We start from the raw sequence: 144,179 nt of genomic DNA, 5'->3' as shown, positions 1-144,179 counted from the left end.
CCACTTCGTGAGCATTCTTGAAAACACCCAGAAAACCTCAGTAGAGAATTGCGTGGCTGTATTTAAGACAACTCTGAGCCTGCACGGCAACACACAGCACCATTGAGGTAAGCTCTGAAAACTTTTTCCTTTTCATTTGACTCATGCCTGTCACATCATGTTTGTGTAGTGATGTGAAATACGATCCGGAGTTTTCATGGGTCTTTTATTTTGAAAATCGACTGGATACTCTCGTCTTTTCTGCGCCTGACTTCCTGTTTGACTCATTTGGTCTGTGCAAATTGACGTGCCGTCAGAAATAGACCCGGCGCGTAATTTTAGCAGAGCGGAGCGCCGAGCCGCCTCCAGGCCGCGGCTGGTGGAGCAGCTTCTTGAATGGCTGCTATTAGCTCCAGCACCCGCGCCTCGGCCGGATCGCGCACACCACGGATCCAGTGGGTTGCCATAAATGGGCCTGTCCCAGAGGCATTCAACTACCTGAGGGCTTTGAAATGCTCTGATTCAGGGTGCTGTACTTGCAAATCGAGAGGGAGGGAGGAAAGCAGTAATTTGTGCCTGTTTGTGTGTAATTTATTTGAATCTCACCTTTTGTTTTCCTTTCGTTTTGCGTATTTTGTATTGTTTTGCGTATCTGGAACTGTACTTGTGAGTGTGAGAATTTTAAAAGAATATTTTGTCTGCACATGATTTTAAATATTAAAATAGCCCTCCAGTGGCAGATCAGTACGTCAGTCATTTTTCTTTTGATTACTGAAATGTTTAACCACTAATACTTGGCCGTATTTTAAGTGTAACCCTTCACCATAACATAGTACAACTAGTGTTTTTATCAGTAAAAATGGAACATTTTTCACACATAAAAAGCACAAAGATGTTGAAATCTAGGCATATTCTGCCATCATAACTTTGCTCTCAGAATTCACCAGATTGATGCCTTTAAATCAAATACAAAATTTTCTCCCGGGGGAGCATACCCCCGGACCCCCTTACACATATATATATCTTATTGTTCAGACTTAGATATTTGACCGTACTTGTATGTGCCCCTGTATCAAAAGGACTGGCCCTAGCTTGGCCCCCCCATTGAAACTGGCCTAGAATCGCCACTGTGCGCATGCAACTTGTGCAATTAAAAAACTTTTCAACTGAGTCAACAGCTCATCACCCTCACTCGGCTTCTCAGTTCTGCAATGATTGTTTCCTTTGTTGCAGCAGTGTGCATTGGTGACAATGTAAGTTATCATAGATGTGAAAGTTCATGGTGCTAGGATGTTGATGTCAGTACCACAGGGTAGATGCTAACGATAATTAGCATGCTATTAGCTGACCTGAAGAGGTGCTCATCTGGAGAATGAGTAGATGTAATCCAGCCTATATGTTACTAATTGTTACCCCTAAGATGCAGCGTGTTTATCTAATCACTTGTGCTGTTAAGTTGTATTACTGTTATACTGCTATGACTGCTATGAATAGCATACTCCCTAACTCAGTTGCGGACCGAAGCAACTCCGACACTCTAGCTCGGTCACGTGACCTGCTTCTTGTGAAAGCAAGTGCCATATTAATGTTTATCAATGTGCCTGCCCTGACCCCTTGTGGTTACTTACTCACATGTCATTTCTTTTATGTAATTGAGACCATGTAAGTCCCAATTTAATGGCATTGTTTAGTAATTATTATTATTGTAATTCTGTTACAGATCACAAACCACACATATACAGGCCTATTATGTCAGCAATAAACAGTTCATCTGAAAAAGAGAGAAGTTGCTGCGTTTTCTCTGACCAAAAAATTTGGCCAGTTGTGCACAGCCAGACTACATCCAACCACACTGTTGTCTACAATGTCCATTACCCCAAATGTGGGTAATTCCTGTCACAGTCTGCTCTCCTTCTCCCCTGCTCTGCTGCTCAGCCACACCCCTCATCAGCTTCACTGCTTTCACCTGCTGCTGTCACCTGCTCACCATCTCCAATCAAGCCAGCTTATATGCAGCCTCACTCCACTCACTCTTTGCCAGATTGTCTTCGCTCTCATGCCTGACTCTCCAGCGTTTGTTTCCGGACTGCTTCCCTGGTATCGACCCGACTCGCCTCCGACCTTTGCTTTACGTCTCAGCCCCGGTAAATCCACCAGCCTGCTGTCCTCGACTACGAGTATTGCCTGCCTGCTTTCTGTCCGTCGTCAGTCTGTGGCTGGTTGGCTCTCAGCCTGTTCCTGCTCTGCCGGTAGACCCACTGCGTCAGCTACACCCCATCAGCTCCTCACCTCTGGTTCCGTCAGCCTACCCGGCTTCGTCTCAACGTCCGGATCCATTCTCAGCCCTCATCTGTACCAACTGCCAGGAAGACTTCCAACAGCAGTGAGTTTGAGACATTTCCCCTCCAACACACTCGTTGAGCCTGTTGAGAACTGTGGACAATTAACTGCTCATGAGCCTCACTGTGATTCCTGCCTGCCCTGTTGGTCTTGTGGTAACATCCTTGCCTACCACACGGGAGACCGGGGTTCGAATCCTGCCATACCCACTGACACAACAAGTGATTGTCTGTGTGCTTGCATTTACCTGCTGAATAAAACCTGGTTCATTTGTGCTGCAATTGGGTTCATCCTACACCCGTTACAGTACAATCTGGCCAGCTATGGACCCAGCACACAATCCCACACCCTATTGAGCGCGTCCTGCAGCAACATGAAGCCATGATGACTGCATCTGCTGCTGAAGCCAGACAGTCTGCTGCTGAGGCCAGGCAGGCTGCTGAGGCTCAGGGACAAGCGCTAGCAGCATTAGCTGGACAGATGCAACAGCTAGCAGCTCAACTTTCCCAGCTCTCCTCTTCCACTGGATTTGCCTCCTCTTCTGAAGCATCGGCTCCTGCACCTGTACCAGCCTCTTCTCCGCCCAGAGGCGCTCCTGAGCCCCGGGTGGGTACCCCGGAGCGTTACGACGGTGATCGAGAGACTTGTGGGCCCTTCCTCACCAACTGCTCTCTTCTGTTCGCCCTGCAACCCGCACCTTCGCCACTGAACCAGCGAAGGTTGCTTTTGTCATCAACCACCTGACGGGCAGAGCTCGGCTATGGGGAACAGCTGAGTGGGAGAGGCAGTCTCCAGCCTGTGCTTCCTTTGACCTGTTTGCTGCTGAGCTTCGCAAGGTTTTCGGCTTTGAGAATTGTGGTTCTGAGTCTGCAAGGGGACTGATGGGACTGAGACAAGGAGAAAGAACAGTAGCAGATTACTCCATTGATTTCCGCACGAGGGCCAGCCATAGCAGTTGGAACAGCTCAGCCCTCTGTGATGCCTTCCTCCATGGCTTGGCTGACTACATCAAAGATGAACTGGTTTCGCATGACACCCCCATCACCTTGGACGGGGTGATTGATTTAGCCATCCGAATCGATCTTCGAATCCAGGCTCGTCCGCGAGAAGCGCCAAGGGGAACCCAACGTTCTCTTCCACCCCGCTCCCGTGGGGGTGCTTCTACAAGCAACTCCACCTCAATGGGTCAGCAGCCTGGGGATCCTGAACCCATGCAGCTGGGTCGCACCTCCCTCTCCCTGGAAGAGAAGGAGCGCCGCCGTAGGTCCAACCTCTGCCTCTATTGTGGGGTAGCGGGACACTATATCTCCAGCTGTCCAGCAAAAGCCAGAGCTCACCAGTAGCCGGGGAGACCCTGGTGAGCTCAACTGCCCTGTCACCTCCCCAAAGCCAGAGACCCGTGTTCCAAGGCTGCCTCCTCCTTCCAGATGGCCCCCACACCTTGGCCATCTTCATTGACTCTGGGGCTGATGCCTGTATTATTGATGAGGAGGTGGTCCTTCAGCTGGGGCTCGAGCAGGTTCCTTTGCCTCACCCGGTTCCTGCTAGAGCCTTAGACGGACATATCTTGGGCACCGTCACACATCAGACTCTCCTGTTCACCTGCTGCTCTCTGGTAATCATCACGAAACAGTCCAGTTCCACATTCTGAGCTCCTCCTGCCTGCCTCTCATCCTGGGATATCCATGGCTCCGTCTTCACAACCCTCACATTGACTGGGCCACTGGGGCCGCTCTGGAATGGAGCTCCTCCTGTCATCAGAGGTGCCTGCAGCAAGCCTCAGCTCCGCTTCACTCCTCCAGCTCCAGCTTTTCACCTGACCTCACCGGGGTGCCACCAGTGTACCATGATTTCCGCCAGGTCTTCAGCAAGGCCAGAGCTACGTCTCTGCCCCACACCGCCCCTACGACTGCGCCATAGATCTCCTGCCTGGCACGCCACCTCCCAAGGGGCGCCTGTACTCCCTGTCGGAGCCCGAGAGAAAAGCCATGGAGACTTACATCAATGACTCTCTGGCCGCAGGCATCATTCGTCCGTCTTCATCTCCTGCAGGAGCAGGGTTTTTCTTCGTTGAGAAGAAGGACAAGACATTGAGACCCTGCATAGACTACCGAGGACTGAATGAAATCACTGTAAAGAACCGTTACCCACTGCCACTCATCTCCTCTGCCTTCGAACTGCTCCAGGGGGCCACCATTTTCTCCAAACTTGACCTGCGCAACGCCTACCACCTCGTCCGCATCAGAGAAGGAGATGAGTGGAAGACGGCATTCAACACCCCTACCGGACATTATGAGTACCTCGTAATGCCATTTGGCCTCACCAATGCCCCTGCCGTCTTCCAGGCATTGATAAACGATGTGCTCCGAGACATGCTCAACCGATATGTCTTTGTGTATCTTGATGATATACTCATCTTCTCCCGGTCCAAAGAGCAACACATTCACCATGTACAGTCCGTCCTCCAGCGCCTCCTAGAGAACTCCCTATATGTAAAAGCTGAAAAGTGCGAATTCCATGTCTCTTCAGTGTCTTTTCTGGGGAACATTGTGGCACAAGGCAACATCCAGATGGACCCAGCCAAGGTCTCAGCTGTCACCTCCTGGCCTGTTCCTGAAAACCGCAAACAGCTTCAGCGTTTCTTGGGGTTCGCCAACTTTTACCGGCGCTTCATCCACAACTACAGCTCTGTGGCAGCCCCTCTCACCGCCCTGACCTCCTCCAAGGTGCCTTTCCAGTGGTCACCTCCAGCTGCAGCAGCCTTCCAGACCCTCAAAGGTTGATTCACCTCATCACCCATCCTCCAGTTGCCTGACTCTGAATGACAGTTTGTGGTCGAGGTGGACGCCTCAGATGTTGGGGTGGGGGCCGTTTTGTCTCAGCGCTCTGGCACCGACCAAAAGCTCCATCCCTGTGCCTTCTTCTCTCGACGCCTGTCCTCTGCTGAGAAAAATTATGACATTGGTAACAGAGAACTGTTGGCAGTCAAGATGGCCCTAGAAGAGTGGCGCCATTGGTTGGAGGGCACCAAGGAGGCTTTTCTTGTGTGGACTGACCACAAGAATTTGGAGTATATACGCTCCGCAAAAAGACTGAACTCTCGCCAGGCCCGCTGGTCCCTATTCTTTGCCCGTTTCAACTTTGTCCTCTCTTACCGTCCAGGATCCCGCAATGCCAAGCCTGACGCCCTCTCCCGTCAGTTCCTGAGGACAGAGGATTCTGGTGATAGACCTGAGCCCATCCTCCCTACATCCTGCCTTGTTGCCACGTTGACCTGGGACATAGAGGAGAGGGTGAAAGCAGTCACAGTAGGACAGCCGGGTCCCAGCTCCTGCCCGTCGAACTGCCTTTTCGTCCCTCCAGCCTTGAGATCGGAGGTGCTACAATGGGCCCACTCCTCCAAGCTCTCCTGCCACCCTGGTGTGCTACGGACATGGCATGCCCTCCTCCAACATTTCTGGTGGCCCACCTTGCAGGAGGATGTCCAAGAATTCATCAAGGCCTGTCCTACTTGCAGTCAACACAAGACCTCCCGCCGGCTGCCTGCTGGGCTACTTCAACCTCTTCCTGTTCCTCACCGCCCATGGTCTCACATATCCTTGGACTTTGTCACTGGTCTTCCCACCTCTGACGGCCACTCAGTCATCCTGACCATCGTGGACCGCTTTAGTAAGATGGCCTACTTTGTGCCTCTGCCCAAGCTCCCTACTGCTAAAGAGACTGCTCAGTTGGTCCTGCTCCATGTTTTCCGCCTGCACGGCCTCCCTGTTGATGTCGTGTCGGACCGTGGGCCCCAGTTTTCTTCTGTGTTCTGGAGGGAGTTCTGCAGTCTGCTGGGCGCCACCGCCAGTCTGTCCTCTGGATTCCACCCCCAGACCACTGGACAAACTGAGCGCATGAATCAAGAACTGGAAACAGCCCTGCGGTGCATGGCCTCCCAAAACCCCTCCTCCTGGTCGTCACAACTATTGTGGGTTGAGTATGCTCACAACTCCCTTGTCTGCTCTGCCACTGGCCTCTCTCCATTCCAGTGCGCATACGGCTATCAACCTCCCCTGTTCCCCGCCCAAGAGAAGGAGATTTCCTGCCCATCTGTCCAAGCCTTCATCCGTCGCTGCCGCAGAACATGGCTCCAAGCTCGCTCCACCCTCCTTCGTTCTGTGGGTCGCTATGCTGCCACTGCCACCGCCGCCGTACTGCTGCACCTACCTACCAAGCCGGTCAGCAAGTGTGGCTCTCCACCCGAGACTTACCTCTCCGAGTGGAGTCCAACAAGATGGCACCTAAGTTCATCGGGCCTTTCGCGATCCAGAAGGTCATCAATCCAGTGGCTGTCCGTTTGAAGCTCCCGCGTTCCATGAGAGTTCACCCAACCTTCCATGTGTCCAAGGTTAAGCCGGTCCACAGCAGTCCCTTGGTTCCTGCGGCACCACCACCTCCCCCTCCACAAATGGTCGATGGTGGGCCAGTGTATAGAGTGCGTCGTCTGATTCGCTCCCGTCGGCGGGGTAGAGGTCTCCAGTACCTTGTGGACTGGGAGGGGTACGGTCCTGAAGAGAAGTCCTGGGTTCCTGCTCGCCATATTGTGGATCCCAATCTCGTGGCTGACTTTCATCAGCAACACCCCGACCGGCCAGCCAATGGGTCTGCTCGTCGGGGAACCCGCATCTTGCCCCCGCCTGTCCAGGATGATGAGGCCCATTCCATGGGGGAGATGTCAGACGTCGGCCTGTTCCTGCTCTGCCGGTAGACCCACTGCGTCAGCAACACCCCGTCAGCTCCTCACCTCTGGTTCCGTCAGCCTACCCGGCTTCGTCTCAAGGTCCGGATCCATTCTCAGCCCTCATCTGTACCAACTGCCAGGAAGACTTCCAACAGCAGTGAGTTTGAGACATTTCCCCTCCAACACACTCGTTGAGCCTGTTGAGAACTGTGGACAATTAACTGCTCACGAGCCTCACTGTGATTCCTGCCTGCCCCGTTGGTCTTGTGGTAACGTCCTTGCCTACCACACGGGAGACTGGGGTTCGAATCCTGCCATACCCACTGACACAACAAGTGATTGTCTGTGTGCTTGCATTTACCTGCTGAATAAAACCTGGTTCATTTGTGCTGCAATTGGGTTCATCCTACACCCTTTACAAATTCCCATAGTTATGATATGACTACTGGGTGGGGGGGATAATCTCCTCACTCAGAGAACCAAGGTTACAATGTAACCAAATGTTTTGAGTTTTGCTCTTGTTAAACGTGGTCCCCTAGTCATCAGTAAATCAAAGTGTTTGTTCTTCTCACATGCCTCCATGAAAAAGAGCAAAGTTTTCTACACAAATTTAAGGTAACATGGCATGACTAATGGATTTAAGAAGAGTCATTTGTAGCTGAACAAAGACAGATTTATCAAAGGGAGACTCCTGAAAAGCTACCTGCTAACCGGAGCCAAAGGCTCCCAGCTGCTGCTTCAAGTTCACGTTTATGTAGCTCACGTTAGTGAGACCTTCAAATCACAGCGTGTTCTCTGCCTAACCGCCCACCGCTACAGACCACCTCATCAGGAGGAGAGCACTCAGCAGATCTGGTGACTGACCCCCAGTCAGAGGCCACACCCCAACTCTTGTCAGTGCAAACCCTAGCTCTTGGGGACCAGACAGCCCTGACACTCTGCTGGATCAGCGAACTGTCTGTTGCTGCCATTACACAGGTTAGACCTGTCACTGCATCTTGCCATCAGCCTGCTGTGACACCCGATGCTGGGGGGGGGGGTTTGCTTTGGCTGGATTAGAGCTACCACAGACGCTGACTGAAGGTCCGTCTCCCAAAGCTTCTGCCTGCTTTTGTGACCATAGGGTGCTAGCTGGTCAAAGCGGGGCAAGGAGGGGCTGAGTGCATGAGCTGTGTGCAACTCCAAATAAAAAAGGATTAAATAAATCAATGTATCAGAAACACTGTAGAAGTGTGTGCATATGCATATGGTAATCTGGTTGGAGGGTCACAGAGAGGGAAGGGGGTGCAGGAGGAGGGTGTATTTTCAGATTCTGCCTTTTTGGTGGTGTTGTTTTAGTCTTTTCCAGATTTCTGCCTACCCCAGCTTTAAGTGTTATCAATCATAACCTGCATGTTTTCCTGCTCATTAGATAAAGACTGATGTTTTGTTTTGCCTGGACAAAACACTAGTCTCCACAGATTAATTTCAGTAAAAGGGCACTGATGGTTACTGTGTTGTTGATCCATATTATTCTTAATTAGAAGATTGTATGTTATCTCTGGAGATCAATGAAGAGGGTATAATTTCCACTGTGCACAGGTCAGACATGCCGACATTCAGTGACTACCATCTGAGTCAGCATCATGTGGAGTCACATTGTGTAAAAGCAGAACAGGTGAGCCAACAGCGCACTGTATTCTGTCCCGTGTTATATTCATCAATCAGGGTAAACAAATATGGTTTCAATGCCAAATGCACAAGTGTATATATGTCTGTTTGAATTATGTGACTGAAGAGGAAAGTAATAGGATGGATTTTTTTTCTCTCTTTCAGATCAGAGGACTTTTAAACACTGTGGACCGGACATCATCCTCGAGCACACAGCCTGTTGTGTTTGACTATGTCTTCTCTCAGGACTGTTTCAAATGACTCTGTCATCATTCGTCCTCCAGGCTTCTATATCATTGCATTTGAGACATTTCCCTACCTCAGTTACTACATAATCTTTCTAGCATTTGTCTATGCGGTTACATTAGTGTTCAATACTTTATTGATCTATATAATTGCCTGTGATCACTGCTTACACACTCCAAAATTTCTGGCTGTTGTCAACCTTGCAGTAATTGATATCGGCCTAAACACAAGCACGATTCCCAGCATGATTAAGACATTCCTCTTCAAGGACAACTTTGTTCCATACAACCTGTGTCTGTTACAAATTTTTGTCTACTACACATTTGGGACACTGGAGTCATATGCACTCACTATACTTGCCTATGACAGATTGATTGCAATATGTTTCCCTCTGCGTCAGAACTTACTCAACACCTCGCAGATCATGTCTTGTATTATAGGCCTGACTTGGGTTTACTGTCTGGGACTATTAGCATACTGCACGGCCATCATAACCCGACTGTCTTTTTGCAATTCTGTCAGAGTGTTCAGCTATTTCTGTGACTATGCACCTGTGTTTAGACTCGCCTGTAATGATAACACAATGCAGTGGGCAGCAGGTGCACATTCTGGTATGTTTAATCTGATGGCCCCCTTTAGTTTTGTTATTCTGTCTTATGTCAGCATCCTGGTCACTGTGTTCAGGATGAAATCAGTAAGCAATCGGATCAAAGCTCTCACCACTTGCATTGAGCACCTAATCCTTGTTGCTGTATTTTACTTTCCTTTAACCATCATTTTCTTCTTAGGGCTTTATGTGCGAGCAATTGACCCAGACCAGCGTGTGCTGAGCCTGTCGCTGGCCTCTTGTCTCCCACCCTGCATCAATCCTATTGTATATTCTCTGAAAACTAAGGAGATCAAAATCAGAGCCCTGGCGCTGGTCCACAAAATGAGAAAAAGTTCTTGACAACTTTTCTTTCCACCGTAAAGCAATCTGTGGAGGGTTTTCACATTCTCAGGAAACAGCCTGTCTGTGTCTGTGTCTGTGTGTGTGTGTGTGTGTGTGTGTGTGTGTGTGTGTGTGTGTGTGTCTGTTGTGACATGGCCTATTTCACTTATCCCTCACTGTGGAGCAGAGACAGAAGCGACTGTTTTGTCCGCTGTTTCCACACATTTGCAGTATCATATTATTTATTCCCTATTGTTCAATATGTTTTTCTTAATATTTATCTTTCTTTGATATTCTGCCATTGCGTAAACACCCACCAAATTCAGCAAGTCAATAAAATACTGCTGACTTATGTTGACATAAATGTACTTGTTTACACTGGAATGTAAATGCATGATATTTGTATAGTTGGTTGTTCTGGCTCTTTCTGCATGTGTTACCTGACACAATCCAATTTGAAACACTTCATTATATTGTATTTCACAGTTACATCACTAATAAATTGTCTGATTAAACAGATGGTCTCATCATTGTGTTTACTGGAGGTGCTGGCAGAGTTTTTAAGTCAGTGTGCTGCTTGTTTCTCATCAGAAATGTATTTATCGAACTAAGTTCAGCCAAGCTAGCTCCCAGTCAGTGTTTTATTGTTATTAGTCATGGTTGAATTTGGGAGACAAAGATTTATATGAAACAGGTGTATCGCCATGTGAGTCTACTGTTGTGACACGACAATCAGCTCTGATCATTTGTTAATCACCTCATTGCGCAATATACAGAAAATCAAGTAATGTGTTACTGTGTAGACTGGTGAAACTTAACTTGTTATTTCAGTATAGGGGCTCTTGGAGGAAAGCTGGCAGTACACAGGGGCCCCAATCTCACATCCATTTCTCACCAAATGGGAGTCTGCACGTCCTGCTAATAGATGCAGGTGAGATTAATTAGGCTAAGGTTTAAACAGTAAGAAGTTTATTTGTTACAAGCAGGGTCATTAACCTGCATTCTCAGATGATGAAATCTCAAACTAGGTTCATTAGAAAGACTCCTTCTGTCCTTCTGTCTGGAGTCATTATGCACTGTGAGATGATAACTGTGTCCTCAGAGAGGATGATGCTTTAGACTTCTTTAGTTTTTCACAAACTTTGAGTCATACAAGATGTTTTTTCCCATGCTATAAACACCAAGGCCCTGAGTCCTTCTTAACATTAAATCAAATATCTAAACAGAAATTTGGGGTGATAATATTGGTGTGTAACGGCTAGTGGGTAGGCCGAAGTGTGTTTGCAACCCAATCGCCAAAATAAATATTGGCATACTGCGCTTCTGTAAATCACGGATATGTTACATCTGTACATTTCATATGTAGGGCTGGGCGATATGGCCTAAAAAAAAATCTCTGATTTTATTCACAACAAATCCGATTCAGGATTTAAATCGATTTTTTCCCCCTCCTAGTTAAAAAAAAAAAAAAAAGCGGCCTGGTAGCACATACCTAAGGTCCAAAACTTTCAGCATGTGAATAAACCCCAGGCTAATGGTCTTCGGAGGTCCCTTTACTACAGTTCAGGGGTCTGCCAGCTTGGCGTTGGTAACACTTCATCTTATTTACACAATGGCATGTCATATCTGTCCCTACATGGTGCGCGTCTAAAATCCTCCTCTGCTCTCTGTGTTGCGCATGGCGGAGTTCGGCCCCCGATGCACACACACACACACACACACACACAGGTGAGCACACAGGCACACACACAGACACAGATGTGCACACAAAAGCACTGAAGAACTCGTTCCCTTTCTTGAGAACGAGTTCTTCAGCGCTCGCTGCCATGTTGTTTGTGTATCAAGCGCGCGGGGGGGAGGGGTGAGCCCACTCTGAACTACTGGAGCCCAGCGTGGAGCGGCAGTGGCGGATTTTAAATAGAAACTCAATTTTCATTAAAACAAATCGGTCTAAACTACAAATTCGAATTAATCGATAAAATCGATTCATCGCCCAGCCCTACGTAGCAGATATGTTGAAATATATTATTTATAGATATTGTTGTGACAGTGCTGTGGTTTATGTGTGGTTAGTAGCCTGGTTCCAGACCACAGAACCCACCCACTTGCATCTCTGGTCTGGCATACTGCAATGAATTTGCGATTTATCTCGTCCAAACGATGGATGGACCAATGAACGCCCGGGGTGGGGGCGGGTCTTGCAATTAGCCAATCAGTGCCACGCTGATGTCAAGCTGTACGCCGGTGGGTAACTGGTGAGGATAGCAACAATGGCGACCGCTACACATCCTACAGACTACATTAACGATGTTATCGAGGTATTTCACCACTACTCGCATTAATGGAGGACCAAATTAAGGAAGCTGCTAAACTGGATTTAACGGCGATGCAGCTGGGCGTGCACGACGACGGAGACATTTTAAACGGGCAATGCTCGCTTGTTTTCGGCACCCCCGAGGCATGGATATTAATTACATCAGATTCTGGGTGAGTCGTTGATCTCTACTGATTGGTTAGGGAAAAATCAAATTCCCTCCCCCTTGTAAATCTCCTTCAATGGAGGCAATGTCAGACTGAAGGTTCTGGGAGCTTCAGTCTGACACTCAGGCTATGGTTAGGTTTATGCACAAAAAACACAACGTTTTGGCTTGAGGGAATACTTCACCCACAAAATGACCATTCATAAATCAATTAGTCATGCCGTGTCACTTTGAATTCATGAAGAAAACACTGTTTTTCTGGCATACCACCACAGAAAACAGCAAACATATTGATTTATTGGTTAATTTGGGACCACGTTTAACAAATACAAATCTATATAAAAACATCCATTTACAAACTGTCACACAAATCGTGCAGTATGATTCAAGTCTCATTTATCCAGTAGTATGCTCAGTGCTTCCAAGCACATTCATTTTGCAAAAACCTTACTATTTACAGCAGCTGTGCGGAACTTTTTACCATTTACAAAACTGTCCCTAGTTTGTATCCCCCCCCTTGAAGATCCACATATTTATTTGAACCCAACAGCAACAAAGGAGCCTTTCTCTATATGGCTATTTAGCGTAGCCTCGGTCGGGTCGGACGCAGCAGAAGTCAGCAAACCAGAATACGGCATCCGGAGGCGGAAGTCTGCGCACTCACAGTGGCCCACAGCCATTAAACCACAGAAGAAGAAGGAGTCGTGTTTACGAGTAGGATTTAAGAAACAGGCTAAATGACATGTAGTAGGGAGTAGTGAATGATTTCGGACACATTGCACACTCTTGTACAGAAGGTAGTGGTATGCACCTGGAAGTTGTTTGCGATCCGCCAATAAATTGAGAGAAGAAGAAGAGCCATGTTTACAGAGAGTGTTTTTCAAGTAAGCTGTACGCAGCGGGCATTGCTGAACACATAACAGTTTTACCAGATGTATCTATAAGGACTTGGTTGTACTTTCGATGTCATGGCGGATAAAGAAGGAGCACCATCTAAAAGAAAAAGAACGGAAGAAGGCTAAACGGTACAGTGATAGGGCTCGAGCCCACACGCGTGTAAACCTCAGTAGTGCATTCACCAACTGGAGAGCTGAGAGATTTGAAAGGTTTTAAAACTGATCCCGAGTTGGCCCTTTTCCAAATCGACAGGTATGTCATTTGTTTTTATTTAGAGAATATATCGCAACTTGTTAGACGTTGTTTCACTTCAATATATGACGATATGGAAGTTATAAGCAAGCTAAATGTAACGTTAGCTGATGTGAACCGCTTTTGTCGAGTAACATTACAACAAGTCCATCCACATTTGCCAGATATTACTGCTTGAATGTGGCTGCTGGAAACTCCTTTGGGGAGCGTGTGCTGGGGGCCACCACACAGAAGGCCATGCCCCTGACCTTGGGGGGGGGGCACCTTGGCCCACCCTGGGTGATGTCATATTGTCAGTGGCCTGGCAGCGGGCTGGCTAACTGGGCGGTCTTTCTTGCACCCAACCCCTGCGTCTGGTGGGGTTAGCCATGCTTATGGTACACAGTGTCTGGTGGTCTCACTGACCATTGAAGGTGCGAGATTGTTGTACATTTGTTTAAGTCCAGTGGTGTTTTTTTCATACACACACTTATTGGGTATTTTCTGTTGCACCTGCCAACCAGACGGTGGGTACATCTCTTTCAAAAACCGGGGGGGCACTTGTAAACCTGTGTCTGCTCTCTCTCCTGGGGCCCCTCATGGTGTGTTAAAGGGTTAAAGGGTTCCCTTAGTTATGATAAAACTACTAGATGGGGAAATAATCTCAATACAATAGTGAACATTCAGTTACATTGTAACCTGGGTTCTCTGAGTGAGGAGATTATCTCCCAAGGCTCAAGGCTGCTCGGTACCCGTTCCAGTCAATGTTATTCAGTGGGTGCATGCAAAAGGTGGGGTTTTTATAGCCTGGTGCATGTGGGCCACATAAAGTGGTGTGTCTTAAAGATTAATCTTCCATGTCTGTGTAAAATCCCCTGCCAGAGGATGATCGACGTCACTGCACACCACTCCTACTCTGCCGGAGAGACGTGTGTGCGCATGCAATGGCGGTTTTAGGCGGGGGCCAGCAGGGGCCAGTGCCCCCGTAACTCCGAGTCCGGCCCCCCCTGTGGGCAACAGGTTGCCGGTCGGACCACCTAAAGAGGCGCACCCAGTGAATCATGCAGAATACACCACACAAGAAGGAAAAGGGCCTGAGTTTTCTAGTGTTTAGTGTTTCCCATACATTGACTAATTTGCCCTGCCACAGTCTCCAAAAAATGGCCAGATATAAAATGCCTCCGGTAAATGAACGTCACTCTGTAGCGCACTGGCTGGAGCTCCTACTGGGAATTCTTCGGCTCCCCTCTCCCTCCCCCTCACCCTCCCCGGCCTCACCACAGACGTCGCTCTCCTAGCGCTAATGTGAGCCTGAGTTGATAGAGCAGACCGCATTTCTAAGCGGAATATTGAGGAATACTGACATCCACTTCGTGAGCATTCTTGAAAACACCCAGAAAACCTCAGTAGAGAATTGCGTGGCTGTATTTAAGACAACTCTGAGCCTGCACGGCAACACACAGCACCATTGAGGTAAGCTCTGAAAACTTTTTCCTTTTCATTTGACTCATGCCTGTCACATCATGTTTGTGTAGTGATGTGAAATACGATCCGGAGTTTTCAGGGGTCTTGTATTTTGAAAATCGACTGGATACTCGTCTTTTCTGTGCCTGACTTCCTGTTTGACTCATTTGGTCTGTGCAAATTGACGTGCCATCAGAAATAGACCCGGCGTAATTTTAGCGGAGCGGAGCGCCGAGCCGCTTCTAGGCCGCGGCTGGTGGAGCAGCTTCTGAATGGCTGCTATTAGCTCCAGCACCGCGCCTCGGCCGGATCGCGCGCACGCCACGGATCCAGTGGGTTGCTATAAATGGGCCTGTCCCAGAGGCATTCGACTACCTGAGGGCTTTTGAAATGCTCTGATTCAGGGTGCTGTACTTGCAAATCGAGAGGGAGGGAGGAAAGCAGTAATTTGTGCCTGTTTGTGTGTAATTTATTTGAATCTCACCTTTTGTTTTCCTTTCGTTTTGCGTATCTGGAACTGTACTTGTGAGTGTGAGAATTTTAAAAGAATATTTTGTCTGCACATGATTTTAAATATTAAAATAGCCCTCCAGAGGCAGATCAGTACGTCAGTCATTTTTTGATTACTGAAATGTTTAACCACTAATACTTGGCCGTATTTTAAGTGTAACCCTTCACCATAACATAGTACAACTAGTGTTTTTATCAGTAAAAATGGAACATTTTTCACACATAAAAAGCACAAAGATGTTGAAATCTAGGCATATTCTGCCATCATAACTTTGCTCTCAGAATTCACCAGATTGATGCCTTTAAATCAAATACAAAATTTTCTCCCGGGGGAGCATACCCCCGGACCCCCTTACACATATATATATCTTATTGTTCAGACTTAGATATTTGACCGTACTTGTATGTGCCCCTGTATCAAAAGGACTGGCCCTAGCTTGGCCCCCCCATTGAAACTGGCCTAGAACCGCCACTGTGCGCATGAAACTTGTGCAATTAAAAAACTTTTCGACTGAGTCAACAGCTCATCACCCTCACTCGGCTTCTCAGTTCTGCAATGATTGTTTCCTTTGTTGCAGCAGTGTGCATTGGTGACAATGTAAGTTATCATAGATGTGAAAGTTTATGGTGCTAGGATGTTGATGTCAGTACCACAGGGTAGATGCTAACGATAATTAGCATGCTATTAGCTGACCTGAAGAGGTGCTCATCTGGAGAAATGAGTAGATGTAATCCAGCCTATATGTTACTAATTGTTACCCCTAAGATGCAGCGTGTTTATCTAATCACTTGTGCTGTTAAGTTGTATTACTGTTATACTGCTATGACTGCTATGAATAGCATACTCCCTAACTCAGTTGCGGACCGAAGCAACTCCGACACTCTAGCTCGGTCACGTGACCTGCTTCTTGTGAAAGCAAGTGCCATATTAATGTTTATCAATGTGCCTGCCCTGACCCCTTGTGGTTACTTACTCACATGTCATTTCTTTTATGTAATTGAGACCATGTAAGTCCCAATTTAATGGCACTGTTTCGTAATTATTATTATTGTAATTCTGTTACAGATCACAAACCACACATATACAGGCCTATTATGTCAGCAATAAACAGTTCATCTGAAAAAGAGAGAAGTTGCTGCGTTTTCTCTGACCAAAAAATTTGGCCAGTTGTGCAAAGCCAGACTACATCCAACCACACTGTTGTCTACAATGTCCATTACCCCAAATGTGGGTAATTCCCATAGTTATGATATGACTACTGGGTGGGGGGGATAATCTCCTCACTCAGAGAACCAAGGTTACAATGTAACCAAATGTTTTGAGTTTTGCTCTTGTTAAACGTGGTCCCCTAGTCATCAGTAAATCAAAGTGTTTGTTCTTCTCACATGCCTCCATGAAAAACAGCAACGTTTTCTACACAAATTTAAGGTAACATGGCATGACTAATGGATTTAAGAAGAGTCATTTATAGCTGAACAAAGACAGATTTATCAAAGGGAGACTCCTGAAAAGGAGTCTGAGAATAAACTAAATAAAACACGTGTTAATATCGGCAAAACATTTCACAGATGGAGAGAAGATGTTGCCAATAGTTAAGCCTTCTGCTAACCGGAGCCAAAGGCTCCCAGCTGCTGCTTCAAGTTCATGTTTATGTAGCTCACGTTAGTGAGACCTTCAAATCACAGCGTGTTCTCTGCCTAACCGCCCACCGCTACAGACCACCTCATCAGGAGGAGAGCACTCAGCAGATCTGGTGACTGACCCCCAGTCAGAGGCCACACCCCAACTCTTGTCAGTGCAAACCCTAGCTCTTGGGGACCAGACAGCCCTGACACCCTGCTGGATCAGCTGACTGTCTGTTGCTGCTGTTACACAGGTTAGACCTGTCACTGCATCTTGCCATCAGCCCGCTGTGACACCCAATGCTGTGGGGGGTGGGGGTGGGGGTGGGGGGGGGGTTGCTTTGGCTGGATTAGAGCTACCACAAATGCTGACTGAAGGTCCGTCTCCCAAAGCTTCTGCCTGCTTTTGTGACCATAGGGTGCTAGCTGGTCAAAGCGGGGCAAGGAGGGACTGAGTGCATGAGCTGTGTGCAACTCCAAATAAAAAAGGATTAAATAAATCAATGTATCAGAAACACTGTAGAAGTGTGTGCATATGCATATGGTAATCTGGTTGGAGGGTCTTAGCACAGAGAGGGAAGGGGGTGCAGGAGGAGGGTGTATTTTCAGATTCTGCCTTTTTGGTGGTGTTGTTTTAGTCTTTTCCAGATTTCTGCCTACCCCAGCTTTAAGTGTTATCAATCATAACCTGCATGTTTTCCTGCTCATTAGATAAAGACTGATGTTTTGTTTTGCCTGGACAAAACACTACTCTCCACAGATTAATTTCAGTAAAAGGCCACTGATGGTTACTGTGTTGTTGATCCATATTATTCTTAATTAGAAGACTGTATGTTATCTCTGGAGATCAATGAAGAGGGTATAATTTCCACTGTGCACAGGTCAGACATGCTGACATTCAGTGACTACCATCTGAGTCAGCATCATGTGAAGTCACATTGTGTAAAACGATCATCAGCAGAACAGGTGAGCCAACAGCACACTGTATTCTGTCCCATGTTATATTCATCAATCAGGGTAAACAAATATGGTTTCAATGCCAAATGCACAAGTGTATATATGTCTGTTTGAATTATGTGACTGAAGAGGAAAGTAAGAGGATGGATTTTTTTTCTCTCTTTCAGATCAGAGGACTTTTAAACACTGTGGACCGGACATCGCCTCGAGCACACAGCCTGTTGTGTTTGACTATGTCTTCTCTCAGGACTGTTTCAAATGACTCTGTCATCATTCGCCCTCCAGGCTTCTATATCATTGCATTTGAGACATTTCCTACCTCAGTTACTACATAATCTTTCTAGCATTTGTCTATGCGGTTACATTAGTGTTCAATACTTTATTGATCTATATAATTGCCTGTGATCACTGCTTACACACTCCAAAATTTCTGGCTGTTGTCAACCTTGCAGTAATTGATATCGGCCTAAACACAAGCACGATTCCCAGCATGATTAAGACATTCCTCTTCAAGGACAACTTTGTTCCATACAATCTGTGTCTGTTACAAATTTTTGTCTACTACACGTTTGTGATTTTGGAGTCATATGCACTCGCTATACTTGCCTATGACAGATTGATTGCAATATGTTTCCCTCTGCGTCAGAACTTACTCAACACCTCGCAGATCATGTCTTGTATTATAGGCCTGACTTGGGTTTACTGTGTGGGACTGGTAGCATACGGCACGGCCATCATGACCCGACTGTCGTTTTGCAATTCTGTCAGAGTGTTCAGCTATTTCTGTGACTATGCACCTGTGTTTAGACTCGCCTGTAATGATAACACAATGCAGTGGGCAGTAGGTGCACATTCTGGTATGTTTAATCTGATGGCCCCCTTTAGTTTTGTTATTCTGTCTTATGTCAGCATCCTGGTCACTGTGTTCAGGATGAAATCAGTAAGCAGTCGGATCAAAGCTCTCGCCACTTGCACTGAGCACCTAATCCTTGTTGCTGTATTTTACTTTACTTTAATCATCATTTTCTTCTTAGGGCTTTATGTGCGAGCAATTGACCCCGACCAGCGTGTGCTGAGCCTGTCGCTGGCCTCTTGTCTCCCACCCTGCATCAATCCTATTGTATATTCTCTGAAAACTAAGGAGATCAAAAACAGAGCCCTGGCACTGGTCCACAAAATGAGAAAAGGTTCGTGACAACTTTTCTTTCCACCATAAAGTAATCTGTGGAGGGTTTTAACATTCTCAGGAAACAGCCTGACTGTGTGTGTGTGTGTGTGTGTGTGTGTGTGTGTCTATTGTGACATGGCCAATTTTACTTATCCCTCACTGTGGAGCAGAGACAGAAGAGGCTGTTTTGTCTGCTGTTTCCACACATTTGCAGTATCATATTATTTATTCCGTATTGTTCAATATGTTTTTCTTAATATTTATCTTTCTTTGATATTCTGCCATTGCGTAAACACTCACCAAATTCAGCAAGTCAATAAAATGCTGCTGACTTATGTTGACATAAATGTACTTGTTTACATTGGAATGTAAATGCATGATATTTGTATAGTTGGTTGTTCTGGCTCTTTCTGCATGTGTTACCTGACACAATCCAATTTGAAACACTTCATTATATTGTATTTCACAGTTACATCACTAATAAATTGTCTGATTAAACAGAGGGTCTCATCATTGTGTTTACTGGAGGTGCTGGCAGAGTTTTTAAGTCAGTGTGCTGTTTGTTTCTCATCAGAAATGTATTTATCGAACTAAGTTCAGCCAAGCTAGCTCCCAGTCAGTGTTTTATTTGTATTAGTCATGGTTGAATTTGGGAGACAAAGATTTATATGAAACAGGTGTATCACCATGTGAGTCTACTGTTGTGACACGACAATCAGCTCTGATCATTTGTTAATCACCTCATTGTGCAATATATAGAAAATCAAGTAATGTGTTACTGTGTAGACTGGTGAAACTTAACTTGTTATTTCAGTATAGGGGCTCTTGGAGGAAAGCTGGCAGTACACAGGGGCCCCAATCTCACATCCATTTCTCACCAAATGGGAGTCTGCACGTCCTGCTAATAGATGCAGGTGAGATTAATTAGGCTGAGGTTTAAACAGTAAGAAGTTTAGGTAACACTTAAAGGTCAGGTCTATAATGCATTACGAGCACATTCATAAGGCTTTGTAAGGCCTTATGACGTTGTTACAAATGTTAATAATCATGTATGACAACTTATAACAAGGTTTATAAAGTATTATAAGTGGTTACATAATGCATTATAAATTCAGCATTCATAATGCTTTGTGTTGTGTACCCACCAAACGTGAATTCGCAAATTTGTGTGACTAGATTAGTTAATGCAAAGACGCGAATTGACACAAATTCGCGCCGGGCCGGAAGGATGCGAAATTCACGTCCACAAAATTCACCCGCATCGCGTCATCGCGCGAGTTGAAAATATTGAACTTTTGAGGCAAATTCGCCTGACACCGTGGCGCGATAGCTTATCAACATTGAGATTGTCCCAACATCACCGACGTCACCGACGTCACTGACGTCCTGACGTTCTCGCTCCCTGCCTGGTGCCGGTCAAATCTATAATGGAGGACAAGTTGATCGTCGCGGTGTGCGGACACCCCGAGCTGTACGACACCACAATGGTGTTGTACAGGGACAGAAACAGGAAGGAGCAGGCCTGGGTAAAGGTGAGCGAGGAGGCTGGATTACCTGGTAAGTTCTGTAAATATCATGACCTCCAGAGCAGGTACAGTGCAGCGATCGTGGTGATCTCAGCCATGGTCGATGAGAGAAAGAAATGGCTGAAGTAATGTTGTCGTTACCTAGTGAAAATGGGCGGGCTCACACTGGCGCGTCTGATGCGATAACGCAAATTTTACAGAAATGGCCCAGCGTCCAAACTCGAGCGAGTAGCGTGATGAATTTTCATTGGTGGGAACACAACATTATACTTCCATGCCAAAGTGACGACAGTGTTTGAAAGAAGAATCTGAAGTACTGGGTTACATAGCACATTATAACTATCATAACTTTAGCCAGTTATAAAGACTCAAAGAACTGCTCTGACATACAATAAATGCTTAAAGCTGCTACAAGGAACTTTTAACTGGATATGCAAAAGTCTCTCATTTCTGCTGATGTCTGTGCGTGACCTACAACAGCAAATGAGACCATCGGTGTGAAGGTTACCTATATAGTGTATATCCATACCTTTAGGAGACTGTCTCCGGGTCCGCCCCAGGTCACTTCCAGGACGAAACGATTTACGACACTCAGACGGCACACGTCATCTTACCTAGCTGCTTACATTTATAGTGACAAATAGTCACTATTCCTCGTCCTCGACCCGACGTCAGCGGGGAGTTAAAAAAGCAGCAATCATCGGGTAAAAGTTCTGTAAAAGCACTGGACTCACCAACAGTCAGCCACATCTCAGTCACACAGAGAAAATCCAAATCTTCCTCTGAAATGAATTCCTCTCCTCCCTTGCTGTGTGCGGTGGTATATCGTCCACCCAAATACAATAAAAATTTTATTCAGGATTTTGAAAACTTTCTGTCTGGAATTATGGTGGATTTTGATCACTTCTTAATTTCCGGTGACCTGAACGTTCATGTGTGCTGCGAAACCAGTTCTCTGGTCAAAGACTTCTTGTCACTGATCGACTCCTTTAATCTCACACAGTGGGTCTCTGGCCCGACGCATGATAAGGGGCATACACTTGACCTAGTGCTGTCTCATGGTTTGTCTATCTGTATCAGTGAAATTTGTAATAGTGCTTGTATTTCTGATCACTTTCCTGTTGTATTTTCTGCTACTGTCCCCTGCTCTGTTGTCGCTGCTCGTCCACCTGCACGCTGTTTTTGTGCTACAAATTCCAGCACTACGTTGCAATTTTCTACAGCTTTTAATGGTTATATGCATTCTACTGTGGAGGGGTATGGTGTCCTTAGTGCTGAAGAGCTTGTTGCTCTTTTTAACTCCACATGCACTAGAATCTTGGACGCCATCGCTCCCTTAAGCATCAAACGCCCTAAGGCAATTTCTGAACCATGGATAAATGACTCTATACGTGCTCTCAGACACTCTTGTAGGCGTGCTGAGAGAAGGTGGAAGAAGGACAAGTTGCATGTCTCCGTTGGGATTCTACGGGAGTGCTTATTGGAGTATCAGAAAGCGGTGAAAGCTGCTAAAACCGCTTACATTTCGCACCTTGTCTCAAACAACATTGATAAACCAAAGGTTCTGTTTAATGTTTTAGATTCTTTTGTTAACCCACGCGATACTGCTCCCATTGTTCCAACTCCTGCTCTCTGTAATGATTTCCTCAACTTTTTTGTTGAGAAAATCTCTGCTCTTCATTCTGTACCTTGTCTTGCTGAGCCTGATCCCTCTGACCCTCCCATGTGCCCAGCTGTTTTTGACCAGTTTGAGCCTATGTCACTGTCCTCTCTGTCAGATATAGTTCATGGGATGCGACCCACAAACTGCCCCTCAGACAGTATTCCCTCGCACCTTTTTAAAGAGGTTTTTGATTCAGTTGGATCTTTTATTCTTGTTCTGATTCATAACTGTTTTAGTTCAGGGTGTTTTCCTGCCCCTTTTAAACATGCTATAGTGCAGCCACTCATTAAAAAGCCCAGCCTGGACCCGTCTGTTCTCTCCAACTTCAGGCCCATCTCCAAATCCTGTCCTTCCTGTCCAAAGTGTTAGAGAAAGTAATTGCTGTACAGTTGCAATTATTTTTAGTACAAAATGATATCTATGAGAAGTTTCAGTCTAGTTTTAGGTCTGGTCACAGTACTGAAACTGCTCTTTTAAGAGTGTTTAATGATCTTGTCTTAACTGTGGACTCAGGATGTGCTGCTATCCTGGTGACCTTAGATTTGTGGCTGCCTTTGATACTGTTGCTGATCATAGGACCCTCTTATCACGCCTAGATCACTGTGTAGGCATTAAAGGTACTGCCCTCAAGTTGCTACAGTGCGTACCTAACCGACAGGAGTTTCTCTGTCCATCTGGGTGAATTCTCTCAAATGTGGCCCCTCTTACCTGTGGGGTCCCCCAGGGCTCCATTTTGGGCCCTTTATTGTTTTCTTTATATATGCTGCCCCTAGGTTCCATTCTCTGTAAGCATAATGTTTCTTTTCATTGCTTTGCAGATGATGTCCAAGTATACCTTCCTTTAAAATTAAAATGTAAGGACTCTCTGCAGCCTCTGTTAGCTTGTCTTAATGACATAAAAACTTGGATGGGCCTAAATTTCCTGAATCTAAATGATAATAAGACTGAGGTTATTGTATTTGGATATCCGAATGTGTAAATGACTCTGTTGGTGCTCTGGGCCCCTTGGCTTCCAAAAACTGTTCTTTTATTAAAAGCCTTGGTGTCACTTTTCATAGTGCCTTTAAGTTTGACAGGCAAATTGGTTCTGTGGTCAAAGGTGCTTTCTTTCAGCTTCGCCTGCTTGCCAGAGTAAAGCCCTATCTCTCACCCAAAGACTTGGAGAGACTTATCCATGCCTTCATTACGTCTAGGCTTGATTACTGCAACTCTCTGTATGTGGGCTTAGATAAACGTTCTTTGCGGCATCTGCAGCTAGTGCAAAATGCTGCTGCTTGCCTTTTGACCAGCACGAAAAAACGTGACCACATCACACCAGTTCTGGCTTCTTTGCATTGGCTTCCTGTCCGCTGCAGGATTGATTTTAAGATTCTGATGTTTGTTTTTAAGATATTGAATGGTCTGGCCCCCCAGTACTTAGTTGAACTCATCCATGTTCACACACCAGCTAGAGCACTGAGGTCATCAAATGAGTTGCTTCTAGATGTCCCGATATTTAGGCTCAAAACTAAAGGCGACCAAGCCTTCGCGGTGGCTGCCCCAAAATTGTGGAACAGCTTACCATTGTATATTAGATCTGCCCAGACTCTTGACATATTTAAGTCGTTGCTGAAGACCCATCTCTTCTCGTTAGCATTTGACGATGTTGAGCCGAACATTGCCGATGTATGGACTGTTTTTATTGAATTTTGTGCCTATTGTGCACTTTATTTTGTTTTCTATTGTTACTCTTAATATTTCTATGTACTGTGTGCTCTAATACTGTATTTGTATTTCTATAGTTGTATTTTAATACTTTAGTGCTTTCTAGATTGTACAGCACTTTGGCAAACCTCGGTTGTTTTAAATGTGCTATATAAATAAATTTGACCTTTGACCTTTGACCTTTCCTCGGGAAGTCAGGAAATCCTTCAGGATAAACGTTTTGTTCGCTAATGATCTAGCATTTACCAGCCCAATCCTGGCAGGAGCCGGCGGGTCCACGGTGTGAGCTGTCCGGGGAGCCACACACAGAGGCCGCAGGTTGCACAGATTCACCCTGCGCCAGCGGGGACGAGGAGAGCAGGGGCCGCGGGGCTGGAACACCTCATCCGGGCTGACAACAGGTACCAGCCAGGCGTCGACAGGGTCCAGCGAGTGCCGAGAAATAAAGAGGCGAGGCACCGCTCCATACGCAGTCCAAGAAGCCGTGGAAGCGCTCGCCAAACAGGCCTTCAGCCTTACCAGCCGACCGCTGCGTTTGCGGCAGTGGCGCTACGCCGGAGAGGTGGAGCTGGGGCGCAGCAGAGGTGAGCTGGGATCCCTGATAGGAGTGGGGGCAAAGTTTTCCCATCTTGTTGTTTCATTCATCCCTAAAACAAACACATGCACAAGCCAGGTAAGCGTCTTTACGACAATACGTGCAAGAGCTCATGGGAAATGTAGGCTTCATTCCGGCAGAACACTACCGCTTTTGTCCACAGGGTTGCCAAAATCAACTCAAAATGAAAGTTCCTTGTAGGGGCTTTAATTTCTGAAACGGAATAATGCCAGTACTTCAGCATCTTCTTTCAACACTGTCGTCACTTTGGCGTGGAAGCATAAAGCATTATGAATGCTGAATTTATAATGCATTATGTAACCACTTATAATACTTTATAAACCTTGTTATAAGTTGTCATACATGATTATTAACATTTGTATCGACTTTTATAAAGCCTTATAAATGTGTTATAATGTCTTATAAATGTGCTCATAATGCATTATAGACCTAACCTTTAAGTAAGAAGTTTATTTGTTACAAGCAGGGTCATTAACCTGCATTCTCAGATGATGAAATCTCAAACTAGGTTCATTAGAAAGACTCCTTCTGTCCTTCTGTCTGGAGTCATTATGCACTGTGAGATGATAACTGTGTCCTCAGAGAGGATGATGCTTTAGACTTCTTTAGTTTTTCCACAAACTTTGAGTCATACAAGATGTTTTTTCCCATGCTATAGACACCAAGGCCCTGAGTCCTTCTTAACATTAAATCAAATATCTAAACAGAAATTTGGGGTGATAATATTGGTGTGTAATGGCTAGTGGGCAGGCTGAAGTGTGTTTGCAACCCAATCGCCAAAATAAATATTGGCATACTGCGCTTCTGTAAATCACGGATATGTTACATTTGTACATTTCATTTGTAGAAGATATGTTGAAATATATTATTTATAGATATTGTTGTGACAGTGCTGTGGATAACGTGTGGTTAGGTTTATGCACAAAAACACAACATTTTGGCTTGAGGGAATACTTCACCCACAAAATGACCATTCATAAATCAATTAGTCATGCCGTGTCACTTTGAATTCATGAAGAAAATACTGTTTTACTGGCATACCACCACAGAAAACAGCAAAGATATTGATTTACTGGTAAATTTGGGACCACGTTTAACAAATACAAATCTATATGAAAACATGAAAACATCCATTTACAAACTGTCACACAAATCGTGCAGTGGGGACACCCGATGTTGTGGGGGGGGGGGGTTGCTTTGGCTGGATTAGAGCTACCACAGACGCTGACTGAAGGTCCGTCTCCCAAAGCTTCTGCCTGCTTTTGTGACCATAGGGTGCTAGCTGGTCAAAGCGGGGCAAGGAGGGGCTGAGTGCATGAGCTGTGTGCAACTCCAAATAAAAAGGATTAAATAAATCAATGTATCAGAAACACTGTAGAAGTGTGTGCATATGCATATGGTAATCTGGTTGGAGGGTCACAGAGAGGGAAGGGGGTGCAGGAGGAGGGTGTATTTTCAGATTCTGCCTTTTTGGTGGTGTTGTTTTAGTCTTTTCCAGATTTCTGCCTACCCCAGCTTTAAGTGTTATCAATCATAACCTGCATGTTTTCCTGCTCATTAGATAAAGACTGATGTTTTGTTTTGTCTGGACAAAACACTAGTCTCCACAGATTAATTTCAGTAAAAGGGCACTGATGATTACTGTGTTGTTGATCCTATTGTTCTTAATTAGAAGACTGTATGTTATCTCTGGAGATCAATGAAGAGGGTATAATTTCCACTGTGCACAGGTCAGACATGCCGACATTCAGTGACTACCATCTGAGTCAGCATCATGTGGAGTCACATTGTGTAAAACGATCATCAGCAGAACAGGTGAGCCAACAGCACACTGTATTCTGTCCGTGTTATATTCATCAATCAGGGTAAACAAATATGGTTTCAATGCCAAATGCACAAGTGTATATATGTCTGTTTGAATTATGTGACTGAAGAGGAAAGTAATAGGATGGATTTTTCTCTCTTTCAGATCAGAGGACTTTTAAACACTGTGGACCGGACATCGTCCTCGAGCACACAGCCTGTTGTGTTTGACTATGTCTTCTCTCAGGACTGTTTCAAATGACTCTGTCATCATTCGTCCTCCAGGCTTCTATATCATTGCATTTGAGACATTTCCTACCTCAGTTACTACATAATCTTTCTAGCATTTGTCTATGCGGTTACATTAGTGTTCAATACTTTATTGATCTATATAATTGCCTGTGATCACTGCTTACACACTCCAAAATTTCTGGCTGTTGTCAACCTTGCAGTAATTGATATCGGCCTAAACACAAGCACGATTCCCAGCATGATTAAGACATTCCTCTTCAAGGACAACTTTGTTCCATACAATCTGTGTCTGTTACAAATGTTTGTCTACTACACGTTTGTGATTTTGGAGTCATATGCACTCACTATACTTGCCTATGACAGATTGATTGCAATATGTTTCCCTCTGCGTCAGAACTTACTCAACACCTCGCAGATCATGTCTTGTATTATAGGCCTGACTTGGGTTTACTGTGTGGGACTGGTAGCATACGGCACGGCCATCATGACCCGACTGTCTTTTTGCAATTCTGTCAGAGTGTTCAGCTATTTCTGTGACTATGCACCTGTGTTTAGACTCGCCTGTAATGATAAAACAATGCAGTGGGCAGTAGGTGCACATTCTGGTATGTTTAATCTGATGGCCCCCTTTAGTTTTGTTATTCTGTCTTATGTCAGCATCCTGGTCACTGTGTTCAGGATGAAATCAGTAAGCAGTCGGATCAAAGCTCTCGCCACTTGCACTGAGCACCTAATCCTTGTTGCTGTATTTTACTTTCCTTTAATCATCATTTTCTTCTTAGGGCTTTATGTGCGAGCAATTGACCCAGACCAGCGTGTGCTGAGCCTGTCGCTGGCCTCTTGTCTCCCACCCTGCATCAATCCTATTGTATATTCTCTGAAAACTAAAGAGATCAGAATCAGAGCCCTGGCACTGGTCCACAAAATGAGAAAAAGTTCGTGACAACTTTTCTTTCCACCGTAAAGCAATCTGTGGAGGGTTTTAACATTCTCAGGAGACAGCCTGACTGTGTGTGTGTGTGTGTGTGTGTGTGTGTGTGTGTGTGTGTGTGTGTGTGTCTATTGTGACATGGCCAATTTTACTTATCCCTCACTGTGGAGCAGAGACAGAAGAGACTGTTTTGTCCGCTGTTTCCACACATTTGCAGTATCATATTATGTATTCCCTATTGTTCAATATGTTTTTTCTTAATATTTATCTTTCTTTGATATTCTGCCATTGCGTAAACACCCACCAAATGCAGCAAGTCAATAAAATGCTGCTGACTTATGTTGACATAAATGTACTTGTTTACATTGGAATGTAAATGCATGATATTTGTATAGTTGGTTGTTCTGGCTCTTTCTGCATGTGTTACCTGACACAATCCAATTTGAAACACTTCATTATATTGTATTTCACAGTTACATCACTAATAAATTGTCTGATTAAACAGAGGGTCTCATCATTGTGTTTACTGGAGGTGCTGGCAGAGTTTTTAAGTCAGTGTGCTGCTTGTTTCTCATCAGAAATGTATTTATCGAACTAAGTTCAGCCAAGCTAGCTCCCAGTCAGTGTTTTATTTGTATTAGTCATGGTTGAATTTGGGAGACAAAGATTTATATGAAACAGGTGTATCACCATGTGAGTCTACTGTTGTGACACGACAATCAGCTCTGATCATTTGTTAATCACCTCATTGTGCAATATACAGAAAATTAAATAACATGTTACTGTGTAGACTGGTGAAACTTAACTTGTTATTTCAGTATAGGGGCTCTTGGAGGAAAGCTGGCAGTACACAGGGGCCCCAATCTCACATCCATTTCTCACCAAATGGGAGTCTGCACGTCCTGCTAATAGATGCAGGTGAGATTAATTAGGCTGAGGTTTAAACAGTAAGAAGTTTATTTGTTACAAGCAGGGTCATTAACCTGCATTCTCAGATGATGAAATCTCAAACTAGGTTCATTAGAAAGACTCCTTCTGTCCTTCTGTCTGGAGTCATTATGCACTGTGAGATGATAACTGTGTCCTCAGAGAGGATGATGCTTTAGACTTCTTTAGTTTTTCACAAACTTTGAGTCATACAAGATGTTTTTTCCCATGCTATAGACACCAAGGCCCTGAGTCCTTCTTAACATTAAATCAAATATCTAAACAGAAATTTGGGGTGATAATATTGGTGTGTAATGGCTAGTGGGCAGGCCGAAGTGTGTTTGCAACCCAATCGTCAGAATAAATATTGGCATGCTGCACTTCTGTAAATCACAGATACGTTACATTTGTACATTTCATTTGTAGAAGATATGTTGAAATATATTATTTATAGATATTGTTGTGACAGTGCTGTGGATAACGTGTGGTTAGGTTTATGCACAAAAAACACAACGTTTTGGCTTGAGGGAATACTTCACCCACAAAATGACCATTCATAAATCAATTAGTCATGCCGTGTCACTTTGAATTCATGAAGAAAACACTGTTTTACTGGCATACCACCACAGAAAACAGCAAACATATTGATTTACTGGTAAATTTGGGACCACGTTTAACAAATACAAATCTATATGAAAACATCCATTTACAAACTGTTACACAAATCGTGCAGTATGATCCAAGTCTCATTTATCCAGTAGTATGCTCAGTGCTTCCCAAGCACATTCATTTTCGCAAAAACCTTACTAATTAACATGAAAGTAAAAGTAAAGCATGTCTATGCTCTCTTGAAAGCCAGAATCCTCATGGTGCACAACTAACCAGATTGATGCACTGACACGTGCAGCCACAGAGGTGCTCTGCTCTGGTACCTGCAGGGGCTGCTCAAGGTGGGAAAATCACATTCGACCGTTAGAGCCGTGGTGGCAGCTATCAAGACAGATCATACAGGGGATAATAGGCTTGCAGATGGTGACTGCAGCCTCATCTCTCAGTTCCTAGAGGATGCACAGAAGCTTGCACTGCACACCAGGAGGACAGCCATTCCAACATGGGACCTTGGTCAATTGCTGGCCACCCTGCAGCGGGAGCCTTTTGCCCCTCTCCAGTCAGTCAGCATTAAGTGGCTGTCACTTCAAGTGGCTTTTCTCTTGGCAGTGATGTCAGCCAAAAGAGTTGGGGAACTGCATGCTCTGTCAGTGGATGAGAGCTGTTGTCGGTTCCTGCCGGATGATGCTGGTGTCATGTTGCGCCCAAACCCGGCATTCCTGCCAAAAGTAATCACAGACTTTCATTTGAATCAGTTGGTGGAGTTTCGACCCTACAGCCCCCCTAAGGAGGGTGGTGAGGGTCAAGAAGACTCAAATCTCTGTCCTGTTAGAGTCCTGAAGGTCTATGTCCGGCGCACTGCAGTGTTCAGAAGGACAGACCAACTCTTTGATTGCTTTAAGGCCCAGTGCCAGGGCCAGCCAGTGTTGAAGGCGAGGCTGTCTCACTGGGTCATGGACACAATTCAGCAGGCATACAGAGGGGTGGGCATACCAGTACTAGTGGGTATGCACACTCAACACGAGGTGTAGCTATCTCGTGGGCCTTGTGGCATGGTGCCACCCTCTCGGAGGTCTGTGCACCTGCTGGTCAAGTCCATCCACATTTGCCAGATATTACTGCTTGAATGTGGCTGCTGGAACCTCCTTTGGGGAGCGTGTGCTGGGGGCCACCACACAGCAAGCCATGCCCCTTCCCCCCCATGCCCACCCTGGGTGATGTCATATTGTCAGTGGCCTGGCAGCAGGCTGGCTAACTGGGCGGTCTTTCTTGCACCCAACCCCTGCGTCTGGTGAGGTTAGCCATGCTTATGGTACACAGTGTCTGGTGGTGTCACTGACCATTGAAGGTGCAAGATTGTTGTACATTTCTGTAAGTCCAGTGGGGTTTTTTCGTACACACACTTACTGGGTATTTTCTGTTGCAAATGCACCTGGCAGTGGGTACGTCTCTTTCAAAAACCGGGGGGGTACTTGTGAACCTGCATCTGCTCTGTCTCCTGGGGCCCCTCACAGTGTGTCTTAAAGGGTTCCCTTTGTTATGATAAAACTACTGGGTGGGGAGATAATCTCAATTCGATAGCGAACATTCGGTTACATTGTAACCTGGGTTCTCTGAGTGAGGAGATTATCTCCCAAGGCTCAAGGCTGCTCGGAACCCGTTCCAATCAATGTAAATTAGTGGGTGCATGCGCAAGGTGGGGTTTTTATAGCCTGGTGCATGTGGGCCACGTAAAGTGGCGTGTCTTAAAGATTAATTTTTCATGTCCATTACCCCAGATGGGGATAATTCCCATAGTTATGTTATGACTACTGGGTGGGGGGGATAATCTCCTCACTCAGAGAACCAAGGTTACAATGTAACCAAATGTTTTGAGTTTTGCTCTTGTTAAACGTGGTCCCCTAGTCATCAGTGAAACAAGGTGTTTCTTCTTCTCACATGCCTCCATGAAAAAGAGCAAAGTTTTCTACACAAATTTAAGGTAACATGGCATGACTAATGGATTTAAGAAGAGTCATTTGTAGCTGAACAAAGACAGATTTATCAAAGGGAGACTCCTGAAAAGGAGTCTGAGAATACACAAAATAAAACACGTGTTAATATCGGCAAAACATTTCACAGATGGAGAGAAGATGTTGCCAATAGTTAAGCCTTCTGCTAACCGGAGCCAAAGGCTCCCAGCTGCTGCTTCAAGTTCACGTTTATGTAGCTCACGTTAGTGAGACCTTCAAATCACAGCGTGTTCTCTGTCTAACCGCCCACTGCTACAGACCACCTCATCAGGAGGAGAGCACTCAGCAGATCTGGTGACTGACCCCCAGTCAGAGGCCACATCCCAACTCTTGTCAGTGCAAACCCTAGCTCTTGGGGAGCAGACAGCCCTGACACCCTGCTGGATCAGCGAACTGTCTGTTGCTGCTGTTACACAGGTTAGACCTGTCACTGCATCTTGCCATCAGCCCACTGTGACACCCGATGCTGGGGGGGGGGGGGGTTTGCTTTGGCTGGATTAGAGCTACCACAGACGCTGACTGAAGGTCCGTCTCCCAAAGCTTCTGCCTGCTTTTGTGACCATAGGGTGCTAGCTGGTCAAAGCGGGGTAAGGAGGGACTGAGTGCATGAGCTGTGTGCAACTCCAAATAAAAAAGGATTAAATAAATCAATGTATCAGAAACACTGTAGAAGTGTGTGCATGTGCATATGGTAATCTGGTTGGAGGGTCACAGAGAGGGAAGGGGGTGCAGGAGGAGGGTGTATTTTCAGAATCTGCCGTTTTGGTGGTGTTGTTTTAGTCTTTTCCAGATTTCTGCCTACCCCAGCTTTAAGTGTTATCAATCATAACCTGCATGTTTTCCTGCTCATTAGATAAAGACTGATGTTTTGTTTTGCCTACTCCTTAAAGACAAAACACTAGTCTCCACAGATTAATTTCAGTAAAAGGGCACTGATGATTACTGTGTTGTTGATCCATATTATTCTTAATTAGAAGACTGTATGTTATCTCTGGAGATCAATGAAGAGGGTATAATTTCCACTGCGCACAGGTCAGACATGCTGACATTCAGTGACTACCATCTGAGTCAGCATCATGTGGAGTCACATTGTGTAAAACGATCATCAGCAGAACAGGTGAGCCAACAGCACACTGTATTCTGTCCCGTGTTATATTCATCAATCAGGGTAAACAAATATGGTTTCAATGCCAAATGCACAAGTGTATATATGTCTGTTTGAATTATGTGACTGAAGAGGAAAGTAATAGGATGGATTTTTTTTCTCTCTTTCAGATCAGAGGACTTTTAAACACTGTGGACCGGACATCGTCCTCGAGCACACAGCCTGTTGTGTTTGACTATGTCTTCTCTCAGGACTGTTTCAAATGACTCTGTCATCATTCGTCCTCCAGGCTTCTATATCATTGCATTTGAGACATTTCCCTACCTCAGTTACTACATAATCTTTCTAGCATTTGTCTATGCGGTTACATTAGTGTTCAATACTTTATTGATCTATATAATTGCCTGTGATCACTGCTTACACACTCCAAAATTTCTGGCTGTTGTCAACCTTGCAGTAATTGATATCGGCCTAAACACAAGCACGATTCCCAGCATGATTAAGACATTCCTCTTCAAGGACAACTTTGTTCCATACAATCTGTGTCTGTTACAAATTTTTGTCTACTACACATTTGTGAGTTTGGAGTCATTTGCACTCACTATACTTGCCTATGACAGATTGATTGCAATATGTTTCCCTCTGCGTCAGAACTTACTCAACACCTCGCAGATCATGTCTTGTATTATAGGCCTGACTTGGGTTTACAGTGTGGGACTAGTAGCATACGGCACGGCCATCATGACCCGACTGTCTTTTTGCAATTCTGTCAGAGTGTTCAGCTATTTCTGTGACTATGCACCTGTGTTTAGACTCGCCTGTAATGATAACACAATGCAGTGGGCAGTAGGTGCACATTCTGGTATGTTTAATCTGATGGCCCCCTTTAGTTTTGTTATTCTGTCTTATGTCAGCATCCTGGTCACTGTGTTCAGGATGAAATCAGTAAGCAGTCGGATCAAAGCTCTCGCCACTTGCATTGAGCACCTAATCCTTGTTGCTGTATTTTACTTTCCTTTAACCATCATTTTCTTCTTAGGGCTTTATGTGCGAGCAATTGACCCAGACCAGCGTGTGCTGAGCCTGTCGCTGGCCTCTTGTCTCCCACCCTGCATCAATCCTATTGTATATTCTCTGAAAACTAAAGAGATCAAAAACAGAGCCCTGGCACTGGTCCACAAAATGAGAAAAAGTTCTTGACAACTTTTCTTTCCACCGTAAAGCAATCTGTGGAGGGTTTTCACATTCTCAGGAAACAGTCTGACTGTGTGTGTGTGTGTGTGTGTGTGTGTGTGTGTGTGTCTGTTGTGACATGGCCAATTTTACTTATCCCTCACTGTGGAGCAGAGACAAAAGTGACTGTTTTGTCCGCTGTTTCCACACATTTGCAGTATCACATTATTTATTCCGTATTGTTCAATATGTTTTTCTTAATATTTATCTTTCTTTGATATTCTGCCATTGCGTAAACACCCACCAAATTCAGCAAGTCGATAAAATACTGCTGACTTATGTTGACATAAATGTACTTGTTTACATTGGAATGTAAATGCATGATATTTGTATAGTTGGTTGTTCTGGCTCTTTCTGCATGTGTTACCTGACACAATCCAATTTGAAACACTTCATTATATTGTATTTCACAGTTACATCACTAATAAATTGTCTGATTAAACAGAGGGTCTCATCATTGTGTTTACTGGAGGTGCTGGCAGAGTTTTTAAGTCAGTGTGCTGCTTGTTTCTCATCAGAAATGTATTTATCGAACTAAGTTCAGCCAAGCTAGCTCCCAGTCAGTGTTTTATTTGTATTAGTCATGGTTGAATTTGGGAGACAAAGATTTATATGAAACAGGTGTATCACCATGTGAGTCTACTGTTGTGACACGACAATCAGCTCTGATCATTTGTTAATCACCTCATTGTGCAATATACAGAAAATCAGATAATGTGTTACTGTGTAGACTGGTGAAACTTAACTTGTTATTTCAGTATAGGGGCTCTTGGAGGAAAGCTGGCAGTACACAGGGGCCCCAATCTCACATCCATTTCTCACCAAATGGGAGTCTGCACGTCCTGCTAATAGATGCAGGTGAGATTAATTAGGCTGAGGTTTAAACAGTAAGAAGTTTATTTGTTACAAGCAGGGTCATTAACCTGCATTCTCAGATGATGAAATCTCAAACTAAGTTCATTAGAAAGACTCCTTCTGTCCTTCTGTCTGGAGTCATTATGCACTGTGAGATGATAACTGTGTCCTCAGAGAGGATGATGCTTTAGACTTCTTTAGTTTTTCACAAACTTTGAGTCATATAAAGATTTTTTTCTCCATTCTATAGACACCAAGGCCCTGAGTTCATATTAAAATCATATCAAATACCTCAACAGAAATTTGGTGCGATAATATTGGTGTGTAATGGCTAGTGGGTAGGCTGCAGTGTGTTTGCAACCCAATTGCCAGAGTAAATGTTGACATGGTGCACTTCTGTAAATCACGGATATGTTACATTTGTACATTTCATATGTAGCAGTACGATCCATAGCCCTATTCGGGCAGGATTAGTTTAACGTGGAGACGTGGGGTAAAATAATTTTTACCAGGGATTTTAGTCCCGTGAGAACTCGCCATGTCTGTAATCAGTACGGGTAATGTCAGTAAAAATTACAGTTACTTTTACCTTCTGTAAAATGGTCCGTAGAAAATACCTCGCGTAATATTGATCCTGTGTGAACGCGATCCTCTGTAAAAATGTACGTAAATATTTCGTCACATCCTGTTTACAACCATTTTTCCGCATTTACAACTAGTTTTCCGTGTTTTTTCGATGATGGAGGCGCTTGAAGAAGCATTCGGCGTTGTTGGCAGTCGTGATAGTGGACATTCTTCTAATGATCGCATAGCTCTACGTGGGAGACCAATCAAAAAGGTCAAGAAGAAAGAAGTCATTCATTTCTAACGTAGTTCAGGTGGACAATGGCGTTGGTCTCAGATATGTGGTTACTGTTGTCTCTCCCTGCGGTGCATGTGTCACGTGATGTAAACATGGGTAAGCAAAGCTCGTGTTTTCGCTGGTCTCGTGCAAGTGTGCACACGTGAGCACGGAGCACAGAGAAGCAGTCAGAGCTACAGGCTACAGTGAGGTCAAAAACAGAGTTCAAATTACGTTTTTCGAAACAACTTTTTATGTCGGGGCCGCAGGACACTTGGATCACTACGGATGAGCATGTTGGAGATATTTTGTGGTTTCAATTTTGTGTTCTTGGACATTAGTCTGGGGCGCCGTCAGCCATTAGGTGTGCTAGCCGCTCCCCCTGCCGATCTCCGCAAGGGATGTGAGGACTCTAAAACCTCACCAGGGCCTCCCTCGGCATATGGGTGAGTAGATAATGGCTGAATTTTCATTTTTGGGTGCACTATCCCTTTAAACGTGGTCCCCTAGTCATCAATAAATCAAAGTGTTTGTTCTTCTCACATGCCTCCACAGGGGTGGACTGGGACTAAAAAACAGCCCTGGACTTTGACTCGGCCCAGCCCACAACAACCGGTGCGCGGAAACTCATCAGCCCCAGACACAGGTGTCAAATACTTAAATCTTAACACATGATACTATACCTTCCAAATTATAGCAATAGCACCGATTTTGACTAGATGTTGTGTTACGAGCATAGTGTAGAATACTCACTGAGAAATAAACGACACAGTCCAGATGTCTCCCTGCTGAACAATATAATGCAGGTGACTGCCTGAAACACATAACAAGACATGGTATGAAGGCTCCCACCTAGCGGACTGGACGTGGAACAGCAGATTATCAGGGAGAAAACGGGAAAAAAAAACAACAACAAAAAACGGTTATGACTGCGTGGCGGCCACCAGCCGTCCTGGAGTACCAGCTGTTCTGTGATTCTCCAGAACCTCCATAAGGCCAGTCCGCCCCTGTGCCTCCATGGAAAACAGCAAAGTTTTCTACACAAATTTAAGGTAACATGGCATGACTAACTGATTTAAGAAGGGTCACTTTGTAGCTGAACAAAGGCAGATTTATCAAAGGGAGACTCCTGAAAAGGAGTCTGAGAATAAACAAAATAAAACACGTGTTAATATCGGCAAAACATTTCACAGATGGAGAGAAGATGTTGCCAATAGTTAAGCCTTCTGCTAACCGGAGCCAAAGGCTCCCAGCTGCTGCTTCAAGTTCACAAGTGTTTGTTCTTCTCACATGCCTCCATGAAAAACAGCAAAGTTTTCTACACAAATTTAAGGTAACATGGCATGACTAGATTTCATGTTTTTCACCGAGCCATGGCAAAGGGAAGAAGATTATGTGTCCATGAAGGAGCTATGCCCGCCTGATTGCGCATTCATATGTGCCTCAAGGACCACTGGCCGCGGTGGTGGCCTTGCTTTGTTGTACAAAGACAGTTTCTCCTCGAGGAGAGTGAATTGTGGAACTTTTACCTCATTTGAACTGCTTATTTCTAAAGTTGGCCGCTCTAACCTGTTTTATTGTATTTTAATTTATCGCCCTCCTGGTATTAATGGTGCCTTTCTGGCTGAATTCAGTGACTTTTTGGCTTCCATCACTAAATTTCCAAGAATTTTAATGCTTGGGGATTTTAACGTGCTTGTAAATGACACCACAAACTCCTTTGCTAATAATTTTATAAATCTCACCGAATCTTTTCATTTTGTGCAACATGTCAATGGCCCGACACACATTAAGGGAAACACGCTGGACCTTGTTTTTACACTTGGTTTGGACATTGATTGTATCGTCTCTGAGGAGCTGCCCGTCACTGATCACAACTGCATCCTGTTTAATTTGTCTATTATTTCTGATTGTTCAACCAGCAAGCGTACAAAACTCACCCGTATGTTAAATAACCTCTCTGCTGAGAAATTCTCATTCGCTTTTAACAGTGTGGCGCAGCCTGTTAGTATTAATGTTGACGTTGACTCCCAAGTTTTAGCTTTTAACTCACACTGCTCTGCTATTCTTGATAAGATTGCTCTTAAAGCCTTGAACTATCCCCGCAGCTAATCCCACTCCCTGGCTGAACGACGACATCCACTGCCTTCGTTGTAAATGTCGGAGAGCGGAGAGATTCTGTTGTTAGGGTAGCCAGAGCCTCTTATTTTAAAAATCTCACCATCTCCAACGAGAGCAATCCCAGGGTCATTTTTGACACTATAAGTAGCATTACTGGTGCGCAACCGCCTGCTCTACCTGTGTCCTCTGATGAGGACTGTAGTAATTTTTTAATGTATTTTGTGAATAAGGGTGCCAGTGTCAAGGCCAGTATAACACCCTCCTCCTCCTCCCTTGCTGATCCTCCCAAACAACAGTCAATTATTGACAATTTCTCACCTGTCTCCTTACAAGACTTAGCAGATCTTGTGTGTACTATGAAGATCTCTTCTAGTCCACTGGATATCCTGCCCACAACTTTGCTGAAAAATGTTTTCAGCACTATTGGTCCATCTCTGCTCTCCATAATCAATAGCTCACTGGTTTCTGGTCGTGTCCTGTCCCATTTCAAGCAAGCGGTTGTTCAGCCGCTTCTCAAAAAGCCCAATCTGGATCCCGATGTTCTTAGTAACTACCGGCCCATTTCCAAGCTGCCCTTTGTATCTAAGATTTTAGAAAAAGCAATTGCAAACCAGTTAGTGATGGCGTTGAACAGTTACAATATCTTAGATAAATTTCAGTCCGGTTATTGTCAGTTACATTCCACAGAAACTGCTCTTCTCGGGGTCTCCAGTGACATCATGATGGCCTCCGATGCCGGTAGATCCACTATCCTGGTTCTGCTTGATCTCAGCGCAGCCTTTGACACTGTTGATCACCACATCCTTTTAGACAGGCTGAGGGATAGGGTAGGAATCTCAGCAACCACTCTTCATTGGTTTAAATCCTATCTGTCTGATCGATTCTTTTCTGTGGCTGTTGGACCTTATAAATCAGAGTTTGCCCCCCTTTCTTGCGGGGTGCCCCAAAGTTCAGTGCTTGGGCCTATCCTCTTTACGCTATACATGCTCCCTCTCAGAGATGTCATCTGCAATTTTGAAGGTATCTCATATCATATGTATGCAGATGACCTCCAGTTATATTTTTCTTTTAACCCTGATAGGACCGATGGAATTGACTCACTGTACGATTGAATGTAATTAAGTACTGGATGTCTTCAAATTCCCTTCAGTTGAACGCAGCTAAAACTGAGATTTTAATTATTGCACCTGATGCCTCAGCATCTAAAGTGGCCAGCTGCTTAGGGTTCCTCAGTGCAAACGTGCGCCCCAAGTTGAGAAACCTTGGGGTCACATTTGATCAGGCCATGCTCTTCGATGACCACATCAAAACTGTCACTCGCTCCTGCTTTTTCCACCTCAAAAACATTTCCAAACTCAGATCCATGTTAACTTATTCCGAGCTAGAAATGATCATCCATGCTTTTATTTCCTCACGTCTGGATCACTGTAATTCTCTTTTCACCTGTCTAAATAAAACTTCATTAGACCGCCTCCAGCTGGACCAGATCGCTGCCGCCAGGCTTCTGTCCAGATCTCATAAGTTAACTCACATCACTCCAGTCCTGGCATCCCTGCACTGGCTCCCTGTTAATTTCAGGATCCAGCACAAGATTCTAACCATCACTTACAGAGCCCTCCATGGTCAAGCACCTGCATACTTGACGGATCTGGTGTCCTTTCACTGTCCTGTCAGGTCACTGCAGTCCGCTGAAGCCCACCTACTTACTGTCCCTCACACAAGATTAAAGATGAAAGGTGATAGAGCCTTTAAGGCTGTTGCATCGAAATGGTGGAATGCACTACCTCATGAGCTGAGAGCGGCCTCTTCCGTGGACATTTTTAAAAAGCAGTTAAAAACACATCTGTTTAGGCTTGCGTTCCATTAATTGTCCATTGTATCATTTCTGTATTTCGCTGCACTTTACTTTTTATTTGTTTTTGTGTATTTTGCATTGTTTCTGTTATTGTATTTTTTGTATTTTATCTTGTGAAGCACTTTGTGAGTCCTCTCTGTGAGAAGTGCTATATAAATAAATTTGCTTCCTGACTTACTTACTAATTGATTGAAGAAGAGTCGTGCATCTGAACAAAGACAAATTTATCAAAGGGAGACTCCTGAAAAGGAGTCTGAGAATAAACTAAATAAAACACGTGTTAATATCGGCAAAACATTTCACAGATGGAGAGAAGATGTTGCCAATAGTTAAGCCTTCTGCTAACCGGAGCCAAAGGCTCCCAGCTGCTGCTTCAAGTTCACGTTTATGTAGCTCACGTTAGTGAGACCTTCAAATCACAGCATGTTCTCTGCCTAACCGCCCACCGCTACAGACCACCTCATCAGGAGGAGAGCACTCAGCAGATCTGGTGACTGACCCCCAGTCAGAGGCCACACCCCAACTCTTGTCAGTGCAAACCCTAGCTCTTGGGGACCAGACAGCCCTGACACCATGCTGGATCAGCGAACTGTCTGTTGCTGCCGTTACACTGGTTAGACCTGTCACTGCATCTTGCCATCAGCCTGCTGTGACACCCGATGCTGGGGGGGTTTGCTTTGGCTGGATTAGAGCTACCACAGACGCTGACTGAAGGTCCGTCTCCCAAAGCTTCTGCCTGCTTTTGTGACCATAGGGTGCTAGCTGGTCAAAGCGGGGCAAGGAGGGGCTGAGTGCATGAGCTGTGTGCAACTCCAAATAAAAAAGGATTAAATAAATCAATGTATCAGAAACACTGTAGAAGTGTGTGCATATGCATATGGTAATCTGGTTGGAGGGTCACAGAGAGGGAAGGGGGTGCAGGAGGAGGGTGTATTTTCAGATTCTGCCTTTTTGGTGGTGTTGTTTTAGTCTTTTCCAGATTTCTGCCTACCCCAGCTTTAAGTGTTTTCAATCATAACCTGCATGTTTTCCTGCTCATTAGATAAAGACTGATGTTTTGTTTTGCCTGGACAAAACACTACTCTCCACAGATTAATTTCAGTAAAAGGGCACTGATGATTACTGTGTTGTTGATCCATATTATTCTTAATTAGAAGACTGTATGTTATCTCTGGAGATCAATGAAGAGGGTATAATTTCCACTGTGCACAGGTCAGACATGCTGACATTCAGTGACTACCATCTGAGTCAGCATCATGTGGAGTCACATTGTGTAAAACGATCATCAGCAGAACAGGTGAGCCAACAGCGCACTGTATTCTGTCCCGTGTTATATTCATCAATCAGGGTAAACAAATATGGTTTCAATGCACAAGTGTATATATGTCTGTTTGAATTATGTGACTGAAGAGGAAAGTAATAGGATGGATTTTTTTTCTCTCTTTCAGATCAGAGGACTTTTAAACACTGTGGACCGGACATCGTCCTCGAGCACACAGCCTGTTGTGTTTGACTATGTCTTCTCTCAGGACTGTTTCAAATGACTCTGTCATCATTCGTCCTCCAGGCTTCTATATCATTGCATTTGAGACATTTCCTACCTCAGTTACTACATAATCTTTCTAGCATTTGTCTATGTGGTTACATTAGTGTTCAATACTTTATTGATCTATATAATTGCCTGTGATCACTGCTTACACACTCCAAAATTTCTGGCTGTTGTCAACCTTGCAGTAATTGATATCGGCCTAAACACAAGCACGATTCCCAGCATGATTAAGACATTCCTCTTCAAGGACAACTTTGTTCCATACAATCTGTGTCTGTTACAAATATTTGTCTACTACACATTTTCGACTTTGGAGTCATATGCACTCACTATACTTGCCTATGACAGATTGATTGCAATATGTTTCCCTCTGCGTCAGAACTTACTCAACACCTCGCAGATCATGTCTTGTATTATAGGCCTGACTTGGGTTTACTGTGTGGCACTATTAGCATATGGCACGGCCATCATGACCCGACTGTCGTTTTGCAATTCTGTCAGAGTGTTCAGCTATTTCTGTGACTATGCACCTGTGTTTAGACTCGCCTGTAATGATAACACAATGCAGTGGGCAGCAGGTGCACATTCTGGTATGTTTAATCTGATGGCCCCCTTTAGTTTTGTTATTCTGTCTTATGTCAGCATCCTGGTCACTGTGTTCAGGATGAAATCAGTAAGCAATCGGATCAAAGCTCTCACCACTTGCATTGAGCACCTAATCCTTGTTGCTGTATTTTACTTTCCTTTAACCATCATTTTCTTCTTAGGGCTTTATGTGAGCAATTGACCCAGACCAGCGTGTGCTGAGCCTGTCGCTGGCCTCTTGTCTCCCACCCTGCATCAATCCTATTGTATATTCTCTGAAAACTAAAGAGATCAAAAACAGAGCCCTGGCGCTGGTCCACAAAATGAGAAAAAGTTCTTGACAACTTTTCTTTCCACCGTAAAGCAATCTGTGGAGGGTTTTCACATTCTCAGGAAACAGTCTGACTGTGTGTGTGTGTGTGTGTGTGTGTGTGTGTGTGTGTTGTGACATGGCCAATTTTACTTATCCCTCACTGTGGAGCAGAGACAGAAGCGACTGTTTTGTCCGCTGTTTCCACACATTTGCAGTATCATATTATTTATTCCGTATTGTTCAATATGTTTTTCTTAATATTTATCTTTCTTTGATATTCTGCCATTGCATAAACACCCACCAAATTCAGCAAGTCAATAAAATACTGCTGACTTACGGAGACATAAATGTACTTGTTTCCATTGGAATGTAAATGCATGATATTTGTATAGTTGTTACCTGACACAATCCAATTTGAAACACTTCATTATATTGTATTTCACAGTTACATCACTAATAAATCGTCTGATTAAACAGAGGGTCTCATCATTGTGTTTACTGGAGGTGCTGGCAGAGTTTTTAAGTCAGTGTGCTGCTTGTTTCTCATCAGAAATGTATTTATCGAACTAAGTTCAGCCAAGCTAGCTCCCAGTCAGTGTTTTATTTGTATTAGTCATGGTTGAATTTGGGAGACAAAGATTTATATGAAATAGGTGTATCACCATGTGAGTCTACTGTTGTGACACGACAATCAGCGCTGATCATTTGTTAATCACCTCATTGTGCAATATACAGAAAATCAGATAATGTGTTACTGTGTAGACTGGTGAAACTTAACTTGTTATTTCAGTATAGGGGCTCTTGGGGGAAAGCTGGCAGTACACAGGGGCCCCAATCTCACATCCATTTCTCACCAAATGGGAGTCTGCACGTCCTGCTAATAGATGCAGGTGAGATTAATTAGGCTGAGGTTTAAACAGTAAGAAGTTTATTTGTTACAAGCAGGGTCATTAACCTGCATTCTCAGATGATGAAATCTCAAACTAGGTTCATTAGAAAGACTCCTTCTGTCCTTCTGTCTGGAGTCATTATGCACTGTGAGATGATAACTGTGTCCTCAGAGAGGATGATGCTTTAGACTTCTTTAGTTTTTCACAAACTTTGAGTCATATAAAGATTTTTTTCTCCATTCTATAGACACCAAGGCCCTGAGTTCATATTAAAATCATATCAAATACCACAACAGAAATTTGGTGCGATAATATTGGTGTGTAATGGCTAGTGGGTAGGCCGCAGTGTGTTTGCAACCCAATTGCCAGAGTAAATGTTGACATGGTGCACTTCTGTAAATCACAGATATGTTACATTTGTATATTTCATATGTAGCAGTACGATCCATAGCCCTATTCGGGCAGGATTAGTTTAACGTGGAGATGTGGGGTAAAGTAATTATTACCAGGGATTTTAGTCCTGTGAGAACTCGCCATGTCTGTAATCAGTACGGGTAAATGTCAGTAAAAATTACGGTTACTTTTACCTTCCGTAAAATGGTCCGTAGAAAATACCTCGCGTAATATTGATCCTGTGTGAACGTGATCCTCTGTAAAAATGTACGTAAATATTTCGCCACATCCTGTTTACAACCATTTTTCCGCATTTACAACTAGTTTTCCGTGTTTTTTCAATGATGGAGGCGCTTGAAGAAGCATTCGGTGCTGTCGGCAGTCGTGATAGTGGACAAACAGCAACGTTTTCTACACAAATTTAAGGTAACATGGCATGACTAATTGATTTAAGAAGGGTCGCTTTGTAGCTGAACAAAGGCAGATTTATCAAAGGGAGAGTCTGAAAAGGAGTCTGAGAATAAACAAAATAAAACACGTGTTAATATCGGCAAAACATTTCACAGATGGAGAGAAGATGTTGCCAATAGTTAAGCCTTCTGCTAACCGGAGCCAAAGGCTCCCAGCTGCTGCTTCAAGTTCAAAAGTGTTTGTTCTTCTCACATGCCTCCATGAAAAACAGCAAAGTTTTCTATACAAATTTAAGGTAACATGGCATGACTAGATTTCATGTTTTTCATCGAGACCTGGCAAAGGGATGAAGATTATGTGTCCATGAAGGAGCTATTCATATGTGCCCCAAGGACCACTGGCCGCGGTGGTGGCCTTGCTTTGTTGTACAAAGACAGTTTCTCCTCGAGGAGAGTGAATTGAGGAACTTTTACCTCATTTGAACTGCTTATTTCTAAAGTTGGCCGCTCTAACCTGTTTTATTGTATTTTATAAATCTTTATAAATCTCTCCGAATCTTTTCATTTTGTGCAACATGTCAATGGCCCGACACACATTAAGGGAAACACGCTGGACCTTGTTTTTACACTTGGTTTGGACACTGATTGTATCGTCTCTGAGGAGCTGCCCGTCACTGATCACAACTGCATCCTGTTTAATTTGTCTATTATTTCTGATTGTTCAACCAGCAAGCGTACAAAACTCACCCGTATGTTAAATAACCTCTCTGCTGAGAAATTCTCATTCGCTTTTAATAGTGTGGCGCAGCCTGTTAGTATTAATGTTGACGTTGACTCCCAAGTTTTAGCTTTTAACTCACACTGCTCTGCTATTCTTGATAAGATTGCTCTTAAAGCCTTGAACTATCTCCGCAGCTAATCCCACTCCCTGGCTGAACGACGACATCCACTGCCTTCGTTGTAAATGTCAGAGAGCTGAGCGCTTGTGGAAATCAAGCAAGCTTCATCTACATTGTCTTTATTTTGAAGAACTGTTAGCTGAATTCAATTCTGTTGTTAGGGTAGCCAGAGCCTCTTATTTTAAAAATCTCATCATCTCCAACAAGAGAAATCCCAGGGTCATTTTTGACACTATAAGTAGCATTACTGGTGCGCAACCGCCTGCTCTACCTGTGTCCTCTGATGAGGACTGTAGTAATTTTTTAATGTATTTTGTGAATAAGGGTGCCAGTGTCAAGGCCAGTATAACACCCTCCTCCTCCTCCCTTGCTGATCCTCCCAAACAACAGTCAATTATTGACAATTTCTCACCTGTCTCCTTACAAGACTTAGCAGATCTTGTGTGTACTATGAAGATCTCTTCTAGTCCGCTGGATATCCTGCCCACAACTTTGCTGAAAAATGTTTTCAGCACTATTGGTCCATCTCTGCTCTCCATAATCAATAGCTCACTGGTTTCTGGTCGTGTCCCGTCCCATTTCAAGCAAGCGGTTGTTCAGCCGCTTCTCAAAAAGCCCAATCTGGACCCCAATGTTCTTAGTAACTACCGGCCCATTTCCAAGCTGCCCTTTGTATCTAAGATTCTAGAAAAAGCAGTTGCAAACCAGTTAGTGACAGCGTTGAACAGTTACAATATCTTAGATAAATTTCAGTCCGGTTATCGTCAGTTACATTCCACAGAAACTGCTCCTCTCAGGGTCTCCAGTGACATCATGATGGCTTCCGATGCCGGTAAATCCACTATCCTGGTTCTGCTTGATCTCAGTGCAGCCTTTGACACTGTTGATCACCACATCCTTTTAGACAGGCTGAGGGATAGGGTAGGAATCTCAGCGACCGCTCTTCATTGGTTTAAATCCTATCTGTCTGATCGATTCTTTTCTGTGGCTGTTGGACCTCATAAATTAGAGTTTGCCCCCCTTTCTTGCGGGGTGCCCCAAGGTTCAGTGCTTGGGCCTATCCTCTTTACGCTATACATGCTCCCTCTCAGAGATGTCATCTGCAATTTTGAAGGTATCTCATATCATATGTATGCAGATGACCTCCAGTTATATTTTTCTTTTAACCCTGATAGGACCGATGGAATTGACTCACTGTATGATTGTATGAATGTAATTAAGGACTGGATGTCTTCAATCTCCCTTCAGTTGAACACAGCTAAAACTGAGACTTTAATTATTGCACCTGACACCTTAGCATCTAAAGTGGCCAGCTGTTTAGGGTCCCTCAGTGCAAATGTGCACCCCAAGTTGAGAAACCTTGGGGTCACATTTGATCAGGCCATGCTCTTCGATGACCACATCAAAACTGTCACTCACTCCTGCTTTTTCCACCTCAAAAACATTTCCAAACTCAGATCCATGTTAACTTATTCCGAGCTAGAAATGATCATCCATGCTTTTATTTCCTCACGTCTGGATCGCTGTAATTTCTTTTCACCTGTCTAAATAAAACTTCATTAGACCGCCTCCAGCTGGACCAGATCGCTGCCGCCAGGCTTCTGTCCAGATCTCATAAGTTAACTCACATCACTCCAGTCCTGGCATCCCTGCACTGGCTCCCTGTTAATTTCAGGATCCAGCACAAGATTCTAACCATCACTTACAGAGCCCTCCATGGTCAAGCACCTGCATACTTGACGGATCTGGTGTCCTTTCTCTGTCCTGTCAGGTCACTGCAGTCCGCTGAAGCCCACCTACTTACTGTCCCTCACACAAGATTAAAGACGAAAGGTGATAGAGCCTTTAAGGCTGTTGCACCGAAATGGTGGAATGCACTACCTCATGAGCTGAGAGCGGCCTCTTCCGTGGACATTTTTAAAAAGCAGTTAAAAACACATCTGTTTAGGCTTGCGTTCCATTAATTGTCCATTGTATCATCTCTGTATTTCACTACACTTTACTTTTTATTTGTTTTTGTGTATGTAGCCTGGGGAAAAATGTGCATAAATATGGTAAATAGTTGGTGATAAATACAAGAATAAATAGGATTTGATAAAAGGTTAAAAAGGGTGAAATACATATATTTCATTGTTTGGGTAAAATCTCAAGTTCATGTGTTAAAAATGTTAAAAATGCTTAAAAATGTTTAAATTGCTATATGTGTTTTATTTCATTTAATTTCATAAAAAGCTGTTTATTTCTATGGTACCCTTTCTAAAGAAATGCTTTCTTTTTACATGAGTTGTTTTTTATTTTGAAAGGTGGGCTGTGGGGTGAATCCGGGTGAGAGAGAGGTGAGAGGGAGAGGACGGGAAGTTAATTACATATTATTATTTCGCCGGCTTAGTATAGCGATAATTGGTGTGTGCACAGTGTTTGATTACTGTTGAAACTTTGTTTGGACACTAAAACCTATAAAAAGGGACAATATATTGTATGGTTTGAAAGAAAACTGATATAAGCTGTGGATTTGTGAAAAACAAAAGAGCACACTGACTTTAAGTTGTTATATTTATTTTACCTTATTATTCAAGTAAAATCATACCTTTAATTGGGAAATTGATTTCGGAGTGTGTTTTCTAACTTTAAATGGTTTGAGGTCCTAATATCTTGCATATATTTAACGGTTGTGCCTGTGAATGTTTGATAAAGGGTCATTACACTTAACTATTTTCATATAAAGAAGTCATTAATATCTGGTTATATCCAGTAGCTCTAAGGTTGTTAGAGGACCCAGGATAAATAATACTGAGTTAATAAGAGTTAACCCACTAAAGTTAAGTGAAATAAAGAACTCAGGGCCCCATCTACATATATGGAGGGTAGACCGGCTACATAAAATGGAGGCACTGCTGGAATGATTCTTGGGTCCCCAGTAAGATCAAAGTAGCCTAATCGTGAGACAGCAAAACAGACCCAGAATATGGCCAACAGAGCAGAGCTAGCTTCTGAGCTGAAAAGATGGTGCAGGGGTGAGGGATTGGATGAGGCTCATGGACTTATGGTTATAGTCCCTGAAAATGCGGAAATCAGCCAAATTGAAGACACCCTTGCAACCATTAAGTGCTTAGGTCGAGTACGTGTCAGAGGGAGGATCTTTAACACAGGACTAAGCAGACTGATGGTTTTGTGTGAATGTAAAGAAGCTCTAACTGGAGTAAGTGTTCCTTCTGAGGTGTCTCTTCCTGAGGGTGGAGAACCCTGGCCTCTAGTCACTGTTGACATTGCCCCAGCTGCTGATGAAGATTTCAGTCACAAACTGAAAATGCTGTTGCAAGCTGAGGGTAGGACTATGGAGGACCTTAAAGCTCTACTACCTGCTGCACGACACTCCACTAACCCTACTGAGTCCATTCTACAGACAGTAGGTGATTTTTTTGGAAAAAACCAATAAACCTCCATCGGAAGGGGGTTATCGTCGCCTACGTATCTTCTCGGGAACACAGCCTGTACCAACAGGTGAGGAGCAGTTTGACTACTGGCTTGAGCAGGCATTGCTCATGGTCGAGGAGAGTGAATGCACTGAGAGGGAGAAAAAGCGAAGGCTAATGGAAAGTCTTAAGGGGCCAGCACTTGAAATAGCCAAAGCCGTGCGCATCAGCAACCCTGATGCTACCCCGGCAGAGTACTTGGACGCCCTTGAAAGTGCTTTTGGAACTGCAGAATCTGGAGATGACCTGTATTTTGCTTTCCGGCTGATGCAGCAGCAACATGGAGAGAAATTGTCAGATTTCCTGAGACAACTGGAGCACTCTCTCTCTAAAGTCATTCAGAGAGGCGGCCTTCCTCCAAGCTGTATGGATAGAGCTCGGGTGGAGCAACTACTGAGAGGTGCAGTGGCTTCTGACCTGATGCTCATCCAGCTACGCTTAAGAGAACGACCACCCACCCACCTTTCTACGGCTCCTGAGTGAGATCCGTGCTGAAGAAGAATATGAGGCTTCAAGGATGAAACTCAAGACTTCAGTGCATCCTGTACAAACAAAACAGGCAATGGATGTGAAACAGGCAGAGATCCAAAATCTAAAAGCTGAAGTCAAAGAGCTCAAGTCTATAGTTGCAGCTGTGGTGACCAAACCATGTGAAACTAAAGAGGAGTATTTTGATACTGTACCTGCAACAACAGCACGCACCTGTGAAAAACATCAAGACTCTGACCTGACAGCTTTAAAGAAACAAGTAAAAAGATTGCAGCAAAAGCTAAATAATAAAGTGACTGCATCTGATGCTCCAGACAATCCAACAGCTGTTTCAACAGTGGAGGCTACCACTAGGGCTGCCAACTCCCCCATCAGAACAGTACGGCGCCCTGAGGAACATTTCTGCTACCGGTGTGGAGAGAACGGACACTTTGCTGCAAAGTGCCATAATCAAGAGAACCAGAGCAAAGTCATTAAAAAACTGATTCAAGCTCTGAGGCTGTCCAAAGAAACCCAGTCTTCCACCAGTGCTGCAGAGGCTGAAGTTAACTGTGCTGTCAAGAGAAGTCTGGTGATGGCACCCCAGAGTACAGCGATCCCTGAAGGTTTGATTGGACCACCCAGCGTAGTACCGTTAAAAGTCAATGGACACCCCTGTGATGCTCTGTTTGACAATGGCTCTCAGGTTACCATTATTTTTGAGTCCTGGTATCAAGAACACCTAGCTGACGTCCTGATACATCCTGTCGCTGGTCTCGATCTCTGGGGTCTAAGTGATTCCGAAGCTGGTTATCCCTACCGTGGCTACATAGTGGTGGAGCTTGAATACTCAGCAGAGGTTATTGGAACCTGTCACACTGAAACGGTTCTTGCCCTTATTTGCCCCACTCCCTGGACTGGAGAACAGATCCCGGTCCTGGTAGGGACAAATACCAGTCACGTGAGAAATCTGGTGAAACACTGCAAAAAGAGTGGCGTTGATATCACACGAACCCTAGGCATACGAGCTGACAGTGTGGATGAGGTTGCCACTAATGACTCTGCATCCCCCAACGATGTTCAAGATGACGATGTTGGCTTTCTGACGTGGCAAGGCCCCGGCCCTTTAATCCTACCCCCTGGTAAAGACACAGAAGTTGTCTGCAAAGTTGGCTTCACACAGCCATTTGGTAAAGAGATCTTGATGGTTGACTCATCCCCCTCAGATCCTCTGCCAGGCAGTGTGCTATTGCAGCCCATGGTAGTACCAGGCCCTGCAGTGAATGTCAATAATTTCAGGATCTTGGTCCAGCTTTCCTCAAAGAGACAATTATACCAGTGGGAACCGTCATGGGACACATGTACTTAACTGAAAGCGTCACTGTTGTTCCTCTTGACAAGTCAACACCATCAGACTTGGATGCCAACTTGATAAACTTTGGAGACTCCCCTGTTCCACCGGAGTGGAAGGAGCGGCTGAAGCAGAAGCTGTCCCAAAGGCCAAAGGTCTTCTCCTTGAGTGACTGGGATGTTGGATTAGCTAAAGGCGTAGAGCACACCATCCATCTGTCTGATACTAGACCTTTCAGACAGCGTTCTCGTCGTCTGATTCCTGCTGACATTGATGATGTAAGAAAGCACCTTCAAGAGCTCCTGTGTGCAGGCATCATTAAAGAGTCTCGCAGCCCCTATGCATCACCAATTGTGATCGTCAGGAAGAAAAATGGAACCATCACGATGTGTATTGACTACAGATTGCTAAACAGCCGAACAGTCCCTGATCAGTACACCACACCTTGTATTGACGATGTACTGGACTCCTTGTCTGGAAGCTGTTGGTTCTCTGTTCTTGACTTGAGAAGTGGCTATTATCAGATAGCTATGGCCGAGGAAGACAAGGAAAAAACGGCATTCATCTGCCCTCTGGGGTTCTTCCAGTTTGAGAGGATGCCCCAGGGAATAACTGGGGCCCCAGCGACTTTCCAAAGATTAATGGAGAAGACGGTTGGTGACATGAACCTGCTCCAAGTCCTTATCTACCTTGATGATTTGATCGTCTTTGGAAAGTCATTGGAAGAACATGAGGAGAGGCTTCTCAAAGTCCTTGACCGACTTGAAGAGGCTGGGCTGAAAATCTCTCTCGACAAGTGTCAGTTTTGCCTGCCAAAGGTGAGATATTTGGGACACATTGTGTCAGCCGATGGTGTCTCACCAGACCCGCAGAAAATTGAGGCAGTCACCACCTGGCCTCAGCCTACTGACCTAAAGACCCTGAAATCATTTTTGGGCTTCTGTGGGTATTACCGCAGGTTCATAGCCAATTATGCTGCCATTGTCAAGCCATTGACAGATCTGACAAAAGGCTATGGTCTCACCCAGAAGAGTAGGAAACACAACAAAGACCCTACTAAGAGCTACCTGAGAGAATCAGAACCATTTGGAGAAAGATGGGACCAGGCCTGCGCGGATGCATTTCACCATATCATCTACTGCCTGACCCATGCGCCCATGCTGGCCTTCGCCAACCCAGAAAAGCCATATATCCTGCACGTGGACACAAGCTTAAAAGGGATTGGAGCTGTCCTCTACCAGGAATACCTGGAAGGGTTAAGGCCAGTAGCCTTTGCCAGCAGGAAGTTGAGCCAGTCTGAGAAACGGTACCCAATACATCAGCTAGAGTTTCTAGCACTCAAGTGGGCCGTCGTGGACAAGTTCCATGATTACCTTTATGGGGCTCGGTTCACAGTACGTACCGATAATAACCCCCTGACATACGTGCTTTTGACAGCAAAGCTCAGTGCTGTCGGACACAGATGGCTTGCTGCCTTATCCGTGTATGATTTTGATGTCTAGTACCGGCCAGGCAGGCACAACATAGATGCTGACCTTCTCTCAAGGAACTTTCCTGATGAGGACAGCACAAAAGAATGGGAGACCATTCCTCAGGCTGGTGTGAAGTCCATCTGTCAACATGTCAGCATTCCAAGATCTTCAGACACTCCCATAAGGTATGTGGACCAGTTGGGAGCCTCTCCTGATAGTGTCCCAGACACCTACTCCTTCCCAATTCAAATGGAGTTGAAGTCTTTGGAGCACATGTCAAAACCAGAGCTTGTAGGTGCCCAGAAGGGGGGTGCAGTGATTGGACCGGCTATCCAAGCAATTCAGCAGCAGAAATGGCCTGGAGATACAGATGACAATTCAGAGCTCTCCCAACTGAAAAGGGAGCACAACAAATTGATCATGAAGGACGGACTACTTCATCGGTTGAGCAAACGACCCTCAGGTGAAGAGTTCACTCAACTTGTCTTGCCCAAGGAGTTCCGTGGAGCCGTGCTAAAGTCATTGCACGATGACTTAGGACATCTTGGAATTGAAAGAACTACTGATCTACTGAGGGGTAGATTTTTCTGGCCAAAAATGTCTAAAGATGCTAAGCAGCATGTGAAGAATTGTGGAGAGTGCATCACCCGCAAGTCACCTGCTCAGAGAATGGCTCCATTACATCAGATCAAGAGCAGTGGACCAATGGATCTAGTATGTATTGATTTTCTTTCAATGGAACCGACTCTAAGGGCATGAGCAGTGTGTTAGTGGTTACTGACCATTTTACACGTTATGCACAAGCTTTCCCAACAAAGAACCAGACGGCTCAGACCGTAGCAAAGATCTTGGTTGAGAAGTACTTTGTACATTATGGCCTGCCCTCCAGGATTCATTCAGATCAGGGAAGGGATTTTGAGAGTTGCCTGATCCGAGATCTATTGAAGATGATGAGAGTCCGGAAGTCGCGGACTACTCCTTATCATCCGCAGGGAGATCCGCAGCCAGAAAGGTTCAACAGAACCTTGCTCTCCATGCTTGGGAGTCTGAGCCAGGAGAAGAAATGTCAGTGGAGTCAACATGTAGGACACATGGTTCATGCTTACAAGAGCACGAAATGTGATGCAACAGGGTATTCACCTTATTTCCTGATGTTCGGGCGTGAGGCCAGACTTCCTGTGGACCTGTGTTTTGGTACGTCTCCAGATGGTAAAAGAGATAGCCATTCGCATTATGTGACAAAGTTGAAGGAAGATTTGCAGCGAGCCTATGAGCTGGCCTCTGAAACAGCCGACAAGAATCACCAAAGAAACAAGAAGGCATACGACAAAAGAGTTGGCTTTCAGTCTCTGGAAGTTGGTGACCGGGTGTTACTCAAGAACCTGGGGCTAAAAGGCAAACACAAGTTGCAAACCCAATGGAGTCCTACTCCCTACGTTGTAGTCAGAAGAATGCCCAATCTACCCGTTTATAAGGTCAGTCCTGAAGATGGAAGAGGAGGCATTAAAACCATCCATAGAGATCATATCCTTCCTATAGGACAACTTGTGAGACTGCCGAAGCCAGAGTTGGATGGAGACTCACCTGCAAGACCAAAGACCACAGCTGTGACTTCACAGAGGTGGAAGAAAACCTTGCCTGAGATGTGTCAAATCCTACAAGAGACACAAGACTCAGACTCATCCTCTGATTTTGAGTACTACAGACTGCCAAGGGCCAACCGTACAAGCTCGGAAAACCTGGAGCAAAGGCCCTGGGATATTGCACGGCCATCTGCTGTCACACAAGAGGATGAGAATGCTTCTCTGCACTCAGATGAGATTCCTGAGGACGATAGTTCTGAGGAAGAACTTCTAAATGGAGATCAGGAACTCAACCAGGATACTGATCCTGGATCTGAAACTGGTTCAGAACAAGAAGACTTGGGACAAGATGAAGACCGCCATACTCATGCTACAAGTTCTATGAGAGAGGAAGATGATGTTACTCTCTCAGAAAACAGACAGGACAGCAAACCTGAGACCCGTCCCAAGAGAACAGTGAAACCAGTTATTAAGTTAACGTATGACGAGCCAGGCAAAGCCAGAGATCAGCCAATCACTATTATACATAGAGGCTTGGTTATTAAGATTGGAAAGAGCTAAAGAGCTAGAATGCACTTATGCACACTTCCCACTTTTTGTTAGAGTGTTAAAAGTTAAAAAGTCTGCTGAGGACATCAGACATTTAGGAAGGGGAGGGTGTAGCCCGGGGAAAAATGTGCATAAATATGGTAAATAGTTGGTGATAAATACATGAATAAATAGGATTTGATAAAAGGTTAAAAAGGGTGAAATACACATATTTCATTGTTTGGGTAAAATCTCAAGTTCATGTGTTAAAAATGTTAAAAATGCTTAAAAATGTTTAAATTGCTATATGTGTTTTATTTCATTTAATTTCATAAAAAGCTGTTTATTTCTATGGTACCCTTTCTAAAGAAATGCTTTCTTTTTACATGAGTTGTTTTTTATTTTGAAAGGTGGGCTGTGGGGTGAATCCGGGTGAGAGAGAGGTGAGAGGGAGAGGACGGGAAGTTAATGGGAGAATGCGGTAAATTTGGGAGTGGACGTCTGAAGTTGTGAAGAAAACAGTTTGTATAGTAGGTGTCTTAGATTTTCAACAGGATAATCTGTAAAAGGACGTTATACTGAGAGTTATTGAGAACGTCTGCCCGGCGTTTTGCAACATTGTAACCTGTTACGTCACTCGTTAGCCAAGTGAGCGGTGTGCGTAAGGTGGAGAGACTGCAGGCTAAGCTAATCATTACTGTTGAAACTTTGTTTGGACACTAAAACCTATAAAAAGGGACAATATATTGTATGGTTTGAAAGAAAACTGATATAAGCTGTGGATTTGTGAAAAACAAAAGAGCACACTGACTTTAAGTTGTTATATTTATTTTACTTTATTATTCAAGTAAAATCATACCTTTAATTGGGAAATTGATTTCGGAGTGTGTTTTCCAACTTTAAATGGTTTGAGGTCCTAATATCTTGCATATATTTAACGGTTGTGCCTGTGAATATTTGATAGAGGGTCATTACACTTAACGATTTTCATATAAAGAGGTCATTAATATCTGGTTATATCCAGTAGCTCTAAGGTTGTTAGAGGACCCAGGATAAATAATATTGAATTAATCAGAGTTAACCCACTAAAGTTAAGTGAAGTAAAGAACTCAGGGCCCCATCTACATATATGGAGGGTAGACGGGCTACATGTATTTTGCATTGTTTCTGTGATTGTATTTTTTGTATTTTATCTTGTGAAGCACTTTGTGAGTCCTCTCTGTGAGAAATGCTATATAAATAAATTTACTTACTGACTTACTTACTAATTGATTGAAGAAGAGTCATGTGTATCTGAACGAAGACAGATTTATCAAAGGGAGACTCCTGAAAAGTAGTCTGAGAATAAACAAAATAAAACACGTGTTAATATCGGCAAAACATTTCACAGATGGAGAGGAGATGTTGCCAATAGTTAAGCCTTCTGCTAACCGGAGCCAAAGGCTCCCAGCTGCTGCTTCAAGTTCACGTTTATGTAGCTCACATTAGTGAGACCTTCAAATCACAGCGTGTTCTCTGCCTAACCGCCCACCGCTGCAGACCACCTCATCAGGAGGAGAGCACTCAGCAGATCTGGTGACTGACCCCCAGTCAGAGGCCACACCCCAACTCTTGTCAGTGCAAACCCTAGCTCTTGGGGACCAGACAGCCCTGACACCCTGCTGGATCAGCGAACTGTCTGTTGCTGCCGTTACACAGGTTAGGCCTGTCACTGCATCTTGCCATCAGCCTGCTATGACACCCGATGCTGGGGGGGGTTTGCTTTGGTTGGATTAGAGCTACCACAGACGCTGACTGAAGGTCAGTCTCCCAAAGCTTCTGCCTGCTTTTGTGACCATAGGGTGCTAGCTGGTCAAAGCGGGGCAAGGAGGGGCTGAGTGCATGAGCTGTGTGCAACTCCAAATAAAAAGGATTAAATAAATCAATGTATCAGAAACACTGTAGAAGTGTGTGCATATGCATATGGTAATCTGGTTGGAGGGTCACAGAGAGGGAAGGGGGTGCAGGAGGAGGGTGTATTTTCAGATTCTGCCTTTTTGGTGGTGTTGTTTTAGTCTTTTCCAGATTTCTACCTACCCCAGCTTTAAGTGTTATCAATCATAACCTGCATGTTTTCCTGCTCATTAGATAAAGACTGATGTTTTGTTTTGATTACTGTGTTGTTGATCCATATTATTCTTAATTAGAAGGCTGTATGTTATCTCTAGAGATCAATGAAGAGGGTATAATTTCCACTGTGCACAGGTCAGACATGCCGACATTCAGTGACTACCATCTGAGTCAGCATCATGTGGAGTCACATTGTGTAAAACGATCATCAGCAGAACAGGTGAGCCAACAGCACACTGTATTCTGTCCCGTGTTATATTCATCAATCAGGGTAAACAAATATGGTTTCAATGCCAAATGCACAAGTGTATATATGTCTGTTTGAATTATGTGACTGAAGAGGAAAGTAAGAGGATGGATTTTTTTTCTCTCTTTCAGATCAGAGGACTTTTAAACACTGTGGACCGGACATCGTCCTCGAGCACACAGCCTGTTGTGTTTGACTATGTCTTCTCTCAGGACTGTTTCAAATGACTCTGTCATCATTCGTCCACCAGGCTTCTATATCATTGCATTTGAGACATTTCCCTACCTCAGTTACTACATAATCTTTCTAGCATTTGTCTATGCGGTTACATTAGTGTTCAATACTTTATTGATCTATATAATTGCCTGTGATCACTGCTTACACACTCCAAAATTTCTGGCTGTTGTCAACCTTGCAGTAATTGATATCGGCCTAAACACAAGCACGATTCCCAGCATGATTAAGACATTCCTCTTCAAGGACAACTTTGTTCCATACAATCTGTGTCTGTCACAAATGTTTGTCTACTACACATTTTCGACTTTGGAGTCATATGCACTCACTATACTTGCCTATGACAGATTGATTGCAATATGTTTCCCTCTGCGTCAGAACTTACTCAACACCTCGCAGATCATGTCTTGTATTATAGGCCTGACTTGGGTTTACAGTGTGGGACTAGTAGCATACGGCACGGCCATCATAACCCGACTGTCTTTTTGCAATTCTGTCAGAGTGTTCAGCTATTTCTGTGACTATGCGCCTGTGTTTAGACTCGCCTGTAATGATAACACAATGCAGTGGGCAGTAAGTGCACATTCTGGTATGTTTAATCTGATGGCCCCCTTTAGTTTTGTTATTCTGTCTTATGTCAGCATCCTGGTCACTGTGTTCAGGATGAAATCAGTAAGCAGTCGGATCAAAGCTCTCGCAACTTGCATTGAGCACCTAATGCTTGTTGCTGTATTTTACTTTCCTTTAACCATCATTTTCTTCTTAGGGCTTTATGTGCGAGCAATTGACCCAGACCAGCGTGTGCTGAGCCTGTCACTGGCTTCTTGTCTCCCACCCTGCATCAATCCTATTGTATATTCTCTGAAAACTAAAGAGATCAAAATCAGAGCCCTGGCACTGGTCCACAAAATGAGAAAAAGTTCTTGACAACTTTTCTTTCCACTGTAAAGCAATCTGTGGAGGGTTTTCACATTCTCAGGAAACTGACTGTGCACGTGTGTGTGTGTGTGTGTGTGTGTGTGTGTGTGTGTGTGTGTGTGTGTGTCTGTGTGTCTGTGTCTGTTGTGACATGGCCAATTTTACTTATCCCTCACTGTGGAGCAGAGACAGAAGCGACTGTTTTGTCCGCTGTTTCCACACATTTGCAGTATCATATTATTTATTCCCTATTGTTCAATATGTTTTTCTTAATATTTATCTTTCTTTGATATTCTGCCATTGCATAAACACCCACCAAATTCAGCAAGTCAATAAAATGCTGCTGACTTACGTAGACATAAATGTACTTGTTTACACTGGAATGTAAATGCATGATATTTGTATAGTTGGTTGTTCTGGCTCTTTCTGCATGTGACACAATCCAATTTGAAACACTTCATTATATTGTATTTCACAGTTACATCACTAATAAATTGTCTGATTAAACAGAGGGTCTCATCATTGTGTTTACTGGAGGTGCTGGCAGAGCTTTTAAGTCAGTGTGCTGCTTGTTTCTCATCAGAAATGTATTTATCGAACTAAGTTCAGGCAAGCTAGCTCCCAGTCAGTGACAAAGATTTATATGAAACAGGTGTATCACCATGTGAGTCTACTGATGTGACACGACAATCAGCTCTGATCATTTGTTAATCACCTCATTGTGCAATATACAGAAAATCAAGTAATGTGTTACTGTGTAGACTGGTGAAACTTAACTTGTTATTTCAGTATAGGGGCTCTTGGAGGAAAGCTGGCAGTACACAGGGGCCCCAATCTCACATCCATTTCTCACCAAATGGGAGTCTGCACGTTCTGCTAATAGATGCAGGTGAGATTAATTAGGCTGAGATTTAAACAGTAAGAAGTTTATTTGTCACAAGCAGGGTCATTAACCTGCATTCTCAGATGATGAAATCTCAAACTAGATTCATTAGAAAGACTCCTTCTGTCCTTCTGTCTGGAGTCATTATGCACTGTGAGATGATAACTGTGTCCTCAGAGAGGATGATGCTTTACGCCAGGGCCACACTGCCCGCGGAAGCGCAGGGCACCCGCATCAATTCCTATTGTATATTCTCTGAGCACCTAAAGAGATTCAAAATCAGACGCGCATTTCTCCATGCCGTCGACAAGCGATTCTGCTCCCAGCTCTTGTTTTTCACTGCCTGGCTTGTCAGATTCCCTCGCGGCTCGCGCAGAAAATAGACCAGACGCCGAACTGATCGCTGCAAATCGTGAGCCTGTGTGTGTGCTTTGTGTGTGTGTCCAGTGTGTCTGTGTGTCTGTGTCTGTTGTTAACATGGGCGCCGAAAGGAAACTGCCTTCTCTTCTCGGCGCTTCGAGGCTATTCGCGGCGCTTCCGCGGGCGGTGTGGCCCTGGCGTTAGATTTCTTTAGTTTTTCACAAACTTTGAGTCATACAAGATGTTTTTTTTCCCATGCTATAAACACCAAGGCCCTGAGTCCTTCTTAACATTAAATCAAATATTTAAACAGAAATTTGGTGTGATAATATTGGTGTGAAATGGCTAGTGGGCAGGCTGAAGTGTGTTTGCAACCCAATCGCCAAAATAAATATTGGCATGCTGCCCTTCTGTAAATCACAGATATGTTACATCTGTACATTTCATTTGTAGAAGATATGTTGAAATATATTATTTATAGATATTGTTGTGACAGTGCTGTGGATAACATGTGGTTAGGTTTATGCACAAAAAACACAACGTTTTGGCTTGAGGGAATACTTCACCCACAAAATGACCATTCATAAATCAATTAGTCATGCCGTGTCACTTTGAATTCATGAAGAAAACACTGTTTTACTGGCATACCACCACAGAAAACAGCAAACATATTGATTTATTGGTATATCTGGGACCATGTTTAACAAATACAAATCTATATGAAAACATCCATTTACAAACTGTCACACAAATCGTGCAGTATGATCCAAGTCTCATTTATCCAGTAGTATGCTCAGTGCTTCCCAAGCACATTCATTTTCGCAAAAACCTTACTAATTAACATGAAAGTGAAATAAAACTTGTCTATGCTCTCTTGAAAGCCAGAATCCTCATGGTGCACAACTAACCAGATTGATGCACTGACACATGCAGCCACAGAGGTGCTCTGCTCTGGTACCTGCAGGGGCTGCTCAAGGTGGGAAAATCACATTCGACCGTTAGAGCTGTGGTGGCAGCTATCGAGACAGATCATACAGGGGATAAGAGGCTTGCAGATGGTGACTGCAGCCTCATCTCTCAGTTCCTAGAGGATGCACAGAAGCTTGCACTGCACACCAGGAGGACAGCCATTCCAACGTGGGACCCTGGTCAAGTGCTGGCCACCCTGCAGCGGGAGCCTTTTGTCCCTCTTCAGTCAGTCAGCATTAAGTGGCTGTCACTTCAAGTGGCTTTTCTCTTGGCAGTGACGTCAGCCAAAAGAGTTGGGGAACTGCATGCTCTGTCAGTGGATGAGAGCTGTTGTCGGTTCCTGCCAGATGATGCTGGTGTCATGCTGCGCCCAAACCCGGCATTCCTGCCAAAAGTAATCACAGACTTTCATTTGAATCAGTTGGTGGAGTTGCGACCCTACAGCCCCCCTAAGGAGGGTGGTGAGGGTCAAGAAGACTCAAATCTCTGTCCTGTTAGAGCCCTGAAGGTCTATGTCCGGCGCACTGCAGTGTTCAGAAGGACAGACCAACGCTTTGTCTGCTTTAAGGCCCAGTGCCAGGGCCAGCCAGTGTTGAAGGTGAGTCTGTCTCACTGGGTCATGGACACAATTCAGCAGGCATACAGAGGGGCGGGCATACCAGTTGTGTCGAACCGTTCGGTACGCAACTTTCGGTTCAGCACGACCCTGTACCGAATTATTGGCAGGATATTATTTTATTTTATTTTGTTTCATTTTAATTCCTTTTTTGCGAGCTGAACCACTTAAAATATCTAGTTCCCCGACGGACATAATTGAGTGACGGACCGAGTCCGACCGTAAATCTCCACCTTCACTTTGTGCAGCGCATTCTCGCATTTTGACAACATGGCAAGTGAGCATGACGAAGCTGAAGACCCACCCGCAAACCTTAAGTCCTTCGATTGGGAACACTCTGGTTTCAGGGTAAAATACGAAGATGGAAATAAACAAGTGGACAAGACAAAAGCAGTGTGCCGACACTGCAGAACAGCGGTCGGGTATGTACTTGGAAACACGTCCAACATGCCAACGCATCTAAAGCGGGAACTGCTCATTGGTTCAACATCCCATTGTTCCGACCACATTGAACTCATTGTTCCAAAGTCCGTTCCGAAATCATCACGATGCCCTGTGGTTAAGGTCTGGTTAGGTTTAGGCAGAAAAACCACTTGGTTAGGGTCAGGAAAAGATCATAGTGTGGGTTAAAATGAAAAAAAAAGTGACAAACACATAAGCCATGAGCCTGCTCCGCCTCAAGCCGGTCGCAGCACACCAAACGCCCACCGCGAGACGTTCAGCACCGTGGACAGTCGGACTAATGGGATGTCGAACCAATGGGCTGTCGAACCAATGACATGGACCCTCTAAAGTGACACCACCCGAGTTTGAACATTAACCGGCACTACTAGAGAAAGCAATCTGGTGCAAACTATGATATCGTCATCGTTTAAAAAGAAAGAGCGTTTCCCTGACCATCACGCGAAAGAAATAACCAACGCCATTGGAGTTGAGTAAAACTGTTTAAGCTGCACTTCAGATATAAGCACGTTTTGTTTACTGCACTTTAACAAAGTGGGAAAGCTAAGTAAAAAAGACCCTTCATGATGGATACAAACAAGGACACGTGTACCCGGCCCGGAGGGTTACCGGGGCCCCGCCCTGGAGCCAGGCCTGGGGTTGGGGCCCGTGGGCGAGTGCCTGGTGGTCGGGCCTTCACCCATGGGGTCCGGCCGGGCCTAGCCCGAACCGGCTACATCTGCTCGTCCCCCTGCAGGCCCACCACCCGCAGAGGGATCCAGAAGGGTTTGGTGCAATGTGGATTGGGCAGCAGACCAAGGCGGGGGCCTTGGCAGTCCGATCCTCGGTTACAGAAGTTGGCTCTTGAGACATGGAATGTCACCTTTCTGGCGGGGAAGGAGCCGGAGCTTGTGGAAGAGGTTGAGCGCTACCGGCTAGATAAAGTCGGCCTCACCTCAACACATAGTTCCGGCTCTGGAACCCTAGTCCTTGAGAGGGGTTGGACTCTCTCCTTCACTGGAGTTGTTCCGGGTGAGAGGCGGAGGGCCGGGGTGGGCTTTCTGATAGCCCCCAGACTCCCCGCCTGTACGTTGGGGTTTACCCCGGTAGACGAAAGGGTTGCTTCCCTGCGCCTTCGGGTCGGGGAACGGGTCCTGACTGTTGTCTGTGCTTACACACCAAACAACAGTTCAGAGTACCCACCCTTTTTGGAGTCCCTGGGACGGGTGCTGGACAGTGCCCCGACCGGGGACTCCATTGTTTTGCTGGGGGACTTCAACGCTCACGTGGGCAATGACAGCGGGACCTGGAGGGGCGTGACTGGGAGGAACGGCCTGCCCGATCTGAACCCAAGTGGTGTTCAGTTATTGGACTTCTGTGCGGGTCGCAGTTTGGCCATAACTAACACCATGTTCAAACATAAGTATGTCCATCGGTGCACGTGGCACCAGGACAGCCTAGGTCGCAGGTCAATGATCGACTTTGTAGTCGTATCATTTGACCTGCGGCCATATGTTCTGGACACTCGGGTGAAGAGAGGAGCAGAGCTGTCAACTGATCACCACCTGGTGGTGAGTTGGATCAGATGGTGGGGGAAGACGCCGCGCAGACCTGGCAGGCCCAAACGAAATCTGCTGAGGGTCTGCTGGGAACGCCTGGCGGAAGAACCTGTCCAGATGATCTTCAACTCCCACCTCCGGGAGAGCTTGACCGCGTCCCGAGGGCAGAGGGGGACATTGAGTCCGAATGGGCCTTGTTCCGCTCTGCCATTGTCGAGGTGGCAGTTGCGAGCTGTGGCCGCAAGGCCGCTGGGGCCAGTCGCGGCGGTAAACCCCGAACCCGCTGGTGAACACCAGAGGTGAGGGGAGCCGTCAGGCTGAATAAGGAGGCCTACAGGGCATAGTTGGTCTGTGGGTCTCCGGAAGCAGCTGGCGGGTACCGGCGGGCCAAGCGGAGCGCAGCGGCGGCAGTCGTGGAGGCAAAAACTCGGGCGTGGGAAGAGCTCGGTGAGGCCATGGAGGAAGACTATCGATCGGCTCCAAAGAGGTTCTGGCAAATCGTCTGGCGCCTCAGGGGGGGAAGGCGGCAACTTGCTCATACTGTTTACAGTGGGGGCGGGGAGCTGCTGACGTCAACTGGGGACATTGTCGGGCGGTGGAAGGAATACTTTGAGGAGCTTCTCAATCCCACCAACACGTGTTCCAGTGAGGAAACAGAGACGGGGGTCTCGGGGGCGGGTTGTCCAATTTCTGGGGCAGAAGTTGCTGAGGTAGTGAAACAACTCCGAGGCGGCGGAGCCCCGGGGGTGGATAAGATTCGTCCCGGATATCTCAAGGCTCTGGATGTTGTAGGGCTGTCCTGGCTGACACGCCTCTGCAACATTGCATGGACATCGGGGGCAGTGCCTCTGGAGTGGCAGACCGGGGTGGTGGTCCCCATTTTCAAGAAAGGGGACCAGAGGGTGTGTTCCAACTACAGGGGGATCACACTCCTCAGCCTACCCGGTAAGGCCTACTCCAGGGTGCTGGAGAAGAGGGTCCGGTCGATAGTTGAACCTCAGATTGAGGAGGAGCAATGTGGTTTTCGTCCTGGATGCGGAACCGTGGACCAGCTCTTTACCCTCGCCAGGGTGCTGGAGGGGGCATGGGAGTTTGGCCAACCAGTCCACATGTGTTTTGTGGATTTAGAGAAGGCTTATGACCGTGTCCCCAGGGGCATCCTGTGGGGGGTGCTCCGGGAGTATGGGGTTGGTGGCCCCTTGCTAAGGGCCATCCAGTCCCTGTACCGAAGGAGCATGAGTCTGGTTCGCGTGGCTGGCAGTAAGTCGGACCTGTTCCCGGTGAGGGTTGGACTCCGCCAGGGCTGCCATTTGTCACCGGTTCTGTTCATAACTTTTATGGACAGAATTTCTAGGCGCAGTGGTGGAGGGTGTCAGGTTTGGTGATGGGAGGATCTCGTCCCTGCTTTTTGCGGATGACGTGGTCCTCCTAGCTCCACTGAACAGTGACCTCCAGCTCTCGCTCTGGCGGTTCGGAGCAGAGTGTGAAGCGGCTGGGATGAGAATCAGCACATCCAAGTCTGAGGCCATGGTCCTCAGCTGGAAAAGGGTGGATTGCCCACTCCAGGTCAGGGGGGAGGTCCTTCCTCAGGTGGAGGAGTTTAAGTATCTCGGGATCTTGTTCACGAGTGAGGGTAGGATGGAGCGGGAGACTGACAGGCGGATTGGGGCGGCGTCAGCAGTGATGCAGGCGCTTAACTGGTCTGTTGTGGTGAAGAGGGAGCTTAGCCAGAAAGCGAAGCTCTCAGTTTACCAGTCGATCTACGTTCCAACCCTTACCTATGGTCACAAGCTCTGGGTAGTGACCGAAAGAATGAGATTGCGAGTACAAGCGGCCAAAATGAGTTTCCTCCGCAGGGTGGCTGGGCTCAGCCTTAGGGATAGGGTGAGGAGCTCAGACATCCGGGAGGGACTCGGAGTAGAGCCGCTGCTCCTCCACATCGAGAGGAGCCAGTTGAGGTGGTTCGGGCATCTGGTAAGGATGCCTTCTGTAACATGCTGGAGGGACTACATCACCCGGCTGGCCTGGGAACGCCTTGGGGTTCCCGCGGCAGAGCTGACGGAAGTGGCTGGGGAGAGGACTGTCTGGGCTTCTTTGCTGAGGCTGCTGCCCCTGCGACCCGGACGCGGATAAGCGGAGGACGACGACGAGTACGGAAAGCTAAGTAAGTTCCGAGTAAAACTGAATCTGAGCAGGCTTTGAAGCTGACCAGCTGCAGTATATTTTTTATTTTAATTGAGTAAAATTGTTTAAGCAGAAATTTATATTTATATTTTTCATTCAAAAAATGTGTTAAAAAAACAGCAGGATTTTATTTTTCACTTTTATGTTTCTATTTTCATTCAAACAATGTGAAAAAGCAGGATTTTATATATATTTGTTTCATTCAAAAATTGTGTCAAGAGTTAACTGCTGTGGTGGCATGTTTTAATAAGGTTACCAATAAGTAAAAGATATTTAATAGTTGTCTATTTTTTTCACTACTGGACCGAAAAAAAACAAACCGTGACTTGTGTACCAAGGTACGTACTGAACCGTGATTTTTGTGTACCGTTACACCTCTAATTGTAACCTGGGTTCTCTGAGTGAGGAGATTATCTCCCAAGGCTCAAGGCTGCTCGGAACCCGTTCTAATCAATGTAAATTAGTGGGTGCATGCGCAAGGTGGGGTTTTTATAGCCTGGTGCATGTGGGCCACGTAAAGTGGCCTGTCTTAAAGATTAATTTTCCATGTCCATTACCCCAGATGGGGATAATTCCCATAGTTATGATATGACTACTGGGTGGGGGGGATAATCTCCTCACTCAGAGAACCAAGGTTACAATGTAACCAAATGTTTTGAGTTTTGCTCTTGTTAAACGTGGTCCCCTAGTCATCAGTAAATCAAGTGTTTGTTCTTCTCACATGCCTCCATGAAAAACAGCAAAATTTAAGGTTAAGGTTTAAAATTTAATACACAAATTTAAGGTAACATGGCATGACTAATTGATTTAAGAAGAGTCATTTGTAGCTGAACAAAGACAGATTTATCAAAGGGAGTCTGAGAATAAACAAAATAAAACACGTGTTAATATCGGCAAAACATTTCACAGATGGAGAGAAGATGTTGCCAATAGTTAAGCCTTCTGCTAACCGGAGCCAAAGGCTCCCAGCTGCTGCTTCAAGTTTACGTTTATGTAGCTCACGTTAGTGAGACCTTCAAATCACAGCGTGTTCTCTGCCTAACCGCCCACCGCTGCAGACCACCTCATCAGGAGGAGAGCACTCAGCAGATCTGGTGACTGACCCCCAGTCAGAGGCCACACCCCAACTCTTGTCAGTGCAAACCCTAGCTCTTGGGGACCAGACAGCCCTGACACTCTGCTGGATCAACTAACTGTCTGTTGTAGAAGTGTGTGCATATGCATATGGTAATCTGGTTGGAGGGTCTTAGCACAGAGAGGGAAGGGGGTGCAGGAGGAGGGTGTATTTTCAGATTCTGCCTTTTTGGTGGTGTTGTTTTAGTCTTTTCCAGATTTCTGCCTACCCCAGCTTTAAGTGTTATCAATCATAACTTGCATGTTTTCCTGCTCATTAGATAAAGACTAATGTTTTGTTTTGCCTGGACAAAACACTAGTCTCCACAGATTAATTTCAGTAAAAGGGCACTGATGATTACTGTGTTGTTGATCCTATTGTTCTTAATTAGAAGACTGTATGTTATCTCTAGAGATCAATCAAGAGGGTATAATTTCCACTGTGCACAGGTCAGACATGCCGACATTCAGTGACTACCATCTGAGTCAGCATCATGTGGAGTCACATTGTGTAAAACGATCATCAGCAGAACAGGTGAGCCAACAGCACACTGTATTCTGTCCCGTGTTATATTCATCAATCAGGGTAAACAAATATGGTTTCAATGACAAATGCACAAGTGTATATATGTCTGTTTGAATTATGTGACTGAAGAGGAAAGTAATAGGATGGATTTTTCTCTCTTTCAGATCAGAGGACTTTTAAACACTGTGGACCGGACATCATCCTCGAGCACACAGCCTGTTGTGTTTGACTATGTCTTCTCTCAGGACTGTTTCAAATGACTCTGTCATCATTCGTCCTCCAGGCTTCTATATCATTGCATTTGAGACATTTCACTACCTCAGTTACTACATAATCTTTCTAGCATTTGTCTGCGGTTACATTAGTGTTCAATACTTTATTGATCTATATAATTGCCTGTGATCACTGCTTACACACTCCAAAATTTCTGGCTGTTGTCAACCTTGCAGTAATTGATATCGGCCTAAACACAAGCACGATTCCCAGCATGATTAAGACATTCCTCTTCAAGGACAACTTTGTTCCATACAATCTGTGTCTGTCACAAATGTTTGTCTACTACACATTTGCGACTTTGGAGTCATATGCACTCGCTATACTTGCCTATGACAGATTGATTGCAATATGTTTCCCTCTGCGTCAGAACTTACTCAACACCTCGCAGATCATGTCTTGTATTATAGGCCTGACTTGGGTTTACTGTCTGGGACTATTAGCATACTGCACGGCCATCATAACCCGACTGTCTTTTTGCAATTCTGTCAGAGTGTTCAGCTATTTCTGTGACTATGCACCTGTGTTTAGACTCGCCTGTAATGATAACACAATGCAGTGGGCAGTAGGTGCACATTCTAGTATGTTTAATCTGATGGCCCCCTTTAGTTTTGTTATTCTGTCTTATGTCAGCATCCTGGTTACTGTGTTCAGGATGAAATCAGTAAGCAGTCGGATCAAAGCTCTCGCCACTTGCATTGAGCACCTAATCCTTGTTGCTGTATTTTACTTTCCTTTAACAATCATTTTCTTCTTAGGGCTTTATGTGCGAGCAATTGACCCCGACCAGCGTGTGCTGAGCCTGTCGCTGGCCTCTTGTCTCCCACCCTGCATCAATCCTATTGTATATTCTCTGAAAACTAAAGAGATCAAAAACAGAGCCCTGGCACTGGTCCACAAAATGAGAAAAAGTTCTTGACAACTTTTCTTTCCACCGTAAAGCAATCTGTGGAGGGTTTTCACATTCTCAGGAAACAGCCTGACTGTGTATATATATATATGTGTGTGTGTGTCTGTGTGTGTGTGTGTGTGTCTGTTGTGACACGGCCTATTTCACTTATCCCTCACTGTGGAGCAGAGACAGAAGAGGCTGTTTTGTCCGCTGTTTCCACACATTTGCAGTATCATATTATTTATTCCGTATTGTTCAATATGTTTTTCTTAATATTTATCTTTCTTTGATATTCTTCCATCGCGTAAACACCCAAATTAAGTAAATAAAATACTGCTGACTTATGCTGACATGAATGTACTTGTTTCCATTGGAATGTAAATGCATGATATTTGTATAGTTGGTTGTTCTGGCTCTTTCTGCATGTGTTACTTGACACAATCCAATTTGAAACACTTCATTATATTGTATTTCACAGTTACATCACTAATAAATTGTCTGATTAAACAGAGGGTCTCATCATTGTGTTTACTGGAGGTGCTGGCAGAGTTTTTAAGTCAGTGTGCTGCTTGTTTCTCATCAGAAATGTATTTATCGAACTAAGTTCAGCCAAGCTAGCTCCCAGTCAGTGTTTTATTTGTATTAGTCATGGTTGAATTTGGGAGACAAAGATTTATATGAAACAGGTGTATCACCATGTGAGTCTACTGTTGTGACACGACAATCAGCTCTGATCATTTGTTAATCACCTCATTGTGCAATATACAGAAAATCAAATAACATGTTACTGTGTAGACTGGTGAAACTTAACTTGTTATTTCAGTATAGGGGCTCTTGGGGGAAAGCTGGCAGTACACAGGGGCCCCAATCTCACATCCATTTCTCACCAAATGGGAGTCTGCACGTCCTGCTAATAGATGCAGGTGAGATTAATTAGGCTGAGGTTTAAACAGTAAGAAGTTTATTTGTTACAAGCAGGGTCATTAACCTGCATTCTCAGATGATGAAATCTCAAACTAGGTTCATTAGAAAGACTCCTTCTGTCCTTCTGCCTGGAGTCATTATGCACTGTGAGATGATGACTGTGTCCTCAGAGAGGATGATGCTTTAGACTTCTTTAGTTTTTCACAAACTTTGAGTCATACAAGATTTTTTTTCCCCATGCTATAAACACCAAGGCCCTGAGTCCTTCTTAACATTAAATCAAATATTTAAACAGAAATTTGGTGTGATAATGTTAGTGTGTAACGGCTAGTGGGTAGGCTGAAGTGTGTTTGCAACCCAATCGCCAGAATAAATATTGGCATACTGCGCTTCTGTAAATCACAGATATGTTACATCTGTACATTTCATTTGTAGAAGATATGTTGAAATATATTATTTATAGACATTGTTGTGACAGTGCTGTGGATAACGTGTGGTTAGGTTTATGCACAAAAAACACAACGTTTTGGCTTGAGGGAATACTTCACCCACAAAATGACCATTCATAAATCAATTAGTCATGCCGTGTCACTTTGAATTCATGAAGAAAACACTGTTTTACTGGCATACCACCACAGAAAACAGCAAACATATTGATTTATTGGTATATCTGGGACCACGTTTAACAAAAACAAATCTATATGAAAACATCCATTTACAAACTGTCACACAAATCGTGCAGTATGATCCAAGTCTCATTTATCCAGTAGTATGCTCAGTGCTTCCCAAGCACATTCATTTTCGCAAAAACCTTACTAATTAACATGAAAGTGAAAGTAAAGCATGTCTATGCTCTCTTGAAAGCCAGAATCCTCATGGTGCACAACTAACCAGATCGATGCACTGACACGTGCAGCCACAGAGGTGCTCTGGTACCTGCAGGGGCTGCTCAAGGTGGGAAAATCACGTTCGACCGTTAGAGCCGTGGTGGCAGCTATCAAGACAGATCATACAGGGGATAAGAGGCTTGCAGATGGTGACTGCAGCCTCATCTCTCAGTTCCTAGAGGATGCACAGAAGCTTGCACTGCACACCAGGAGTCCAGCCATTCCAACGTGGGACCTTGGTCAAGTGCTGGCCACCCTGCAGCGGGAGCCTTTTGCCCCTCTCCAGTCAGTCAGCATTAAGTGGCTGTCACTTCAAGTGGCTTTTCTCTTGGCAGTGATGTCAGCCAAAAGAGTTGGGGAACTGCATGCTCTGTCAGTGGATGAGAGCTGTTGTCGGTTCCTGCCGGATGATGCTGGTGTATTGTTGCGCCCAAACCCAGCATTCCTGCCAAAAGTAATCACAGACTTTCATTTGAATCAGTTGGTGGAGTTTCTGGCAACAACAACCAACAAGTTGGTGGAGTTGCGACCCTACAGCCCCCCTAAGGAGGGTGGTGAGGGTCAAGAAGACTCAAATCTCTGTTCTGTTAGAGTCCTGAAGGTCTATGTCCGGCGCACAGCAGTGTTCAGAAGGACAGACCAACTCTTTGTCTGTTTTAAGGCCCAGTGCCAGGGCCAGCCAGTGTCGAAGGCGAGGCTGTCTCACTGGGTCATGGACACAATTCAGCAGGCATACAGAGGGGCGGGCATACCAATACTAGTGGGTATGCACACTCAACACGAGGTGTAGCTATCTCGTGGGCCTTGTGGCATGGTGCCACCCTCTCGGAGGTCTGTGCACCTGCTGGTCAAGTCCATCCACATTTGCCAGATATTACTGCTTGAATGTGGCTGCTGGAACCTCCTTTGGGGAGCGTGTGCTGGGGGCCACCACACAGTAAGCCATGCCCCTGCCCCCCCATGCCCACCCTGGGTGATGTCATGTTGTCAGTGGCCTGGCAGTGGGCTGGCTAACTGGGCGGTCTTTCTTGCACCCAACCCCTGCGTCTGGTGGGGTTAGCCATGCTTATGGTACACAGTGTCTGGTGGTCTCACTGACCATTGAAGGTGCAAGATTGTTGTGCATTTGTTTAAGCCCAGTGGTGTTTTTTCATATCCACACTTATTGGGTATTTTCTGTTGTTAATGCACCTGGCAGTGGGTACGTCTCTTTCAAAAATTGGGGGGGCACTTGTGAACTTGCATCTGCTCTGTTTCCTGGGGCCCCTCGCGGTGTGTCTTAAGGGGTTCCCTTAGTTATGATAAAACTACTGGGTGGGGAGATAATCTCGATTCGATAGCAAACATTCGGTTACATTGTATCTAGGGCCATAACAGTACATGTATTTGTGTCGAACCGTTCGGTACGCGACTTTCGGTTCGGCACGACCCTGTACCGAATTACTGGGCGCAGGATATTATTTTATTTTATTTTGTTTTATTTTAATTCCGTTTTTGCGAGCCGAACCACTTAAAATATCTAGTTCCCCGACGGACATAATTGAGTGACGGACCGAGTCCGACCATAAATCTCCACCTTCACTTTGTGCAGCGCATTCTCGCATTTTGACAACATGGCAAGTAAGCCTGACAAAGCTGAAGACCCACCCGCAAACCTTAAGTCCTCCGTTTGGGAACACTTTGGTTTCAGAGCAAAATACAAAGATGGAAATAAACAAGTGGACAAGACAAAAGCAGTGTGCCGACACTGCAGAAGAGCAGTCGGGTATGTACTTGGAAACACGTCCAACATGCTAACGCATCTAAAGTAGGGTGACCATATTTTGATTTCCAAAAAAGAGGACATTCAGCCGGCCACGACATAGCCTACATAAATGATAGCCGCAGCTTACTCAAAGATGCCTTATCATTTTAATATATTTAAAATTTATATGTATGGATAGAAAATTCAGTTATATTACAAGATAATATCTCTCAAAGACAGAAATTCAGATAGGCCCCAATAGGGGACACATACACACACTAGAGTGTGGCGATCCGAGCCCGACGGTACCCGACAGGTCGGGCCGGGTTTGGTCAAAAATGTAGCTAGAAATTGTATTCGGGCTCGGGTCGGATTCGGTCAGCTTTCAGTGAAAATGTAGTGTAAAAGTAAATAAAATCCTAATGTCTGTCCTGTTTGTTGCTCGGGCTCTGTTATTTACATGACAACACCTGAACATAACACACACAGACACACACTGGCTGTTTGTTTCTATCTCTCTCCTCGCTGGAAGTCTCGGACCTCCAGCCGCCCGCCTCCACCTTGATTAAACGCTGAAAATAAAATAAAAGAGGGAGACAAGTTTTTCCTATTTTATCTTATTTTGTTTTATTTCTCCCTCTCCTCTCGCTGGAACCGTCGGACCTCCCGCCTCCCACTCCCGTCTCAAATATGGAGGTCTCCCTCTCTGCTGAGCACGCCCAGCCTGTTAAATAGCCTGTAACAACTGTGTGACACAAACTCAGTGCTTTGGTCATTAAATAATGTCGGGCTCGGTTCAGGTTCGGACAGAAATATGCGGCCCGTGCCGCACTCTACACACAAATACACGGAAAACCGGACGTTATCATCAGTTTATAAAAACCCCCCAGGACGCCCCGGACGGGACGTGAAAAGTGGACATGTCTGGGCAAAAGAGGGTGTATGGTCAGCCTAATCTAAAGCAACACCACCCAAGTTTGAACGTTAACTGGCAAGACTAGAAAAAGCAATCTGGTGCAAACTATGATATCATCGTCGTTTAAAAAGAAAGTGCGTTTCCCTGACCATCGCGCTAACCAACGCCATTGGAGTTGAGTAAAATTGTTTAAGCTGCACTTCAGATATAAGCATGTTTTGTTTACTGCACTTTAACAAAGTGGAAAAGCTAAGTAAGTTCCTAGTAAAACTGAATCTGAGCAGGCTTTAAAGCTGACCAGCTGCACTATACTTTTTATTTTAATTGAGTAAAATTGTTTAAGCAGAAATTTATATTTATATTTTTCATTCAAAAAATGTGTTAAAAAACAGCAGGATTTCATTTTTTACTTTTATATTTCTATTTTCATTCAAACAATGTGAAAAAGCAGGATTTTATATATATTTGTTTCATTCAAAAATTGTGTAAAAAGAGTTAACTGCTGTGGTGGCATGTTTTAATAAGGCTACCAATAAGTAAAAGATATTTAATAGTTGTCTATTTTTTTCACTACTGGACCGAAAAAAAAACCGAACTGTGACTTGTGTACCGAGGTACGTACTGAACCGTGATTTTTGTGTACCGTTACACCTCTAATTGTAACCTGGGTTCTCTGAGTGAGGAGATTATCTCCCAAGGCTCAAGGCTGCTCGGAACCCGTTCCAATCAATGTAAATTAGTGGGTGCATGCGCAAGGTGGGGTTTTTATAGCCTGGTGCATGTGGGCGTGTCTTAAAGTGGCATGTCTTAAAGATTAATTTTCCATGTCCATTACCCCAGATGGGGATAATTCCCATAGTTATGATATGACTACTGGGTGGGGGGGATAATCTCCTCACTCAGAGAACCAAGGTTACAATGTAACCAAATGTTTTGAGTTTTGCTCTTGTTAAACGTGGTCCCCTAGTCATCAGTAAATCAAAGTGTTTGTTCTTCTCACATGCCTCCATACAGATTTATCAAAGGGAGTCTGAGAATAAACAAAATAAAACATGTGTTAATATCGGCAAAACATTTCACAGATGGAGAGAAGATGTTGCCAATAGTTAAGCCTTCTGCTAACCGGAGCCAAAGGCTCCCAGCTGCTGCTTCAAGTTTACGTTTATGTAGCTCACGTTAGTGAGACCTTCAAATCACAGCGTGTTCTCTGTCTAACCGCCCACCGCTGCAGACCACCTCATCAGGAGGAGAGCACTCAGCAGATCTGGTGACTGACCCCCAGTCAGAGGCCACACCCCAACTCTTGTCAGTGCAAACCCTAGCTCTTGGGGACCAGACAGCCCTGACACTCTGATCAGCTGACTGTCTATTGCTGCCATTACACAGGTTAGACCTGTCACTGCATCTTGCCATCAGCCTGCTGTGACACCCGATGCTGGGGGGGGGGTTTGCTTTGGCTGGATTAGAGCTACCACAGACGCTGATTGAAGGTCCGTCTCCCAAAGCTTCTGCCTGCTTTTGTGACCATAGGGTGCTAGCTGGTCAAAGCAGGGCAAGGAGGGACTGAGTGCATGAGCTGTGTGCAACTCCAAATAAAAAAGGATTAAATAAATCAATGTATCAGAAACACTGTAGAAGTGTGTGCATATGCATATGGTAATCTGGTTGGAGGGTCACAGAGAGGGAAGGGGGTGCAGGAGGAGGTTGTATTTTCAGAATCTGCCGTTTTGGTGGTGTTGTTTTAGTCTTCTCCAGATTTCTGCCTACCCCAGCTTTAAGTGTTATCAATCATAACCTGCATGTTTTCCTGCTCATTAGATAAAGACTGATGTTTTGTTTTGCCTGGACAAAACACTAGTCTCCACAGATTAATTTCAGTAAAAGGGCACTGATGGTTACTGTGTTGTTGATCCATATTATTCTTAATTAGAAGACTGTATGTTATCTCTGGAGATCAATGAAGAGAGTATAATTTCCACTGTGCACAGGTCAGACATGCTGACATTCAGTAACTACCATCTGAGTCAGCATCATGTGGAGTCACATTGTGTAAAACGATCATCAACAGAACAGGTGAGCCAACAGCACACTGTATTCTGTCCCGTGTTATATTCATCAATCAGGGTAAACAAATACGGTTTCAATGCCAAATGCACAAGTGTATATATGTCTGTTTGAATTATGTGACTGAAGAGGAAAGTAATAGGATGGATTTTTTTTCTCTCTTTCAGATCAGAGGACTTTTAAACACTGTGGACCGGACATCGTCCTCGAGCACACAGCCTGTTGTGTTTGACTATGTCTTCTCTCAGGACTGTTTCAAATGACTCTGTCATCATTCGTCCTCCAGGCTTCTATATCATTGCATTTGAGACATTTCCCTACCTCAGTTACTACATAATCTTTCTAGCATTTGTCTATGCGGTTACATTAGTGTTCAATACTTTATTGATCTATATAATTGCCTGTGATCACTGCTTACACACTCCAAAATTTCTGGCTGTTGTCAACCTTGCAGTAATTGATATCGGCCTAAACACAAGCACGATTCCCAGCATGATTAAGACATTCCTCTTCAAGGACAACTTTGTTCCATACAATCTGTGTCTGTTACAAATGTTTGTCTACTACACATTTTCGACTTTGGAGTCATATGCACTCACTATACTTGCCTATGACAGATTGATTGCAATATGTTTCCCTCTGCGTCAGAACTTACTCAACACCTCGCAGATCATGTCTTGTATTATAGGCCTGACTTGGGTTTACTGTGTGACACTATTAGCATATGGCACGGCCATCATGACCCGACTGTCTTTTTGCAATTCTGTCAGAGTGTTCAGCTATTTCTGTGACTATGCACCTGTGTTTAGACTCGCCTGTAATGATAACACAATGCAGTGGGCAGTAGGTGCACATTCTAGTATGTTTAATCTGATGGCCCCCTTTAGTTTTGTTATTCTGTCTTATGTCAGCATCCTGGTCACTGTGTTCAGGATGAAATCAGTAAGCAGTCGGATCAAAGCTCTCACCACTTGCATTGAGCACCTAATCCTTGTTGCTGTATTTTACTTTCCTTTAACCATCATTTTCTTCTTAGGGCTTTATGTGCGAGCAATTGACCCCGACCAGCGTGTGCTGAGCCTGTCGCTGGCCTCTTGTCTCCCACCCTGCATCAATCCTATTGTATATTCTCTGAAAATTAAAGAGATCAAAATCAGAGCCCTGGCACTGGTCCACAAAATGAGAAAAAGTTCTTGACAACTTTTCTTTCCACTGTAAAGCAATCTGTGGAGGGTTTTCACATTCTCAGGAAACAGTCTGACTGTGTGTGTGTGTGTGTGTGTGTGTCTATTGTGACATGGCCAATTTTACTTATCCCTCACTGTGGAGCAGAGACAGAAGCGACTGTTTTGTCCGCTGTTTCCACACATTTGCAGTATCACATTATTTATTCCCTATTGTTCAATATGTTTTTCTTAATATTTATCTTTCTTTGATATTCTGCCATTGCGTAAACACCCACCAAATTCAGCAAGTCAATAAAATACTGCTGACTTATGTAGACATAAATGTACTTGTTTACACTGGAATGTAAATGCATGATATTTGTATAGTTGGTTGTTCTGGCTCTTTCTGCATGTGTTACCTGACACAATCCAATTTGAAACACTTTATTATATTGTATTTCACAGTTACATCACTAATAAATTGTCTGATTAAACAGACGGTCTCATCATTGTGTTTACTGGAGGTGCTGGAAGAGCTTTTAAGTCAGTGTGCTGCTTGTTTCTCATCAGAAATGTATTTATCGAACTAAGTTCAGCCAAGCTAGCTCCCAGTCAGTGTTTTATTTGTATTAGTCATGGTTGAATTTGGGAGACAAAGATTTATATGAAACAGGTGTATCACCATGTGAGTCTACTGTTGTGACACGACAATCAGCTCTGATCATTTGTTAATCACCTCATTGTGCAATATACAGAAAATCAAATAACATGTTACTGTGTAGACTGGTGAAACTTAACTTGTTATTTCAGTATAGGGACTCTTGGAGGAAAGCTGGCAGTACACAGGGGCCCCAATCTCACATCCATTTCTCACCAAATGGGAGTCTGCACGTCCTGCTAATAGATGCAGGTGAGATTAATTAGGCTGAGGTTTAAACAGTAAGAAGTTTATTTGTTACAAGCAGGGTCATTAACCTGCATTCTCAGATGATGAAATCTCAAACTAGGTTCATTAGAAAGACTCCTTCTGTCCTTCTGCCTGGAGTCATTATGCACTGTGAGATGATGACTGTGTCCTCAGAGAGGATGATGCTTTAGACTTCTTTAGTTTTTCACAAACTTTGAGTCATACAAGATTTTTTTTCCCATGCTATAAACACCAAGGCCCTGAGTCCTTCTTAACATTAAATCAAATATCTAAACAGAAATTTGGTGTGATAATTTTGGTGTGAAATGGCTAGTGGGCAGGCTGAAGTGTGTTTGCAACCCAGTCGCCAGAATAAATATTGGCATGCTGCGCTTCTGTAAATCACAGATATGTTACATTTGTACATTTCATATGTAGCAGATATGTTGCAATATATTATTCATAGATATTGTTGTGACAGTGCTGTGGATAACGTGTGGTTAGGTTTATGCACAAAAAACACAACGTTTTGGCTTGAGGGAATACTTCACCCACAAAATGACCATTCATAAATCAATTAGTCATGCCGTGTCACTTTGAATTCATGAAGAAAACACTGTTTTACTGGCATACCACCACAGAAAACAGCAAACATATTGATTTATTGGTTAATTTGGGACCACGTTTAACAAATACAAATCTATATGAAAACATCCATTTACAAACTGTCACACAAATCGTGCAGTATGATCCAAGTCTCATTTATCCAGTAGTATGCTCAGTGCTTCCCAAGCACATTCATTTTCGCAAAAACCTTACTAATTAACATGAAAGTGAAAGTAAAGCATGTCTATGCTCTCTTGAAAGCCAGAATCCTCATGGTGCACAACTAACCAGATTGATGCACTGACACGTGCAGCCACAGAGGTGCTCTGCTCTGGTACCTGCAGGGGCTGCTCAAGGTGGGAAAATCACGTTCGACCGTTAGAGCCGTGGTGGCAGCTATCAAGACAGATCATACAGGGGATAAGAGGCTTGCAGATGGTGACTGCAGCCTCATCTCTCAGTTCCTAGAGGATGCACAGAAGCTTGCACTGCACACCAGGAGTCCAGCCATTCCAACGTGGGACCTTGGTCAAGTGCTGGCCACCCTGCAGCGGGAGTCTTTTGCCCCTCTCCAGTCAGTCTTTTCTCTTGGCAGTGATGTCAGCCAAAAGAGTTGGGGAACTGCATGCTCTGTCAGTGGATGAGAGCTGTTGTCGGTTCCTGCTGGATGATGCTGGTGTCATGCTGCGCCCAAACCCGGCATTCCTGCCAAAAGTAATCACAGACTTTCATTTGAATCAGTTGGTGGAGTTGCGACCCTACATCCCCCCTAAGGAGGGTGGTGAGGGTCAAGAAGACTCAAATCTCTGTCCTGTTAGTGTCCTGAAGGTCTATGTCCAACGCACTGCAGTGTTCAGAAGGACAGGCCAACTCTTTGTTTGCTTTAAGGCCCAGTGCCAGGGCCAGCCAGTGTCAAAGGCGAGTCTGTCTCACTGGGTCATGGACACAATTCAGCAGGCATACAGAGGGGCGGGCATACCAGTACTAGCGACACACCCGCTGAGGATAAAACTCTGGTTATTGGCAGCTCTATTCTGAGGAACGTGAAGTTAGCAACACCAGTGGCCATAGTCAGATGTATCCCTGGGGCCAGAGCGGGCGACATTGAATCTAATTTAAAACTGCTGGCTAAAGCTAAACGTAGATTCAGTAAGATTGATATTCATGTCGGCGTCAATGACACCCGGTTACGCCAATCGGAGGTCACTAAAATTAATGTTGCCTCAGTGTGTGAATATGCCAAAACGATGTCGGACTCCATAGTTTTCTCTGGACCCCTCCCAAATCTGACAGTGATGACATGTTTAGCCGCATGTCATCATTTAATCGCTGGCTGTCCAGGTGGTCTCCAGCAAACGATGAGGGTTTCGTTAATAATTGGCAAACTTTCTGGGGAAAACCTGGTCTTATTAGGAGAGACGACATTCATCCCACTTTGGATGGAGCTGCTCTCATTTCTAGGAACCTGGCAAACTTTATTAGTAATTTAAATCCCTGACAACCCAGAGTTGAGACCAGGACTCAGAGTCGCAGTCCTATACGCCTCTCTGAGCTTCTAGATCAGTTACCCAACCATAGTTTTAATAGTTTTATACAAACGGTGTCTGTCCCCCGACCACCTAAATTATTTAAATCTAAAATTAAACAAAGAGGAGTTTTGCATAACAACCTCATAAAAATTAAAACCTCTTCTGTGACAGAAATACAAAACAGGAGAATTAAATGCGGACTGTTAAATATCAGGTCTCTATCATCTAAAGCAGTGTTAGTAAACGAATTAATATCAGATAATCATATTGATTTACTCAGTCTCACTGAAACCTGGCTGTGTCCAGATGAATATGTTAGTCTAAATGAGTCCACTCCTCCCAGTCATAGTAATACCCACATTCCTCGAGGCAGCGGCCGAGGAGGGGGAGTTGCAGCCATTTTTAACTCTAGTCTGTTAATCAGCCCTAAACCTAAACTAGATTATAATTCATTTGAAAGCCTCGTTCTTAGTCTTTTACATCCGACCTGGAAAATCTCACAGCCACTTTTATTTGTTATAGTATACCGTGCTCCTGGCCCGTATTCTGAATTTGTATCTGAATTCTCAGAGTTTTTATCCAGTTTAGTTCTTAAATCAGATAAAGTTATTATTGTAGGCAATTTTAACATTCATGTTGATGTTGATAATGACTCCCTGGCTACCGCATTTATCTCATTATTAGACTCCATTGGCTTCAGTCAGGGTGTACATGAACCCACTCATTGTTTTAACCATACCCTCGATCTAGTTCTCACGTATGGAATTGAAATTGATAACCTAAAAGTCTTTCCACAGAATCCCTCGCTATCGCATCATTATCTGATTACTTCTGACTTTTTACTCGATTACACGCCACTCAGCAACAGTTACTATACTAGATGTTTATCAGATAGTGCTGTCGCAAAATTTAAGGAAAAGATTACTCCGTCGTTAAATTCAATACCAAGTCCTTCAGTAACAGAGGTTTCCCGTACCAACTTTGATCATTTTGTCGATAGCGCCGCTGGACGAATCTCGTTTAATATGGACAGACAGTCTCAAAACTTATAAGAGGGGCCTCCGCAATGCCAGAGCAAACTATTACTCAGCATTAATGGAAGACAATAAGAACAACCCCAGGTTTCTTTTCAGCACTGTAGCCAGGCTGACTGAGAGTCAAAGCTCTATTGAGCCTTGTATTCCCCTAGCCCTTAGCAGTAATGATTTTATGAGCTTTTTTAATGACAAAATTCTAACTATTAGAGGCAAAATTCATGACCTCCTGTCCTCAGATAGTACCTATCTAACCTCAAACACAGCTGTAAAACCTAATATATATTTAGATTGCTTCTCCCCAATTTCTCTTCAAGAATTGAATGTAGTGATTTCTTCATCCAAATCATCAACGTGTCTCTTAGACCCCATCCCAACTAGGCTACTTAAGGAGGTCTTTCCTTTAGTTAACACTCATATATTAGATATGATCAATATATCCTTATTAACAGGCTATGTACCACAGTCTTTTAAGATAGCTGTAATTAAACCTCTACTAAAAAAGCCCACCCTGGATCCAGAGGTGTTAGCCAACTATAGACCAATATCTAATCTTCCCTTTATGTCAAAGATCCTTGAGAAAGTAGTCGCAGACCAGCTGTGTGATTTTCTCCAGGATAATAATTTATTTGAGGAACTTCAGTCAGTCAGATTTAGAGTGCATCATAGCACTGAGACAGCACTAGTCAAAATTACAAATGACCTTCTGATTGCTTCAGACAAAGGACTTGTCTCTGTACTTGTTTTATTCGATCTTAGTGCAGCATTTGACACAATTGACCATCAAATTCTACTGCTGAGACTGGAACACTTAATTGGCCTAAAAGGTTCTGCACTGAGCTGGTTTAAATCTTATTTATCTGATCGTTTTCAGTTTGTTGACGTTCATAATGAATCATCCTCACGTACCAAAGTTTGTTTTGGAGTTCTGCAAGGTTCTGTGCTCGGACCAATCCTATTTACTCTATATATGCTTCCTTTAGGTAACATCATTAGAAATCACTCTATAAATTTCCATTGTTATGCGGATGATACTCAGTTGTATTTATCAATGAAGCCAGAAGAAAGTAATCAATTAACTAAACTCCATAACTGCCTCAAAGACATAAAAACTTGGATGAGCACCAATTTCCTGATGCTAAATTCAGATAAAACTGAAGTTATTGTTCTTGGCCCCAAACAACTCAGAGACTCTTTATCTGATGACATAGTTTCTCTAGATGGCATTGCTCTGGCCTCTAGCACTACCGTAAGAAACCTCGGAGTAATATTTGATCAAGATTTGTCTTTTAATTGTCATTTAAAACAAACCTCACGGACTGCATTTTTTCATCTGCGTAATATTGCGAAAATTAGGCCTATCCTGACCCGAAAAGATGCAGTAAGTCTCTAGTAAGTCCTTAAAAACTCTCCAGCTAATTCAGAATGCAGCAGCACGTGTTCTAACAGGAACTAAGAAACGAGATCATATTTCTCCTGTTTTAGCTTCTCTGCACTGGCTCCCTGTAAAATCCAGAATTGAATTTAAAATCCTACTGTTAACTTATAAAGCTCTAAATGGTCAAGCTCCGTCATATCTTAGAGAGCTCATAGTGCCATATTATCCCACCAGAACACTGCGCTCTGAGAACGCAGGGTTACTCGTGGTCCCTAAAGTCTCCAAAAGTAGATCAGGAGCCAGAGCCTTCAGCTATCAGGCTCCTCTCCTGTGGAATCATCTTCCTGTTACGGTCCGGGAGGCAGACAGCGTCTCCACATTTAAGACTAGACTTAAGACTTTTCTCTTTGATAAAGCTTAAAGTTAGGGCTGGCTCAGGCTTGCCCTGTACCAGCCCCTAGTTAGGCTGACTTAGGCCTAGTCTGCCGGAGGACCCCCCCATAATACACCGGGCACCTTCTCTCCTTCTCTCTCTCTCTCTCTCTCGTATCCTATTACTGCATCTAGCTAACCCGGCCATTCTGGATGTCACTAACTCGGCTTCTTCTCCGGAGCCTTTGTGCTCCACTGTCTCTCAGATTAACTCATATCGCAGCGGTGCCTGGACAGCGTGACGTGTGTGGTTGTGCTGCTGCCGTGGTCCTGCCAGATGCCTCCTGCTGCTGCTGCCATCATTAGTCATTAGTCATACTTCTACTGTTATTATACACATATGACTATTGTCACACATGTATACTGCCAGATATTAATACATATTTTCAACATATTGTACCACAGTAGCCAGATCTATAACTATAATATTATTACTTTCAATAATGTTGTTGTAAGCTACTGTTATTACCTGCATCTCTCTCTCTCTCTCTCTCTCTCTCTCTCTCTCTCTCTGTGTCTCATTGTGTCATACGGATTACTGTTAATTTGTTATGCTGATCTGTTCTGTATGACATCTAATGCACGTCTGTCCGTCCTGGAAGAGGGATCCCTCCTCAGTTGCTCTTCCTGAGGTTTCTACCGTTTTTTTTTCCCCCGTTAAAGGGTTTTTTTGGGGAGTTTTTCCTTATCCGCTGTGAGGGTCATAAGGACAGAGGGATGTCGTATGCTGTAAAGCCCTGTGAGGCAAATTGTGATTTGTGATATTGGGTTTTATAAATAAAATTGATTGATTGATTGATTGATTGATTGATAGTGGGTATGCACACTTAACACGAGGTGTAGCTATCTCGTGGGCCTTGTGGCATGGTGCCGCCCTCTCGGAGGTCTGTGCACCTGCTGGTCAAGTCCATCCACATTTGCCAGATATTACTGCTTGAATGTGGCTGCTGGAACCTCCTTTGGGGAGCGTGTGCTGGGGGCCACCACACAGTAAGCCATGCCCCTGCCCCCCCATGCCCACCCTGGGTGATGTCATGTTGTCAGTGGCCTGGCAGCAGGCTGGCTAACTGGGCGGTCTTTCTTGCACCCAACCCCTGCGTCTGGTGAGGTTAGGCATGCTTATGGTACACAGTGTCTGGTGGTGTCACTGACCATTGAAGGTGCAAGATTGTTGTACATTTGTTTAAGCCCAGTGGTGTTTTTTCATATCCACACTTATTGGGTATTTTCTGTTGTTAATGCACCTGGTGGTGGGTACGTCTCTTTCAAAAACCGGGGGGGCACTTGTGAACCTGTATCTGCTCTGTTTCCTGGGGCCCCTCGCGGTGTGTGTTAAGGGGTTCCCTTAGTTATGATAAAACTACTGGGTGGGGAGATAATCTCGATTCGATAGCAAACATTCGGTTACATTGTAACTAGGGCCATAACAGTACATGTATTTGTGTCGAACCGTTCGGTACACGACTTTCGGTTCGGCACGACCCTGTACCGAATTACTGGGCGCAGGGTATTATTTTATTTTATTTTGTTTTATTTTAATTCCGTTTTTGCGAGCCGAACCACTTAAAATATCTAGTTCCCCGATGGACATAATTGAGTGACGGACCGAGTCCGACCATAAATCTCCGCCTTCACTTTGTGCAGCGCATTCTCGCATTTTGACAACATGGCAAGTAAGCCTGACAAAGCTGAAGACCCACCCGCAAACCTTAAGTCCTCCATTTGGGAACACTTTGGTTTCAGGGCAAAATACAAAGATGGAAATAAACAAGTGGACAAGACAAAAGCAGTGTGCGGACACTGCAGAAGAGCAGTCGGGTATGTACTTGGAAACACGTCCAACATGCTAACGCATCTAAAGTAGGGTGACCATATTTTGATTTCCAAAAAAGAGGACATTCAGCCGGCCACGACATAGCCTACATAAATGATAGCCGCAGCTTACTCAAAGATGCCTTATCATTTTAATATATTTAAAATTTATATGTATGGATAGAAAATTCAGTTATATTACAAAATAATATCTCTCAAAGACAGAAATTCAGATAGGCCCCAATAGGGGACACATACACACACTAGAGTGTGGCGATCCGAGCCCGACGGTACCCGACAGGTCGGGCTGGGTTTGGTCAAAAATGTAGCTAGAAATTGTATTCGGGCTCGGGTCGGATTCGGTCAGCTTTCAGTGAAAATGTAGTGTAAAAATAAATAAAATCCTAATGTCTGTCCTGTTTGTTGCTTGGGCTCTGTTATTTACATGACAACACCTGAACATAACACACACAGACACACACTGGCTGTTTGTTTCTACCTCTCTCCTCGCTGGAAGTCTCGGACCTCCAGCCGCCCGCCTCCACCTTGATTAAACGCTGAAAATAAAATAAAAGAGGGAGACAGGTTTTTCCTATTTTATCTTATTTTGTTTTATTTCTCCCTCTCCTTTCGCTGGAACCGTCGGACCTCCCGCCTCCCACTCCCGTCTCAAACATGGAGGTCTCCCTCTCTGCTGAGCACGCCCAGCCTGTTAAATAGCCTGTAACAACTGTGTGACACAAACTAAGTGCTTTGGTCATTAAATAATGTCGGGCTCGGTTTGGGTTCAGACAGAAATATGCGGCCCGTGCCGCACTCCACACACAAACACACGGAAAACCGGACGTTATCATCAGTTTATAAAAACCCCTCGGACGCCCCAGACGGGACGTGAAAAGTGGACATGTCTGGGCAAAAGAGGACGTATGGTCAGCCTAATCTAAAGCGACACCACCCAAGTTTGAATGTTAACTGGCAAGACTAGAAAAAGCAATCTGGTGCAAACTATGATATCATCGTCGTTTAAAAAGAAAGTGCGTTTCCCTGACCGTCGCGCTAAAGAAATAACCAACGCCATTGGAGTTGAGTAAAATTGTTTAAGCTGCACTTCAGATATAAGCATGTTTTGTTTACTGCACTTTAACAAAGTGGGAAAGCTAAGTAAGTTCCTAGTAAAACTGAATCTGAGCAGGCTTTAAAGCTGACCAGCTGCACTATACTTTTTATTTTAATTGAGTAAAATTGTTTAAGCAGAAATTTATATTTATATTTTTCATTCAAAAAATGTGTTTAAAAAACAGCAGGATTTTATTTTTCACTTTTATATTTCCATTTTCATTCAAACAATGTGAAAAAGCAGGATTTTATATATATTTGTTTCATTCAAAAATTGTGTAAAAAGAGTTAACTGCTGTGGTGGCATGTTTTAATAAGGTTACCAATAAGTAAAAGATATTTAATAGTTGTCTATTTTTTTCACTACTGGACCGAAAAAAAAACCGAACTGTGACTTGTGTACCGAGGTACGTACTGAACCGTGATTTTTGTGTACCGTTACACCTCTAATTGTAACCTGGGTTCTCTGAGTGAGGAGATTATCTCCCAAGGCTCATGGCTGCTCGGAACCCGTTCCAATCAATGTAAATTAGTGGGTGCATGCGCAAGGTGGGGTTTTTATAGCCTGGTGCATGTGGGCCACGTAAAGTGGCGTATCTTAAAGATTAATTTTCCATGTCCATTACCCCAGATGGGGATAATTCCCATAGTTATGATATGACTACTGGGTGGGGGGGATAATCTCCTCACTCAGAGAACCAAGGTTACAATGTAACCAAATGTTTTGAGTTTTGCTCTTGTTAAACGTGGTCCCCTAGTCATCAGTAAATCAAAGTGTTTGTTCTTCTCACATGCCTCCATGAAAAAGAGCAAAGTTTTCTACACAAATTTAAGGTAACATGGCATGACTAATGGATTTAAGAAGAGTCATTTGTGGCTGAACAAAGACAGATTTATCAAAGGGAGTCTGAGAATAAACAAAATAAAACACGTGTTAATATAAAACATTTCACAGATGGAGAGAAGATGTTGCCAATAGTTAAGCCTTCTGCTAACCGGAGCCAAAGGCTCCCAGCTGCTGCTTCAAGTTTACGTTTATGTAGCTCACGTTAGTGAGACCTTCAAATCACAGCGTGTTCTCTGTCTAACCGCCCACCGCTACAGACCACCTCATCAGGAGGAGAGCACTCAGCAGATCTGGTGACTGACCCCCAGTCAGAGGCCACACCCCAACTCTTGTCAGTGCAAACCCTAGCTCTTGGGGACCAGACAGCCCTGACACTCTGCTGGATCAGCTGACTGTCTGTTGCTGCCGTTACACAGGTTAGACCTGTCACTGTATCTTGCCATCAGCCCGCTGTGACACCCGATGCTGGGGGGGAGGGGTTGCTTTGGCTGGATTAGAGCTACCACAGACGCTGACTGAAGGTCCGTCTCCCAAAGCTTCTGCCTGCTTTTGTAACCATAGGGTGCTAGCTGGTCAAAGCGGGGCAATGAGGGACTGAGTGCATGAGCTGTGTGCAACTCCAAATAAAAAAGGATTAAATAAATCAATGTATCAGAAACACTGTAGAAGTGTGTGCATATGCATATGGTAATCTGGTTGGAGGGTCTTAGCACAGAGAGGGAAGGGGGTGCAGGAGGAGGGTGTATTTTCAGATTCTGCCGTTTTGGTGGTGTTGTTTTAGTCTTCTCCAGATTTCTGCCTACCCCAGCTTTAAGTGTTATCAATCATAACCTGCATGTTTTCCTGCTCATTAGATAAAGACTGATGTTTTGTTTTGCCTACTCCTTAAAGACAAAACACTACTCTCCACAGATTAATTTCAGTAAAAGGGCACTGATGGTTACTGTGTTGTTGATCCATATTATTCTTAATTAGAAGACTGTATGTTATCTCTGGAGATCAATGAAGAGGGTATAATTTCCACTGTGCACAGGTCAGACATGCCGACATTCAGTAACTACCATCTGAGTCAGCATCATGTGGAGTCACATTGTGTAAAACGATCATCAGCAGAACAGGTGAGCCAACAGCACACTGTATTCTGTCCCGTGTTATATTCATCAATCAGGGTAAACAAATATGGTTTCAATGCCAAATGCACAAGTGTATATATGTCTGTTTGAATTATGTGACTGAAGAGGAAAGTAAGAGGATGTATTTTTTTTCTCTCTTTCAGATCAGAGGACTTTTAAACACTGTGGACCGGACATCGTCCTCGAGCACACAGCCTGTTGTGTTTGACTATGTCTTCTCTCAGGACTGTTTCAAATGACTCTGTCATCATTCGTCCTCCAGGCTTCTATATCATTGCATTTGAGACATTTCCTACCTCAGTTACTACATAATCTTTCTAGCATTTGTCTATGCGGTTACATTAGTGTTCAATACTTTATTGATCTATATAATTGCCTGTGATCACTGCTTACACACTCCAAAATTTCTGGCTGTTGTCAACCTTGCAGTAATTGATATCGGCCTAAACACAAGCACGATTCCCAGCATGATTAAGACATTCCTCTTCAAGGACAACTTTGTTCCATACAATCTGTGTCTGTTACAAATGTTTGTCTACTACACGTTTGTGATTTTGGAGTCATTTGCACTCACTATACTTGCCTATGACAGATTGATTGCAATATGTTTCCCTCTGCATCAGAACTTACTCAACACCTCGCAGATCATGTCTTGTATTATAGGCCTGACTTGGGTTTACAGTGTGGCACTATTAGCATACTGCACGGCCATCATGACCCGACTGTCGTTTTGCAATTCTGTCAGAGTGTTCAGCTATTTCTGTGACTATGCACCTGTGTTTAGACTCGCCTGTAATGATAACACAATGCAGTGGGCAGTAAGTGCACATTCTAGTATGTTTAATCTGATGGCCCCCTTTAGTTTTGTTATTCTGTCTTATGTCAGCATCCTGGTTACTGTGTTCAGGATGAAATCAGTAAGCAGTCGGATCAAAGCTCTCGCCACTTGCACTGAGCACCTAATCATTGTTGCTGTATTTTACTTTCCTTTAATCATCATTTTCTTCTTAGGGCTTTATGTGCGAGCAATTGACCCCGACCAGCGTGTGCTGAGCCTGTCGCTGGCTTCTTGTCTCCCACCCTGCATCAATCCTATTGTATATTCTCTGAAAACTAAAGAGATCAAAATCAGAGCCCTGGCGCTGGTCCACAAAATAAGAAAAAGTTCTTGACAACTTTTCTTTCCACCATAAAGCAATCTGTGGAGGGTGTGTGTGTGTCTGTGTTCATCTGTGTGTGTGTTGTGACAACAAAGGGCCCTTTTTTACTTATCCCTCCGTATTGTTGAATATGATTGCTGGAATATTTATATTTTTTTTGATATTCTGCCATTACATGAACACCCACCAAATTCAGCAAGTCAGTAATATACTGCTGACGTATAATGTATAGACATAAATGTACTTGTTTACATTGGAAAGTAAATATATGATAATTGTATAATTGGTTGCTCCGGCTCTTTCTGCATGTGTTACCTGAAAGAATCCTATTTGAAACACTTTGACTTTATTATATTGTATTTCACATTTTTATTACTCATAAACTGTCTCATTATTGTGTTTACTGGAGGTACTTGCAGAGCTCCCTAAGGAGGGTGGTGAGGGTCAAGACTCTCTGTCCTGTTAGATCCATGAAGTTCTATGTCCAGTGCACTGCAGCTTTCAGAAGGTGTGTTGCTTGTGTCTCATCAGAAATGTGTTTAGCAAACTACAGTAAGTGCAGCCAATCTAGCTGCCAGGCTTCATTGCACCAGAAAGAGGGAACATTGCTTAAATGTTTTGTTCTTCAGTTTATTTCAGGACCTTTAAGATTCTTTAAGAGGAAAGGAGATATGTGGAGAAATGAACTGTACTAGGGCTGAGTGTCACAGCCTTCACTGCTGCTGAGCCTGCAGTCTCTCTTGCTGCGTTTAAATGGAACTCACGACCTCGTGTTTACAACATGGGAAGTCGTGCAAACAAAGCCATGAATTCAGAATTCCATAGAATTTCCACTACGAGGTCTCAGGGGCATTCATACAGTCTTGTCTTGTGTGTGTGAGTGTGACTGTGAGTGGAGACAGGTGTGCTGGAGCCAGAGCGGAGTCCCACCAGCTGCCTCCCATCCTTTAATCAAGCCTCCTACAAAGACTCAGCTTTGCCACATCCGCCTTGCCAGATTGTACCTCCTCAGTCAGTCTCTGTTTCCAGGCTTTCTAGTGAAAGTTTGCTCCTTACTTGTGTTCACTCATTAATTCTGGTTCTCTAAATGCAGTCCCATCTGCTCAGCTACAGTCCCTTTGTCTCATCAGCCCTGCTCGCCTGTCTGGGACCTCTGCTCACCCCAGCTACTCCTCAGATTGTGTCCTGGACCTGCTCAGGTCTGCCTCCCACTCCTTGGACTCTCTGCTAGACACAATAAGCCAGTCATCCCTACTGCCCAGCTCTGCTCCCGTTACCCTGCAATAAATTCTTATTTATTCTAACTCCTTAGCCTTACCCCCTTGTGTCTTGCATTTGGATTTACCAGCTTGCCTAAACAATCTGAACTGTGGGTGTTCATCACATTAACACTTTCTAGGATGAATATTTTAAGCCGTTTGGCATTTGTATAAAAAAGTAAAACTGGATCATATTTCTACAGACACGGGATGGATGAATATTACCTGCTTAAACAGGGACATTTTGTGCTGTTTTCAGCGTAGTGTTCAGAGAAAATATGGGCAGAGAGATATTGATATGCATAAATAGAGCCTGCCAACGATCCCTGGCACTGAAAGTGCAAGGAACATGTTGTTTAGAGATTATTGTTTTTCTACCGCCCCATCACATTTTTGAGGGGCTTCGCATGCTCGAAAACCCATGACAATTGGCATATTAATCGGCACAGGCAAAAATTATAAAGTTCTGCAGTGGCTGGGCTTCAGCATAGCCAGTGGGCTCTATAGCACCCCTGGGTTGGGCTTAAGTTTCTTAGATGTTCACAAATTTCAATTTAGCGCATTAATTTTCATTTTACATACACATATTTGCGGGCTTTAGGATGCATAAAAAGTCACATTGCACCCATGTTTAAAGTTGTAACTATTTGGTAGTGTAACTGGGTTTGGGTGGGGCACATCGGCTATAAAGTGCTCCCTAACTACGTTCAGCGTTGCTATACAAGAAAACTTGCTGCACACATTGAGCCTTGTCAAAATACGGCGATTTAGTGGACTCCATAGCGCCTCCTAATGTGCAGAAGGCCTTAGTTGGAATAATGTGCTTGATATTCATGAAATTTGGAGGGTACATTGCCCTCATAAGTTTGAACATATTTTTCATTGGGTTTCATTAGCTCCACCCACCTGAAAGTCAGCCATTTTGAATTTTGTGTTTTTCATTTATTTTACACAAACTCTGTCAAACCACCGAGAGGGTTTTTTAAGAAATCTGGATGATATAACTCTCCAACTAATGTGACGCTTAATTGTGGAGGTACTGTAGATAGCTTGAAAGATGATGCCATAGGTCATATGGCAACACACCATTTTAGGCACTTTACAGGTATGGAACTTCACAAAACTCCAGGATTCAACAGATTCTATCTCAGAGATGGGCAGTAGAATCTAAAGATCTTCATGATGACAAACTGCGACGCTATTGTGTTTTCATAGCATGGCGCACCAGTGGCCACTGCTGAATTTCAACATGACACAGGAAGCTGTTGTCAGTTAACTTTAGATGGTCCACTCTGCCCAAAATTTCACATGCTAGATAAGAGTCCAGGCCCGAAGACATCTACATATCCATAATGACATAGGGTCATAGCACCACCCACTGAAAACAGGAAGTAAGCCTTATGTGAGAGAGATCATCAGACTAAATGAAATGTACATTGTGTGGTCGACACATGATATACAGCAACATGACATATGATCAGTGTGGGACACAGGGAGTGGTACACAATTTGAAATATGAAATTTCCAGTACCACGCACACCAAGCAGAAGATGCCATTGAATTCCTGCATGCAGTGTCTGACTTTCATGAAAATGCACAGCAGCAACAAGAGTCCTTCTATTACCCCAAGCAGTGCCTAATTGCCTGTACATTGCTACCTGCCACTTTAATTGTTCCTGATTTTGTCCCTTACTATAAGGTGACCCAGTTACTGCACAAACCTGGTAAAAAGAATCTATCAGGCTAAAATCAATGTGTAGCAAAACCATAAAGTCAAAGCCTACCATTACCAACATCATGCAAGTGGTTCAGTGAGCTGAGAGCGACCATGTCATCAATAGCTTTTACTCTACATCCATCAATGATTCAAATGAGCTCCATGTTAGCATGAATGAAATAATTTCTAATAAAATATTTACTGAAAAAAGAAGTGTAATTTAAACCTTAGTTTTAAAAACTAGAATAGCAAGAAGAGAACTGCATAAAAAGCTCACAATGAATACAGTACCCACTGGTAAATTGAGTTTAAAGTCTGAATAGAAGTTAGTGTTTGTAAATCCTTTAGGACGGTCTACAGTTTATAAAACAAAGCGGAACTAGCAGGTTAAAGCTTAAACACATGATCTGATTAACAAAAGGGAGTCAGGGGACACTTAGTGAAGACTTCTGAAAGCAGGTGTAAGTTGAATGAATTGACAGCTGCACACAAACACAAAATGCACACCCACTCCAGTTTCCCTCCGTTTTTAATTGTCATTATTCCTAATAGGTGCAACTGAGACTAATTAGTGTGACGTTTATACAGTAAAAGGTTTGTTTGTTAAAGTTGAGGTCATTAACCAAAACTCTCTGGTGATGGCAACTGGGCTCATTACAACTAATATGTTGTGGCTCATGACTGTGTGTTTAATGATAATACATCCTTTGGGAACAGGACATTAAAGTTGTTTGTTACTGTTTACACACTTTGCACAAACATGGTGAAAACAAATTGAACAAATTAACGAGTGTAGATGATCCTCAGCTCACAATTATTAAACTCTGTCTGCTGTCTGCTCAGAGGTCGTGGAGGTCATTGTGTGTATAGAAGTATAATGCTTACTTGGCTCTAAATTATGCAGCGCTTAGCATAGACAAGTTTACTAGACTATGGTTTTCTGACGACTCACAAGTGCCTCAACAAAACAAAAATTTAAAATAATAATCAGCCTCTTACCTCTGACACCGACACAATAAAGGTACAAATAGGTGATAATTCATTATTACTGTTTACAGACATTCAGTTTAATTGTACAACCGCTGGCTTGTTTTATACATGTATGTGATTTTCCCAACATTTGAATGATCATGACATAGAGAATATTGATATTTGAAAGACATTCTTACCATAATTTTGATAGTAATACAGTAAAACCTGTGGTACCCAACCTACATTCTTAATTAAGAGAGGTTTAGTTTGTCTTGATCAAAGATTATTTATTAAGCAACGTGTTTTATCCATGACCTATCACCTTTTCTTTTCATTCTTCTTTATTTTATTTTACTAAGCTTTCATTCATATTTAAATCATCAGTCGAATAATAACTGAATGCTTGTTTTGGATGTTGGATAAGTTAAATCAAAAATAAATAACCTGTATGTACTCCTACTCTCCAAGGATCAAATTAACATAATTGATCAGGTATTGCACTATGACTTTGTTAGACTTAATTGAGAGTTGCCTCCTGATTGATCCCTGGGGATCAGTCAGAGTAGTATATATGGACAGAGTGTCCGACATGCAGCCATCCGCGTGCAGCTTTTAGAGTCAGCATCACGTGTCAGTGCTAAACAAGTCTTCTCAAAAATCAGGTGAGCATTCGTTGACTTGTAGAACATTAATGCATGAGCCAACTCACTGAGAATGTACTTTACAAATGCTGTTTGGTTCGATTGTGTTTTAACAAAATGGTATGACAGTTGTGCCTTTTGTCTATTAGCTTTAACAGAAGTCTATACTTTAATGTATAATGTGATGTGATTTCCCTGTTCTTTAGACTGGAGAGCATTTAAGCAGAGGCTGACCTCCAACACACAGCTTGTGGAGTTCAACTATGTCTATTTTCAGGACTGTTTTAAATGACTCTGTCATCATTCATCCTCCAGGCTTCTATATCATTGCATTTCAGACATTTCCCTTCATCAGTGTCTATTTCATCTTTCTGGCATTTGTCTATGTGGTTACAGTGCTGTTCAACTGTTTGGTGATCTGTGTAATTGTCTTTAATCATTGTTTACACACTCCAAAGTTTCTGGCTGTTGTCAATCTCGCAGTAATTGATATAGTCCTTAACACATGCCTTATTCCCAACATGATAAAAGCATTTCTTGTCAAGGACAACTTCATTCCATTCAACTTGTGTTTGGTACAAATGTTTGTCTACTATGCTTTTGGGACTTTGGAGTCATATGCACTTGCTATACTTGCCTATGACAGGTTGATTGCAATATGTTTCCCTCTGCGTCACAACTCTGTCAACACACTGCGGAGCATGTCTTGTATTGTTGGCCTGTCTTGGGCTTTTGCTTTGGGAATCATTGCATTTGCCGTGGCTATAATGACTCGACTGTCTTTTTGCCAATCCCTCAAAGTGTTCAGCTATTTCTGTGACTATGCACCTGTGTTTAGACTCGCCTGTAATGATAACACAATGCAGTGGTCTGTGGCCAATTTTCTTACTTTCTTGCTCCTTGTAGGACCCTTTACTTTTATTCTTCTGTCATATACGAGCATCCTGGTGACTGTATTCAGGATGAAATCTTTAGACAGTCGAGTCAAAGCTTTGGCTACTTGTGCTGAGCATATCATCCTTGTTGCTGTATTTTACATTCCTCTCATTACCATTTTTACTATAGGGTTTAATCTGCGTTTAACTGACCCAGACCAGCGTGTGCTGAGCCTGTCACTGGCCTCTTGTATCCCACCCTGCATCAATCCTATTGTATATTCTTTGAAAACTAAAGAGATCAAAATCAGAGTCCTGGCGCTGGTAAGGAAAACTAAAATTGGTACAGACCAACAAAAGAACAAACCTTGGAGGGTTAATAAAAGATCGCATAAGTTCAGGTAGTGGGTCAAAGGGCTACATAGGCTCAGATTGCTTCATTACAACAGGTTTAATATGGGCTTTAAGATGATGTGTTTTGACCCTGCACAGATGTTGTGTCGAAGTCGGTTTTCCCTTACTTCACCTGACCTCAACCCAACGCATTTTTGCATGTGAGGTCTGGATTATGTCTGCAAGATTGTGTTCATATATATATATATATATATATATATATATATATGTATATGTGTATATATATATATATATATATATATATATATATATATATATATATATATATATATATATATATATATATATATATATATATATATATATATATATATATATATATATGTGTATATGTGTATATATATATATATATATATATATATATATATATATATGTATATATATGTGTATATATATATGTGTGTGTGTGTGTGTGTGTGTGTGTGTGTATATGTATATATATATATATATATATATATATATATATATGTGTGTATGTATGTATGTATGTATGTATATGTATGTGTGTATATGTATATATATCAGATAACTTGTCTACCTCCTGATGTTGCTTGTGATGACAAATTTAACTACATTTACAAATTCCAAATGCTTGAACTCCTCTACAATGTTATACTTGCTGAGATGTTCCACTGATTAAAACTACTGAATTATTACTTTAGCAGGGCAGCTATGAGTCAGATCAGTGCATCATGGGGGATGCTCTCAAAGCAGCTGATGTCATCGTATGTCTCACTGATTAATTTGGCACCTGTTTATGATTCCATGTATCCTGCTATCTGATATCATGTGGTGTCACCATGCAGCCCCGTCTCCTAAAAAGTGTACCTTTTTTTCTCTTCACCACAGGGAAATTATTATACCTGTTTATGTTTAACCTAAAAGCACTTAAGTTGTGTAAAGATCATCTAAGTAGACTAAAAACATCATCATATGTGTCAAAAAATGGTCAAAATGTTTGAAATAAAAATAAATGAGACTACAGCTACAACTGTCTCTCTACTTTTTTGCTTTGGAAGAGTTTCTGCACTTGGGAACCATCAATTGTCTGTCTGAAAATGAATTCTCATTTCAGTGGCTCTGTTTGCTCTGTTAAGATCTCTATTACGTTGATGTTTGTTTAAATAAGAAATAAAAATAGTGAGGGATACTACAGTCACTTTTTCTTTAACCTTTATGAATCACATCATTTAGCACACTGGTCTTCATATTTGATAAGAGATAGCCTAAATATGCAATGTTTTTTTGTTTGTTAAGGTTTTTTTAGTTTCTAAATGTCAAACATTGTAAAATAGACTGTGAAATAATTTTCCCGAGTTGGCCCATTTGAACATACAACATTTTCATAGCAGGCTATAAGCATATAGTATATTCTACAGGCTGCATGAACTACAGGCACTGTAGACAGGTATGCAATGTAGAACATCATACTGTACAACACATTAAGTCAGGGGTGTCAAACTTATTTTAGTTCATGGGCCACATACAGCCCAGTTTGATCTCTAGTGGGCCAGACCAGTAAAACCATTGCATTAAACCTGTAAATAACAAAACCTCCAAATGTTTCCATTTGCTTTAGTGTAAATAAGTCCAAGTACATTCTGAAGACAATCATTCATTGACAAAACAGATGATGAGCAAAGTGCAATTTCAACAATCTAGCTGTTTTTTTTTTCACGTTCAGTCAGTTTCCTTCTCACTGTCATTACATGTGCAATTTTCCATACATATCTACTTCTGTGCAGTAATACTAACATCACCACACCAAACTAAGGGGGCAACTATTAGGAAGCAGGATAAGTTATCCCCGCCTTACAAACTATCTACAAACCAAAGGTTTTGGTAGCGCCTTAGCAATAGTGTTTCAGCAATATTGTTTTAAGAAACTATTTTGCACAATGTTTAATATCTCTAAATATGACCACAATAAGTACTGATTGTATTTCAGAGAGCTGTATTCTGGTCCTGGTTGAAACGCATCTGATGTAGCACTTAGTGTTTACCTTGCTATTAAAACCTTGAACCTCTTAGTCTATACAGGTGCAACAGTGTAGGGTACATGCAGAGTCATCCAGTGGACCAGACTGAACCCTGAGCCCACGGGTCGTATGTTTGACAAACCTCTATAAAGCTGTCAATATTAACATAGACGATGGACTACAAAATAGTGATGTGGGCTGCCCTCTAGTGGCGTTAATGTGTAGCATTAAGTGTGACCACTCTAATGCTCTACACAACATTTGCACCATTAAAAATCGCAGTATGAGAAATTAACGATATGCTCATTCATATTTTCATTGATGTGGAGCTTAAGTTTATTACGTCATGTCTTAATTGTCAGCAATGACTGTCGGTTGTGTTTTCGCTCTGCAGCGGAACTGATGTAGGCGTCGACGGAACTATTTGACGGTTACACTTTCGTCCTGTCTTCAAATGTGTCCCCTACGGATCACACCGTTGACTGTGTGGTTGGTTATGAGAAGTACGACGTTATGAAGGTTATGTAAACTTAATGTCACTGTTTCTACGGACAAATACACCGAAAAAGAATAAACAGGTAAGAGCAAGGCAGCGCTGTGTCAACATTTGTGTTAGCTAGCTCCGCTCTCGGTAATGTTAGCTAACCTGTTACACATTAGGTAACGTTCAGAGGTGTGTGCTGTTGTTAGTCTGATACCGACGAGTAGTTTCGTTGCTGGAACTCGGATAAATATTGTTATATTTACTGCACTTAAATAAAAGCAGTATTACAAGGATTTAAAAATAGCCCATTACAAGTTCTGGTTTTAAAACGCACTTGAAAGTGAAAGTACATTAGTATTGTTGGTAGAGTTTAGTCAAACTATCAAAGCTCTCACTCTGCAAAATGCCACATTCATAGTGCTGTATGTCAGGCTGTTAGTGATGCATTAACATGTGAGCACTTACTTGTAGCAGCTAGTCGAGATGGAGCTCATTTTAACTGCTCACATCGTTCTTTATAGGACCATCATATTATTTGAACGCAGCATCTGTATCTGCAAAGGGACTGTCAGTCTTGTGGTGGACTGAAAGTGTAGGGTCGCTTAAAGTACTTAAGTAAAGTACGAGTAACATAAAACTGTATGTACATATACGGTATGGTACAATACTTGAGCAAATTTACCTACATTTTACCAATTTTGTTGCATAAAAATACACGGCGCAAATGTAGTAATCGTTGATAAAAACAACAATGTCTTGCAAAAGCATGACCTGTAGTATAGATACAAAGTGCCTAATGAGACAGGGGACATTTATTACTCATACCATCGACCATAAAATACTCATAAAAGAGGAGAAAATATGATTAATACTGAAATTAGACATTTCTTTGTCGATAAAAAGGAGCTGTGCCTTTAACAGATAAAAAACAACGCCTGGCCAGCTCCCTCAGTGTAAAAGTCCACTGTATAAGCAGGCAGTCCAGATTTAAAAATGCGTCCGAGGCACTCTGTTGTTAAAAATTCTTTAATATTTAATTTTAATTTATTAATACATTGACAACCAGTGTGTTTTGACTAGAGTCTTCATCAGGGTGTAAAAAGCACTGGAAACTGGTGTGCAATTTAAGAGCATGTGCATGATACAAACTGTACCCCATCCTTAAAGAGTACCTGATTTTTATTTTATTTTTTTTTTTTACAAATAACTACACAGAGTCTTAACCGAGTGCAGCACTCCCTATTTTTTCTTCATTATCAGTGACTTGGAGCTGTGCCTTTATTAAGCATGCCATTAAATTCTTACTTTAAAAAAAGTTAAATCACTACAGATTTTACACCTGAAGATTTAGAGATAATTTTCTGAACAGCAAAGGTATCCCGAAGGAACAGCTGGGATATCTTGTGATTGTTCCTAAAACTGTACTGTCACCTGTTTATTGATAGCATCATTTGTCATCCTCAGCACACCCACAGAATCACCTAAGTGCACTGAAACAGAATGGCGTCCCCTTCACCCCATGACCGCAGCCGCAAAGACAACGACGAGGATGACCCTGTTGAACAGATGATATCCCGCACCGGCTGTGCCGAGCTACACTACGCTGTGCAGGAGTGCATGGCTGAACACCAGGACTGGCGCATGTGCCAGAGCCAGGTCCAGACTTTCAAAGACTGCATGATGAATTTCCAAATCGCCCGGAAAGAACAGCTGATGAAGCAGCAGCAGCAGACCTCCACTGAGTCTGCGCCCAGCTGAACTCACAACACCTCACACCCTCATACACATCGGCCTGGATGTGTTGAAGACATGCTTGAGGTGAAAAGACTGTCCCTAATTTAATTCTTGTTAATGAAAATAAAGTATGAGCAACTACAAAAAATCCTGATTTGGACTTTCAAATGTGTGCAGGAGAAAGACCAACTGATAAACGTGATTAATCAGCCAACAGAAGCTTATCGCTGACTAGAGACAGTGTAGTCTGGGGCTGTTTAGTGGCCGTTTTGGTAAGGAACCGGAACTAGGGCGAGAGAGACAGGATCCGAAATTTGATGGATGCGCCTTTCCGTCAAAATAAAAGCACCAAGCTAATAAAAATGCGGTGAAACTTTTTAATTTAAATAATATAATTTACAAGAAAAGCCCCAAGCCATTAAGTTGACCTTTTTCTTTTACTGTAAATCGATGGTGTGCCAGAATTTAAAGTTTTACTTTGGTGAATTTGGTGAATTCCTTATCCACTTTCTAGACCGGAACCAGAATCCAGACAAAATTCAGAATGAATGGAAACCAGGCTCTTCACCGCACATGAAGAGCCTGGAGACGCGAGGCTAGAAACAGTGTCTTTATTATACAGTTTGTCCACCAGAGAGCACTGGGGCGTTAATTTTTCAATTGTAAAATGTCCCACTCAGTACATATCTTCGTCACAACTGTATTGTTTAAAAAACAAATTTAAGGGATCCTGAAGGGACAAAAGTGTTTGTTTATTTATGAATGAAAAAAAGTATTGCCTTTATAACAAATAAACTTCCTTTGTTAAACTAAAATTCCTTTTTTTCCCTTTTTTTTTTTAAAAAAATATGTATTTACACATCATTGTGTTATGGGGACTTAATTGTGTCTGTGAAAAATATTTAATCAACAAATCAGATTTTACACGACAAACAAAAACAAAAGCAGACAGCAGATCTCAAAGGAATCTTTGGTGATTTTAGGATTTAAGGGGGACAGTTTTACCATGAACAACATAAGCTTGTGACTCCAAAGAGCAGTAAGTATTTTCATTTCATCAAACATTTTATTTGTGACATTTCAAGGCTCCTCAGAGCCCAGAGGACGTCACATCAACATTGGTGACCGAAGTTAGAACTGTGAATGGAAGTCAGTTATTCAAACACTTATAAAAAGCCTACAAACTTTGGGATAACTAAAAGGATGTGTAGTCGGTGTGATAAATGAGGATGTTGAACTTAGACTTGTCACTTTATAACACAAAAAGTGGACAAAGGACAGTTGGCAGAGTTGGAGTCAGACTGGCCCTTCTTTTATAGCCCATCATAGTTTAGTAAGTTTGCTCTGAATGACAGCTCAAGTTTTAATCATTAAAAGTGTTAATAGGTAATCAGGAGATTAATTAGTCTCAAGTTGAAACAGTAAAATATTTGCTTGTGACCGCAAAGGTCATTTAATGATAATTGCATCCTCCGGGAACATTATGCAACAAACAAGTCATATGTTTATTCACTTTGTGCAAACACAGTTCATTAAATGGTTGTGTCACCAAAGTAAATTTTTTAATAGATCTTTTTTCAATTCATAAATCATAATTATTTCCATACAAATCATTCTTATAATGTCAAAACAGCCAATTCATGTACAGTTTCAACAGTAAGTCAGTGACATATTTATTCACTTATGACTCTATACAAATATCTGCTGCCACTAAACCATCCTCAAACCCATCAGTGATTACACTGTGGATGGTACAGTTGTTACATCCTGTCTGCTGGCAGCAGAGGTCATTGTGATCAGGGTGGTACAATAGTGCTATTTCACTTGACTTTGATTGATGCCGCAGTTTGTACGAAGAGTTATGATCAAATTGTTGTATGAGTAAAATCAAAGTATTAGTGCAGTGCAGTGTTACTTCAACTAGAGTTGCTCTGATACTGATATCAGTACCGCAAATGCCTTCGATACTGCTTAAAATGCTGGATCAGGTATGGTCGAGTACACCGATGTCTATGCACCGATCTGATACCATGTAACTACTCTAGAGTAGTTACACACCTGGATAAAACAGCAGTTTTTTTCCAATTTTTCCTCTTTGCTGCTCTAAAACTGAAGCCTACACAGCAAGTTGCACAATGCGTCCTCGAGGAACTACTGTTTAAGAGCGGCCATGAATAACTGATTTTCTGGTAAACTGTGTAACGTTATTTGGCAGTATTTTACACTGGAAAGTCCCACCAGTAAAAATTCAATACAGTATACAAAGCTTTAGTTTTGAGAGGGGGCACTAGTGTTGCTTCCCTCTAAATTGCAGCTGCATTTAAAGTTTTTGTTAAAGGAATTGTTATTTAGTCCTATGATTTTAATTTCATCATTAAGTAAGCTTCAGTATATACATGAGTTAAAAACAGTGTAATGAGATCCCCACACTCACTAAATCATCATTAAAAACAATAATGAGATGTTTGTTTCTAACACGAGAATCCCTGCTCTTTATGGATCTAATTAATGTGGTTAACAGGGCGTTATTATATGATGCCGTCAATAACCGCTGGAAGCTTCATCTCTAGAGATGGATGAGGAAAGTATATCTTCTAATGTACACAGGTCAGACATGCAGTCGCTTTACTGCTGTTGGACACAGAGCTGCTGGGAAACACTTAAGAGATAGAGTAAGCTGCATTCTCTGATTTCTTTAAGCACATGTTCATGTTTGAATACTGCTACGTCTAAATGTGCTCATCAGACTATTAATTTAATGCCTGTTTGTATGTACAAGTTAATATGATTTCCCTCTTTGTCAGACTGGAGAGCATTTAAGCAGAGGCTGACCTCCAACACGCAGCTTGTGGAGTTCAACTATGTCTTTTCTCAGGACTGTTTTAAATGACTCTGTCATCATTCATCCTCCAGGCTTCTATATCATCGGATTTCAGACATTTCCCTTCATCAGTGTCTATTTCATCTTTCTGGCATTTGTCTATGTGGTTACAGTGCTGTTCAACTGTTTGGTGATCTGTGTAATTGTCTTTAATCATTGTTTACACACTCCAAAGTTTCTGGCTGTTGTCAATCTCGCAGTGATTGATTTATTCCTTAACACATGCCTTATTCCCAGCATGATAAAAATATTCCTTGTTAAGGATAATTTCATTCCATTCAACCTCTGTTTGGTACAAATGTTTGTCTACTATGCTGTTGTATCTCTGGAGTCATACGCACTTGCTATACTTGCCTATGACAGGTTGATTGCAATATGTTTCCCTCTGCGTCACAACTCCATCAACACACTGCGGAGCATGTCTTGTATTGTTGGTGTTACTTGGTCTTTTGTTCTGGCAGTTACAGTGTTTGCAATAGGTATAATGACTCGACTGTCTTTTTGCAGTTCAGTCCAAGTGTTCAGCTATTTCTGTGACTATGCACCTGTGTTTAGACTCGCCTGTAATGATTACTCAATGCAGTGGTCTGTGGCCTCTTTTTTCTCCATTTTAATCCTTGTAGGACCCTTTACGTTTATTCTTCTGTCATATACGAGCATCCTGGTGACTGTATTCAGGATGAAATCTTTAGACAGTCGTGTGAAAGCTCTGGCTACTTGTGCTGAGCATATCATCCTTGTTGCGGTATTTTACATTCCTCTCATTACCATTTTTAGCATCGGGTTTTATCTGCGAGCAATTGACCCAGACCGGCGTGTGCTGAGCCTGTCGCTGGCCTCTTGCATCCCACCCTGCATCAATCCTATTGTATATTCTTTGAAAACTAAAGAGATCAAAATCAGAGTCCTGGCGCTGGTGAGAAAAAATACACTTGGCAAACAACAAACAAACCAACACAATTAGGACCAAATTGTGCAGTGAGTAAAGAGCCTGAACTGTGTGCTTTCTGAATAACATCTGTCAACAGAAATGTCCCAAATGGCTCAGCAGTCTGGTTTGACCATCAGTTCATCAGTGTGAAGATGGCTATGAGCTGCACTGCACTGCAGAGAACACAATTTAATTCTAATGTCATTTAATCAAAGTTGCATCATGTGTAATATATTAATGCATAAACATCTTTGAGCTATAGTCAATTTATAACTCAAAAAACTTCATAAAAGTATAACGGGACACTTTGATTCACACACCTTTATATAACATCTACTGTAGCTGTATTCCACAGGTGTTGACATTTTTTTTAATTGTCTGTGTCCTATATGTTTGTTTTAGGCATTGAATATCCTGATCACTCTGTGTCTGCAGGTGTGTTCATTTGAAGCTACACCACGTGATGCCATGTTTGACTGATGAAAAGTCAATATATGTTTATTATGTTCATCATGCCAACATTGTAACTTCAAACTTTAGTAATTTATCTTCCACCTCTCTATGATTTTGAAGGATTTTGAATAGTTTGGGATGAAACGACCCGACTGTAAATGCTTCACAAGCATCCTTCTCCTAATTTGAACATTTCCTGCATTAAATGTGTCAACTCTTTAAACTGTGTGCTTCTTGAATCCAATATGTGTTTATATTCAATAATAACATTTTATCTGAAAGGAGCTAGGGCTATTTGGGAGTGCTGATATACCAAATAAAAGTGCATGACTGAACATCAGGAATGGATTACATTTCAGATCCAGGTTCAGCTCAGGAGAGAAAACTTTAAGGTTTTAAATTTCTGGGGTGTCGGTGGCTTAGTGGTAGAGCAGGTGCCCCATGTACAAGGCTGTTGCCGCAGCAGTCCTCACTCTGTTGAAATGTGAATATAAAGTTTATAGTAATTCAGCTTTTCAGACTAATAAAAGCAGATAACAGACCCAGTGGAGGGCTTATTTGATTTTTAGGAGGGTGGATTTAAACTCAAGAAAGTGAATGTGAGATTCACTCTATTTCAGTATCAGTAAACCCTGGTGAAAGTACTGACATGTGACATATGGCGCTGTGACACAACACTCTCAGAGAGCTCCTAAAGCCTAAAAACTTTAAGTAAGGAGTCCTAGCTTAGGAGTGATTTAGGAAAGTTCTCAGAGCAACTTGAGCAAGGAAGGGACAGAAACTTTTACCCTAGTTGCTAGTGATGATGCTTTCTTTTAACAGATGTGATTGGTTGTCACAGACACGCTCTTTTGTGAGCCTGCAAGGTGGAAATGAAATGAACTGCTGACTGTGAAAGTGTTGTCATTGTTAGTGTGATCACTCTGCTGATGGAAGCTTGAGACAGACACAAGTCATCACTGCTGCACTGCTGAGTTTTTACAGTTTTCCAAATATCTTATGACTGTCATCATTTTATTTCTGGTGTTATAGTGTTAGGTGGGATATGTGTGTGTATCCCTAATGAGATCAACCACACATATTATCCCTGCACAATCTAATCTGTAGCATTTCATTTACTCACTGTCATCCAGTGTTTAGAGAATATCTCTCAAACCTCTTTGTGTTTCCACCATTTCCTCCTGTGCTTAAGAATCTCCTAAGCCTCTTAAAAGTCCTCCTCCCTGCTCCTAACAGTCTTTCATCTTAGGAGCTCTTTTAAGATCTAAGATGCTCTGTGAATAACTTATCTTTACATGGACCTAGTCTGAACTTTAAGGAAAAATTTTGAGAATTTTCTTAGGATTTCGTCACTAGGAGCATCTCTTTGTACTAGGAAGCTCTGTGAATACGGCCCCAGGTTTAAATCTATTGCATCATACTAACTGCTTAAGTAATAGATCTTTTCAGAATACTAAAATTTAGAAGCTGTGAGTACCCCCTTTACAGGGCTGGATATTGGTACATGGTAACTTTAAGGTATCGACCAAAAATAACCCAGTACCAAGTAGTATTGACATGTCTCCAGTCAAGCAACAACTGCATTAATCCTTTTTGTGCCGGAGTCTGATCCTAGATCAGCAAACTGTCTGTTGCTGCTGTCTAAAGAGCTGTTCTCCTCCCGAAGCATGGTCAGTTCAAAATCTCCCTGGTTAGCACAAGCTAACACATAGCAGCAGCTAACATCCAACACATGTTCCCAACAAACTCACCATCACACTAAATCAACTCGCCTCATTCGTTAAACATGTTAAGTCATTAGGTAACATTAGCCATGTGATGCTAACAGATACATGCTGACAGATAGCCCTGTAACTGTGCGTCTAAGGCCACACAGACACCAAAACATTAGAAAGTATGGCTTAAGGCCTACTACATGCCATTCTGTTTACATTATGGGTATCAATTGAAGTACTCTATTGGTATTGATATCACTTCAGGAGTAGCGCGCTGGTGCTGGTATCATAATTTTTTTAAACAATACCCAGCTGTATTTACAACTTTCCATGACTTGCACACCCTGTTGAACACAACATAATAAGAAATATAATGAATTGAAAGCAGTACATTTAACACATGCGTTAAAGTTTCAGTCACACATGCAAAGGGAGCCTGACAAGGTCAACAGCAAGGCTAACGCTAACAAATTACGTTAAAAAATGTGTTAATTGTAAGTCAGTAATTGTAAGGCCTTTAAGAAGGACAAAAGCACAGTATAAAGTCCAAGATGCCCTTGGAAAAGTAAGTGTACTTCAAATTAAATGATAGCTCCACAAATATAGTACTGTATTTCCCATTGTTAGTTTTTTTATCCTTAATAGGTGCAACTGAGATTAATTCGACTGAAATTTATACAGTGAAAGGTTTGTTTGTTAAAGACAAGCTCACTGACATCACACCATCACAGATTGGGCTCATTAGAAACATTTGTTTTGGCTCTCTCTCTGGCCTGTTTGATGATAAATGCATCTTCAGGGAACATTATGCAATGGAAGAGTCATCATATTGCATTTTGTTTACTGAATGCACACAACAATGCAATGTTCTGATAGTTTTTAAAGCATGTCATGATTGTGTTGGAAAATCACATTTATATGTATTTGAATAAGCAACACAATTACATAAACATGACAATTACATGATATTCGTGCCTCCTCTGAGTTTCATGTGACCAAGCAGAAGTGTGATTGTGGATAGCCCTGACTTATTCTTCTACTCAGAGGTCATTCTCATCAGGTGGGGGATGTATAGCTCTGGTGCACTGAGTTTAATAAGTTTAATTAAAATAAGCTGCAGCTCTGCTCTCGGTGGATCAAATTAATATCAATGTGAGGATTATAAAGCTTTGGCTTTCTCAGGATCAGGAGGATTTATCTCTGGAGATCAATGATCTTCCACTGTCTAAGGGTCACACATGCAGCCCTGGCACTGGTCAGGAAAACTAGCAAGCATTCAATATTCAAAAGGTCATGAGCCTGGGCTCTTTTTCTGAAACCCTGATTTTACAGAAAAGTTTTAATTCAGCACAACCAGAGTCAGAAAATTAAAATTGGCCAAGATAAAAATCTGCCCTTACACTGCACTTTATGCTAATAGAGGACTAGAGAATGATAATATGATGAGTGTCTGCCCTCTAGTGGGTTTATGTGTGAAGTGCAAGCTGTGCCATGAATGACACTCAGTTAATGATCAGTGACAGCACTACAGTGTTTCCTATGGTTGTTCCAAAAGCTGTATTATTACTAGTTTATTGTGCTCAGTTTAAGAGTACGTGCTTATTTGTGAATGACAACTCATTTGACAGATTTTTGTGGACTTTAAGGGTGCAGTTTATCTTTAGCACCCAGTATAACACCTCTTTAAAGTTCCTTGAACCTGGGGCGTCTGTGGCTTAGTGGTCGAGCAGGCGCCCCACATACAAGGCTGTTGCCGCAGCGGCCGGGGTTCGAATCCAGCCTGTGGCCCTTTGCTGCATGTCATGTCATCTCTCGCTCGCCCCCCTTCACACTTGGCTGTCCTATCCATTAAAGGCAAAAATGCCCAAAAACATATCTTAAAAAAAAAAAAAAAAAAAAAAAGTTCCTTTGAACCTCACTGTTGATGTTCAGAAACCCACATGGCGACTGTGAGAGTTTAAAAAGAGGAGAAGGAATTAACAGATCAAACTGAAATCTCCAATTTTACGCTTTAAAGTTAGAGCGCAAGATCCTGTCCTGCATCCACCGATGTAGATTTCAAGAGATACATTAATACAATATAATATTAGATACATATTATTTGGCATCCACCCCCTTTATTTTTACAAAATTAATTTACACCATGAATTGATAAAACAAAAATCTACAAATTATTGCGGTGGACCCACAAGCCCCATGTTTCATATTTGCCCCCATGCTGTGATGAAACCAATGCCCTTGTTTCTGCATTTGAAACCATCACCTTTTGTTGACTGAAAAGGCAGAAGTTAAGCTAGGCACCTGTATATGAGATGAGAGGAAATGTGAGTTTGTAATTGCTATGGCACAGATCACAGCCGCTAAGAAAACATTATTTTTATCCATCTAAATACGTATGCAACCCAAATTATCTTTTTCTCAACACTAATATGCTGATCTACAGCCGCTTAAATTTTAAAAACAAACAAACAAACAAGCTGCTCATATTAAAATAGTGTCAAAATAGACACAATGACACAGCGAGCCATTCTGTCTCTATTTTGGTTTATATATTTCAACTTCAATCACACAAACCATGAGACACAAGAACACACCACTAGATGGTGCAAGCCTATCACAATTGTAAACTCCTACATGTTTCATGTTCAGCCTGTGAGTCTTGTTTGCCTATTTCTGTCAAGACTGTTTGCATTATAGCAGTCTTTATTTCATCGAGCTTGAATTTTGCAATAACTGTGCACATATGGATGTGGTTATGTTTCTGACCCCTCCTGACCCTCTGCATGGATTTTAATGGAGACAAATGTTTGACAAAAGTACTGTGCGACTGCCACATTGCCTCCACAGAGCAATAATAAAAAGACTTGACACAATAAGAAAAGGCAAGATAAAACTAAAAAAGTATCTTGCACAGAGAAATTAAAGTGTCATAAAAGCAAAGCAATACTGAATTACATCAGACAGTTTAAGTTAATTAAAAGGGACAGATTTTTGTACACTGATGAAAAGACTGGAAACAAATGCTTTTCAATTCACTCAACACCTCTCCTGAAACATCTTCACAAAGGTACGGCTGTAGTTGTTGCAGGGAGGAGGCACTGTGTGTGTGTTTCATGATATTGGGCCCATCTTTCTTTTAAGCAACTCGTTTTGGTGAAGTCAAAGTAACTGTGGGATGATTAAATGTGTGTGTGTGCAGTCAAATTTAGGCCGAACATGGAACTGACAGGAGTTGATGAGGTGAATGGTGTAGTTTGATTCAGCCAATGCAGTGGCTATGTCATAGCATTATATTTGTTTTATTGGATAACTGCAGAAAATGTTTGGTGAGGCCGACATTCATATCTCTGTATATGAGACTTTTACATGTTTAATCTCTTGACATGGTATTAATAATAATATGATTTCCAAATTTTAAAAAAAAAAAAACAATGCAAGCAAAATGATGTGTTGGATTTTTTATTTTAAAATTGCTGTTATTTATTTTTTTTTTATTTTTTTTAGCATATCTATTATGGTGAAGTACTGGACAACACAAAAACAAGTAGTCACTGTTGTTGGAGACTTTCTCAGAGATAGTTCGGTTGAGGATGACAAGTTCATTGTGTTGCACAATGCCATTTTCCCCCGAAATATCTCTTACATTATTTAGTGTAGAGTCACAATTGCATTTTACTACAGTACATGTGGAAATCTGTGATTTGATTTTGCACAGGAGATCACTGTATAATGACAAATTAATATAACTGTATAGACCTAATGAAACCACACGCTTAATGAGTCATTATAGCAGTGATAAAGAGCTCACCTTTTTGGATGAGGTTAAGTTTCTCATCCTGTATCTTTTGCAAAACCTCTTAATGATGTTCAGCACTTCTTCTGTCTTTAATGAGTATATTATAGGATTGAGCAAAGCTGGTATGGTGTGTGTCAGAGAGGAGTTTATGATCCTGGCATTGGGATGGATAGAGGAGGTCAGTGAAGCTAAGTTGGTGCCCACTAGTGGTAGATAGAAAATAGCCACAAGAATCAGGTGAGAAGTACACGTTTTAAATGCTTTGAGTCGTTCCTCTCCTGATGCAATCCTGATCAGTGCTATGGAAATGCAAACATATGTCAATGCTATCAAAACAAGTGGAATGAAGATGATAATAGTGATAGCGATGAGTGATAGTATGGAATTCAAAGAAGTGTCATTACAGGCCAGATGATACACTGGTCCATGATCACAGAAAAAGCTCTTCACGACCAAAGATCTACAGAAGGAGAGACGATTAATAAGCGCAACAGTAAATCCTACTAGGCTTGATAAACACACCCACGCAAACAGCAGCATTGCAGCAATAGCCGGTTTAGTCACAAAACTATGGTACCTTAAAGGGAAACAAATTGCTATGAATCTGTCATATGCCATTGTGACAAGTGTCCATGACTGCATACTGGCAAAGAATAAAACAAAGAACATATAACTTAAGCAGGCCTCATAGACAATGTATCTCCTGTCAAACAAAAACGTGTCTAAGAGTTTTGGGATGAGAGCAGTGCTCCCACACAAATCTGTCAAAGCCAGGTTAAACACAATCATGTATTTAGGAGTATGAAGAGTCTTCACCAGGTAGATGACTGAGAGGAGGAGGCTATTCCCAAGAACAGTCATTATATAAACAAAACACAAGAAGACATAGAAATACTTCACATGAGGGATGTTAGAAAACCCACTGAGATAGAATTTTGCAGGACGAATAAATGTGGCATTAGATATGGTGGCAGCTTTCTCTGCTGGGGTCATTCCGTGTATCTGTTTCCCTAGATGACCAGAGAGAAAATAAGATAACTAGGCAAAGAAAATGTATTTATATTTATATAGTTCATTTCAGCAACAAGGCAATTAAAAGTGCCTTACATACAAAGTGGAAAAAAAAACATAATAAAAGGACATTTAAATACAGTTAAAAAGAGTCATATAGAGCCAAGAGAACAGAAATTAAAAGAAGCTAAAATAGAACAAGACAGGTGTAAAATGCATTAATAAAAGTTGCGGTGCAGTGTAAGAAATAACAATTATTATTATATTTATTATATGACTTAATAAAAGGAAGAGGCAAAAAATAAGTATATATAATAAAGGAGGCCACAGATGATTGATGGTAATTATTGTAACCAAACTCACCTCAGACAACATCAAGTGTGCAGTGCACTTAAGTGAGCTGTACTGTGAGAGACCTGACATTTATATTTTACTGCTTTCATCGTGGGACAGTGGAAATGCTGGTGGCTGCATCACATGGTCATTCAATGTGCAGCTGTCTCATAGTTTATGTCACTGATGTGCTGATGCAATCGACTCAACACACTATTGTCAGCACGATACTGAATTATCAGTTTATGGCACAATCCATGATTCAAATGGATATAATTTTGCGAAACAGCATAATTATAAAGCTTAATTAGTTGATTAATTAGTGATTAAGTGTGATTAGTGAGTTAAGGGTGGAAAATAAATACACAAGAAAGTCTTTGGTAAAATGCAGTGGTATTCTAAAAGAACCTTTATGGGGTCTTTCTAAACAGAAATTTTGAAGAGATTTAAAAGTCTTACAGATTTCTCAACACAAGATGTTATGGTTTATAGTAACAAAAGGGGGAACAAGCAGGTATGGAATGCCATACAAAACAGACAGGAACTTTAGAAGATACCCCCTTTATTTGATTAACTCAAACTGTTGAACATCAGGTAAGAAACTAACCATATCTTAATACCTTAGCTGTGTAAGGCAACAAGCATGTTGCATGTCTACTCATCCCCCAGTATTTCCATGAGGCCGAAATTACAGGGAAATAATGCAAGGAAGACAAACAAAACACAATGTTACCCTCTGCGAGAGACACTCCGAATTACAGTGAGCAATTTCCTTTAAGATAAAAGTGGAAAATGTGCCAAATCCGCCATGCTAGACGCTAGCTAAAGCACACAGTGCCAAGTGCAAAATAACAACTGAACAACATGAAAGTGCTCATCTGCAACATGGGATCGATTTTCAGTCAACATCAATGCAAATGAATACAATTATTTGGCAAGCTAACATACTCAGAGCGACAATCCCAGCATGTTGATGTTTCGCAGGCATAAAAAGCATGTTTACCACAGGCTGTCATTTTGTATTTGAAATGTAATCTTTTTTTCAAAGCGGGATCCACCACTGTCCGTTACAAGACAAAGTGGTTGAGGTTCCAACACTGGTGTGAGGAAAGAAGGCTAGAGTTACTGTCTTGTGCAGGTGGCTTTATTCTTGTTTTTTGGCAATGTTTGATGGATAGAGGGCTGTCATATGTCACTATTAAAATGTATGCAGCAGCCATCTCTTCCTCCCATGAGGGTTCTGGCGACAGACCGATCTTTGCCCACCCTCTAGTGAAGCAGTTCTTGCAGGGGGTCAGGGGACGAGGCCCGATGATGCGAGCCTCGTCCCCACAACACGACCTGCAATTAATGATTTGTGAAGGATTCCTTTGAGTCTCTGGTGCGCTCCTCTCTGAAGGTGTTGTCATTCAAGACAGCTTTGCTGCTTGTGTTGACCTCAGCTAAGAGAGTGTGTGACCGAACTACCCTTTTACTGCACCCTAGCTGCTTGCTGCTTCATAGTGCCCGCAGTGGGGCTACTCTCAGACCGAATCCCTCCTTTGTTCCCAAGAACTCAGGGAGGTTGTTCAGGTCGAGAGTAGTACAGTATGCTTTTCTTCCTCTACCCCATGAGGGGGACAGGGAGGCAAAATTGCTCTCGCTCTGCCCAGTCTGTGCGTTGGCATGTTATGTTGAATGCACGGCCCCCATCGGATGCTCTGGACAGCAATTTGTGTGCTTGGGTAATGGTGTGACCGGTAAGGCCCTACTCAGGAATCGCCTTGCAAGATGGCTTTGTAAGTGCATTTCCCAAGCCTACGGACAGGGACCCTCCCACTGTGGTCCGTGCACACACTAAAAGTGGTGTGGCAGTGTCCGCAGCCTTGTTCTGTAGGGTGAGTGTCCAGCACATACAGTATGTACGGTAGCGGCGTGGTCTTCACCCTGTCCGTTCATATGGCTCTATCTCTTGGACATGTCAGACTCCTTTTCAGGATCTGTGCTTGCTGGAACAACTCAGGACTGGTGAAAAGGGTCGAGTGTATGTCAGCTGTGTTTCACCTGACTCCCCTTGAGGTTTGATACCACAACATGTTCCCATGCTCCTTAATGACCCAAAAAAGGTGGTGTGCAGGGTGTTAATCATGATTATGATTACTTTTTTAAAATTAATATGTTAATCATAATATTAATATTATTAAATATTCTGAAATTTGAGTGGTTTATTGAATCATTTACTGTGTTTAAGTTTATTATCAGGACTATAATAGAGTGCACTAACATGCACACTAATATCCTGGTTATGTGTTGCATATGCACACACCACATCTTGTTTTCAGGAACCTTGAAAGACTATAAGAATTAATTCGATTACTGATTATAATCTGCCGACTAGTTTTCTCATTATCTAAATAAATGTTTTTTTCAATAAACAATGTTATATGTTATATAATATAATATAATACCAGCCCGTGGAGATGCAATCATATTTTTTATATTATTCAACCAAAAAGCATTCAGTTTGTTATCATATACGACAGAGAAAAGCATCAAATCCGTACAATTGAGAAGCTGGAACCAAATATTTGGCGTTTTCTTTGAAAAATCACTGAAGCAATTACCAGATTATCATTGTCAATTTATTTTCTGTCAATTCACTTCTCAATTAGTTACTGTGACACTGAGCAGAAACAAAATAAGACTCAAAATCAGGATACCAAATGACTGTATGAGAGCTCCAACATTCTAGCACATTATGAAATTTGTGTCATTTCCAAATTTTTAAAACAGATAACAGAATAAATGGGATGTATTTTTGTAGGATGAAACGATTTTAAATTAAAGTACAGTAAAAGACAAGATACCACATAACTTTCTAAAAATAAAATCACATTGCTTATGATCAGAACTACAACTATACAAAAACAAAAACACTCCTAATATGTCATTGAAGCATTGATAAAGACTTCACCATTTTTTGGTTGTGTTGCTAATCATACTTCTTTTGTAAAGCTTCTTGATTGAGTTCAGCACTTCTTCTGACTTAAAAGAATATATTATAGGATTAAGCAAAGCTGGTATGGTGTTTGTCAGAGTGGAGTTTATGATCCTGGTATTAGGATGGATGTAGGAGGCTACTGACGCTATGTTGGTGCTTATCAATGGTACATAAAAAATAGCAACAAGAATCAGGTGAGAAATACAAGTTTTAAATGCTTTGAGTCGTTCCTCTCCTGATGCAATCCTGATCAGTGCTATGGAAATGCAAACATATGTCAGTGCTATCAAAACAAGTGGAATACAGAGGGCTACTATGAAAGCAACATATGCCATGATGTTATTTATAGAAGTGTCATTACAGGCCAGACGGTATACTGGGTTATGATCACAGAAAAAGCTCTTTACCACTAAAGATCTACAGAAGGAGAGACGATTAATAAGCCCAACAGTAAATCCTATTAGGCTCGATAAACACACCCACGTAAACAGCAGCATTGCAGCAATAGCCGGTTTAGTCACAAAACTATGGTACCTTAAAGGGAAACAAATTGCTATGAATCTGTCATATGCCATTGTGACAAGTGTCCATGACTGCATACTGGCAAAGAATAAAACAAAGAACATATAACTTAAGCAGGCCTCATAGACAATGTATCTCCTGTCAAACAAAAACGTGTCTAAGAGTTTTGGGATGAGAGCAGTGCTCCCACACAAATCTGTCAAAGCCAGGTTAAACACAATCATGTATTTAGGAGTATGAAGAGTCTTCACCAGGTAGATGACTGAGAGGAGGAGGCTATTCCCAAGAACAGTCATTATATAAACAAAACACAAGAAGACGTAGAAATACTTCACATGAGGGACGTTAGAAAACCCACTGAGATAGAATTTTGCAGGACGAACAAATGTGGCATTTGATATGGTGGCAGCTTTCTCTGCTGGGGTCATTCCGTGTATCTGTTTCCCTAGATGACCAGAGAGAAAATAACAGTATATATAAAGACTGATGACACAGTTATTTGATAGGCATTTTTTAAATCAACCTCACCTCAGACAACATCAAGTGTGCAGTGCTGTAGGCCTACTGTAAGCTGTACTGTGAGAGACCTGACATTTATACCCCATCCCTTTCATACCAGGAGAGTAGAAATACACTTGGCTGCATCACATGGTCACCGGCTTATCATAGTTTATGTTATCGATGTGCTGATGCAATCACCTCAGTTAACTGTTAACAGTTAATTGTAAGTTTATCGCAAAATCCATGATTCAAATGTAGAAACAGGACACAGTTACTCCAAATGATGAACATTGAACAGCATAATGAGTCACTCAAGGCAAAGGAAGTAAAAATAATACACTGGTGAGTCTCAGGTTAAAGGCTATGGTGTTTACAAAACAGAATGTCTCATAACGTTTGAAACCAAAGTCATCTTGTTCTCACCACTGGATATAAAAGTAGGAGGATGTGCACTCGCAAATTTCTTCTGATACAAAACACTACGGCTGTTTAGCTTGTTAGCTTTTATAGTATACCCCCAAATATATCAGCAGGAGAATATAACCTTACTGCAGGGGTGGCCAAACTTTTTGGATTTTGGGCCCTGCACAGAAAAATACATGGTCAAAGAAAGTAGTTAAATTTATAAGAAAATTATTAGAAGTATGCTAAAGCCATATTATAGTTTATTTTTAAAAAATTTGCTGCGGGTCATTTAAAAATAAGCAGTGGGCTGCAGTTTGGTCTGTTTGGGTTCATATATTTCAACTGTTATCCACTAATCCACTAAAAAAAACAAAAAAACAAACAAAACAAAAAAAAACACTAGATAGTGCAAGCCGAACAGAATTTTACACTTCCTGATGGTTCATTTTCAACATATACGTTTTAAGTTAATCTTTTTGTTTGTTTGTTTGTTTTTTAAACCTGTTTATATCATTTTTTTTCACCAAGCTTGAACTTGTCCCCAATGGGAGAAGGGCCCCTTATAAAGCCTGGAATAAAAGTCTGGTTTTGTTTGCAAATCTTTATCCGTAAGTAATTAGTGCCATAACTAAATTGAAATGAACTAAAACTTAATTTTAAAAAAACAACAAAAAAACAGTGGTAGCTTTCTGAGACACCTCTCCGCCCTTAAAGGCGCAAAATCGTTAAGTCCGCCGCTGCACTCAGCTTTGTCTCTAAACGCAGCTGGAGTAGAGTGAGTGGCTGCTTATACTGCTGGAGCACCAATGTACACTGTCATGTATTTCCCCAAGAAGGGGAAGTCAGAGTTCCAAATAAAAAAAGAAAGGGAAAGAAGCAATCTGACTTTGTAAGAGAGACTTGGATCAAGAGAGAAAGAGCGGGGGATCCACAGAGCCTGCTTATGCACTGGGCCCAGAATTTGGTGCTACGCCCCTGATTTTAATGGAAGCGTCGCTTAAAACAGTTGCTGCTTTGCCTTTGAAGAGTGATATTAGCAGAGACGAGTTGTAATAAGTATACGTTAGGTCAGGGGTCAGCAGCCTTTTCTATCAAAAGAGACATTTTTGTCCAAAAAATTCCCAAATAATCTGCCTGGAGCTGTAAAACATTTGAGCCTGATAATGAAGGTAAGAGTAAGTCTAAATTTGCTCATCAACATAACTAATTGGTCTAAATGAGAATGTTTTACCATGCGGTGGCCACTCCACAGTGGGCTATTTGTGATTGTTAGGTACTTAAACTTTGCAGGGTTGGCGGTAAAGCAAACGAATATGTCCATGCACTGTTAAATTTTACATTGTCCTCCATGACTTTTTCTTTTTATCTGGAATCCATAGCTAGATTAGTTAGGGAGATCCAAGAGAAACTACCTGTATTGAGGTATGGTAAAATTTAAAGGAAAAGGTGATAGGCAGTATGACGCACATTTAGTTAATGAAATCTTAAAAACTAGGGCTGTCAAAACAACATTAATTTTGATTAATTAATCACAGAAAAAATAACATGTTAAAAAAGTTAATGCTGATTAATCGCATTCCGTGGTGCCCTGTGACCCAGGGCGTCACTGAAGGCCACAGTGGCTTTGTCACATGATGGAGACAGACGAGAAGATGCTGTTTGGCCCCGTGAATGGAACATTTACATTTTAGATAACACCCCGATGGAACTGTTGACCGGAGCACCATTCTCTGCAATATCTGCAGTAAGGAATTTTCATACCGTCAGAGTACTTTGAGCCTAAAATATCACCTCAATGCAAAGCATTTCGGTCTGAGCAAGCACAACCTCTGATGCTAGCGCAAACAGCCAGCCTTGTCAAGCTAAGCTCCACGAGGCGTTCAGACGCAAACTAAGTAAATCGACTTGTGACCATCTACCTTCCTTGCAAAATGGATTACAATAGACTGCAGAACAGTTTCAGTGGTAGAGGACAGGGGAACAATTGTGTCCAAAATCCAGCAGCCTTACTATGACAAATCTGATGTTTAAAAAAAATACTTTTACAGTAGAAGTTGATGTATGCAATTAATTTAGATTAGTTAATCACAGAGCATGTAATTAATTAAATTAATCTTTTTATCACTTGACAGCCCTAGTAAAAACCTTTTCAAAATTCTGTTTATAAGCTACACATTTTTACAATTACAAAATGTAAGAATCACTCAAGGCCTACGACAATGAAAAATGAAAATTGTAGGAGCAATACCTTTAGAAAATATTTGCATTTGGGGCACCACCCTCCTATGGAGGGAAGCAACTAATCAAATTAATAACTGCGAAACCAATTATGAATTTGTCAGTACACTTATCAATAATGAATCAATCTCAATATCTGGGTTATGAATTCTCCATACAGTGATCTTAGTTCCAGCTCGAAAGAATTACCCACACACAACGACTTGGCGATAAATGAAGATTTATTTAGGCTAAATATTTAACAATTGAGTAAATGAACAGCAAATGAGGATGATATGAAATAACACAAAATCAACAGTATGTAAAAATGGATTAAGACAAGAGGTAACACTTTTGTCAGTTATTTAGTTTAGCGACAGTGAGAGAGAGTATGTGACTGTAGATAAATTGGTGACGCTGGAATGCGCAAAACCATTTACCTAACAAACCTAAATTAAGATCAGAATAACTAAGTCTCCTGTTCGACATCAACTCTTATCACAACACAGCAGCTGCATCAGGTGAGGGAAATTCTTTGCCTACTTTCTGAGCAGCGTTGAATCAGGCGGACGTTTCTCCGAGGACCCCCGGACTGTCACTTTGCGGCTCCCGGACTTCCCAGTAGAATGAAATCGGATGGAACACAGTGGTGGAGGAGCGATCGAGCCTGACTGCGACGTCCTTCAGGTGGCCCCCAAACATCAGTTCTCTTAGGCAGCAGAAAGTCTCCTGGTTTGGCAAAAGAACCACTGTGGCAAGTGGCTGGCAGCCGCTGGATCCTAATCTTTGATGGAGTTGCAGGTCAAACAGTAGCTCATTTATTCAGCTGTGGCGTCGTCTCATCGGCCGTTCGATATTATCATCAAAGTTATTATTAACGTGTATAAAAAAAATGTTGCAATCATCTGGCTTCGTCGCTTCAGGTATAATGTTACTGAAGGCACAGACAAAAAGAAAGAAAAAGTTAAAAGTAAAGAAAAGCGACAGAAAGAAAAGTAAAAGTAAGTAAAAAGTAAAAGAAAGGTAAAAGTGCAGAGATGCACCGAGCTCACTAGTTTTATCTCACCAGCTTGATGGGGCATGTTTGAGGCAAGGCGGGTTGCTTATTTTAGACATTACTTTATTTCGGAGGAAACTGAATGAGCTTTAATGAAACTTTATTTTGTGAGATTATATACTTTAACATGTTACGTGTGATAGACACATACTCTTCCCATTATGGTCAAAATAGGCTCTTAACATCAAATTAAATCTAATATGATTATTATACTGCATATATCAGCACAACCCAAGTATAAATGTTTCTTGCACAAACACTGCAAACTAGTCTGCAATTGCATCAACCTACTAAATGAGAAAGCACATATTAATAAAGACAAGTTGATTAATCAATCTAACTATATTTTAACTCAAAATATAATATGGGATTCCTTACGGGAACCCTTCTTAACTATCGTCACAAGATGGCAGTGTGACTCCATGTTAAATGAGGGATTAAACACATGGAATTATAACTTTCTCATACTATGACCTATAAGAGTGAAAAAAAATCATTCAACTAACAAACAAGGATTATGCACAGTTACAATTTTAGAACATGGATAAAATGTATAGTTTTACTTTCAAGAGACATTTCAAGTTGGTTACAAGAGAAACTTAGTCTCTGCTCTGGAATGCATGCTGAGTTTATGACGCCCATCTGGATTTCTTATCTAATCTTCACCCAGGTGCGAGTCAGATGGGGCTGGGGTAGTTCCCATGGATGTGACAAAGGGGAGAAGATGTGCTGAACTTAAAAACATAGTTAATGACCCCGGGTCTGGCAGTTAATCTGGCTGTGTTGTCAAACGCTGGATTTTTTTCAGGATGTTAATCAGAACTTAAATCTGGAGTATTTCCAATTGACACCTTTACCACCCTTGACGCCAGGATGACGGTGAAAGCGTTCCTTAGGAATTAGGTCAAACGGCCAAAGCAATAAACATTTGACCTCAGAGTGACGCATCTCACCCCTGTTCCTTTACTTTAGGTTTTGGGAGAGTTCAGACGGGGGGTTCCTCCTGCAAAATGTAAATGCTAAAAAAAAGCAGTTTTTAAATTTGTATATAACTTTTTGCCAAAGCCACAGGGAGCCACTGAACAGGGGCGGTAGAGCCACATGTGTCTCCAGAGCCACAGGTTGCCCACCCCTGGGTTAGATAAAAAGCTAGAGTTAAAATAAGAAAAGCTGTGCAGGTAAATTTAAGTGACACAAAGGCTGAGCAGTTCAGTATAGAAACACATCAGATAGTATGGCTTCATTAAAAGGGAAAGATGTTAACACGCTGATGGAAACACTGATGGAATATTGTCCAGTGACTTTAGAGATACTTATGATTCTGTTTATTGTCCTCAATAACTGAAGCTGATGTTGGGTGTGACCAGTATGTTCAGTTGTGTATTAATAATATTAGATATTGAAAAATTGGGCAGTTTATTGAATGATGAACTGTGATTCAAGTTGATTTTACAGTGCTACATTAGAGTGCGCTAATATGGACCCTAATGTCCCGGTTGAGTGTCCTGGTTATGTGTTGTATATGTACACACCACATCTTGATTTCAACCTTGAAAGACTGTAACAGTGCTTTCCCTTATTGATTAATTTGCTTATTATTTTCTCCATTAACCCACTGAATTTTTTGTCTGTGAAATGTCAAACAATTGTAAAAAAAAAAAAAAAAAAAAAAAAAAAAAAAAAAATTCACAAAGCAGCCCATCCAGATGCATTCATATTTGTTGTTTCATTCAACCAACAATCAAACCAAAAAAAAAAAACATTCAGTTTGTTATCATATATCACAAAAAAGACTTTAATCCTCAGAACTGAGAAGCTGGAACTAGACAATATTTGGCATTTTTGCTTGAAAAACAATTAACCGATCAGAATAGTTGCCGATTAATTTTCTGTTGATTGACTAGTCAATTAATCAATGAATCACTGTAACTCTGATCAAAATCAAGATCAAACTCAAAACAAGGACACTTAGGTATAAAAAAAAGTAAACAAATGACTCTATAAGAGCTGCAACTTGGAGCACATTTTGAAATTAGTGCAATTTTCAAATTTTTGAGACAACTGTAAACAAATATAATGCATCTTTGTCCCAAATAATAGTAATGTTGAGGAGCGGACTGTCAAAACAATTCATGACAAACTAAAATTATTTCATAACTATATCAAAATTTCATTTTGGTTATGGGATCATTATTACAGTTATACTACTGTAGTAAAATATATAATGTAATCATATTATAGCAAATTACAGTAAATGATAAGATACCACATGATAACAGTTTCTTAAAGTAAAATTATAGTGCCCATAAGTAAGAGGCCAGTGCTGAAAATATACAGTATAAAAAACAAAACACTTGTTAATATGTCATTAAAGCATCGAAAAGGACTTCACCATTTTTTGGTTGTGTTGCTAATCATACTTCTTTTGTAAAGCTTCTTGATTGAGTTCAGCACTTCTTCTGACTTAAAAGAGTATATTATAGGATTAAGCAAAGCTGGTATGGTGTGTGTCAGAGTGGAGTTTATGATCCTGGTATTAGGATGGATGTAGGAGGCTACTGTCGCTATGTTGGTGCTTATCAATGGTACATAAAAAATAGCAACAAGAATCAGGTGAGAAATACAAGTTTTAAATGCTTTGAGTCGTTCCTCTCCTGATGCAATCCTGATCAGTGCTATGGAAATGCAAACATATGTCAATGCTATCAAAACAAGTGGAATACAGAGGGCTACTATGAAAGCAACATGTGCCATTATGTAATTTAAAGAAGTGTCATTACAGGCCAGACGGTATACTGGTCCATGATCACAAAAAAAGCTCTTTACCACTAAAGATCTACAGAAGGAGAGACGATTAATAAGCCCAACAGTAAATCCTACTAGGCTCGATAAACACACCCACGTAAACAGCAGCATTGCAGCAATAGCCGGTTTAGTCACAATACTATGGTACCTTAAAGGGAAACAAATTGCTATGAATCTGTCATATGCCATTGTGACAAGTGTCCATGACTGCATACTGGCAAAGAATAAAACAAAGAACATATAACTTAAGCAGGCCTCATAGACAATGTATCTCCTGTCAAACAAAAATGTGTCTAAGAGTTTTGGGATGAGAGCAGTGCTCCCACACAAATCTGTCAAAGCCAGGTTAAACACAATCATGTATTTAGGAGTATGAAGAGTCTTCACCAGGTAGATAACTGAGAGGAGGAGGCTATTCCCAAGAACAGTCATTATATAAACAAAACACAAGAAGACGTAGAAATACTTCACATGAGGGACGTTAGAAAACCCACTGAGATAGAATTTTGCAGGACGAACAAATGTGGCATTAGATATGGTGGCAGCTTTCTCTGCTGGGGTCATTTTGAGTATCTGTTTCCCTAGATGACCAGAGAGAAAATAACAGTATATATAAAGACTGATGACACAGTTGTTTGGTAGGCATTTTTTAAATCAACCTCACCTCAGACAACATCAAGTGTGCAGTGCTGTAGGCCTACTGTAAGCTGTACTGTGAGAGACCTGACATTTGTAACTTTTATTACAAGAGAGTAGAAATGCACTTGGCTGCATCACATGGTCATTCGGTGTGTAACTGTCTGGAGGTTTATGTCATTGGTGTGCTGATGCAATCATCTGTTGTCACCAGGATACTGAATTTTCAGTTTATGGCACAATTTAAAACAGAACAATATTACAGTGAACGGCAGAAATTATAAAGCATAATCAATGATTTACTACAAAAAAGGATAAACCTAAGATAAACCATTAAGTTTGTGGTAAAATGCTATAGTATTTAGGTCCCTTTATTTAAGTCCCTTTTTAGCACCTTCAAACCAGAAAGCTTAAAGCAGGGATTTAAAATCGTAAAGATTATATCCATCATCACTGCTTGACCAGAGTAGTTAAGGCCTTAAAGGTTCTGACATTCAGAGCATTACTGTACCACTAAAGCACCATTTGCTATGTAAAGATATAGTGGAGTAATAGGATCCTGAGCAAAAAAACAGTCATGCTCCCTGTGTGTGTGTTGTAGTGCGAGCTTTTCTCTGGTATGTAGTGGTAAGCTGGTCCCTTGTGTGCATGTGTATCTCACACTGGCTAGCTCATCCCCACCACTTTGCACTGCGCTCATATGGCGGTTACTGCTAATATATGGACAGCATCGTCATGGTGCCCAGACTCCAGTTTCCCCCCATAAAACCGTTACCTCTGTTGCACTGCTGTGTAGTGCTATTTATGGAGTTAGCACCATTAGCTGCAAGACACTGGCTCAGCCACCTCCATGTTTAGAACCATGTCCAGACAACTCATACGCTCTGAGTTTCACTTCAAGTCCAGTTAAGTTAGGACTAATGTGTGACAGGGTGTTCGCTATCAGGAATTATGGCTGAAAGGGAGGCATAAGCCGTCCAACGCACAGCCATCTCTTCACAATCGCTTATGGACCTAAATGTTTTAGTTTTTGGGGGTTTTTGGCAATAACCGGTGTTGGTTCTATATTGGTTCAGTATATTTATTGTATTTTTGTTCTGATGTACGCTGCAGCTTCTTAGTTCATTTCACAGCTAGTCTATCATGCATTTCAGGGTAATTATGTCTTCAGACACCATATGCTTTAGCAGCAGTGCAGGTTGTACCTCATCACCCGTAACACTAAAGTGCAACACACACCGCTGCCGGCGCGGCACTGTGGCCGTCAAGGGCCACCCCCCAACACACTGGCAGCGGCGCGCAGCGGCACCATCAACATGTATTTCCCACCCCGGCCCTCTAGGTGGCTGTACCTACACTAGTTGCCAACGATTGCCAACGGTTGCCAACTGCTAGTAACAGAAGAAGAAGAGGAAAAACTTTGAGGCAACAACAACTTGAATTTCACGAGTGAGTTTCTTGTCAAAGTCGTCTTATTAAAAATTTGAAACAACCGGAGTTGATCCTACGAGACGAAACGTACATAAAAGGCTTTTCTTGCAGCGCCGCCATGAGCGCCAGCCGCGCTGGAAATAGAGCAGTGGGCTGAAGCAGAGCGGTGCTGCGCATCGGCCGGCGCCAGTGTGGGTTGGTCCATAGAATATAATGGAGGCGGGCGTTTTGACGCGCGGTGTATGGCGGCGGTGTGTGTTGCACTTTAGAGATGAAATCATCCAGCCAAAAGAAGAACATGCTTGTTTTTAAATCCAAGAACTGAAATGTGTTATTTGTACAGCTAACACATGCCAAAGACCAAGAGTATAGGTTCCGGTCGGGCAAGATGGCGACCCCTACGCATCTTTTGTGTTGAGCTTCAGAAAGTTTTGAGTACCAGTTGATAAAACAATAGATTTGGACTTCAATATATAAGTATAAGGACTGATGTTTGAAAGAAATGTGTGATCATGATGTGCATCTAGCACAAAGTAATGATTTCTCAGAAGAAATACAGCGAAATAAGCCTGGATTACTGCTAGCTAACAAGCCTGTTGCTCACTAGCTTGCCAACTGATCGTCAACATGCCTAAACGTGACAAGGAACGGAGGGGGCAAAAAATGTTGCTGCAGACACAATCAAAGACACCGCATAAGTACCATCTGACTCTGTGGCTTTACCTTAAGTTCTGTTTTCGGTAAGGATCAACACATGATTACAGGTTGGTTTAAGTGACGTAAAATAACTAGTTCACTAAAATATCACACAAGACTGTGTTTTTGTTTTGGTGCTCAAAACCTTATGAGGTTCCACTACTGTCATTCTGTGAGGAATTTATATAGTAAGCTTACTTTATATCAAAGTTCATATTTGTTTTTGTTCTTCAGACATTGTGCTTGTCTTTCTTTGTTTAAATGGCTGATTTTAAGTTTAACTCACTGAAAATTGTTTCTCTTAATGTTAGGGGTCTTAATGTTCCTCTTTATTAGGAAAACTGATGCGAACATTATTCTTCGACAAGAAACTCACTCTTGTGACACAGAGAGTAAATTTGGGAAAAGTCAATGGGGAGATCAAGCACATTTTTCTCATGCCTCTCACCACTCTGCAGGTGTTGCCCTTTTCTTTGATAGATTTTCTGGGGATATTTTAGAAAACTTCAGTTTTGATGATGGCAGATGGATTATGGCTGTTATAAAATCAGATAACTCTTGTTTCATAATTTGTTACAATGGAGCAACATAAGCAAAGATGATGTTCACTCAGGTGTACACAAAGGATTTACAAGATAAATATAAGGATGCACTCCTGATAATAGGAGAGGACTTTAATGATGCTCAAAATGATCTAATAGATAGGACTGCAGAGAGGCCTTCTCAAAACTCACAATTCAAAGCCACAACCTTCCTAGGTGAAAATTTACTTGTAACAGATGCATGGCGCTTCTTTAATCCAAACTGTAAAGAGTTTACTTGGAGTAATACCAGAGGTACACTGCAATCTAAATGAGATTTATGGTTAACCTTGGCCTCTTGTCTGCAATATATATCTAAGTTTCACATCTTTATGCTCCCTTGTGAAATCGTAAGTTGATTTCAATGCACTTACTTGGTTCCAAAGATGGTAATAATAAACTAAGGGGATACCTTTCAAGATTTGGTTAGGCTAATGGCACAAAATATCTTTAGGGAAAATTAATTGAATGACACTCAGAAATGGGAATTTTTTTTGGGGAATTTAAGATTAGAGAAATTGCAATTAAGCGTAGCAAGGACCTTAAAAAGCTAATAATGCAAAGGAAAAAGAAATTTTGGAAAATTTTAAAGTTTTGTTGTTTTTTTTTAAAGATTTTTTTTTGGGCATTTTTTGCCTTTAATGGACAGGACCATAGGCGTTTCTAGCCCATTTTGGGGGGTGCTGAAGTACCCCTAAATTGAATCCCAGCACCCCTAAAATTTGAGAGATTTTTTTTTTAATTTAATTTTTTTTTACTGTATGTCCCTTTTTAACAAGCTAGAAAAGTGTCAAAATCATACAGTACTTGGTTGCAACGTAATATTTTAACAACAAAAATACAGCAGCACCCCTTACCTCAAAAATGGTTTGATCCACCCCATCCCTCCCACCTTTCCCTGACGCTCTATCTGCACAGAGCAATGCGCTGCCTTTAGAGTGGGTGATATGCAGTAGTGGTTTAAGTACCTGGCTGAAACCAGCATATGTGGCACATATCCTAACTTCTACCACTCAGTACCAACACATTATTATTATTACCAGTCCTCATTTTTGCTGCATTTAATCGTAGGTCGCTGTTTATGTTGTTAGGTAGGAGTTAGCTGACATTTTTTCTAGCTACGAAACATTACAGGTGGTCAGTACCACTGTCCTCTGTTTGAATTGGAATGAGAAAAGCTAGCTGTTGTGTCATGTGCATGTGTTGTTATTAAAGCCAAGGTGCTACTGACTAGCTAACTGACTGGATGCCCATTAACATTATAACTCCTACTGTGACAAGAAGGAAAAAGGCAGAGACAAACAATGAAAAAGTCAATTACTGCTAATGTGTTAATGTTACATGTTGTGCATCGCATTTCAAATAAAAGTCCAAAAAATAAGTCCATGGTCCATTTTTGGTATTTTTGGTACTCACTACAGGGGGCTGGTTTACTCCAGAAACATACATACTGTTTATGTGTATGTTGAGGAGCTGCTGTATCAAAATGAGTTGTCTTCTCCCAGAAATTAGGGTTACAATATGTTTCTTTTATGATTCCAATCCATTCCTCTTTTGCTGTGGCTCAGCATTTAAATAACCTTCATCAGATTTGATGGTTTAGTCACAGACTTTCCCAAAAAGTGTTGTGCTTTTCTTTCACAAATGTGGGAATGAAATTGAGCTAAAATGTACAAAAGAGTGAAATTTATCTTGCCTGGCCGGGCAGCTCTCTGGGTGCTCAGCACCCCTAAACCTCTGATCCTAGAATCACCCCTGGACAGGACAGTTAAGTGTGAAAGAGGGGGAGAGAGAGAGAGAGAGAGAGAGAGGGGATGACATGCAGCAAAGGGCTGTAGGCTGGACTCGAACCCGGGCTGCTGCGGCAACAGCCTTGTACATGGGGCATCTGCTCCACCACTAAGCCACCGACACCCCTGGAAAATTTTAAAGTTTTATTAAACAGGCATTGTCTTTCAGAAGATGAGAAATTAAAACTAATGCAACTCCAAAATGATATAGATAGATATAGAAGCTGCCAAAGGTGCCTTTTTCTGACCCAGGGCTAGGTGGTTAGAAAAAGGCGGGAAAAAAAACACAAGCTGTTTTTTTGCATTGGAAAAAAGCAATTGTAAAATAAATAATATTTCAACCTTGAAAATAAATAACCAAATTAGTACTAATCCAAACGAAATAGCTGAACATGTAGGAACTTTTTATAAAGAATTATATAAATCAAAGCATGAGCTAACATATAGTGCAGAATTCCTGAATAGCATTAAAGAATACATCCCCACCATTTCTGAACAGTTTAAATCTAATTGTGAGCAACCTATTTCAAATGGTGAATTTTCAGAAGCCTTGAAATGTATGAAAGTTGGAAATGATTATTTATTTATTATTGAAGCTCCACTCATGAGTATGTATAGAGAATGTATTGATAAGAAAGAAATGTCAACTACAATGAAACAAGGAGTAATTAGTTTGATACCTAAACCAAACAAAGATTCTCTCTCAATAGAAACCTGGAGGCCGATTACACTTTTAAATGTGGACTATAAGTTATTTAGCTTGTATTTGCTAGACGATTAAAAAGAAGTCTTGGAGAGATTATAAACGCAACACAAACAGGCTTCATGACCAACTGACATATAAGTAATCATATATTACTAGTTATAGACTATTCAGAGTATGTGGAATCACCAGCAATCATTGTATTTCTTGATTTTTATAAAGCTTTCCATACTGTGGAACACCCATTTTCCTTCTTATTAGGGGCTGGGCAGCCTAACCTGCCAGGACCCTATTGTTATCCTGCATGTTCTTCTTCTTCCTCTTCTTTCTTCTTCTTCTTCTTCTTCTGCCGAGGAAATCCTACTTCCCATGCGCGAAAAATCACCAAACTTTGCACAAAGGTCCAGTCCCATGCCAGATTGCCTCAGCTGCAAAAACAGGCCAATAGTCCTGATGGTGGCGCTACAGCAAGCCTCTAAAGTTCAAAATTTTGAAAATTCACAACAAATCAACCATATGTGCTACAGATTTGCAACTTTCACCAAAATGTAGCCCCAATACCGAAGAAACTTTTGTACACTTAAACCTATTAAAAATTATGAAGTCCATCACTCTGTTTTTTCAAAAACTGTAAAACTTATTAAACCCATCTCCTCCCACAATTTTTGCTCAATTGACATTAAACTTGCTACAGAGCATCTCCAGACTGTCCTACACAAACAATCCACACAGATTTTTGATTTATCAAAAATTGAGCCTACAGTGCATCAAAATGTTTGACTGTAAACTGTATTGTAAACATATACTTGCAAATTCTTGCTAAATACATTTTCAGTGTTCATTAAAAAAATGAAAAAATTTTGGAGTCATGGTAGATGATGTTTGAAAAATATGAGAATTTTATCTCAAAAACTGATTTTTCTTTTTTACAGCATTTTGAATTTCGCTCTCATGTGAACAATTGGAGTCAATGCAAAAATGGCATTTTTAAACATCAGTTTTTCACTTATGGAGCCAATAAATCACTGTTAAAAACAAATTACCAACATCTCCATGCTGTCTAGATGCAATTTGTGTATTTTCGGATTTTTGTCTTAATAACTGAATTTTTGACAGCCATTTGAAATCTGCCTTTACACACTAACAGCTGCTGTCTTGCACACAGGTGACTGGCTTAGTCCATTTGTGAAGCTACATGTGACATTTCCATTTGCCAGTTAGCTCAGTGAGATAGAGGATGGTTCTTGGTGTTGAAGATTGTGAGTTCAAGCCTCAGCTCGTGCAACATTTCCATATGAGAAATCTACCCAAACTTTTTATAAAGGTCCAGTCCCATGCCAGATGTCCTCAACTGGAAACACAAGACAATAGTCCTGATGGTGGCGCTACAGCAAGCCTCTAAATTTCAAAACTTTGAAAATTTATAACAAATCAACCATATGTGCTACAGCTTTGGAACTTTCACTTCCATGGCATGGATGGCTACTGTCTGGCACCCTGATGCTTGGCTTAGTCAATTTGTGAAGCCACACATGAACTGTCACTTGTCAATTAGCTCAGTGAGATAGAAGACAGACCTCAGTCTCAGAAGTTGAGAGTTCAAGCCTCAGCTAAGGCAAAACAGACATTCTAATGTGAAAGTCCTATGTTCAGGCATCATGCTATGTGGATAAGAGACTACTAAGGTTAAAATAATTATGATCCGGTTATTTTCTATATTAAATGTTTGTCTATAAAATTATGTAAAAGTCATATTACCTTTCCCCAGTTCCAATCTGGCATCCACAAACATCTCACTTTGTCTGACTAAAGGTCCAAAACCATGATAAAGCAAGATTTGAGGAGGATATCCTCAAATCTGTGAAGGTAACTCCAACACTGATGCCTGAAACAATCAATCCATCATGAAATAGTTGTGGATTAATTATGTGTTTGACTTATTAATTTATTGACTAATCATTGCAGCTGTAGAATTCCTATAATGACCTAGAAGAAGTTTTAAACATATATACCGCAGAGTTGTCTCTTGCAAATTAGCTCAGTGAGATAGAGCATAGTCTCTTTTGCTCAGAATTGCCTAATTTTGCCTAAAATTGCCCGGCCCCGACCATTGCTGTGCAGCAGCTACAATTTCTTATTGTTGTTGAGTTACTTGCAATAAAAGTGCTAAACAGCCCCAATATAAGTGGTCTATCTATCTTTCAGAAAGAAATCCGAATTACACAACTAGCAGATGATACAGTTTTGTTTTTAAAAGATACACACCAAACTGAACGATCTATACAACTGATCAACGAGTTTTCAAAAGCTTCGGGGTTGCATCTCAACATAAACAAGTGTGAAATCTTAAGTGTATTCGATACAAATGATGAAGCTTTATGTAATATTCCAGTAAAGAAAAATGTCAAATATTTAGGTATTGATATAACCAAAGATATGTCAACTAGACAACAACTTAATTTTTTTTCCTAGACTTGAAAAGACAAAAAAATATTATGAACATATAACTCTCACTAAGGCTGAAGGTCTTTCCAGACTTGTGTATCCAGCTCTATCACTTTTTGTTCAGGAGTAGACACTGGAAGAAATCAATAACATAGTCACAAATTTTGCCTGGAAAAAAACCACCACCACTTGAAAAAAGAAATACTTTCAGGATCCAGAAAGAAGGTGGATCTGAATTATTAACCTTTAGTGATTTAAACAATACATTTAAAGTTAAATGGATCAAGGAAAGCCATAAAGACCCACATTCTATTTGGCACTTTATTCCAAACAATATTTTTGATAAATTGGGTGGTCTATATTTTCTACTTACTTGTGATTTTCTCATCTCCAAATTACCTTTAAAATTGTTGAAATTTTATCAACAAGCCCTTCTAGCTTGGAAATTGTGTTATACACATAACTTTTCTCCACACAAAGCCATCATATGGAACAATGGAAACATTACTGTTGGTAAAAAAAAAATCTATATTTAAGCAAAACTGGGTTGACAAAGGTATTATTTATGTAAGTGATCTTTTTGATGCCAATGGTTTATCACTTAGTTTTGAACCCTTTCCTTTATCAAGTATCAAGAGGAAAAGCTTTTTGGGACAACATTTTTACCATGCATGTTCTGTATTAGTAATAAAATTAAAGAAATACACATTCAAATTTTACACAATATATATGTGATTAATTTATACTTTTCTAAATTCTTAGATATAGAGAGCAACTGTCATTTTTGTAACACAGACCCAGAATCTCTTACACATTTATTTTATTATTGCAGATATTCAAATTCCTTTTGGTCTCGCCAAAAAAAAAAAAAAAAAAAAATTGTGTAAAACTAATAATAATATCGCAATCAGCTGCAAAAATATTATTTCATATTTTGATTTGTATAAAAGAGACTTTGACTTTGTTGTGAACTTACTGATCATGTATGGTAAATTTCATATACACAAATGTAGATCAGCAAAATCACCCCCAACTTCACTGCTTTTACGCATGAATTTGAGGAATATCTGAAGACCCTCAAACTTAGTATTAAAAAATTTCTAGGTCAGCAGTCAAATTTAAGTGACATTGTGCTACTCACCAACTTAACTCCTCTGTACAAAAGGTCAGATTTGTTAGGATGATACTTTGGTGGATTTGATCTACTTATCTGAGGCTCATTTAAGTATATCAACCTGCAGCCTCAAGTTCATATAAATATATATATATATATATGATTTTTTGGCCATTTTTCAGAGAATATGATGATAACAGAAAAACTTTTTTTTCACTCATGGTTAGTGGTTGGGTGAAGCCATTTATTGTCAAACAACTGTGTTTACTCTTTTTAAATCATAATGACAACAGAAACTACCCAAATGACCCTGATTTACATACCCTGGAGATTTTGGCCTGATAACATGCACACAAGTTGACACAAACGGGTTTGAATGGCTACTAAAGGTAACGATCCTCACCTGTGATCTGTTTGCTTGTAATCAGTGTGTGTGTATAAAAGGTCAGTGAGTTTCTGGGCTCCTGACAGACCCTTGCATCTTTCATCCAGTGCTGCACTGACGTTTCTGGATTCTGAGTCATGGGGAAAGCAAAAGAATTGTCAAAGGATCTGCGGGAAAAGGTAATTGAACTGTATAAAACAGGAAAGGGATATAAAAAGATATCCAAGGAATTGAGAATGCCAATCAGCAGTGTTCAAACTCTATTTAAGAAGTGGAAAATGAGAGATTCTGTTGAAACCAAACCACGGTCAGGTAGACCAACAAAAATTTCAGCCACAACTGACAGGAAAATTGTTCGGGATTAAGAAAAACCCACAAATAACTTCAGCTGAAATACAGTACTCTCTTGGAAAAAAGTGGTGTGGCTGTTTCAAGATGCACAATAAGGAGGCAGCCAAAATGGGCTGCATGGTCGAGTCGCCAGAAGAAAGCCATTACTACGCAAATGCCACAAAGCATCCTGCTTACAATACGCCAAACAGCACAGAGACAAGCCTCAAAACTTCTGGAACAAAGTCATTTGGAGTGATGAGACCAAAATTGAACTTTTTGGCCACAACCATAAACGTTACATTTGGAGAGGAATCAACAAGGCCTATGATGAAAGGTACACCATTCCTACTGTGAAACACGGAGGTGGATCGCTGATGTTTTGGGAATGTGTGAGCTACAAAGGCACAGGAAACTTGGTCAAAATTGATGGCAAGATGAATGCAGCATGTTATCAGAAAATACTAAAGGAAAATTTGCACTCATCAGCCCGGAAGCTCCGCATGGGACGTACTTGGACATTCCAACATGACAATGATCCAAAACACAAGGCCAAGTCGACCTGTCATTGGCTACAGCAGAATAAATTGAAGGTTCTGGAGTGGCCATCTCAGTCTCCTGACCTTAATATATCATTGAGCCACTCTGGGGAGATCTCAAACGTGCAGTTCATGCAAGACAGCCCAAGAATTTACAGGAACTGGAGGTTTTTTGCCAAGAAGAATGGGCAGCTTTACCATCTGAGAAAATAAAGAGCCTCATCCACAACAACCACAAAAGACTTCAAGCTGTCATTGATGTTAAAGGGGGCAATACACCGTATTAAGAACTGGGGTATGTAAACTTTTGATCAGGTTCATTTGGGTAGTTTCTGTTGTCATTATGATTTAAAAAGAGTAAACACAGTTGTTTGATAATAAATGGCTTCACCCAACCACTAACCATGAGTGAAAGAAAAGTTTTTGTGTTATCATTCATATTCTCTGAAAAATGGCCAAGAAATCATAAATTCTGCCAGGGTATGTAAATTTATGAGCACAACTATATACATATTAGGGCATTAACGACTTTGATTTTTTTCAGGTCGACTTATCTGTCAATAAAGTCGAAGTCGAGTCGACAAGTCATTTGATGACGTCATCACATTGACACGGCGGAGGAAAGTGAAGTATCTCCACACGTGATGTGTGTTTTTACAGGAAACTACAATGCGGAAGTGCGCTCGACTATGAAAGCCTGAATGACTGCGGACATTCCTCGCGGAGTCTGCTCCGCTTATAGTACGCCTGAGTATGTTCATTTAGTCAAGGATAAAGTATCAGCATAAGCACAGAGAGAGAGAGGGAAAAAACACACGACTTGTCAACTCCTCCCGGGGGGTGTCGACTTGTGCCACTGACGTCGACACGTCGACAAATCGACTTTTCTGTTAATGCCCTAATACATACATATATATATATATATATATATATATATATACACTGAACAAAAATATAAACGCAACACTTTTGTTTTTGTTCCCATTTTTCGTGAGCTGGACTCAAAGATCTAAAACATTTTCTATATACACAAAAGACCATTTCCCTCGAATATTGTTCACAAATCTGTCTAAATCTGTGTTAGTGAGCACTTTGTCGAGATAATCCATCCCACCTCACAGGTGTGGCATATCAAGATGCTGATTAGACAGCATGATTATTGCACAGGTGTGCCTTAGGCTGGCCACAATAAAAGGCCACTCTAAAATGTTCAGTTTTATCACACAGCACAATGCCACAGATGTCGCAAGTTTTGAGGGAGCGTGCAACTGGCATGCTGACTGCAGAAATGTCCACCAGAGCTGTTGCCCGTGAATTTAATGTTCATTTCTCTACCATAAGCCGTCTCCAAAGGCGTTTCAGACAATTTGGCAGTACATCCAACCAGCCTCACAACTGCAGACCATGTGTAAACACACCAGCCCAGGACCTCCACATCCAGCATGTTCACCTCCAAGATCGTCTGAGACCAGCCACCCGGACAGCTGCTGCTCATCTGCATGCTCGTCGTCCTCATCAGGGTCTCGACCTGACTGCAGTTCATCGTCGTAACTGACTTGAGTGGGCAAATGCTCACATTCGATGGCGTCTGGCATGTTGGAGAGGTGTTCTCTTCACGGATGAATCCCAGTTTTCACTGTTCAGGGCAGATGGCAGACAGCGTGTGTGGCGTCGTGTGGGTGAGCGGTTTGCTGATGTCAACGTTGTGGATCGAGTGGCCCATGGTGGCCGTGGGGTTATGGTATGGGCAGGCGTATGTTATGGACAATGAACACAGGTGCATTTTATTGATGGCATTTTGAATGCACAGAGATACCGTGACGAGATCCTGAGGCCCATTGTTGTGCCATTCATCAACGACCATCACCTCATGTTGCAGCATGATAATGCACGGCCCCATGTTGCAAGGATCTGTACACAATTCCTGGAAGCTGAAAACATCCCAGTTCTTGCATGGCCAGCATACTCACCAGACATGTCACCCATTGAGCATGTTTGGGATGCTCTGGATCGGCGTATATGACAGTGTGTTCCGGTTCCTGCCAGTATCCAGCAACTTCGCACAGCCATTGAAGAGGAGTGGACCAGCATTCCACAGGACACAATCAACAACCTGATCAACTCTATGCGAAGGAGATGTGTTGCACTGCGTGAGGCAAATGGTGGTCACACCAGATACTGACTGGTTTTCTGACCCCCCCAGACCCCCCCCCCAATAAAGCAAAACTGCACATTTTAGAGTGGCCTTTTATTGTGGCCAGCCTAAGGCACACCTGTGCAATATTCATGCTGTCTAATCAGCATCTTGATATGCCACACCTGTGAGGTGGGATGGATTATCTCGGCAAAGGAGAAGTGCTCACTAACACAGATTTAGACAGATTCGTGAACAATATTTGTGAGAAATGGTCTTTTGTGTGTATAGAAAATGTTTTAGATCTTTGAGTCCAGCTCACAAAAAATGGGAGCAAAAAGAAAAGTGTTGCGTTTATATTTTTGTTCAAGGTATATATATGAACTTGAGTATAATACAGTGTTACATATGAAACAAATGTAAATTACAAGTATCGTGTTTGCTATTAGTCTCAGACTTTTGGACCTTACTGTAGCTCAAAGCATCATACTTCAGTACAGCCTCACAAAGCCGCTAGCATGGCTTTATACTCTTAAGGGCCGTCCACACCAAGAACGATAACTATAATAAAAGCATCTGGTTTTATAACACAAGTAGATGGAGGAGTCCACATCTTAATGTTGGGATCAATGGACTCCACAAATGATTTGTTCATTTGTGTAACATTAAACTGGACATGTAAAGGCATTTCCTGTAAGTTCAGCACACTCAAAATGGCAGCTCAAGTCCCCTTTGTCCTTCTGACAAAGTACGGCCAAATGAATTAAACTATTTGGACTCTCCCCAAATGAGGATCACCACTGCAGGATGATCTGTCTGCCCTTCCTCCGCTTCTTCTCAATTTCCTGCTGCCAGAACTCAGAAAAAAGACTTTCTCCTCCACTATGGCTCTCTAATCAACACATGTGGCCTGCTCAAAGCAGAAAAACATGATTTCCCTCTCATCACGGCAGAGGACCAACCTGAAAATTCAGCTTTTTTATCTGGTTCTAAGTTTTCACCAAAGATATGTAAATGAATACAAAATAAATGTTCAGATACACAGTAGGCTCGATATTCCAACGAGGTAACGTGTAGAGAAGCAAACTATTTGATCATGACAACTTGTTTGCCCGGTATTTGACTTAAAGAAGACAAACATACATTTCCTTTTAAGGTGTATCTTTTGCTACAGACTTTATTCGCAAGATTCTGTTGCTTTGTAGAGAACATTTCCAGTTTAAGCTGCTTTTTTAATAACTAATTTCAGAAATTAAGAAAAAAAAATCCACAAAAAGCAAATCAGACATTTAGTTTTTAAATTACTACAAGCACACAGACAAAGAAAAAGACAATATTTATACATTTTATCATCTTTCTTCTACTTTTGAACAATTTGTAGATGACACAGAGTCTTGTGCATTCCTTTGAAAACTACTAATTTAATTTAATTTAATTTAATATTATTTCAGTATATTTGTTGGGTGTCTTTTAACATTCCTATGACTGCACCATCAGTTTTTTCTTTGAAATCACTTCTTGTTTGCAGCTCTCATCACACAGGAATAAACTACAGTTTTATGACAGTGGGTTCATACACTTAAAGACAGCTTTATAGTTATTTCTGTATGGTGTTTTTAAATTGCAATATGTGTTACAAATTATCTACTTGATTTGTAGACTTGTTATAATAATGCAATCATTTTTTTTAATTCATACTCAATTTACCAACATTTGTGTGTTAGAAGTGAGAATTCTACCATTTACATCAAATAAAACACCAAAAGAGATGGTATATAGCATCAATAAGGAGTCACATTATCATTATTTTGTTTACTGTTGTTTTTGATTTCCATTTCATTTTTAATAACCTTTTCACAGATACCTTGATTTCCTGTGTCTGCAGAACATAAATGATTGGATTCAACATGGGAGGAAAGATGGAGGTTAGAGACAGGTTTATGATCCTGTCATTTGGATGTATTTTTTCCATCAGGGTAAATGTGATTAACATTGGAATGAAATATATTGCCACCAATAAGAGATGAGCGATGCAAGTTTTAAAGGCCTTCAGTCCTTGTTGAACCGTGGCCACTTTAGCCAAAGTACAGCCAATATACAGGTAACTTAACAAGATAAAAAGAAGTGGAAGCCAAAATATCAGAACAGGGTACAAACAACTGACAACATAATTGGGAAAATGGTCATTGCACGAAAGCCGGTATAGCTGGCCATGGTCACAGAAATAGCTGTTTATAACCACAGATTTACAGATGGAAAGTCTTGTCAGAAGGCTAACTGCAATGAGAACAGCAATTATGACAAAGACCCAGAAAGAGGCAATCAAAGACAGCATGAACCTGTTGGTCACCTTCACTTGATAGTGCAGTGGGTAAATGATAGCTATCAGTCTGTCATAGGACAGTGCAACCAGATTAAATGACTGCATCGAAAGGCAGGTGTAGCAGAAAAAAAGGAACGTCAAGCAGTCATTGTAGGGGATGTAGTGATGGTTAAACAGAAAGATATCAAGAACCTTCGGCACCAAAGCAGTGTTACCAAACAGGTCCACAAAAGCCAAATTAAAAACTGCAACATATTTTGGAGTTCTCAGATTATGATCCAAGTATATTACCGCCATCACAACTGTGTTTCCCAGCACTGAAACAACATAAACAAAAAAGAGAAAGACACAGTAATGTTTCATTTTTGGGATGCCACTTATTATGAAATATGCAGGATGCACAAAAGTGATGTTTTTCCCGAGAGCTGAGTTAAATAACTCCATAATAAAACTGTCCACAATGCAGTGCCCTCTTCTTTGCCTCAGCATCAACACTGTGTTGTTTTATGTGTATGGAAATGAGCTCCTCTCTCTCTCTCCCTCTCTCTGGTAACCGAGGTGAGTCAAGCTTTATCTGTTTGAACAGGAGTGGCTACGAGGAGGAGCAGTCCTCCTTAGCATTTCTGTCAAATAAGGTTAATGTCTGTTCCCCTGTGTCTATTGCGTGTAAGCCACATCATCAGACAAGCCCAGTTCAATCCAATCACCTGACTCCAGTTTACTAGGCACAAATCTATAGAGTATCCATTGTATAAGACTGTAGTTCAGTGAGTGACTAGTCAACTAAGTCACATTTACATTTATTTATTTATATTTATTTATATATTTCCATCATTGACAATGCGAAAATGGGTCGCTCACAGTGATTAACTTAAAAGGAATCATCACCTGTATCTGAAGCTCTCCTCCCCACAACTCTACTATTTTGGTTCACTCTTACTGCTCTCATAGCATTGTTTTTGGCCACAGCAGACAGCTGTTTTCATTACAAAACAAAAAACAAAAAAAAACCAAACACTGCACACCACCTGCTCAACACAAAACAGCAGACACAGTTAGCAACTAGCTGGAGAACATAGTGGAGCATCTAGCAGCCAGAGGCCCTCGGGAGTTGTAGACACCAAATATTGGACTTACATTTATGAAGTGCCCAGAAATACGACTCTAAATTAAACGATGGTGTTGCTCTGCACGGTAACTGTGGGATAAGTAAAGCTTGCCATTTAAACTTAAAGGCGATATGACAATGTTGTGTTCACAAGCCCAAAGTGGCAAAAAACAAGTTCTCTAACCCATAAAACCACATAGTTTGTATGTTCCTACCCTCTATATATGACCCACAGGAACACTTCCTAAATTAGTGTCCCTACTGCTGGACAACCAAATAGCTTGTATATGACCATCGCCAAAACTCCTTGGCCAAAGCATGATTTTTGAAAAAAAAGAAAGAAAGAAAGAAATCATGCTTTGGCTTAAAATAATATGTCCATGCACTGGTCTCATGGATGAAATTATCCGTCCATCACCCCCCCTTTCAACTTAAGCAGACTTTGTCTGTATTTTATCTATGTTGAAAGGCTTTTTATACCCTGTAGGTCTATCGCACTTTCCATTGTTTTTCTTTTCTGTATTGTCTTATTGTTTTTTTTGTTTGTTTGGTTTTTTTTGGTACTTCATGTACTTTCATTGTTATTTGACACTGTTGTTAAGCACTTTGGGTACCTTTGGGTTTTGTAGGGCTATAGAAATAAATGTTGATTGATTGATTTGTCACTCCTTATACTATGTCACCTGACTTCCTCCATTGTTCCTATAGTAATTACGACAACCACTGCGGGTTATCACATGAGTACGGATCAGAATTCCTGTTTGTAAAAATTACCTATGTGGTTGTATTTTGGAGGAGGACATTCTCCAAAACCATGTTATTACTGGTGTAAATGTATTGTTTTCTATCAAGTTATTCTGAGAGGAGACAATGAATAAATATCTCTGAACAATCATTCAGGTATATTTGTTATGCTTGAAATGACAAACTTGAACTTGAAATTGATAGGAAAACCTAGTTTTAGTGTATGAAAATGTTTCTCTATAACCTTAAAGCAACCAAAATACAAGTCATGTCAAAATTACACACTAAAATGACAGAACCTCACAGACAATTAAACACATCGGGATAACATGCTTCAATCTAAAAAGGTTTGGTAAAGTTTCATGTAGTAAAAAGGAGCCAATAAGAAAACTAGAGGGCTTTGCTTCTTCATCTTTGAACTGTAGCTTTGAGTTATCCATGATGTGAATGTACAGACTGCTGACAGATCTCCTAGTCACAAAATAAATGTAAATTTAGTGTCTAGATGCAGCAAGAATGCTCAATTATGATGCTGAGAAACATCACAACATTTGATTCCAATTAAATCATTTATGTTTATTTGGGAATATACAATTTAGCTTCTTCATAAGGTTTTGATTTTTCATCAAGATATGAAAATGTGTTAAAAACAAACTTCCATATACATAGTAGACTGTATGCTCCTGTAAAGGGACATAAACTGCTTGATTACAATTACTTGTTTGCTTGATTATTTATTTAGAAATACAACCATCTGTGTGAGGTTTTGATTTCACACCAATCTTCACATCTGATCTCATTTAGTAATTTAGGCTGTGACTCTCAAGAACATCTTCAGCATACGCTTCTTCCATAATTTTATACCCCTGTAATAGTAATTCAAATGCTTTTTTAAAATTGTTTTTCACAAACTGCCAGCACAAAAAAAGAGAATTTTTAGATTATATGTTCTTTGTAATTTCCCTAAAACTTGGTATGCTGGGTTTCTGTAAACCTTGTAGAACGAATAAGACACACATTATCCATTGCTTTACTTGTTTCTGCAGTTCTCACACAAGCAGAAACAACACTATGACGATACAACAATTCATACACTGTAGAAGAAGTATGTTATAGTTTTGTTCAAAAATGAATTATTTGATCAACAAACACTCACACTGTGGTTACTTTGGGAAAAACAATTTTTGACTGGAATCTGATTTTTAATAACCTTTTCACAGATTCTTTGATTTCTTGTGTCTGCAGAACATAAATGATTGGGTTCAACATGGGAGGAAAGACGGAGGTCAGAGACAGATTAATGATCCTCGCGTTTGGATGTATTTTTTCCATCAAGGTAAATGTGATTAATACTGGCAGAAAATAGACTGCCACTAATGAAATATGAGCTGCGCAGGTTTTAAAGGCCTTGAGTCTTTCCTGAACTGTGGCCACTTTAGACAAAACATAGGCAATGTATATGTAAGTAAACAAGATGAATATCAGAGGAAACCAAATAATAAGAACTGGTAACAAAATACTAATAACAAAGCTGGGTGTATAGTCATTGCAGGCCAGCCGGTATATTTGGCCATGGTCACAGAAATAGCTGTTAATAACCACAGATTTACAGAAGGAAAGTCTTGTAAGAAGACCAGCTGCAATGAGTACTGCAATTATGACAAAGATCCAGAAAGAGGCAATCAAAGACAGCATGAACCTGTTGGTCACCTTCACTTGATAGTGCAGTGGGTAAATGATAGCTATCAGTCTGTCATAGGACAGTGCAATCAGATTAAAAGCCTGCATTGAAAGGCCAGTGTAGCAGAAAAAAAGGAACGTCAAGCAGTCATTGTAGGGGATGTAGTGATGGTTAAACAGAAAGATATCAAGAACCTTTGGCACCAAAGCAGTGTTACTAAACAGGTCTGCAAATGCTAAATTAAAAACAACACTATATTTTGGAGTTCTCAAATTATGATCCAAGTAGATTACAGTCATCACAACTGCGTTTCCCAGCACTGAAACAACATAAACAAAAAAGAGAAAGACATAGTAATACTTGATATTTGGGATGCCAGAAAAACCACTTATTACAAAATATGCAGGACGCACAAAACTGATGTTTTTCCCAAAAGCTGAGTTGAATAAGTTCATTGTAAAACTCAAGCTTTTCCAGTCCACAGTGCAGTGACTGATGTAGATAAATGTCCTCTTCAGTGTCAGTGCTGTGTTCTGCTGATTTTTTTGTGCTGATGAATCTCTGTAGAGCTTTAAATGTTCTGACAGGAGTGGCTAATCCGTCATCATCTGACTTCATCTCAATTAAGGTCACTGCCTAACCCCTTATGTCTATTGTTTATAATCCACTCAGTATCTGACAAACCCTTTTCAGTTCAATACACTGATTTACTCTTTCAAACTACTCATTTTGTATTTAGATACCAGACCTGTCACAAGAAGAAAATGTTGGAATCATACATTTCTGCTCACCAGAAGTATGTTTAATTTGTGCAATTCATACAGATTATATGGACATTCTAAAGTGACGTAGTATAGTATGAGCTAACTTTGTCATCAGGAACTATAGGGGTAGTGGATGGTGTGTCACGATGGTTAGACTTCTGCCAAGCTGGACGCCACTGTTCCAAACTAACAAACAGCAGAACCGGTTGGTGTTTTTGCAAGTCATTGCTGTGTTTCCATTAGCATGTTAGGCCCCATGTGACTGTTTTGTATCAACCTGTTGGTGATTTTTCCAGCAGGAATATATAATTAAAAAAAAAAAAAAAAAAAAAAGTCATAGACATTGCTGTGTTTCCTGCTGGGATTTAGCCCCCCAAACTGGGTGTTAAAAGCCAAAACATGATCTTTTCTTCACCATAACCACATGGTTTTTGTGCCTAAACCTAACAACATGTTGACCACAGTGTTGTTGAAATGAAAGTTTCAGTGTATCTGCTACATAATAACGTGCAAATATAAATATCTGTGGTTAGCAGAATGATACAATGTCAAGATTTTTCTGGCGATTGGGTTTGTTGTTTATTAAATAGCGATGATGTGAAGATGATGAAGGACACTCCGCTGACACCGTCTTGCTTGTATATAGATAGGTTTATTACAAGAAGTACAGCATCAAATCAAGCGCCTAGGAAGGCTGAGAGAGAGTTCGAAGCCAATATGAACTGCTCTGAATAATGGCTCAATTTACCCTGCATATATAGGTCGGTTGTTTTGATGAACTTTGAGACAAAATGTGACAAGTGACAGAGAGACAATCTAGATGGAATCCAACCTTTCTTCTTACTTATCTATCCTTGACCTGAGCCATAATAAAATCTTGACCTGGGCACCTAACTGATCATATAAGACCCCGGGCATCACATAACATGTGGCACGTCAGATACTACAGGTTGCAGACACACCTGTTAACCTGAAGATTATAGACCATCAGCAGTATAGGTTGCAATAAGAAAAATAAACCTGAACAATCATTCTGTAGCTAGCTGGTGGTGTGTGACATAGTGCTGTGAAGCATTACACATATTTTCCAGGAGATTCTACACTCTCACCAAAGTTACATAGTGCAACAACCAACATTGAAAATGAAAGAGACTCCATTCTCCCTATCACAAGTCAGTGTATCTTCTAAGTGATGTTGAAGCTGTCATTTTAATTTGAAAAAAAAAAAAACATTACCTATTGTTGCATTAAGTTTTACCTCTAGCAGGACTTTCACTACAGGCCATGGTAACTCAAGGACCTCCATCTTAGGGTGTTGTCACACTTGTAGTTTAGTTCGTTTGGTCTAAACCTGTTGACACTGACTTCTGACGAACAAACCAAGAGGAGTAAACATGAAAAGGGCTGGGTAGCAAAACCAGGAGCTAACATGACACCGGTTCCTGTACAACCAGTACCTACTGGACCAAATAATAACACAGATTTTGGTGCCTCATTTTGGTGTCACATTGTGTGAGTAGCAAGAGCAAGAGCTTGTCCACATGCATGGGAGAGAACAAGTGTGTGTTGTGTGCCAGTGATGGTGACTGTGAAACTGCAGTAACCGGAGCAGAGAGTATGAAGTTAAATGTAGCAGTGCAGTGTATATACAGTTGAGGCTTTTTGTAGGTGAAATAAATGCTTTAACACCTAAAGACCCAAGCCAAGTTCCCGTGTCTTGCATGCCTCCTGCAGACTCAGTACGTTTACATGGACAGTTTAATTCCACTTTTAATCGGAATGAACGGCCATTCCAATTAAAAGTGGTCATGTAAACGGTCATTCCGATTGAAAAATGGTCATTCCGATTGAAAGTTAAATCCGATTAAAGGGGGTGGTTTATTCCGTTTGTCATTCCGAATTAAAGAATTTTGTGTGCATGTATACACTCATTCCTCTTTAAGTTCATTCCGGTCTTTCTGCGCCTGCTCGTTTCCTTGCCCTTCTGGTGCGATGACGTATATAGCGCGCATAGCAACGGGCTGCATAGCAACGGGCTGAGCTAGAGCAGTCGGACTCGTTGCACTTACCGGTTTCCATTCGCCACAGCACAGTCTTCTGCCTCCCTTCTCCTGCTCAACAGATGAAGCATTAGCAGAACAAGGTTGTTGTCGTACTGCTGCTTTAAGAATATAAGCAAAACACGCCCGAAAAAGGCACTAAGAACGGCATCGTCAAGCATCTTGTTATCCGGAGCGAGGACTACAGTGTTTTCTTCCGGTAAACGTAAACACGTAACATCCGCCCCGCCCCCTATCCAATCAGAAACCTTCCCTGCCCCAAACCTTGCGCAGACCTGAATAAAGGCGATTGAACTTATCTCCCATGTAAACCCTCATTCGGAACTAATATTTCCCATGTAAACTACCTGGAAACACTTTAATTCCAAATGATTTCATTCAGATTCATTTCATTCCAAATGAGAAGCCATCATGTAACCGTAGCCACTGAAGTGAGTTCGTCCAAAGGTTATCAAGCTAAGTTAGACTCCGAATTGGAGCCTGTCTGTGCTTACTTCAGGAGGAATGTTGGACCAGCTATCTATGAAAATAGAAGTATTGGACTGGGACTCCGTATCAGCAGATACTCAATATTAAATGACTCTGATCCAGATCGAGGGCAAAAAAAAAAAACTTAATTGGGACATCCCCATTCCTTTACTGCCTTTAGCACAGATTATTAGACATTTTGGCGGCATTTCTTATCATTTTTATATTGATGACATTGACTTATATTACTTTGTTAAACCTGATGAGACTAACCAATTGTCTATTTTAAATCAAAGTGTGGGTGCTATTAAGACTTGGATGACTGATAACTGCCTTCAATGAAATACAAATAAGACAGAAGCTCTTATTGTTGCTCTGGAGAAGTATATTCCTGAAAAAGCTCTTAAAGGGCCAGTGTGTAATATTTGGCATGGTTTATTGTCAAATCTGAATCTGAATATGAATATTCTACCCATTAATATGTTTATATAAGTGTATAATTGCTATAAAATAAAATTCGTTTGGTTTTCGTAGCCTTATAATTATGCTTTTATATATATATATATATATATATATATATATATATATATAGCAAGGGCCTTGCTTTAGAGAGGTCGCCATCTTGCGCCGATGTGTATGTACGGCAGACTGAGTGGACAATCCAGCCAGCCAGAGAACGCGTTTCACGTGTATAAATGAACCAACGAGGACAGCGGAAGGAAGGAAGAAGGAGGAGGAAACAGCGGAGAGTGTTAGTAGTTCGTCGATAGAGAGTACTGAAAAGTGTTTTTAGTTATAAAGTTTGCGAATGGACCACACTTACCACGCAACAGGAGAGAATAAACCCAAACTGTCATCTGCGAGGAAAAGAAGACGCAACTTCACTCCTTGTGATGCACTCTCTGCGGCGCTTTTCCTCCTGATGATATATCTCCCCAACGATGGTAGCACCGAATCCCATTCTGTGCAGCAAAATGGGAGCGGAGGATTCAGCTTCTCTTCTCGCCCTTAGCATTCAAGTTCCTCATCTGTATGCTCCGGCTCAAACAGGTATGGCTCTGGGTCTGTGTCCGCTACAAGAAACTCTTCAAAATCGCGTTCAATGTCGTCCATTGCAGCTGCTATAGTCCGGAGATATTGCTAGGCTAAATAAACAGCTGAGCTCTGTTTACAGGCTACGCTGTCAGTCAGTGTGCGGGCTGGAGATTGGCGGAGCAGAGAGGGGAGGGGGTACCCGCTTGGTTTGGTAAACAAGAATGTGTGTATGGAGTGTGTGTGTTACACTAGAAGAGTCAGAGTTTGGGACGGAGTCTTCTACCTCCTGGAGTGTTACCAATTTTACACTGTGGCCCTTTAATAACCACAGACTTACAGATGGAAAGTCTTGTGAGAAGGCCAGCTGCAATGCGTACAGCAATTATGACGAAGACTGTATCATCCTCAAGCTCGGGTCCTCTAACAGAGGCCTGGGAGTTTGAGGGTTCTGCGCAGTATCTTTGTTGTTCATAGGACTGCAGACTTCTGGACTGAGGCTTCAGATGTTGTTCCTGGAATCTGCTGGAGCCATTCTCCCAGTTTGGGGGTCACTGCCCTGAGTGCTGATACTACCATGGGGACCAAGTCAAGTTTGACATTCCACATTTGTTCCCGCTGTTCTTTCAACCCTTGATAGTTCTCCACCATTTCGTGTTCCTTCTTTCTGATGTTGCTGTCGGCTGGTATCGCCACATCTACCACAACTGCCCTCTTCTGGTGATTGTCAACCACCACTATGTCTGGTTGGTTAGCCAGCAGCTTTTTGTCAGTCTGGAAGTTGATGTCCCACAGGATCTTAGCCCTGTTGTTCTCAACCACCTTTGGTGATGTGTCCGATTGGGATTTAGGTACTTCAAGTTCATACTGGGTACAGATGGTCCTGTGGACTATCCCAGCCAGTTGGTTGCATCTTACACCCTGCCACTATGTGCTGGACCGTCTCAGTGGCATCTTTGCACAGCTTGCACCTTGGGTCTGATCTGCTGTGGTAGACTCTGGCCTCTATGGCCGTTGTGCTTAGGGCCTGTTCTTGTGCTGCAATGATTAGTGCCTCTGTGCTGTCTGTCAGTCCAGCATTCTCCAGACACTGGTAGGTCTTTCTGATATCAGCCACTTCCTCTATCTGACGGTGGTATGCACCATGTAGGGGCCTGTCCTCCATGTTGTTTGCTCCTCCACTTCTTTGGTCTCATTAGGTTTCTGTTGTCTGAGGCATTCACTTAGCAGCTCATCCTTTGGGGCCATCTTCTTGATGTATTCCTGGACTTTGGATGTTTCATCCTGGATAGTGGCTCTGATCCTCACTAGTCCTCGGCCTCCCTCTTTCTGCTTAGTGTATAGCCTCAGGGTGCTGGATTTGGGGTGGAGCCCTCCATGCATGGTAAGGAGCTTGTGACGTGTGATGCAGAGAGGGAACCCAGGAGCGGAAACGGAGCAGGTTTGAACAATGATTTATTTCACAAAGGGCTGGTGAATCCACAAAAAATCAATACTGCCAGAGTCCGTCAAAAAACACAAAAGATGTCCGGAGAGTGCTGGGCTGTGAGGGTACGGGAGGCACTGGAAAAGACGGAGGAGAGACACGGTTACAATTCTCATCAAAAATGCACAAGAGAAAATTCACAATGTTACCAAACGAGAGCCGAGCTGATACCACGGAGGTTCTCTGTATACTCTGGCGTCGAGGAGTGTCTCAGCAGGCTTAAAGTAGGCGTCTTGATTGGCAAAGTAGAAACAGGTGAGTCCAATCACTCCTCGACGCAGCAGGTGGGAAGGGTGCCTCCGGAGGAACAAAAGTCAAGTTACCCAAACACCACACACAACCGGAACATGCTATCAAAATAAAAGCAGCGAGATACAAACCACAACAGAGCTTTCTTGTCTTGATATCTTATATCTTCTCCTTTGGCCAGCTTATAATTCCAGCTGGGTATCTGATGACTGGCAGTGCGTGCATGTTTATGGTTCAGACCTTGTTCTGACCATTCAGCTGACATTTCAGGCCTGCCTTTTTTCTGCTTGCCTTACTCTATGTAGGTCGGTATACATACATATATGTATGCATATGTCTATATGTATATATGTATGTATATACATATATACATATATATATATATATATATATATATATATACATGCATATATATATATATATATATATATATATATATACATATATATACATACATACATGTGTACGTATATATATATATATATATATATATATATATATATGTACTGGGTGGCACGGTGGTGTGGTGGTTAGCACTCTCGCCTCACAGCAAGAGGGTTGCCGGTTCGATCCCGGGCGTGGGAGCCCTTCTGTGTGGAGTTTGCATGTTCTCCCCGTGTCAGCGTGGGTTCTCTCCGGGCACTCCAGCTTCCCCCCACAGTCCAAAGACATGCAGATTGGGGACTAGGTTAATTGTCCGTAGGCGTGAATGTGAGTGTGAATGGTTGTTTGTCTCTATGTGTCAGCCCTGCGATAGTCTGGCGACCTGTCCAGGGTGTACCCTGCCTCTCGCCCGATGTAGCTGGGATAGGCTCCAGCCCCCCCCGCGACCCTCAAGAGGATGAATGAATGAATGAATGAATATATATGTACTGCTTAAAAACAATTAAGGGAACACTTTATTGTCACAGTTTAACACCAAGTCAGTAAAACTTTAGGGATATGAATCCATCCATTTAGGAAGCACAAGTGATTGTGAATTAATTTTATCTCTTTGGTGCAAATGAAAGTGACAACAGGTGCAATGGAGAGGCAAAAGCAAGGCAACCCCCAAAAAGGGAATGGTTTTACATGTGGTGGCCACGGACAGTTGCTCTCTACATATTCTTCCTGACTGGTTCTTCTCTAGTTTTGTGCTCTGCTCGTGTCCCTGTCACTACTGGTAGCTCGAGGCGGTACCTGCAGCCCAATCAGGTTACACATGTAGTCTGGCTCTTCCAAGATGGCAAATCCATACATTCTGTGGCTCCTAACACAGTCTTGAGAAAGTGGAGGAGATACCAGGAGACTGGCTGTCATGAGAAGAGCTAGACAGGGCCGTGAAAAGGCATCAACTCAACAGCAGGACCAGTATTTGATCTTTTGTGCCAGGAGGAACAGGAGGGGCACTGCAAGTAGGGATGGGTACCTTTCACATTTGAACCGATACGGTACCGATACCCGGTACCTGGGAATCGGTACCGGTAAGCAGCGGTACCTGTTTTTGGTACTTATTTGCATGTATGTGTGGTAACAAAGGATATTTCATTTAGAATTTTTTTTGTCAGAACTAACATTTATTTCTCAATATCAAACAGGATAAAACAACATCTACGGTTTGTAACATAATATCAAAAGGTAGCCTATATAATTGACTATGCAGCAGTTCTTTTT

The 144,179-nt window shown here is 42.1% G+C and overlaps 11 protein-coding genes and 5 pseudogenes across 11 annotated transcripts; 12 read left to right on the top strand and 4 right to left on the bottom strand.

Moving 5' to 3' along the window:
• The first annotated feature begins 8,869 nt into the window (after positions 1-8,869).
• LOC125898644 (olfactory receptor 2AT4-like) lies at positions 8,870-9,887 on the top strand. The gene has a single exon (XM_049592478.1). It carries the CDS (start codon positions 8,925-8,927, stop codon positions 9,885-9,887), a length of 963 nt encoding a protein of 320 aa, XP_049448435.1. The 5' UTR covers positions 8,870-8,924.
• Positions 9,888-18,264: 8,377 nt separating this feature from the next.
• Positions 18,265-19,226, top strand: LOC125898642 (olfactory receptor 24-like; annotated as a pseudogene).
• Positions 19,227-26,744: 7,518 nt separating this feature from the next.
• Positions 26,745-27,706, top strand: LOC125898641 (olfactory receptor 2AT4-like; annotated as a pseudogene).
• Positions 27,707-32,584: 4,878 nt separating this feature from the next.
• Positions 32,585-33,547, top strand: LOC125898640 (olfactory receptor 2AT4-like). Its single transcript, XM_049592477.1, has one exon. The coding sequence runs from the start codon at positions 32,585-32,587 to the stop codon at positions 33,545-33,547; it is 963 nt and encodes a 320-aa protein (XP_049448434.1).
• Positions 33,548-40,767: 7,220 nt separating this feature from the next.
• On the top strand, positions 40,768-41,727 carry LOC125898639 (olfactory receptor 2AT4-like; annotated as a pseudogene).
• Positions 41,728-55,720: 13,993 nt separating this feature from the next.
• LOC125898637 (olfactory receptor 5P3-like) lies at positions 55,721-56,683 on the top strand. Its single transcript, XM_049592476.1, has one exon. It carries the CDS (start codon positions 55,721-55,723, stop codon positions 56,681-56,683), a length of 963 nt encoding a protein of 320 aa, XP_049448433.1.
• An 8,873-nt stretch (positions 56,684-65,556) lies between these two features.
• Positions 65,557-66,517, top strand: LOC125898636 (olfactory receptor 5P3-like; annotated as a pseudogene).
• A 6,742-nt stretch (positions 66,518-73,259) lies between these two features.
• LOC125898634 (olfactory receptor 2AT4-like) lies at positions 73,260-74,222 on the top strand. Its single transcript, XM_049592475.1, has one exon. It carries the CDS (start codon positions 73,260-73,262, stop codon positions 74,220-74,222), a length of 963 nt encoding a protein of 320 aa, XP_049448432.1.
• Positions 74,223-85,195: 10,973 nt separating this feature from the next.
• Positions 85,196-86,157, top strand: LOC125898633 (olfactory receptor 2AT4-like; annotated as a pseudogene).
• A 4,769-nt stretch (positions 86,158-90,926) lies between these two features.
• LOC125898631 (olfactory receptor 1M1-like) lies at positions 90,927-92,014 on the top strand. Its single transcript, XM_049592473.1, has one exon. It carries the CDS (start codon positions 90,998-91,000, stop codon positions 92,012-92,014), a length of 1,017 nt encoding a protein of 338 aa, XP_049448430.1. The 5' UTR covers positions 90,927-90,997.
• Positions 92,015-94,445: 2,431 nt separating this feature from the next.
• Positions 94,446-96,966, top strand: LOC125898328 (cytochrome c oxidase assembly factor 4 homolog, mitochondrial). The gene is made up of 2 exons (XM_049592099.1): positions 94,446-94,580; positions 95,951-96,966. The coding sequence occupies exon 2, from the start codon at positions 95,987-95,989 to the stop codon at positions 96,242-96,244; it is 258 nt and encodes an 85-aa protein (XP_049448056.1). The 5' UTR covers positions 94,446-94,580; positions 95,951-95,986; the 3' UTR covers positions 96,245-96,966.
• A 202-nt stretch (positions 96,967-97,168) lies between these two features.
• On the top strand, positions 97,169-100,642 carry LOC125898318 (olfactory receptor 2AT4-like). Its single transcript, XM_049592090.1, has one exon. The coding sequence runs from the start codon at positions 99,082-99,084 to the stop codon at positions 100,063-100,065; it is 984 nt and encodes a 327-aa protein (XP_049448047.1). The 5' UTR covers positions 97,169-99,081; the 3' UTR covers positions 100,066-100,642.
• A 5,342-nt stretch (positions 100,643-105,984) lies between these two features.
• Positions 105,985-106,989, bottom strand: LOC125898630 (olfactory receptor 1-like). Its single transcript, XM_049592472.1, has one exon. It carries the CDS (start codon positions 106,987-106,989, stop codon positions 105,985-105,987), a length of 1,005 nt encoding a protein of 334 aa, XP_049448429.1.
• A 9,609-nt stretch (positions 106,990-116,598) lies between these two features.
• On the bottom strand, positions 116,599-119,163 carry LOC125898629 (olfactory receptor 1-like). Its single transcript, XM_049592471.1, is given in 3 exon segments — positions 116,599-116,650; positions 117,415-118,372; positions 119,145-119,163. Coding segments are annotated over 3 exon segments (1,029 nt in total).
• Positions 119,164-130,298: 11,135 nt separating this feature from the next.
• LOC125898325 (olfactory receptor 1361-like) lies at positions 130,299-133,378 on the bottom strand (the record flags this gene model as incomplete). The annotated part of the gene is made up of 2 exons (XM_049592097.1): positions 132,447-133,378; positions 130,299-130,317 (listed from the first exon to the last, which is right to left on the bottom strand). Coding segments are annotated over exons 1-2 (951 nt in total), but the record flags the coding sequence as incomplete, so codon positions are not given.
• A 2,560-nt stretch (positions 133,379-135,938) lies between these two features.
• Positions 135,939-140,774, bottom strand: LOC125898316 (olfactory receptor 6C4-like). Its single transcript, XM_049592088.1, has 2 exons — positions 140,754-140,774; positions 135,939-136,979 (listed from the first exon to the last, which is right to left on the bottom strand). Exons 1-2 carry the CDS (start codon positions 140,772-140,774, stop codon positions 135,939-135,941), a joined length of 1,062 nt encoding a protein of 353 aa, XP_049448045.1.
• Between the last annotated feature and the right edge of the window lie 3,405 nt (positions 140,775-144,179).

This window comes from Epinephelus fuscoguttatus, linkage group LG12 (genome assembly GCF_011397635.1).
Source record: "Epinephelus fuscoguttatus linkage group LG12, E.fuscoguttatus.final_Chr_v1".
NCBI classification, from domain to species: Eukaryota; Metazoa; Chordata; class Actinopteri; order Perciformes; family Serranidae; genus Epinephelus; species Epinephelus fuscoguttatus.
The sequence above is the reverse complement of the archived record's forward strand: the minus strand, read 5'-3'. Positions and strand labels throughout refer to the sequence as shown.

Coding starts and splice junctions, on each gene's coding strand:
- LOC125898631 (XM_049592473.1), top strand. CDS start 90,998: ATGTCTATTTTCAGGACTGTTTTAAATGACTCTGTCATCATTCATCCT.
- LOC125898640 (XM_049592477.1), top strand. CDS start 32,585: ATGTCTTCTCTCAGGACTGTTTCAAATGACTCTGTCATCATTCGTCCT.
- LOC125898328 (XM_049592099.1), top strand. CDS start 95,987: ATGGCGTCCCCTTCACCCCATGACCGCAGCCGCAAAGACAACGACGAG.
- LOC125898318 (XM_049592090.1), top strand. CDS start 99,082: ATGTCTTTTCTCAGGACTGTTTTAAATGACTCTGTCATCATTCATCCT.
- LOC125898637 (XM_049592476.1), top strand. CDS start 55,721: ATGTCTTCTCTCAGGACTGTTTCAAATGACTCTGTCATCATTCGTCCA.
- LOC125898634 (XM_049592475.1), top strand. CDS start 73,260: ATGTCTTCTCTCAGGACTGTTTCAAATGACTCTGTCATCATTCGTCCT.
- LOC125898644 (XM_049592478.1), top strand. CDS start 8,925: ATGTCTTCTCTCAGGACTGTTTCAAATGACTCTGTCATCATTCGTCCT.
- LOC125898316 (XM_049592088.1), bottom strand. CDS start 140,774: ATGCTAAGGGCGAGAAGAGAA. Junction 136,980..140,753: donor TGCTAAGGGCGAGAAGAGAA/GCTGAATCCTCC, acceptor CTGACACTGAAG/AGGACATTTATCTACATCAG.
- LOC125898630 (XM_049592472.1), bottom strand. CDS start 106,989: ATGACCCCAGCAGAGAAAGCTGCCACCATATCTAATGCCACATTTATT.